This window comes from Pogona vitticeps, chromosome 3, assembly GCF_051106095.1.
Source record: "Pogona vitticeps strain Pit_001003342236 chromosome 3, PviZW2.1, whole genome shotgun sequence".
Taxonomy (NCBI): Eukaryota; Metazoa; Chordata; class Lepidosauria; order Squamata; family Agamidae; genus Pogona; species Pogona vitticeps.
The window spans coordinates 266,053,000-266,172,644 of record NC_135785.1 but is presented as its reverse complement, the minus strand read 5'-3'; the positions used below and the strand labels follow the sequence as shown (position 1 = coordinate 266,172,644).

General features: G+C 50.5%; 3 protein-coding genes and 1 long non-coding RNA gene across 6 annotated transcripts; 2 read left to right on the top strand and 2 right to left on the bottom strand.

Moving 5' to 3' along the window:
• Positions 1–2,371: 2,371 nt before the first annotated feature.
• Positions 2,372–13,684, bottom strand: LOC144588301 (tRNA wybutosine-synthesizing protein 4-like). The gene is made up of 15 exons (XM_078390816.1): positions 13,583–13,684; positions 13,268–13,437; positions 12,889–12,976; positions 12,537–12,729; positions 11,740–11,896; positions 10,411–10,600; positions 10,126–10,233; positions 8,894–8,984; positions 7,575–7,832; positions 7,268–7,483; positions 6,645–6,742; positions 5,535–5,722; positions 4,008–4,143; positions 3,548–3,749; positions 2,372–2,608 (listed from the first exon to the last, which is right to left on the bottom strand). The coding sequence occupies exons 1-14, from the start codon at positions 13,613–13,615 to the stop codon at positions 3,585–3,587; spliced, it is 2,091 nt and encodes a 696-aa protein (XP_078246942.1). The 5' UTR covers positions 13,616–13,684; the 3' UTR covers positions 2,372–2,608; positions 3,548–3,584.
• Positions 13,685–34,553: 20,869 nt separating this feature from the next.
• On the bottom strand, positions 34,554–58,238 carry LOC144587987 (uncharacterized). Its single transcript, XR_013543272.1, has 2 exons — positions 58,107–58,238; positions 34,554–54,922 (listed from the first exon to the last, which is right to left on the bottom strand). It is a non-coding gene; the product is annotated as an uncharacterized LOC144587987 (long non-coding RNA).
• Positions 58,239–58,284: 46 nt separating this feature from the next.
• On the top strand, positions 58,285–104,192 carry DCHS1 (dachsous cadherin-related 1). 3 transcript variants are annotated; one of them, XM_072993289.2, is made up of 21 exons: positions 58,285–58,373; positions 61,330–63,159; positions 76,085–76,273; positions 76,692–76,923; positions 77,203–77,439; positions 77,729–78,733; positions 78,900–79,087; positions 79,458–79,554; positions 82,730–82,887; positions 83,051–83,888; positions 87,243–87,482; positions 88,260–88,385; positions 89,147–89,356; positions 89,782–90,645; positions 91,134–91,247; positions 91,673–91,884; positions 92,115–92,269; positions 92,945–93,075; positions 93,307–93,593; positions 98,977–99,115; positions 99,368–104,192. In XM_072993289.2, the coding sequence occupies exons 2-21, from the start codon at positions 61,399–61,401 to the stop codon at positions 101,923–101,925; spliced, it is 9,741 nt and encodes a 3,246-aa protein (XP_072849390.2). In that variant the 5' UTR covers positions 58,285–58,373; positions 61,330–61,398; the 3' UTR covers positions 101,926–104,192. The 3 variants fall into 3 exon arrangements, with proteins under 3 accessions (XP_072849390.2, XP_078245932.1, XP_072849389.2); XM_078389806.1 differs by lacking the exon at positions 58,285–58,373 and adding an exon at positions 58,491–58,511; XM_072993288.2 differs by lacking the exon at positions 58,285–58,373 and adding an exon at positions 58,875–58,984.
• A 6,497-nt stretch (positions 104,193–110,689) lies between these two features.
• On the top strand, positions 110,690–119,429 carry TPP1 (tripeptidyl peptidase 1). Its single transcript, XM_072993297.2, has 13 exons — positions 110,690–110,827; positions 110,981–111,064; positions 111,447–111,586; positions 111,731–111,881; positions 112,040–112,161; positions 112,534–112,712; positions 113,201–113,399; positions 113,624–113,812; positions 116,140–116,212; positions 117,012–117,132; positions 117,573–117,731; positions 117,866–118,003; positions 118,265–119,429. The coding sequence occupies exons 1-13, from the start codon at positions 110,733–110,735 to the stop codon at positions 118,400–118,402; spliced, it is 1,788 nt and encodes a 595-aa protein (XP_072849398.2). The 5' UTR covers positions 110,690–110,732; the 3' UTR covers positions 118,403–119,429.
• Positions 119,430–119,645: the final 216 nt, after the last annotated feature.

Here is a 119,645-nt window from a genome sequence, read left to right as displayed (position 1 = left end):
GGTTTTTCTCTTACCTTAATAAGTTCCTCTTTTTTTAAATGATTTGCATATCAGACCAATGTGGTTGGCCTCTGACTTTCTTTGATGCTCGGTGCACCCTCTCCTGGTCATACAGGGACCATTGCATTGAAAGGATATTTTTTTTAAACCAGTCTAATATTAATTTTGGAATTTGTTTTGAACGTTTTCAGATAATCCTGTCATTCATATTGGGTAACTGGGTCTGAAAGTTGTTCACAGGTGGCATCTACACCCTATAAAGCTACATAAAATCAACAGGGGTATATCAAATACTTGTTGGGAGAAAATGTGGATGAAAGCGAACTTTGGAACACATGAGGATTTTTTGCCCCCAAATAGAAGCATATTGATATGATATAATCAATTGGACAGAAACATTGACTACTGAAAAAGTAATCCCGAATGAAACAATATTTTCATCATTTACAATGGGAAATGAGGCACTATTTAATAAACACCTAATTGCAAATATTATACGAATCGCAAGGTGTGAAATTGCCAAAAAATGAACTACCACCCAAGATCTTTCATTACAGATATTTTTGAATGGCAAATGCTGTTGATGGAGAAATTGACTAATAAGATCTATATAGAGGAGAAGTAAAGCACAATTTTTCAAAACTTGGAAACCTTTATTAAAATACACCAATAAGTTAAATGAAAAGTCACATGATTTAGGAAATAATCTAGATTGCCCAGATTAATGGTTGGTAATTTTCTAGGATGAAATGGAGATTAGAGTTTAAGTGTAGTTTGTTAAATGGTGTGAATTGCTGGTGTTTAGAATGTTAAAATATTTAATGAGCAAGATGAATGGTTAATTGTATTATCTTTTTGTAATGTTTCAGATTGTCTAAAATAAAGTAGGTTGAAAATTAAAAATATATACAGTGGTGCCTCGCTTAACGGGTGCCCTGTTTAGCGAAGAATCCACATAGCGATGAAGATTTTTCCATCGCTTTTTGCATCGTATTGCGATTTTTCCTATAGGGAAAAATTGCATTACAATGATGGCTCCCCCCCCCCCCATCATCGCAAATGCTCCGTTTTTGCGGAGCTTGCGATGAGGGGGGGAATCCCTCATCCCAGAAAAGAACTGGAGCCCTCTTCTCGGCTCCAGCCCCTCCCCCTTCCCGCCTTACAGCTGACGGGCGGGAAGCTGCGGCTGCTCTTAGAAGCTTGCCTAGCAGCTAAATAGGCAAAGCACTGCTTTCAGAGGTGCATTTTTACTGCTTAAATAGCCCCAGGAGGCTTCCGAAAGAGGCGCGAGGGGGGCGGGGGGGCGGGGTGGTGGTGGGCCTGTCCCTGCCACCCACCCACCCACCCCCACCCTGGCAAAGCCCCACTTTCGGAAGCCCCCTGGGGCTATTTAAGCAGTAAAAATGCACCTCTGAAAGCGGTGCTTTACCATGGGGGTGGCGCGAGGGGGTGGGTGCGGGGGGTGGCGGGTGTGGGTGGGCCTGTCCCTGACACCCACCCACCCACCCCCACCCCGGCAAAGCCCCGCTTTCAGAGGCTTCGGCAGTGCTTTTACACTGCCTATTTAGCAAGGCAGGGAGGGGGAGGGGCTGGAGCCGGGAAGAGGGCTCCAATTCTTTTCTGGAGGGATTCCTCCCTTACCGAGGCGGCGAAAATGGCCGCCCCTATGGAGGATCCTCGCTGAACGGTAAGTTTTTGCCCAATAAGAACGCATTAAACAGGGTTTAATGCATTCTTATGGGCTTTTTTGTTCCGTACAGCGATGTTTCCGGATAGCGGAACGGATTAACGTCGCTATGCGGGGCACCACTGTATATTCTTCTACAATATTTGCACTCCATGATACAGGATTTTGTTTTGAGTGGAACACTGATTTGATGGCAGAACTGCTGAGTAGGACAGAAATGGCAGAGCACTATGTGAGGAAAAACATGTGAGTAAGGAAGGCGGCGGCGGCTGTGCACCACACTCCAGACATCATGCAGCAGAAAAGTCAACACAATCTTTGTGAGTCCCAAACCAGAATTCTTCCAGACTCAGGCTTAGACAAGAAGGAACTACAGATGATCCAATGATCCTCTCAGCAGAAGGCAGCCTCCTTGGTCCCAGTAAAAATACAGCATTTGGAATCTATTCCCAGTTCCCCTCATCTCCCCACCAGTATGCTGGCAATACAAGGAAGAGGAAAATCCTGTAATAGGGGACTCTCTTCTGTGTGCTCCAAATAAGGAAAGCATGGCTATGGCTACCTTTTGAACTCTGGGTGGTCAACCACAACGGAAGACCACAAGATGGAACAGTATGCAAATAAAGAAAATTGCTGTCATCAGGAGACATCAAGTCAGTTCCAACTTATGGACTCCTTCTCCCATCCAAGAACCAATGAGGTCAGTGTTTATTTTCTAAAATCTCACACAAGACAGAGTGTACCCCAGAGGATGTAGCTGTGGCATGCCATGGACTGTCGACTCTAGGCAATGGCTGACTGTTGTGAGAAAATCGCCAAGTGACTGGATCAAGCATTTAGTTGTATGACAAAAACAGCAACATTCTGACAGGCAGTTCCCCTTCTTGCTGGTGTGGATACTTCAGTCGAGAAAAAGGAAGACTGCATCGGTTGTCAGGATAGTTTGCACAGGTCAGAGGAAGGAAGGAAGGAAGAAAGTGAGGGTGAGATGCTTGCAAAGGCCTCTGGCTTCCCTTTTCTGGAGAAACTGGCTAACTTCCTACAATCATGGGTTTAGGATTGCAGAAGGTGGTTGTGTGGGGGTATAAATTGGTGATGACACAATGATCCTAAGGAGTACCTAGAGATTCCAAGGACTCTCCCCTGACAAGGCAGCCTTCCCCGACTCTGGCTTCTGCTATGTCTCCTATGCAGCTGCTTCATTCGGATCCTTTATGGCTGTAGGAGAAAATACTAATCGCCCTGCTAGGCTCTTTGGACTCCACGTGACGCGGGGAACCGACTGACCAAGTCTCTGACCCCCTTCCCACTCCTTTAACAGGATGACTTCCACTTGAGCTATTATCGCTTGTCATTCCTTTATGCTATCTACAACTCCAGTGACATTCTTTCAACCACTTACATATCTGATTTTCAAGAAACACATGATTTCCTTTCAAGCAGCTTATGAAGTACCACTGAAGGGAAGGAACCCCAGGCCTCAACTAGACAACCACCTCCTCCTAAAATCTTTGAATAATTCAGTTGGAAGAGGCCTATAAGGCCACTGAGTCCAACCCTCTGCTCAAGGCAGGAATCCAAATCAAAGCGGATCTGACAGAAGGTTGCCCACGCTTCTCTTGAATGCCTCCATCGTTGGAGCCCTCACCAACTCTGTTGTTGTACTGCTCTAACAGTTTTGAAGTTTTTCCTGGCATTCAGCCCAAGTCTGGCTTCCTGTAGCTTGAGCCCATTATTACATGTCCTGGACTCCGAGATAACTGAAAACACATCCTGCACCTTTGTATGACTATCTTTCACATCTTCATCTGGCACCTCAGCCACCCCCCTCTTGTCATTCCATTGCCTGCCATGACTCACAGGCCTGTGAAGCAAAGTCCTCCTGGCTCCCAAAACATCATGGGACTCTCCAGATGTTCCTCAGGGCCAGCCGAACAGGGTGCTGGTTCAGATGACTCCCAAAGGAGAAGCAGTTGCCTCCACCGCCAAGTAGCAACATCTCTTCATCGGGCAAGAAGATGCTACTGTGGTTGTGTAACATCAGTGGCCACTCAATCGGTGCCTGGCAGAGGCGAGACAGAGCAAAAGGACAGAGCATCAGGAAACCGACTGATGAATGAACGGGAGCGGCCACAACGGGAGCTGCCATGATGCTCAAGGTACCCGATAGCTCCAGCCCTTCACCTGCCCATCCCTATGGCACTCCAGTTGGAGATGGAACCTGTTTTCACAGCCCATTAATGGCAGCCACCTATGGTAGGCCATACCTCTGTAACCAATTAAGTTTTGAATGAGGGACAGATCCACAGATATAACTCACCGTGTCAATGTGATACTCCGCAACAAGCCCCGACATGAGGTCGATCACAGCCACACCAGGCACAGAAGTAGCATGGAACCAAACTCCACCTACTAGAAGCAACTTCCCACAGTGCACATGGGCCGTGTGTGAGTATCTTGACATAGAGTGAACACAGGAAAACAAGGGGACATCAAAGGTCTTGGTCAAACATGTCAAAAGCCTGCTCACCTGAAGTTGTCAAGTTTCATTTGAGGGTGTGATCTCACATAATTCAGTGTTTTTTCTATCAAAATGGGGTAGGGTAGGTATTACTGAAGCCGTCTAATTTAAATAGGACCATTGAAAACATGTTCATTTAGAGGGATTCCAAAAGGACGAAACAGGAAAGCATGCGTCAAATGAACCAAGTTTGTCTCCCGATACAGTGGTGCCTCGCACAGCGAGGTTAATCCATTCCGGATTAACCCTCGCTGTGTGAAACATCGCTGTACGGAAAGAAAAAAGCCATTGGAATGCATTAAACTTAGTTGATTTACTCACCGTACAGCGATGTCCCTCTATGGCCGGCAGCCATTTTCGCGCCCTCCCCTCGCTGAACGAGGGCGCGAAAATGGCTGCGATCAGCTGTCCGGCGGGTCCAAAATGGCCGCCGGAACAGCCGAAATGGGCGGCCGCAGCGTTTCCGCGCCCTTGGTAAGCGAGGGGAGGGCGCGAAAACGCTGCGCGCAGACATTTCGGCTGTTCCGGCAGCCATTTTGAAGCTGCGGAACAGCTGATCGGCGGGTTGCAAAGCGAAGATCGGTAAGCGAACCGCTTACCGACCTTCACTCTGCGATTTTTGCCCATTGGGGGCATCGCTCTGCGATCGCATTAGCGATCGCAAAAGCGTCACCGTAGAGCGAATTCATCGCTCTACGGGGCGCTCGTTCTGCGAGGCACCACTGTATTCGGTTCTGAAGTCTTTTCTTCCTTTTTGATTAAATGTCATGTTCATTTCAATTTCCTGAAACCAGTCCTGCATTTGAAACAAACTCTCTGCCTTGGGATTCTCCTGTGACAGTTACTTAAGCAACAGTTTCCTTCTATGCTTAATGGTATCTTGGGAATACTGGGCAATTTTTATAACTGCATTGCCCATGTAGCAACACACTGAATTGTCAGGCTGTGCCAAGCCTATTCAAAATCTAAGGTCAGAAAAACGAATCAGGATGAAGAAGGAACTTAAGCTGGAAGTTACTGGGGGGCTGTATCAGCTTTTTATTGCTTGTTCTAATCCTCTGTTAACAGACAGAAAAGCAGAGAGTAAATTAAGTTCTGGATACATTTATTAACCACCTTGCATTTTGCATCTGCCTTTCTGATTCCACTTGGTCCACGATTCTAGTGGCTGGTTAAATCCCCAACAGATGGGACATGGCTGCTACCAGCCAGGGGCTCTGATTCACTCCAGAGAAGGAGTGAAGGCCTGCTATTCTTGGAAAAGCAGCTACCACGTGCTTAATTAAGAAAGAGGGTGGCGATGGTGGCAGAGCATGGCCCACTTACCTAGGAGTGAGTGGAGGAAAGGTCTCAATAGAATCCCACCGGAAGCCACAGTCAGTTGGCCTCAGAAAAAGGATGGAGCCTAGAGGCTTCTCCATTGCTCCCAGGCCTCCTGCAATGAGCACCCCACCTGACCAGTCACAGGCAGTGTGGGAGTGACGCCCCAATGGCACAGGGCCTTTCACAGGAATCTAGGAGATTGGAGCAGAACGAAAGGAAGCTACTTGCAGCTTCATTCTCCTGTACGACAAACAGGGTCTCCCCCCCCCCCGCTATCAGATGCAGCCATGGGAAACACCTGCCCTGAACAGCTTGCTTCACAAACATCCCACACAGAAGCACCATGAAAATAGAGGAACACATAGGAGGAAAGGCCTGCCAGCGTTGCAAACAGAAACTTATCACTCTGTCAATATGTAGCTATCCCTTTCCTCAAGACCCTAGTTGTTTGGGCAGGAGCTGTTACTATTCTGCAAGTTTGAACCTTGCTTTGACACAGCAGTCCTTCAAGGATAGAAATGTTCCAGTCTGGGATACAGATAAACCCTTCCCACCCCATTCTCAGAAATGTACAGGTGACTGAGGTCTGCTTGCTGGCTGTGGAGAGGCACAGGAAGGCAAGTATGAATAAAGAAAGAAACAAACACTTCCAAGGAGCTACTCATGCCCAGTAACAAGACGACAGAGTGGAAATATTGGGAGGTAGCCGTGATCCCATCAGATCAGGACAGGGCAACACAGATTCAAATCCCCACTCAGCCAAGATGCTTATTGAATTCATCATGTTCTTGCAACCCAACCTATATAAGCTTGTTTTGGGGAGGCTAAAATGGATGCAAAAGGATGCAGGCATACTGTCCTGGGCTCCCAGCAGGAAAGAATGGAAAACATAAGCTTGACCATACATTTGTCTGACAAAACTGCACGTAGCAGCTGCTGCTGATGGTGCTCCTTGTTCTCACAGGCTAATAACTGATCCAATTAAGGGACTGATGCAGAGCGGGAAGGACCATCCCCTGGATGGTCTCCAGATCCACTCAACATTAGCTTAGGTAAAACAAAGTTGCTCAAGACAGCCTGAACCTGCACAAATTACGAGCTTCTGCCCCTTACCTGTCGACATGAAAACTCTTCTAAGTGCAGGAAATGCCAATCTGCCAACACAGACTGCCCAGAGCTACAGCCCCCATAGACAAAGAGGTACATCTCCCCTGGCAGGAGAACAGAAAATCAGGCTGGATACTTGCACCATCCAACACCCTCCCTGGCATCTCCATCTGCCATCCTAAGCAACCTGAACTTAACACATGCCTTGCCAGGTGACTGAGGCAAGGGGAAGGAGAGTGAGGAAAGCCAACCCTCCCCTGCAAGAGCTGGCACAGCCATTCTCCACAAGACTTTGGAACACACATTTACACACCTGCCCACATGGGCGTGCACTCTTAAGATTAGAAGTGGTCTCACTTTAGCCATTTTGAAGAGAGGGTTGGGACCCTAAATAAACCTCTTTTGTGCTTAAGAACAATGCAGAAGGAAGGAGAAACTCTATGCCACCACCTCCCCTTTCCTACATCATGTACTTTTCTCCTACCCTTGTTCAAGGGAAGCCAGAGACATCTTCCTCCTGGTATCAGCTATGTCCAGGCTGATAGAGATGGAATTTCAGGAGGCTGCTTTGGGACCTTCCATGCTCACCTCTGCCGGGCCCCCTCCAGACACTGCAATCTTCCTCTTACCTTCATATGCAATCTCAGTGGCTGAATGCCTCCAGCGGGGCACGGCCAGCTCCTTAAGGGATGGCAGATGAGTGAGCTCAAGGACAGGAGACTCAGCTGTCCCTGACATTCTCAGGCGACACGCCATCAGAGCCGGGCTCAAGGGTGACTTACGTCCCCCCAACACCACTGCCCAGCCTGCTTGCAGAAGCGTTAACGAATGGAAGAGTCGTCCATCTGTGGGAAGAAAGAGAGACGTAAAGCCAGGGGAGACCAAGGGGCATGCACCATACCATCCACACCTCTGGGCCCCCATCCTGCATCATACCCCAGGCTTCCCCTGACTTGGCCAGGCAGACATTGCTTGTTCTCCATGCCCCCTCATGCTTGATCAAAACGTGCAGCTCAGTCAGGCGGCAATGATGCCCTCCATGATCACCGAAACCTCCTGTGGTAAGGACCATATCTGGAGCCAGGAGCACAGAACGATGGCCATACCGCCTCAATCCTGCAATGCCAACATCTGTTGCACAGACTGAGGAGGAAATAGTCCCTGCAAAATCAGGCTCACGACAAATCGGTAAGGCTGAAAGGAAGAAAGATAGGTTATGTCACTAGTAGCAGAGGCATTCCCACGAGGGTAGAGAAGGAATAGAAGAAAGCTCTTCTCACCAGGAAACTCTGGAATTGCCTGTCCAAGCCATGCAGATGCCTGTGAGCTTATCCACACAAGCATTCCTCAGAAAAAGGTAAACTACTAGGGATACTGTTAAAAGGATCCCTCCATCAATCCTCTAACACGCCACCACTCCATTTTTGTTACCAGATTAAAGTGGTCACTGTCTTGGAAATTCTCACCATCTCAGCACTAAACATGACAGACCTTTTACTGTTATTTCTTGGAACATTTTAGCAACACAGATTAATCACAACTGGTCTTGAGTTCCATCAAGTGTAAGGTCTGGGGTCTCTGCTTTCTCTCTGGCTGGCTTAATACCAAACTCCTCTGAGGCACTGCTGCTTTATCTGAGAAAGCGGCACCCATGTTATGTGCCAAACATGCATTTATCAGTCCATCTGAAAGGGTTACAATACTTTTCTCCTTTGTCCGCCTCTGTAAGTCTTGCTTTTCATCTCAAGGTCTCTCTTGGGCAACAATAGTCTGTTCTTTTTCCCAACTCTTTTACAGCGCAGTTTTCTCCACCTACAGCAATTCCAGGAAGAAGTCCATTCCTCTTGGTAGGATCTGTTTAATCTTTGGCAAACACGCAAGCACACAGGATCTAGATTGCATTTGCAGAGAACCCCAATGTTTGCCAATCAGCTGGAAATAAAATGGTGGCTCTAGAGCAGTGGCAACGGCCTACTGCATGTCCTTGAGTAACTCATGTATAACATTACAAATCAGCTTCTCAGTTTGTTTACTTCATCTCATTTCTACCCTCCTTGTCTCTCAGCAAAGGTACTCTCCCAAAACTGTATATAATTTTTTAAAGTATTAAAGTGATTAAAAATACAATTCCTTAAGGTTACCTCATAAATCTGTTTTAAAACAATTTTAAAGAAAGACAGAAAATACATATTTCTAACCAGGAAACATGTGGCCCACAGATATTAAATAAATCAAATAGTTTATTGCACTTTTACCTTCTCTGCCAGAAAACACAAGAGCTGGAGACATGGTCTCTCCCTTTGAGGCAACAAGGATGAAATAATGGGAGCATTTCAGGTGCCACTCCTGCAGGGAAGCCAAGAGGTGGGTGCGGGGGAGGGGGGAGAGAGATCACAATCAGGCACAGCTCTGAGTCCCTTCAGGGGGGGCATCTGCTAGGCATTCCCCTTCACCTGGAGGAGCTGCCCAACCACCACCACTCCACTCCAGGACAATGTCCACTGGCTTTCACAGCCTGATAAAATATACCCACAAGACTTACCTGTCTCCATCTTTGCCACCTGATTAAGAGACTAACAGCTTTCCACCATCACAAGCAGGCAGAGCAGGAATTCATCGTGCTATATAGTCAGTTGCTATACCACTGCATGTCTGCATAATGAAGTTGATTGTATTCCTGCACTGAGCAGGGCTTTGGACTTGATAGTCTTGTAGGGCGCTTCCAACTTCACTTTTCTATGATTCTCTCATTTCCTTCTTTTACGGCCAGAGAAAATACACAGTGAAACCAGGGAAGGCCGAAGACACAATCCACCAATCCAGGCCTGCCTGCTCATCTGCCTACAATTCCTTATTTCCTTTGATGATGATCACACTCCTTTCCTTTCGTGACCCAACACAGAGAAATTGAAGATCCTCTCTTATCTTATAAATACACACTCATGACTCAAACTTTCCAGCAGGAAGGATGGTTTAGGTTAGTAGTTTTTTCCTGGTTGTTTGTATAGTAGTTTTTATATTTTATCTTTTTGTCTTGTTGATTATAAATTAAATTGTTGATCTTTTTGGGTTTGTATGTTATAATAATTTAAAAAACAAGCAAACAAACAAAACAACCTTCCATGCAGGAGGGAACAGCTTCAGTGAGCGAGAACAGCCAGAAATCATGTACTCCAAGAACTGGGATTCGTAGAGGGTTAGGGTTATTATCTAAGCTTCCAGGCTCAGGGAGCGGCTCCTACATCTCCAAGGGGTTGTTGCCCAGCCTGTTCCCACCGTCTCTAGGTCCTAACCTTACTACGTATCTACCAGGTTGTGGAGCATCCCTGTGCTGTTTCTCTACTTCTTCCTAGGGAAACTTTACTAAGATGGAAACACTCTTCACTATCAGCTGGCTCTAGAGAAGGAAAGGCAAGCTTAGAACTCAGACTCAAACTCCACCAGAGGCAAAAGACTGGGGCATTGACTCAAAATGCCAGAGAAGTACCTCAAACTCATCAAAGGGTTCCAAGGCCTGAATCCTCTGTTGCTCTTTTTGAGGGACAAGCCGGCTGTAGAATTCATTCATGTCAATGACAGTACAGTCACTCCAGCCCTGATGAGAAAACCAGAGAACTAAAAACAAGCCCCTGGAGTCTCTCCAGGACATCCCTTCGCCCAGTCCCTTCCATGCAGCACAGTCCACCCCATGCAGCCTTTTTGAGCCCCTTCATCTCCCTCCGCTGCCCCACTTACTCACAGCCCTCCCTCTGCAATTCAAGACCCAACGTACCCTCTCGAGAAACCGCACTTGCTGAGACTTGCAGTCTGGATAATGGACAAGGGAACAAAGCGGAGATTTGAGCTGGCTGAAGTGACTCCTCATGACACGTCCAAAAGGATCATCAGGGTGAATCTGCTCATACAGAATGAACCACGCCTGCAAGAAATGCCCAGCTGCCCACTGGACTAAAACATCTGACCTACAAGGCATCAAAGAAGAGTTACAGATAAGAGACAGGAGGGAGGGAAGATCTCCGCCAATGAAGAGCCACCTTGTGCAAATCCAGTCCTGAGCCATGATCTCAGGGTACCCACCAGCTTCGAGCAGGACTGCATAGTCCCCAAAGCAATGAAGGCAAAAGGGACAAGTGAAAGCATACAAAGTGGGAAGAAGACACATCCCAGGATTTAAAAAATGATATCTGGTGTGGAAAAATGGCTCTTCAAGATAGCCAAAGTTCCTTGCTTTCCCCCCTCTTTTTATTTCGTCTCAAGAGCTACAGTGGGGCTTTCACCTTTCAAGACTTCATCCTGGAGCTTTGTTTGCTCTTGATCATGCACCAGGTTTCAATAACAGATCAACAGGGAGGACCTGCTCCCCTCTACAGAACCATCTCAGTCATCCCAGAGTGCAGGACACACAACAATGGACTCAAGTTGCAGTAAGACAGATTTTGGTTGAATATCAGAAAAAAATTTCTTAACTGTTAGAGCAGTACGACAGTGGAAACAGCTACCTCGGGAGTTGGTGACTGCCTCAACACTGGAGGCATTCAAGAGAAACTCAGACAACCACCTGGCAGATATCCTTTGATATGTATTCCTGCATCAAGCAGGGAGTTGGACTTGATGGCCTTAGAGGCCCCTTCCAACTTCATCATTCTACGATCCCAATACCCTACTAGATCTCAATGCAACCACCTGCTAAGCTGGCTAGCAGCAGATCCAAACAGATACGAAAAGGTACTATTTTCCACAGTATACAGTTAATCAATAAAAATTAAAGATTAAAAAAATTAAGAGTAATAATTTGGTCTGATATCTTTAATACTGGCACCAGATATATAGATGGAGAAGACAAGGAAATGGAGCTGTGTCCATGATGTGACAGCTAACTGGAATAGCCAAGTTCAAACACAGCATGCTCTGTTCAGGAGCTCATATGGGGCCATGACTAACTATGGGAGACAGTTCTTACCCTTCCTGCATCCTCCTGGAACATTATTCCAGAAAGCAAACTGCAGAAGAGTATTGGCTTACTCTTCTTCTGCAATCCATGTATACAACCACTGACTATTTAGTGGCCCACTTTAGGAAAAGGAAGAGACACTCCACAAACCTCTCCACCTCCATGTATGTCAGCACAACTTCTGCCAGAATCATTGTGGGAACTCTGGAATCCAGGCCTGCCCCTTGCAGGGCTTCCTCTAACCTGGATAATTCAGACAGGTCCACTCCTAAAAGTTTGTAATCTTCTCCTGAAAACTCAACTGCTCCTGGAAAAGGTGAAGCAGGAGAGAAAGTGAGAGAGGCACCTGGCAGCGCAGTCAGTCTCCAGAGGCTGGCCCGTCTTTCAGGAAGGGAGGTTAAAAACTGCAGACGAAAGCTTTTGCCCAGCCACAGGAGAGACAGCGAAGTTTATGCCCTTTTGCTGATCCTGGCACCTGGCTCTCCTACCCCATGACAGGATCACACTCTGCTCCACCCTGTGCACTCAGGCTCAAGACCTATCCTTCAGGACTAACCCTTAATATCACGCGGGGACACTGCTAGTTCTATTAGCAAAGGATCGTAACATACACCTGATACCTGGAAGTGCAAAGAAAGGTCCCAAAGAGCTATGTCCTCCAACCTCTACCAAAGCAGGGCTCTGAAAAGTCAGCCATCACCCCCCCACCCCTCCTTCTGCAGGCTCCTTGTCCTCGGAGAGCTTCCCAGCCGGCGGTGGGGGGGGGGGGCAGCGGCACCTTCCCTCCCATCATCCCCTGCCTGCCTTTTCCCGGGCACCCACACAAAACACAGCCAGGCCACCACCACCACCACCACCACCCCGGTTTGGGAAGCTTCCCGGCCCTGACCAGCCGCTGCGAGGGGCTGCCTCCCCCACCGCCGACCGCCCCCCCCCCGTGGCCCTACCGGAGGCAGCGGGTGGAGAGGCCCCGCTGCTGCCTGCCCAGGCGGCCAGCTCGTCGGTCCTGCGGATAAGATCGGCTTTCTCCCGCGCCACCTCCGGAAAGTCGACCTCGACGAAGAGGGCGGCGGGTCCCAGCAGCCCTTGGCTCTTGAGGCGGAAGCAGAGGGAGTCGAAGCCGGCGCCCAAGGAGAGGATCTGGGGTTGGGGGGGAGAGAGAGAGAGAGAGAAGGGCAGGGAGGGGGGGCCAGGAGTGCCTCGTGGGAGGGGGGCGGGGGGACCCTCGGCTGCCCAGACCCCCCCCCGCACGCCATTCCCCCCACCCCCACCCCTCACCTTCCCCAGCCAGCGGCTCACCTGCCTCCGAGAAGAGCAGGGCGCGCCGGTCCTCAGCAGGAAGGCCCGGGCGCAGAACTCCACGGCGCGCGCCCGCACGTAGTAGCCCCTGCAACGGGCGAGACCCGGCGCGGGGGGAGTGAGGGGGGCGTGTGAGGAGGGGGCGCGCGGGGGGGACCCTCTTCTCCCACGGCGGGGCCGGCCTGCAGCGCTTCTGGGTGTGTGGGGGGGGGGGAGGGTAGGAATCCGGCCGCGCCCCTGCCCCCCCACCTGCCCCGAGGCGCCGCCGCCCCTCAAGGGGCAAAGCCCGCCCGCCCGCCGGCCGGAGAGACCCTGGCGGGGCCGGCCGGCCGAGAGGAGAGCAAAGGGGCGCGGCGGCCGGCGGCGCGCGACCTCTCACCGGTGGATGGCGGGGGCGCGGCGGCGGGGGCGGCGCCCGCCTCCGCCTCCGCCTCCGCCTCCGCCTCCGCCGCTCCGGGGCACGAGCTGCTGGACGAAGCGGTCCTCCACGTAGCCCAGCGCGGCCGTGGACCTCTTGCTGGCGGCGCTGCTGCCTCCGGTGTCGCGCACCTGCCGGGCGGGAAGGAGGAGAGAGTCGGTGACGAGGAGGAGGAGGAGGAGGAGGAGGAGGAAGGGGGAGGGAAGCGGGAGCGGAGCGGCGGCCGGCCGGCTGGCCGGAGGAGGAGGAGGAGGATAGAGGAGGACTTCTTCTTACCGCCGGCGACCCCCCTGGGCGGCCCCGTCCCATGGCCCCAGCTCGCCTTCTCCCTCGCCAGGCGGAAGTTCGCCGCCGTTGCCGCGCAACGCTCCCCACGTGCCCCGCGGCCGACCTATCCGCGGCCGCCGCTCCTGCTCGTGCACCATAGAGCCTGGCGGGGCGAGGGGCAGAGCGCCTCCTTCTCCTCCTTCGGCGGTCCCGAGAGAGCGAGCGGGCGGGAAAAGGGCCAGGCTCCGTGGGAGTTCCCCGGGCGAGCGGAGTCCCTCTCGGGTGGAAGGAGAGGCTCTTCCACGCGTGCCTCCGAGCGAGGCCGGCCAGCCCTGGGCGGCGCCCTCCCCTGGGGTTTTTCCTTGCTCGAGCCAGGCACCCTGAGCGGGGCGGAAGGGGGGGGGGGAGCCGCCCCGCCTCAGAACGAACAGGCCGAGGGGCTCCGGTGTCCTGAGGGCTTCCCACGGCCGGCCGGGCAGGGGTACCCCGAGGGAGGGAGGGAGGGTGAGGGCTGCCGACGCCCGCCGGGGTTGGGGGTTGGGGTAGACGGGCCAGGCCAGGCCAGGCCAGGCGGAGCGCTCCATGGGATGAACCGTATAGCCGTATGGAAGGCAGTTTTTTCTTTCTCAGTCCCCTTGCCTCTCACGTTACCCTGAGAGAGGCCTAAAAGTCGTCTGCTAGAGGCAGGGCCTCCTCGGTGGTGGCGCCTGCCTTGTAGACTCGGTTCTCAGAGGAGCTACTCCTGCCTCCCCCCCCCCGCCCCCCTCTGTATTCCTTTAGGAGTCAGTTAAAAACAACCCCGTTGAATACCCCTCGCCTCCGGTTTAATAAACATGACCTGCAGATCAGAAGACAGCCGGATTAAAGAAACCCCCCCCAATATCAATCTAGCTCCCCAATCTAGTTTTGGGGGAACTTATACGAGGCTTTGAGTTAAGCAGTAAGTAAGGAGCGAGTAAATTTGTTTCAATAAAGTGTCACTCACAATGGACAAACTGTTCCTGGGTTATCTTTGCATTCTGTTTATCTACTGCTTGATAATGGTTTCCATGGGACCAGCTCATCCTTGTACAGTACCTTGTTATTTGACTAATTAATGGTTTCTAGGGCTGAAATCAATCAGGGAATATTTGTAACCATAAAATATAGCACGCCTTTTAGCATATACAGGCCTTTACCTTAAGCAAGATGCAACGGACTATAAAGCTTGACATCTATGACTATAAAATCCTATAACACCACGACTGCGCCTTGTGGCACCCCACTTGTTCTCCCCTCCAAGTTGAAGAAGCCATTGATGAACATTTTCTGAATAGGAATCTGTAACCAACTGTATGCACCTGAAAGTTCTGCAGCCCACACCTAGTTAGCTTACTAGCCAGAATATTATTATTATTATTATTATTATTATTATTATTATTATTATTAGTAGTAGTAGTAGTAGTAGTAGTAGTAGTAGTAGTAGTAGTAGTAGTAGTATCATCATCATCATCATCATCAATAATAAGGCACATTTCTACCAACAAAGGACTGAAATGGGGTTCAGGGATTCAGTTATACCACAGACTACTTTGTGGGAGGATTTGCTGAAGTCAAAATATATTATGCCTACTACAGCATTCTCATCGTTTACCCAATCAAAAGGTTACCCAATCAAAAACTGAGATAAGATTAGTCTCCCAGGATTTGTTCTTGCTATATTTGTGTTGGCTTCCAGCTATTAGTGCACTGTTTTCAAGGTACAGTACTTGCAAAGTGCCTGCTTTATAATATGCTCCAGAATTTTTCATGGGATTAATGTCACCCTGATTGGTCTATAGTTCCTAAGTTCCTTTTTTTTTTTTTTTTTTTTGCCCTATTTGAAGATAGGGATAATATTAGCTCTCACCCAATCATCCAGCACTTCAGCCATCAAGACAAGAATACGCAATGCTGAGAATTCTGCAGCCAGTTCCTTCAATACTCTCGGATGTACAGTAGTTCACTGGGCTCTGTAGATTTGAACTTGTTCCAAATAATAAGGTATTCCTTGTCTATTTTTTTTAATCAACTTGAAGCTGCAATCCTGTCCCCTACACTTCTAGTTCACATTTGTCTGGAAGGTCATAGACTGTCTTTTGAGAAAAGACTGAAGTAGGAATTGAGGACTTCTCCCTTTTCTGTGCCATCTGTTACCATTTTCCCATCCCCACTGAGGAGCTGTTTCTGTTCTCTGCCTTTTGCTATGCCCGCACCTGAAGAATGCCTTTTTTGTTGTTGCTTTTAGCATCTCTTGCTAACCTCAGCGCATTCTCAGCTTTTGCTCTCCTATTGCCATCCCCACAATTCTTTGCTACTCATGTGTACTCTTCCTATGTAGCCTGGCCTTCCTCTTCCCATATGTTTCCTTTTTTGTTTTCAGATCCTCTCTGAGCTTTTTTTTTTTTTTTTAAGTCACGTTGCTCTCTTTTCTGTCTTCCATCTTTTTCTTGTTGTTGGAATTGTTTGTATTTGTTCCTTTAAAATTTCCTTTTTTAGAAACTCCCATCCATTTTGGAACCCTTTTCGTGTTAGAAATTTCCTGTCATGAGACCTTCCCTATCATTGCTCTGAGTTTATTAAAATTAGCTTTCCTAAAGTCCAGTGTATTTAGGTGGCTACACTCTGCTTTTGTTTCTTTTGAAATAACAAACTCAAATAGAACATGGTTTTACTTGAGAATCCAGCAGAATGGAGATGGACAGTGGGTCTGACTCCATCATAGAATTACTTAGGATTAAACTACCAGGCCTAAAGAGCGATGTGATACTAGGGGATGCTATCGTCCTCCAGATCAAAAACTTGAGGGGAACCTTGAAATGAGACAGGTCAGGCACTCCCATTTCTTTAAGGACTTGCCATAGTTTGCTGTGGTCCACACAGTCAAAGGCTTTTGTGTAGTCCAGTGGTTCTTAACATGGGCGATAATGCCCCCCAGGGGGCGATTTCATTTTTCAGGGGGGGCGGTAAAACGAAAAGGGGCGGCATGGGGGTGCTGCAGCAGAAGGGGGGCGGTGGGGGGGCTGGAGCAAGCCAAAACTGTGAAGATGGCTGCAGCCTTTTTACAGTGTGCATGAATATATTTTTTCCTCCAATCTTAATTTAGTTTCAGAGTTTTCATCTTGAAATTTTTAGTTCCTGCATTGCAGTTTGTTTTTATGCCCTTTTTATATTTCTTTTTGCGTCTTAAAATTCACTTGCAACTAAATCATTAAATCTTACTTTTTGGGGGCATTTCATTTTCTTGGAATTGAATTTTGTTTTCAGGGGTCATTGGATTTAAGTGTCTCAAATAAATAAATAAATAAATAAATAAATAAATAAATAAATAAATAAATAAATAAATAAATAAATAAATAAATAAATAAATAAATAAATAAGATATCAGCGCAGGGAGGGGGGCATGATAACTTCCTCAATGGCTCAAGGGGGCGTTTCTTTCAAAAAGGTTAAGAACCACTGGTGTAGTCAATGAAGCAGATGTTTTTCTGGGACTCTGACTTTCTCCATTTCACAAAATGACCACTACACGGCAGTGTTGCCACATAAGAAGACAAAATCAAACATGAAAATGAAGAAAGTAATTTGTGACATCTTAAGACTGGTGCTCCTTTTGTTGTTGTTGTTGTTTTGCTGGAACAGAATAAGATGGCCATTTCTCTGACAAGAAGACAAGGCATTTTCCATAAAGGACCAGACAAGTAAGGGCTGGGTCAAGCCACACCTGTTGGATTTTCTGCTTCATCCAACTGATGCTACCGCGGGTGCAAAAATAGTACCTCTCCACTCTCTGGTCTCCAGTGGGGTGGGGGGCAGGGGGGTGGGCGCTCCACAGCCAGCAGTAGGGCCTCGCAGCTGCCACTTTCTCCCCAAAATCAGATCTGAATTCACAAGCCACCCTGGCTTCTGGGAGCATCATTCAGTGGTGGGGGAGGGTCACGGGCAGCACCACTGACCTCACTGGCTTTTCCTTCCTCCTCAATGAGTGGCCAGCATGAAACAATCACCATGCTATATTTAGCAAGACTCTGCTGCCTGTTCTTCCTCCTTGGCAGGAACACTGCCTATGTTGTTCTGCAATTCAGCCTTCTGCCCCAATTCTGTCCAGATTTGCTTGCGGTCTTTCCAGCAGAATGCCTCTGTCTCTCTCTCTCTCTCTCCCCCCACATTCTCCCAAGAGATGTGCGCCTACTTGCAGTGCATGAAATCTCTTCCCAGCCCTTGAGGGCAGCGTTGGAGCTGCTTGAGCCCCAAAAAAGTGAAAGAGGTCCCAATTCCTCCTTCAGTGGAAGGAGACTGGAACAGTTTTTAACTGTTTTAATTTACAATGTTTAATGGGACCTTCCCGGAGTAGACTTTGTCTAAAAGGACGGGATCGAAATCTAATAAATAAATAAATAAAATTAATAAAGGAGGAGGTCCCACTCCCATAGAAGCACATGCACACAATCAAGATTCAGGGTAAAGTGCAAGTACTGTAGCTGGGGTGGAGGGACATGCAGGCTAGGATCTCTTTCTCTAGCAGTGGTTTTCATTTTTTTTTTTTTTCGGAAACCTCTCCTCTTGCTTCTGCTCTGCAGCTAGGAAGAGGAGGCAGTTTGCATCCGGGCTTTCCACAAAGTCAGAGGGAGGCCAAGCCTGTCAGCTGACTTCAGAGCCTTTGCTAAGGGAGACCACAGAATAGGGAGGGGAACGAGGGAAGTGAGTCAGGAAAGGGCTTGGCTGCCTTCACCTTCCTCTCTGGAAATGGGGGAGGGTGTAAAAAGTTCCGAATGGTTTCCTCATCATTTCCTTTCTACCTCTCAAGTGCCTGACACTGGAGCATCCCAGGACAGGAGGGAGGGAGCCTGTTGTGCACATTTCCTGAAAAATCACGGAGCCTCCAAGCCAGGAAATCTCCTCTCTACTGTAGTGGGCGGATTCAGTTCATTAACCTTGCTTACGACTACTATGCGAAACATCTTTTAAGGGAACATTTATTAAGGATCCATGACAGGAAGAGGTGAAAGCTCTTTTGCTAGCATGGGTCCAGTACCCTCTTGTGGCCTGTTCCTTTTCATGACTGGCAAGCATGGAATGCAGGAGTTGCCAGAACATCACAAACTGCCTCCGGGACTCCAGCTCCGGATTTTGCCTCAAGATCTACTCCTGAAGGCTTTTCCATTGATAGATATGGCCACAAGGCAGTGGAGGTTTGAAATCGGAGTTTTCCTTCTCCTAGATGGGCTGCCTTCCAAGGCTGACGAGCCCCACCTGCCCGGGGAAGCAGTATCTATACAGTGATGAAACGCAGGGATCACTCAGGGTGCTACAGATTTCTGGAGCTTCAGCCACCTCTGGATAAGGCATGTGGCAAATATTCTGATAGGTAAGATCTCCCACAAATGAAGCCAAGTCAATACAGCTTCCACCACGAGTGGTGGTGGTGATGGTGGTGGTGATGATGTTCTGAGAATTCTTTTTTCTTAAGCTGGAGTAGCACCAGTCCTCTCCTCAGCCATTATTTGCAGTCTTTCATAGGCTCACCATTCAATGGGCAAGTCAATGCTTTGCATGCAGAAGACCCATCCCCAGTCCCTCCCACTCTCAAATTCTTCTGATAAAGCACGCAAAATCTCTGTTTCTTCACACTGTTCATTCATGAGCTTGCAGGGTATGGCTGCTGTTCTAGGCCTGGCAGCTACTGTCTCAGCTCTGAATCAAGTCAATGACTCATTGCCTCTGAGCAGCAGCCTTTGTCCCAGCAGGAGCACATGGCAGCCGTCAAACACAAAGTAAAAAACACACAAACTTCTAAACAGCTTGGGAAACTCAACGATCCTAAACATTTGTCTCTTCCACTAAAGTTGTGCAAAACACCCCTATTTACCCACTTGCTTCTACTCACAAGTCCACAGGGACAGTGACAGCAGCTGTTGCCTTCAACGCTTTGCACTAGGTGTGTGTCTTCCTGGTGTGGCAATGGTGGTGGCTACCGAGCTTTTTAAGACACCTCGGGTTAGGAGTGGGGGACTTGGGCAGAATTATCTGACTGTGAAGTGCTTCGTGCCTGAGCTTGCCAGCACTGGTGCCAAGGGCATTCTGATGGGGTGATACCAATTCTCTAGGAGGCAGCTATGCTTTGGGCTCCGTGTCCTCCAAAGTCTAGCCAGTCCAAATGTTCAGATTTTCCACCCGCCCTTCATGGGCTCACCGCCATCCTCACCTGTTCTTGCAAACACAACCCCCCCCCCCCAGCGATTATTATACATAAAGTCTGTGCCTTTGCCTCCTGTTTGGTAATGGAGACGCTGGCTTGGACTGACATATGGTTTGTGTGTAGTCATCTATTTTAGGTCTGCAGCATCTGCTTTCATTTGGGCTTTGTGGCGCAAACCAAAACCCTCTTCAGGGTTGCTCTAAATGTCAGCAGCTTCTCTGAAAACTAGTGTGTCCCTTTTCCTTATTCAAAATGCTGATGAAAGACAGGTAATGTGGTTGCATTTTGTATGGTTCCAGACCCACCTTTGCTCAGCTCTCATGAATTTAGGACATGAGAGGCTTGTTCTTGTAAATAAAAATCAGCAGGTGGGAGGGAAGGAGGGGTTGGTTAAGCCCACCCACCCATTAGTTATTCCATTGAAAATGACCTTACCCCTTTCTCTTCCACTACCATCTCAGCTGTGTCGACTTCTAGTTTTGGAGGCCAGCTGTGGGAAACCTTTTACGAAGAACTGCATTTTGTACTGATCACTTGCTTTCTACAGTATTTGTGTTAGTTTTTTGGCTGAAAACTATCCACCGTAGTTTTATAAAAATCAGGAGGGCATTTGCAGTGCAGATTTGAAGGAAAAGCAGATTCAAGTCCCAGCCTAGCCCTGTTTTTCCCCCCCACGTCATGCCACTGCCAGCCAAGGGAGAATAAGCAGGATCCTGAGTCTGTCCTTGCCAAGTGCCAGACAATGGCTGTTCTGGGTGAGCAGTGGGCATCTCCTCGAGGCCCGCTTTGTCACTGCCAGTAATACATGGGAAAGGGATGATTTTTTTCTTGCAAGGACTCTGGATGAAAGGAAAAATAGAAGATGATCTGTGAATAATGTCAGGAGATCTGGATCATTTTGGAAATGGGACATAAGTGAGCTCTATTTTAAATGAGCTGGTCCTCTTGTTTAAAAATAGGAAGATGCCTTTTTTTAGTAAACATTGCTTATTTTACACATAACCATTAAAGCTTAATTAAGAACAAACTCTGTGTGATTTACGAAAATGTTTACAATGAATGATTGCCTCTAAAGGCTGCTTTGGTGGAAACAAAGACCGGGGGTGGGGGGGTGGGGGGTGATCTAGGCTGCTGACAGTAGAGTTTTAAAGGATGGCAAGAACTAGGCCCTTGGTGTGTGTAAATGGAGGGGGAAATATCCTTGCTAGTGGCCCCCTACCAGTTTTCAGGCTTAACTCTGTCGTCATGGAGACTGGCAAGAGCAGCTCCCTCACAATTGCCACCCTCTGAATCCAGCTTGCCTGGTTTCATTACAACTGTTCACACACAGAGAATGACACACACACACAAACACAGTGGATCTCCCCAACATCCAGCACAAAGAGGGCCCTCTTGAGACGCTCCCAGGCTCTGCATTGGAACGTGCTGGCAGGCTCACCCAGACTTGGGGGACTGCCCATTGAAGTGCTGTAAAAGCATTTCCCAGAGTTAATATTTTAATTGAAACGTTGTGTGAGCTGACAAGGCTATATATTATGTCCATGTGTGTGTGTGTGTGTGTGTGTGTGTGTGTGTGTGTGTGTGTGTGCGGGGGGCTCCACAGGCAGTGGTCACAAGCCAGCAGAGGTTAGTGGGCCCCCAGGGCTCCTGTTGCTGTGATCTCCTCCACACCTTCCTCCAACATCACCTTGACCCTTCTTCCTGGCACTTCTTTGAGCTGCTGCTGCTGCTGCTGCTGCTGCTGCTGCTGCTGCTGATGATGATGATGATGATGATGATGATGATGATTTGACCTCTGTCTGCTGATTCAGCTCACTCTTACCTTGCATGTCTGCTGTCTGCCCAGCCAAGCATCTGCCCCATGTGCTGCCACTTGCTGGGCACTTACTGAGAGGAAGTGGCCACCGACATGTTTACAAGGCAGCTCCCAGGCTGACCACAGCCTTGCCAGAATGTCAATGATGGACATCCCTGAGGCCCATTGGAGGCTAAGAGCGACAGGTGGGATGGGATGGGGGGGACGGGGACAATAGCAAGATAGTCTAAAGATCTGGCAGCAGACGCTAAGCCTCCCATTAAGCCTCCTCTGAATCCCAACTGCTGTCTGAGACTGAAGGAAGGAGAGAAAAAAGGGCAGTCTGGGGTGGAATTAAGGGAGTGAAGCAAGCGAGTTGTGGGAAGAGCCATGATTAGCCTGCCTTTTCTACGGATCCCTCAAAGAAAGGACAAGATGCAACCCGATCGGCTGTCCAGTCAGCGTAGGGTGTTGCTGGTTTAAGAGCCTCTTCTTTCCACACAAAGTGTTCTCTGTACTAGTTCTTTCTTAAGAGTAAAAGAGAACTTCTGTGCTTCAAATAAATGATGACCGGGTGAGAGTCCAGTCATAATATTGGCACAGTTTTTTTTAAAAAGCTCTATCAGTTAACCCTTAAAAGGGTGGCAGTCCAAACAAAAAATTCTAACAATAAAACTGGGTGTCAGATCAGCACCAAATTTGGGGCTTTGGGGGATTTTATTAACGCAAGACACACAGTGCTTAAATGGACCTGGAGGGGCCAAAAAAAAAAAAAAGGCAGGAATGGAGGGGGGGAAATGAAAGTAGTGAAAAATGCGAGAAAAAGGAGGAGAAAACCTTAACGGAAGAAGGCTCACAGCAGAACGTCAAGGAAAAATACTGTGGATGCCTGAAAAGGCAGAAGAATAAGATAGACGGTCGCAATCAAAAATATGTTGCTCTACTCATTGAGAAGGTCTGACCTAAGCAACGGCTAAAAAGAAATGAGGGAATTCCCGGCGGGCGGAGCATGGGGTCCGGGGGGGGGGGGAGGATGTTCCATTAATCACATGTTTTTAAGCTCTAGAAAGTTCTGAGAGGTCCTGCACAGACACAGATTAACCCATTCATGTGCATTCACAGAGAGCATGAAGCAGCAGCATTTAACTCCTTCCTGTCCACACTCTTTTAGTTCCTGCTAATATATTTAAAATACTGTGAAAATATTTTAAAATATATTTTTTAAAAAAACTAGAACACTATTTAGAAACAGAACACAGACAGAGTTCTAACTCCTGTTCTCTGAAGATGCCGGCCACAGAGACTGGTGAAATGTTAGGAAAAGTTTACTGCAGCAATCTGTAGCAAGGAATATTTGTTGATGAGACCCTGCATGAGAAACTTTAAATAAATATTTGATGCATTTTAGGGCTTTAAATCTTGAGTTAAGTTTTGGTGTTGTGTGACAACAAAAGATATTTAAAACGGGTCTATGGTAAAGAACAGGTTAATTGCTGAAATATGCCATTTAAAGGCAATTCTGCCTCATTTAATCCAGAGGCAGCCAGGTGAATGTCCTTAGAACCGCAGAAGGATTACAGGGCAGCACCAGAAAGGCAACAATGGACTTTACCTAAACATATAGCTCAGTGGTTCCTAACCTTGGGTAACTCAGGTGTTCTGTACAACTGGTAGTGAAGGATTCTGGGAATTGCAGTTCAAGAACACCTGGGTTACTCAAGGTTGGAAACCACTGGCACAGCTGAATCCTGGCTTGAAGTGGGTAAGAACATTCTGTATTGATTTCATTTGTGTTAACAACATGCCTAGAGGCTTATATTTTCCTGTTATAGGAACTCTGATATTCTTTTATGTATTTTAAGAAGCCTTTTAAAGCTTCTGGAGATATACTGCTTTTTATTTTTAAATGAAATGTTATTTGTCTATTTATTTAAAATATTCCTACCTTGCCTTTCTCCCTAAAAGGACTCCAGATGGCTTACATCATTAAAAGGACTATATTTAAAAACTAAAAGCAGTAAATGTACAAATATATTTTGTAAAAAAGAATTAAACAAGTGTTACATTAAAAACAGTAAATAAAATCAATACTAAAAACACATTTAAAAGCAACAGAGCACAAGAATCCAATTTTAAAACCTTTCTCAAAAAGTCAGTAAGGACAAGCCTATCTGAAGAGAAAGTTCTTCACCTGCTTGTAGAAGGACAGCAAAGATGGAGCCAGCCTGGCTTCCTGTGGGAAGGAATTCGAGGGTTTGAGAGCAGCGACAGAGAAGGATCTCTCCCATGTCTCCATCAGAGGCCCCCCGTGAGGGTAGTGGGACCAAGAGAAAGGCCTCCCCTGATGATCTTAATACTTGGGCAGGCTCATGGAGCAAGATGTGGTCTTTTAGATAGCTTGGACACAAACTGTTTAGGGCTTTATAGGTTAAAATATGTGCTTTGAATTGTACCAAGAAAACTGATCAGCAGCCAGTGGAGCTACTGTTTCAGGGGAGTTATGTCATCCCTGTTACCAGCACCAGGTAATAATCATTTTGGATCCACTGGAGTTTCAAAATACTTTCCAACGGTAGCCCCACATAGAGAAAATGTTACTATAATCCAGCCAAGATGTAACTATAGCACGTGTCACAGTGGCCAGATCAGACCTATCAAGAAACAAACACAGCTAGTGCATTCATTTTAACTATGCAAACGTGCTCTTGGCCACTGCCAAAACCTAGGCATCCTGACTCGGACAGGAATCCAGGAATGCCCCCAAGCTGCCCAGCTGTGTTTTCAGAGGGGGGGAGTGTAACCCCATCCAGCACTGGCTGCATCCCTATGCCTTGATCTGCCTTTCAACTGACCAAGAGCCCCTCTGTCTTGTCTGGATTAAGTTTCAGTTTTTTCATCTTCATCTAGTCCATTACTGACACCAGACACTGATCTAGAACTGAAACAGTTTCCCTGGATTTAGACGGCAAGGAGAGATAGATTCGAGTGACATCCATGAACTGGTGTCATGGAACTCCCAAATTCCGGAAATCCTCCCCCCAAATTTTCGTGTCAATGCTAAATAGCATAAGGGACAAAACAGAACCCTGAGTGACACCACAGACCAACACTCAGGGTGTTGAACAGGAGTCCCACAACACCACCCTCTGGGGTCTCCCTTTCAGGAAGGTCTGGAGCCACGGTAAAGCGGTGTCTCAAAGTCACATCCCAGAGAGACAGCTGAGGAGATTAGCATGATTGATGGTATCAAAAGCTCCCGAGATGAATGATATCAAAAGCTGTCAGGAACTGGACAGCTCCCCCTGTTCAGTTCCCAACATAGGTCATCCACCAAGGCGATCAAAGCCGTCTCCATCCCATAAGCAGTCCTGAGGCCAGATTGAAATGAATCCAGATAATCTATCTCATCCAGGACTCCCTAGGGCTGAGAAGACACAACCCGCTCCAACATGTAGAAACTGGTCAGTAATTATCCAATACTGTGGGCTCCTAGGTGGGGATTTTTTTTCAACTGCTGCCTCCTTTAAGCATGCTGGGATCCTGCCCTGCTGCAAGGAGGCATTCACCACCCTTCGAATCCACTCAGCCAGTCCATCTCTGGCAGCTTTTATAAGTCAGAGCAGATCTGAGCGATTTTGCCTGCAAAGTACTGCCCAAATTCCTCACAGCAAGTCACAGTGTGGTCAGCAGACTCTTCCTACAGGCCGTGATGTAATAAGCCCTTGACCACTTGAAAGGCCTGAGTGAACCTTGAGCTAGCTACCTAGGATTGAACCTCAGGTTGTGAGCACAGTTTTGGCTACAGTACAGCAGTCTACCCACTGCACCATGAGGCTCCTAGACTTATAATGAGGTACCCAGATGAGTTTGGAGACACTTGTTAATGACTGATTTCATTCTAGGATTCATCCTTTACTGGGATGATGGCAGCTATGATGAACCATCCCCTTCATGGATTGCTGCCTTGTCGTGGCGAAGGGGCTTGAGTAACTCAGAGAAGCTATGGGCTATGCCATGCAGGGACACCCAAGACAGACAGGTCATAGTGGGGAGTTCTGACTAAACGCAATCCACCTGGAGTAGGAACTGGCAATGCCACTCCAGTATCTTTGCCAAGAATGCCCCATGATCAGAAACAAAAGGCTAAAAGATATGACGCTGGAAGATGGGACCCTCAGGTCGGAAGGCGTCCAACATGCTACTGAGGAAGAGCGGAGGACAAGTACAAGTAGCTCCAGAGCTGATGAAGTGGATGGGCCAAAGCCGAAAGGACGCTCAGGTGTGGACGTGCCTGGAAGTGAAAGGAAAGTCCGATGCTGGAAAGAAAAATACTGCATAGGAACCTGGAATGTAAGAGCTATGAATCTTGGGAAGCTGGAGGTGGTCAAACAGGAGATGGCAAGAATAAACATCGACATCCTGGGCATCAGCGAACTAAAATGGACAGGAATGGGCGAATTCAGCTCAGATGATTATCATATCTACTACTGTGGGCAAGAATCCCGTAGAAGGAATGGAGTGGCCCTCATAGTCAACAAAAGAGTGGGAAAAGCTGTAATGGGATACAATCTCAAAAATGATAGAATGATGTCAATACGAACCCAAGGCAGACCTTTCAACATCACAATAATCCAAGTTTAAGCCGCCTAGAGTGGTCAAAATGACTAGATAGGCGGGGTATAAATACAATAAATAAATAAATAAATAAATAAATAAATAAATAAATAAATAAATAAATAAATAAATAAATAAATAAATTTATGCACCAACCACTATTGCGAGGCCGGCTCGAAGAAAGTGTGTGCTGAAAAATAAATGACTCCCAAAGACAGAAGACTTCGCTTTGTTTAGCTCTTTCAGTTTGCTGGGGAGAGACTGTTCTTTCTGTTAGCTGGGGAGAAAACTGAACTGCCTCACAGCTTCTCTCTGCAGTGTTCTTCTATTTTCTCTTTCGGTTTCTCCCTCAGCTTTATCAACTCAGCTCTCTCCAGCCACTGTCAGAGTGATTTATTGCCTGTAAGAACGCCTACTTTCAGCAGAGTTTCAGCCTATCAAACAGCTTATACAGCAAAACCTATCCTATTACAATGCAACAGGAAATGAGGAAATATGCTTCTTCCTGTTGCCTACACAGACATAGATATAGCTACATACAGTAATAAACTCTCTTTTCTGCTGCTGCAGAACCATTTCCCAACATTACCTCCGTTGTTTATTTAAGCAAAGGATTATAGTCATCTAGCCTGATACAATTGCTTAGGGCTAAGAGAATCTGATGGGATGGTTCAACGACAGTAGGATAGCAGTGTAGATACAAGAGCAGGCAAACATTGAATAACACAACATTAAATAACTAAAATTACAATTATAATAATGATATACATAACAAGGGTACGCAACCAGGTCCACTAACATGACATCTAAAGCTTGGCGATTCTGCAAAGCAACTGAATGTAGTTCGCTGAGCTCTGAATTTACAAGCTTTAAAGCATGGATGGTATCATTCAACATGGCTTCAGTGAAATTAGATAACTTTAGTAAACTGCGATAATTCCAGGTAGCGCCAATAAAAGGAGCAAATAGCGTGATAAACCCTCTGGTAGCAATCATTCTTCATGGATTGCTGCCTTGTCGTGGCGAAGGGGCTTGAGTAACTCAGAGAAACTATGGGCTATGCCGTGCAGGGACACCCAAGACGGACAGGACATAGTGGAGAGTTCCGACTAAACGCAATCCACCTGGAGTAGGAAATGGCAAGCCACTCCAGTATCTTTGCCAAGAACGCCCCATGATCAGAAACAAAAGGCTAAAAGATATGACGCTGGAAGATGGGCCCCTCAGGTCGGAAGGCGTCCAACATGCTACTGAGGAAGAGCGGAGGACAAGTACAAGTAGCTCCAGAGCTAATGAAGTGGTTGGGCCAAAGCCGAAAGGACGCTCAGCTGTGGACGTGCCTGGAAGTGAAAGGAAAATCCAATGCTGCAAAGAAAAATACTGCATAGGAACCTGGAATGTAAGATCTATGAACATTGGGAAGCTGGAGGTGGTCAAACAGGAGATGGCAAGAATAAACATCGACATCCTGGGCATCAGTGAACTAAAATGGACAGGAATGGGCGAATTCAGCTCAGATGATTATCATATCTACTATTGTGGACAAGAATCCCGTAGAAGGAATGGAGTAGCCCTCATAGTCAACAAAAGAGTGGGAAAAGCTGTAATGGGATACAATCTCAAAAATGATAGAATGATGTCAATACGAATCCAAGGCAGACCATTCAACATCACAATAATCCAAGTTTATGCACCAACCAGCATTGCTGAGGAGACTGAAATTGAACAATTCTATGAAGATTTACAACATCTTCTAGAACTGACACCAAAGAAAGATGTTTTTCTCATTCTAGGGGACTGGAATGCTAAAGTAGGGAGCCAAGAGATAAAAGGAACAACAGGGAAGTTTGGCCTTGGAGTTCAGAACGAAGCAGGACAAAGGCTAATAGAGTTTTGTCAAGAGAATAAGCTGGTCATCACAAACACTCTTTTCCAACAACACAAGAGGCGACTCTATACATGGAAATCACCAGATGGGCAATATCGAAATCAGATTGATTATATTCTCTGCAGCCAAAGATGGAGAAGCTCTATACAGTCAGCAAAAACAAGACCTGGAGCTGACTGCGGTTCTGATCATCAGCTTCTCATAGCAAAATTCAAGCTTAGACTGAAGAGATTAGGAAAAACCACTGGGCCACTCAGGTATAATCTAAACCAAATCCCTTATGAATACACAGTGGAAGTAAAGAACAGATTTAAGGAACTAGATTTGGTGGACAGAGTGCCTGAAGAACTTTGGATAGAGGCTCGTAACATTGTCCAGGAGGCAGCAACGAAAACCATCCCAAAGAAAAGGAAATGCAAGAAAGCAAAGTGGCTGTCCAACGAGGCCTTAGAAATAGCAGAGAGGAGAAGGGAAGCAAAATGCAAGGGAGATAGGGAAAGTTACAGAAACTTGAATTCAGACTTCCAAAGAATAGCAAGGAGAGACAAGAGGGCCTTCTTAAATGAACAATGCAAAGAAATAGAGGAAGATAACAGAAAAGGAAAGACCAGAGATCTGTTCAGGAAAATTGGACATATTAGAGGAACATTTTGCGCAAAGATGAACATGATAAAAGACAAAAATGGGAGGGACCTAACAGAAGCAGAAGACGTCAAGAAGAGGTGGCAAGAATACACAGAGGAATTATATCAGAAAGATGTGGATATCCCGGACAACCCAGACAATGTAGTTGCTGACCTTGAGCCAGACATCCTGGAGAGCGAAGTCAAGTGGGCCTTAGAAAGCCTGGCTAACAACAAGGCCAGTGGAGGTGATGGCATTCCAGTTGAACTATTTAAAATCTTGAAAGATGATGCTGTTAAGGTGCTACATTCAATATGCCAGCAAGTTTGGAAAACTCAACAGTGGCCAGAGGATTGGAAAAGATCAGTCTACATCCCAATCCCAAAGAAAGGCAGTGCCAAAGAATGCTCCAACTACCGTACAATTGCACTCATTTCGCACGCTAGCAAGGTTATGCTCAAAATCCTACAAGGTAGGCTTCAGCAGTATGTGGACCGAGAACTCCCAGAAGTACAAGCTGGATTCCGAAGAGGCAGAGGAACTCGAGACCAAATTGCTAACTTGCGCTGGATTATGGAGAAAGCCAGAGAGTTCCAGAAAAATATCTACTTCTGCTTCATTGACTATGCGAAAGCCTTTGACTGTGTGGACCACAGCAAACTATGGCAAGTTCTTAAAGAAATGGGAGTGCCTGACCACTTTATCTGTCTCCTGAGAAACCTATATGTGGGACAGGAAGCAACAGTTAGAACTGGTCATGGAACAACTGAGTGGTTCAAAATTGGGAAAGGAGTACGGCAAGGCTGTATATTGTCCCCCAGCTTATTTAACTTATATGCAGAATACATCATGCGGAAGGCTGGACTGGAAGAAACCCAAGCCGGAATTAAGATTGCCGGAAGAAATATCAACAACCTCCGATATGCAGATGATACCACTCTGATGGCAGAAAGTGAGGAGGAATTAAAGAACCTTGTAATGAGAGTGAAAGAGGAGAGTGCAAAAAACGGTCTGAAACTCAACATCAAAAAAACTAAGATCATGGCCACTGGTCCCATCACCTCCTGGGAAATAGAAGGGGAAGATATGGAGGCAGTGTCAAATTTTATCTTCCTGGGCTCCATGATCACTGCAGATGGAGACAGCAGCCCTGAAATTAAAAGGCGCCTTCTTCTTGGGAGGAAAGCGATGACAAATCTTGACAGCATCTTGAAAAGCAGAGACATCACCTTGCCAACAAAAGTCCGAATAGTCAAAGCTATGGTTTTTCCTGTCGTGATGTATGGAAGTGAGAGCTGGACCATAAAGAAAGCAGACCGCCGAAGAATTGATGCCTTTGAATTGTGGTGCTGGAGGAGGCTCTTGAGAATCCCCTGGACTGCAAGGAGAACAAACCTATCAGTTCTGTCACTGGAAGGACAGATCCTGAAGCTGAGGCTCCAGTACTTTGGCCATCTAATGAGAAGAAAAGATTCCCTGGAAAAGACCCTGATGTTGGGAAAGTGTGATGGCAAGAGGAGAAGGGGACGACCGAGGATGAGATGGCTGGACAGTGTCTGCGAAGCAACCAACATGAACCTGACACAACTCCGGGAGGCAGTAGAAGACAGGAGGGCCTGGCGTGCTCTGGTCCATGGGGTCACGAAGAGTCGGACACGACTAAACGACTAAACACACAGCAACAGGAAAGGAATTCAGGTCGAGGTTGCGCCAATTATGAACACGACCCAAAACAACAAGTGAAGCATGTTTAGTAACAGCAGGAACCAAGAAACCCACAGTGCAAGTTCCACACCAGTAAGCAGGAATAAACTTAGGGATAGAATCATCAAATGCACGTTGAATACAAAATGTAAGGAATGTTTTCCAGAGTAGACCAAGCTTCCCACTCTTAGCAGTGGTAACTGTACCACCGCAAGATAACAAGGAAGCGGTACCATTAATTTGCAGAGTTAAATTACAGCCTATGTAGTCATAGCCAGACAGCAGTGATTCTTGAATCATGAAGGTACGGTTGCACGAAGGGAACGTACCAACTTTCACAGTGGCATTGAAGGAGGAAAGGTTACCTGCACGAAAACACCAAGATGCAGCAATACTAGCTCCTAGACCTAAAGGTATAGTGTGGGACATATTAAGGGTGTGACGAGGGATACTAACATTATTGGCATTGGAACGCCTATATATAAACCACAGAAAAAGCATTGCTAGGAATGTAAGCACAAATATAACAGTTAGTCCAATTCAGAATTTCAGACACCTTACTTATCTCTTTAAAATAATAATTGTCCTGCCATGGTCCTAAAGAAATACTCTGACCGCAGGAAAAGATCAATAATAACACTAAGCACATTATGAGTCCACAATTTCCTTTGGAAGCACAGTGCGCCATGGTCGAACACATCGTGCAGGAATCCACACAGCTCCTTTGTCCAAAGCAATCGCCGCATATCCACGTCCCCAGGTGATCAGCTCGGCCGGGCCCTTCCAGATAGGGTCCGGTGGCTGACGATATGACACCAAGGGTCGCGGCAGCTGCTCCTGGGACCTAAAATGAAGCTCAACAGGAGTGTGGTTCCTATTGTGAGGAAACAGCAAAAAGTTTAATGTGTACAATACATGAGCAACAGCTATAGGGATGTCAACTACAGGAACATTCTTCCCAGAGGTCTGTTTCTGAAGAAGGGATTTAAAGGTTAAATGAGCACGCTCTACAATTGCTTGACCTGTAGAGTTGAAAGGAATCCCATGTTTAAGCCTAATTCCCCATTGTTTACAAAATTGAGAAAAGGCATCTGAAACATAAGCCGGCCCATTGTCAGTTTTGATCAAGGCTGGTCGGCCCATGACAGCAAACGTGCGAGCACAATGCTGGATGACGCGTCTAGTAGTTTCTCCTTTCATCGGTGTCGCCCAAATAAAACCTGAATAAGTGTCAACAGTGAGATGAAGCTTAGAGAACGGGGACAACAATGGAGTATGAGTTACGTCCATTTGCCAAATCTCATTAGAATGTTCTCCACGGGGATTAACAGCATCAAAAGGCAGATTCAAAGGAGAGGTAGTACAGGATGAACAGGCTGAGATGATGTCCCGAGCTTGAGCCATGGGAATATTAAACTGTTTATGAAGAGTCTTAGCAGATTGATGAAACATCCCATGCGAAGAAATAGGATCATCAAAAAGGTGAAAGGTCTCAGGGATGTCATGTAAAAATGAATCCGCCACCGCATTTCCCTGGACAAGGAACCCAGGCAAATTAGAATGGGAGCGAATGTGAAAAACAAAACACTGATTGATGCGTGACTGAAGCAGAGACTGCAAAGTGGAAAACAAGTCATACAGTTCCTTGTCCATCGAGGGAGCAAGATAGGAGAAAGGCAAATGTAACAGTAGTCGAAATACGTACTGAGTGTCCACAATTAGGTTAAAGTCCTGGTGAGCAAATATTTGAAAGGCAAGAATAACAGCAGCAAGTTCCGATCGTTGAGCAGAAGTATGAGAAGATGTAAATTGAGGAACCCAGTTACCACTTTCGTCCTGCCAGGTGACAACGCCCTTGCTTGGTGAGCCACCCGTGAACACGGTAGTCGCTGTAGGCAATGGATGATCTGCAAAGCAAGGGGTTAAAGTATAGGGAACAAGAGACAGCAAAGTTATACGTTTGTCCTTTGGAGGATTAGGAATGACTTTGCCGAGAAAGTCGGCGCATGCAATTTGGAAATCAACTGAATTTTGTAGATGTTCAGCATCCCCTTGCCTGAAAGGAAAATAAACACAGTCAATATCAGAACCAATCAACTGAACACAACGAGAACGAGCCTTAGAAAACAGGTCTGCCACAGCTGTGACAAATGGATAGAGTTTGCGAGAAGGTGTGTGAGGAAGATGCAACCATTCAATTATGGCAATCCTTTCAGACGTGACAGGAGCATACAGGATGGCTGTAGGGAGTGAAGGAGTAGATAAAATAGCACATGAAAGACGAGAAGAGTCTGGAGGTAGTCGATCAACGGCTTGAAGTTTAAGGCGGTGAGAAACAAGTTGAAACGCTTGCTTCATTGGCTCCGTGATAGGAATGACATCCGCCGGCGATGTGTGACCAGAGAGAGCGTCGAATAATGGAGAAAGTTCTTTTGTGGTGAGAGCCAGGAAAGGTCTAGCCCAATTAATATTTCCTAGTAGGCTTTGTAATTGTACTAAGGTCAGAGTAGATGGAATCTTCAGTTGAGGAAATTTTGGTATAGATGCTTGTTGTGCTGTAGCATACATAGCTGCCTTATAAGAAATAGAGCCCACATTTTGACAGACTCTTAACATATCCTGAATAGTGGTTTCTGGATTACTATAAATGGGAGTCAGTGCCTTTCTGCAGTCATCATTAGCATTTTCAAAGGCCAGCTGTTTTTGAAGCATAGAACGTGCCTTATGGTTATCAATTTGCCTTTCTATTGCTGTAATCAGGCGACTAACAAAGTCAGAGAATGATTCTGTAGGGCCTTGTCGAATGGTTGTAAACCCAGGTGATGGCCCCTCAGTAGACACTGGCAACTTGGCCCATGCTTTTTTCATAATTTTGGCAAGCTGTTCAATGGCAAGGTCTGAAAGGCCAAGTTGTTGGGCTGTTGTTTGAAACTGCCCATCACCAATAAGTTGATCCCTGGTAACCCTGTTTATGACTGCTTGGTTTGACTGGGCATTTTGTTCAGCTTGCTCCGTTGCCAAGTGTCGCATTTCATCCAAAATTAACAGCAACTGAGCTGGAGGCAATAATTAATGAACAACCAGTTTCCAATCATTAGGTGTCAGCTTCTGTTCTGACAAATTTTCCAGTAAGGCTTTGGTGTAGGGTGCATGAGGGCCATATTCTTTAACAGCCTGCAACAAGTCCTTGATCAGTTTCATTGGGATGGGTTCATATCGGCCCGGGACCGCGGCTGCACCAGGGATAGCAGCATTCCCGCCCGCAGCAGGAATTGCAGCGACAGCAGGGGTCCCCCGGATGATGGGAAATGCAGAAATCATTGGGTGTGCTGTATCCCCAGAGTCAATTAGCGCAGCGGACAGAGAAGCTGCAATCGGGGTGACCACAGGGGTTGTTCTTAAAGGTGCATTGTGGTCATTTTGTAGAAATAGGTCAGGAGTTGTAAAGTCATCATTGTCCAGTCTATCAGGAGGCTTCTTCCTACTGTGGTAGGAATCATACTGAGAAGGCAATGGAGGTGCAGAAGGCAATAGGGATGCACTAGGTGCAGGAGGTAGTATCTGTGGCAAAGGAGGGTACATGGACATGGCCCCACATTCCATTTGTTGATTGAAAAGGATGTTCCTTGGGGAAAGATTCTTAAGAGAAGCCCTCACTTTGCACCAACTAAAAAGAATGCATGAAGTAATTTTTGGGTCGTTTTGAAATGTGCTCCCAATCTTCATCCATTGTTCTAAGTCAAGGGTGCCACTCTCAGGGACCCATGGACAACATGAATATATGGCCAAAACTAAGTCTTCCAGCTCTTTCTTTGTGGCTGGGTGGCCATGGCTTGTAATTAGAAAGAACAGTTCATAGACGAAAGCCTTTTGGTCTTGGGATAATCCTGAGCCCATTGTATGTATCTGAATTTGACCAACCTACTCACCCTTTGGGATCCTTTAAAAGGATGATTAGCGCGCTGAGCTCGTGCAGAGCGAGGTGGTAGGGCAGAACACAAGTACCGTCGTTCTGTGGTCGTAACTGAAGATTGATGGCCCTTTTCTTACGTTCGATCACACGGGAGCACCACTTATTGCGAGGCCGGCTCGAAGAAAGTGTGTGCTGAAAAATAAATGACTCCCAAAGACAGAAGACTTCGCTTTGTTTAGCTCTTTCAGTTTGCTGGGGAGAGACTGTTCTTTCTGTTAGCTGGGGAGAAAACTGAACTGCCTCACAGCTTCTCTCTGCAGTGTTCTTCTATTTTCTCTTTCGGTTTCTCCCTCAGCTTTATCAGCTCAGCTCTCTCCAGCCACTGTCAGAGTGATTTATTGCCTGTAAGAACGCCTACTTTCAGCAGAGTTTCAGCCTATCAAACATCTTATACAGCAAAACCTATCCTATTACAATGCAATAGGAAATGAGAAAATATGCTTCTTCCTGTTGCCTATACAGACATAGATATAGCTACATACAGTAATAAACTCTCTTTTCTGCTGCTGCAGAACCATTTCCCAACAAACCACCACTGCTGAGGAGACTGAAATTGAACAGTTTTACGAAGATTTACAACACCTTCTAGAACTGACACCAAAGAAAGATGTTCTTCTCATTCTAGGGGACTGGAATGCTAAAGTAGGGAGCCAAGAGATAAAAGGAACAACAGGGAAGTTTGGCCTTGGAGTTCAGAACGAAGCAGGACAAAGGCTAATAGAGTTTTGTCAAGAGAATAAGCTGGTCATCACAAACACTCTTTTCCAACAACACAAGAGGCGACTCTATACATGGAAATCACCAGATGGGCAATATCGAAATCAGATTGATTATATTCTCTGCAGCCAAAGATGGAGAAGCTCTATACAGTCAGCAAAAACAAGACCTGGAGCTGACTGCGGCTCTGATCATCAGCTTCTCATAGCAAAATTCAAGCTTAGACTGAAGATAGTAGGAAAAACCACTGGGCCACTCAGGTATAATCTAAACCAAATCCCCTATGAGTACACAGTGGAAGTAGAGAACAGATTTAAGGAACTAGATTTGGTGGACAGAGTGCTTGAAAAACTTTGGATAGAGGCTCGTAACATTGTCCAGGAGGCAGCAACAAAAACCATCCCAAAGAAAAGGAAATGCAAGAAAGCAAAATGGCTGTCCAACGAGGCCTTAGAAATAGCAGAGAGGAGAAGGGAAGGAAAATGCAAGGGAGATAGGGAAAGTTACAGAAAGTTGAATGCAGACTTCCAAAGAATAGCAAGAAGAGACAAGAGGGCCTTCTTATATGAACAATGCAAAGAAATAGAGGAAAATAACAGAAAAGGAAAAACCAGAGATCTGTTCAGGAAAATTGGAGATATTAAAGGAACATTTCGCACAAAGATGGACATGATAAAGGACAAAAATGGGAGGGACCTAACAGAAGCAGAAGACATCAAGAAGAGGTGGCAAGAATACATAGAGGAATTATATCAGAAAAATGTGGATATCCCGGACAACCCAGACAATGTAGTTGCTGACCTTGAGCCAGACATCCTGGAGAGTGAGGTCAAGTGGGCCTTAGAAAGCCTGGCTAACAACAAGGCCAGTGGAGGTGATGGCATTCCAGTTGAACTATTTAAAATCTTGAAAGATGATCCTGTTAAGGTGCTACATTCAATACGCCAGCAAGTTTCGAAAACCCAACAGTGGCCAGAGGATTGGAAAAGATCAGTCTACATCCCAATCCCAAAGAAAGGCAGTGCCAAAGAATACTCCAACTACTGCACAATTGCACTCATTTCACACGCTAGCAAGGTTATGCTCAAAATCCTCCAAGGTAGGCTTCAGCAGTATGTGGACCGAGAACTCCCAGAAGTACAAGCTGGATTCCGAAGAGGCAGAGGCACTAGAGACCAAATTGCTAACTTGCGCTGGATTATGGAGAAAGCCAGAGAGTTCCAGAAAAACATCTACTTCCGCTTCATTGACTATGCAAAAGCCTTTGACTGTGTGGACCACAACAAACTATGGCAAGTTCTTAAAGAAATGGGAGTGCCTGACCACCTTATCTATTTACTGAGAAACCTATATGTGGGACAGGAAGCAACAGTCAGAACTGGTCATGGAACAACTGAGTGGTTCAAAATTGGGAAAGGAGTACAACAAGGCTGTATATTGTCCCCCAGCTTATTCAACTTATATGCAGAATACATCATGCGGAAGGCTGGACTGGAGGAATCCCAAGCCGGAATTAAGATTGCCGGAAGAAATATCAACAACCTCTGATATGCAGATGACACCACTCTGATGGCAGAAAGTGAGGAGGAATTAAAGAACCTTGTAATGAGGGTGAAAGAGGAAAGTGCAAAAAACGGTCTGAAACTCAACATCAAAAAAACTAAGATCATGGCCACTGGTCCCATCAACTCCTGGGAAATAGAAGGGGAAGATATGGAGGCAGTGACAGATTTTATTTTCCTGGGCTCCATGATCACTGCAGATGGAGACAGCAGCCACGAAATTAAAAGACGCCTGCTTCTTGGGAGGAAAGCGATGACAAATCTTGACAGCATCTTAAAAAGCAGAGACATCACCTTGCCAACAAAAGTCCGAATAGTTAAAAGCTATGGTTTTTCCTGTCGTGATTTATGGAAGTGAGAGCTGGACCATAAAGAAAGCAGACCGCCGAAGAATTGATGCCTTTGAATTGTGGTGCTGGAGGAGACTCTTGAGAATCCCCTGGACTGCAAGGAGAACAAACCTATCAATTCTAAAGGAAATCAACCCTGAGTGTGTCAGAGTATAGAAATTTTATAAGCCTTAACCTGTATATGTGTTTCATTAACGAGCTGCCATTGTGCACAGATGTGAGAGTGCTGAATCACTCTGGACATGATGTAATGACTTGAAACCAGGAGAAGACCAGGTGCAAAGCATGAAGTCATCTGTTTTCTGATTGGACAAAATATGCCATGTACATGTATATAAGTGGACTGTGTCTTTGTGTCTTTCTCTTCCTCCACTATCACTTGCTGCCACGCATGCTGTCCGTTTGTATAAAGAGTTCCTGCTGTGCTGTTAAGATACCTGCCTGTATATAACTGTAAATACGTGTAAATACAACTGTCTTGCAACACAAGAAGAACTTGTAAGTGTCTTCAATAACTCTGCGTATTCACTGGAAGGACAGATCCTGAAGCTGAGGCTCCAGTACTTTGGCCATCTAATGAGAAGAAAAGACTCCCTGGAAAAGACCCTGATGTTGGGAAGGTGTGATGGCAAGAGGAGAAGGGGACGACTGAGGATGAGATGGCTGGACAGTGTCAGTGAAGCAACCAACATGAATTTGACAGAACTCCGGGAGGCAGTAGAAATAGGAGGGCCTGGCGTGCTCTGGTCCATGGAGTCACAAAGAGTCGGACACGACTAAACAACTAAACGACAACGACGATGAACCATAGGCTTCTCTTCTTTGTATGAGAGATCTATAACTTTCTGTTGGCCTCCTGAGGGAATCTGGCATCCTCTTCAGGATCTAACAAGCTAAGGTTAGCAAAAGACACTAACAAAATTAGAATCAAAATTTAGAAGGATCTTGATAGGTTCAAATACTTGGCTGAAAAGAACAAAATGAAATTTAACAGAGGTAAGAGCAAAGTTGTACACCTAGAGAAAGAAAAGCAAAGACACAGCTAAAAGATCCTTGCCTCAGTAATACTACGAGCAAGAAAGATTTTAGAATTGTAGATCACAAAGTGAGAATCAGCCAACAGTGTGCTGTTGCTGCAGAAAAGGCAAATGCTGTTTTAGGATGCATTTACAGAAGTATTGTATCCAAATCCCATGAGGTACTCATCGTCGTCGTTTAGTCGTGTCCGACTCTTCGTGACCCCATGGACCAGAGCACGCCAGGCCCTCCTATCTTCCACTGCCTCCCGGAGTTGTGTCAAATTCATGTTGGTTGCTTCGATGACACTGTCCAACCATCTCATCCTCGGTTGTCCCCTTCTCCTCTTGCCGTCACACTTTCCCAACATTAAGGTCTTTTCCAGGTAGTCCTCTCTTCTCATGAGATGGCCAAAGTATTGGAGCCTCAGCTCCAGGATCTGTCCTTCCAGTGAGCACTCAGGGTTGATTTCCTTTAGAATGGATAGGTTTGTTATCTTTGCAGTCCAGGGGAATCTCAAGAGTCTCCTCCAGCACCACAATTCAAAGGCATCAATTCTCCAGTGGTCAGCTTTCTTTATGGTCCAGCTCTCACTTCCATACATCACTACAGGAAAAACCATAGCTTTGACTATTCGGACTTTTGTTGGCAAGGTGATGTCTCTGCTTTTTAAGATGCTGTCAGGGTTTGTCATCGCTTTCCTCCCAAGAAGCAGGCATCTTTTAATTTTGTGGCTGCTGTCTCCATCTGCTGTGATCATGGAGCCCAAAAAATAAAATCTGTCACTGCCTCCATATCTTCCCCTTCTATTTCCCAGGATGTGATGGGACCAGTGGCCATGATCTTAGGTTTTTTTTTTTTTTGATGTTGAGTTTCAGACCGTTTTTTGCACTCTCCTCTTTCACCCTCATTACAAGGTTCCTTTAATTCCTCCTAATTTTCTGCCATCAGAGTGGTATCATCTGCATATTACAGGCCCGTTGCCAATATTTCTGTCATGAGCAAAGTGGTCGAGAGGGTGGTGGCTGACCAGCTTCAGGCACATCTGGATGAAATAGATGCCCTGGATCCTTTTCAGTCGGGCTTCAGGCCATGCCACGGTACAGAGATGCCATTGGTTGCCCTGTACGATGACTTGTTGAGGGAGGCCCACAGCAGTAAAATTTCTTTGTTGGTCCTCCTCGACATCTCATTGGCCTTCGATACCGTCGACCACGGTATCCTCCTGGGGAGGCTCTCCGAGTTGGGTATCGGTGGCTTGGCTCTGGCCTGGTTCTGTTCCTTCTTGGAGGATCGTCCCCAGAGAGTTCAGCTTGGGGAGAGGGTCTCGGCCCCGTGGAGCCTCAAATGTGGGGTTTCACAGGGGTCGATTATCTCCCCAATGCTGTTTAACATCTATATGAGGCCGCTGGGTGGGGTCATCAGGGGGTGTGGAGCGTCATGTCATCAATATGCTGATGACTCCCAGCTCTACATCTCCTTTTCACCAACTGCAGGTGATGCCGTCCTGTCCCTCCAGCACTGCCTGGAGACCGTACTGCAATGGATGCGGGAGAACGGGCTGAGGCTGAACCCGGACAAGATGGAAGTTCCAAGGGTGGGTGGCCCTGTGGATGGTGCCTTGGGAAACTCCCTCATGTTTGGGGGGGGTGGCCCTAGCCGCAAAGAGTGGGGTCCGCAGCCTGGGGGTACACCTGGACCCGATGCTCACCATGGAAACGCAGGTGGCATCGGTAGGCTGCATCGCCTTTTCCCACCTTTGGCGGATTGCCCGGCTGCGACCTTACCTAGACACGGGGGCGCTCACTACCTTAGTACATGCACTCATAATTTCTAGATTAGACCACTGTAACACACTCTACGTGGGGCTGCCTTTGAAGCTGATGCGGAAACTTCAAGTGGTGCAGAATGCGGTGGCCAGACTCCTTACTGGAGTGAGAAAATACCAACATATCTCTCCTACTCTGGCTGCGCTGCACTGGCTGCCCATCCGTTTCCACATTGACTTCAAAGTGTTAATGTTTACATATAAGGCCCTAAACGGTTTAGGACCCCAATACTTGGCGGAACGCTTACTCCCAACTAGTTCTACCTGTGTCACCCGCGCGAGCCAGGAGGTGAGGCTGAGGAGCCCGACGCCGAAGGAGGCCCGGAAGGAAAAAACAAGAAACTGGGCCTTCTCGGCGGTGGCTCCTCGCCTCTGGAATAACCTACCTCCGGAGATTCACGCTGCACCGTCACTGGGTACTTTTAAGAACCAACTAAAAACGTGGATGTATAGGCAGGCCTTCCCTTCCAGTTAATTCCTGTCCTCTTTCCTTTTTTAATCTTTTTCTCTTTATTTGATTAATTTTGTATTTTTCCCATCTTGCTGAATCATTTAATTAATTAATTGTTATAAATTTTTCTTGAACTTGTTATCCTTTATGTTGTAAGCCGCCTAGAATGGTCGAAATGACTGGATAGGCGGTGTATAAATACAATAAACAAACAAACAAACAAACAAACAAATAAATAAATATCGAAGGTTGTTGATATTTCTTCTGGCAATCTTAATTCCGTCTTGAGATTCCTCCAGTCCAGCTTTCCACATGATGTATTCTGCATATAAGTTAAATAAGCCGGGGGGGGGGCAATATACAGCCTTGTCGTACTCCTTTCCCAATTTTGAACCAATCAGTTGTTCCATATCCAGTTCTAACTGTTGCTTCCTGTCTCACATATAGGTTTCTCAGGAGATAGATAAGGTTTCTCAGGAGATAGATAAGGTGGTCAGAAACTCCCATTCTTTAAGGACTCACCATAGTTTGCTGTGGTCCACACAGTCAAAGGCTTTTTGCATAGTCAATGAAGCAGAAGTAGATGTTTTTCTGGAACTCTCTGGCTTTCTCTATAATCCAGCGCAAGTTAGCAATATGGTCTCGAGTTCCTCTGCCCCTTCGAAATCTAGCTTGTACTTCTGGGAGTTTTCGCTCCACATACAGTACTGCTGAAGCCTGCCTTGAAGGATTTTGACCATGACCTTGCAAGCGTGTGAAATGAGTGCAATTGTCCAGTAGTTGGAGCATTCTTTGGCACTGCCCTTCTTTGGGATTGGGATGTAGACTGATCTTTTCCAGTCCTCTGGCCACTGTTGGGTTTTCCAAAGTTGCTGGCATATTGAATGTAGCACCTTAGCAGCATCATATTTTAAGATTTTAAATAGTTCAATTGGAATGGCATCACCTCCACTGGTCTTGTTGTGAGCCAAGCTTTCTAAGGCCCACTTGACTCTCCAGGATGTCTGGCTCAAGGTCAGCAACCACACTATCTGGGTTGTCCAGGATATCCTAATCTTTCTGTGTATTCTTGCCACCTCTTCTTGATATCTTCTTCTTCCGTTAGGTCCTCCCATTTTTGTCTTTTATCATGTCCATCTTTGCACAAAATGTTCCTTTAATATCTCCAAATTACTTGAACAGATCTCTGGTTTTTCCTTTTCTATTATTTTCCTCTATTTCTTTTCATTGTTCATTTAAGAAGGCTCTCTTGTCTTTCCTTGCTATTCTTTGGAAGTCTGCATTCAATTTTCTGTAACTTTCCCTATCTCCATTGCATTTTGTTTCCCTTCTCTGCTATTTTATTTTATTTATTTATTTATTTATTATTTTTTTATTTGTAAGGCCTCATTGGACAGCCACTTTGCTTTTTTGCATTTCCTTTTCTTTGGGATGGTTTTTGTTGCTCCCTCCTGTACATTTTTACGAGCCTCCATCCAAAGTTCTTCAGGCACTTTGTCCACCAAATCTAGTTCCTTAAATCTGGTCTTCACTTCCACTGTGGGATTTGGTTTAGATTATACCTGACTAGCCCAGTTGTTTCTCCTACTCTCTTCAGTTAAGCTTGAATTTTGCTATGAGAAGCTGATGATCAGAGGCACAATCAGCTCCAGGTCTTATTTTTTTGCTGACTATATAGAGCTTCTCCATCTTTGGCTGCAGATAATATAATCAATCTGATTTCGATATTGCCCATCTGGTGATTGCCACGTGTAGAGTCACCTCTTGTGTTGTTGGAAAACAGTGTTTGCGATGACCAGCTTATTCTCTTGACAAAACTCTATTAGCCTTTGTCCTGCTTCGTTTTGAACTCCAAGGTCAAACTTACCTGTTGTTCCTTTTATCTTTTGACTCCCTACTTTAGCATCCAATCCCATAGAATGAGAAGAACATCTTTCTTTGGTGTCAGTTCTAGAAGGTGTTGTAAATCTTCATAAAATTTGTCAATTTCAGTCTCCTCAGCATTGGTGGTTGGTGCATAAATTTGGATAACTGTGATGTTGAAAGGTCTGCCTTGGATTCGTATTGACATCATTCTATCATTTTTGATATTGTATCCCATTACAGCTTTTCCCACTCTTTTGTTGACTATGAGGGTTACTCCATTCCTTCTACGGGATTCTTGCTCACAATAGTAGACATGATAATCATCTGAGCTGAATTCGCCCATTCCTGTCCATTTTAGTTCACTGATGCCCAGGATGTCGATGTTTATTCTTGCCATCTCCTGTTTGACCACCTCCAGCTTCCCAAGGTTCATAGATCTTACATTCCAGGTTCCTATGCAGTATTTTTCTTTGCAGCATCAGACTTTCCTTTCACTTCCAAGCGCGTCCGCAGCTGAGAGTCCTTTTGGCTATGGCCCAACCACTTCATTATCTCTGGAGCTACTTGTACTTGTCCTCCACTCTTCCTCAGTAGAATGTTGGACGCCTTTTGACCTGAGGGGCCCATCTTCCAGTGTCATATCTTTTAGCCTTTTGTTTCTGGTCATGGGGCTTTCTTGGCAAAGATACTGGAGTGACTTGGTGCTGCCTGCTCCAGGTGGATTGTGTTTAGTCAAGAACTCTCCACGATGATCTGTCAGTCTTGCATGCCCCTGCACGGCATAGCCCATAGCTTCTCTGAGTTACTCAAGCCCCTTCACCATGACAGGGCAGCAATCCATGAAGGTGCTACAACAATCTACATTTATTCAAGTATGGTCATGTCATCTTCTTCTGGTTGCTGCACAAGGGTGGAGGGCGGGGTTTCACTTAACTGGAGCTTCTTTTGGGGGTAGGGCTTATATTATGAGTATCTTGAAAAATCATACTGGGGCTTATTTTGAGGTTAGGTGTTATTTTCGGGGAAACAGGGTAGTGAGGGAGAAGGTTTTAGAATCCATAGAAACTGACCAGGAATGTTTTAACAAACAAGAAAAAACCCAAGAACTAACATTTACAGAGACGCCCAAAAAGGCCAGCCTTCCATGAAGCATCTGGTGGTCAAGCGTATCAAATGCTGCTGACGAGTCACGCCCGCACCCACATTGAGGAACAAAGTTGAGCCTCGGCCACTTGGATATCATTCAAAACTCGAGAGAGTGCTCTCTTGGCTGAATGCTCAGCCCAAAATCTAAACTGAAATGGATCGATGGCATTTTGTCTATCTAAATAAGGGGCAAGTTGAGAAAATGCCACTCTCTCCAAAACTTTAAGATGCAAAAGAAGGAGAGAAACACAACCATAATTAACACAAACTGAAGGCTTAAGGGAAGCTTTTTTGGGGGGGTCCTCTTTTGTTATGATTCAGCATGATCATCATTAGCTCATTGTGCAGCCTGCGTGGATGTCTCAATTGCCTCCAAATGGAAGCAAATGGTGGCATTCGTTGGGAGACAACCCTGTGATGTATTGGGTGGGTTGCGAGGTTAATTAAAAGGGAGGCTGGAGAAACTCCCTCCTCCATGTTTGCCTTCTTTTCCCCCAATATTTCCCTAACCAACACAGCCAGATTCTTAAATCATTTCAGTTTGGTGCACTGCCACTTACCTTATTTAATAACAACAGCAATAGCCATGAAAAAGAGCAGGGAAGCGGGCTGTGTTGACACTGCAGGCCCCACTCCCACACAGAAGCGCAGCCCCATTACAGCCCTGACCGAGAAGGCCGAAAAATGGGAAAAGTTATTTCCTTCCGTCTCCTCAACCTTAATTCCAAAATTTTCTCCTCACACTGCAGCTGCCCTTGGCTCTGCTGTTGCTGCTGCACCCACACTTGCAAGTAAACTGGGGAAAACATACTCATGAGTAAAGATCCACAGGAGACACCTTTTCCATAAAAACCAGCAGAAGCTCACTTCATAGGGCAGGAGCATGTTTCTTTGTTGCTTAATATACCAGTGGTGCCTTGACTTATGAACGTCCCAGCCTACAAACATTTCGAATTACGAACAGCTGTTTGCAAAATTTTGCTTTGACTTGTGAATGGAGCTTTGATTTACGAATGAAAATAAAAATCGGGGAAGGCAGGAAATCTGAACTTTCAGTTAACTGTTGACCAGTGAAGAGGCTGCTTGTCCGCTACCTCGCTCGCCCCAGAGATTAGAGAGTGTGGGTACAGAGAGGGACTTCAAACTGCCTACTGCCTGGTACTGCATGGTACTGTACTGTAGGGACTGTGGTTTTTGTTTTTTTGTTTTTTACTTTCTTTTTTAAAACAGAGAGACTGCCTGTACTGGGTGAGTACACTGTATTTACTGTACAGGGGTTTTGTAGCTTGGGGTTGTGCTAGGTGGCTACGTGGGGGGTTATGTTCCTGTGCTGACTGTTGGTTTTAAAATCAGAAAACTGTTTGCAAAGGTCTGTCTGGCCGTTGGCCTCTAAAATGCATTTTAGTCTTTTGGTTTTAAAATCAGAAAACGTTTTGCAAAGGTCTGCCTGGCTGTTGGGCTCTAAAGCTAAGTGACCTCTCTTTTGTTTTAAAAGGTGTTGGTGGGTGGATTTAAAAGGAGCTTGGTTTAGTTTAAAATGTGTTTTGTTTAAAAGTTGCTTGGTTTAAAATGTGTTGCTGTAAAATGTGTGGGTTTTAAATGTGTGGGTCTAAAATGTGTTTTATACTCCAAATTCTCCCCCCCCCCAATTGTCTGTCTGTCTCTCTCTGTCTTCTCTCTTTTTGTGCTTAAAAGCACAAACCTTTGTCTGAGGGGGTCTGTGTGCCCCAGTGATGAACTCCTTTCTTTCTTTCTTTCTTTCTTTCTTTCTTTCTTTCTTTCTTTCTTTCTTTCTTTCTTTCTTTCTTTCTTTCTTTCTTTCCTCTTTTCCCCATTGTTCCCTTCCCCCTTCCTCCTTTCCTGCCCTTTTTTAAACCTAAGTTCATCTTAGGTTATAAGAAGACAAATTCTCCCCCTAGTGGTAGAGGACGGATTAACCTGTTTTGATTTACAAATGCTTCGATTTACAAGCCGTGCCTCGACATAAGAACAAAAAACAGCTGGAACGGATTAATCGGGTTTCAGTGCATTCCTATGGGAAATGCTGATTTGACTTATGAACGTTTTGGCTTACGACCATCTTCTGGGACAGATTAAGTTTGTAAATCAAGGCACCACTGTTACAGGTGGCACTACCTGCCTTTTCAACATTTCCCACCCAAAAAGGGGAGGGAGCCCCTCAAACTCAAAGCCAGAGTGCAAGCACCACAAGAGTGTTCCCTACTCAAACAACAGGAGGAGCCCTTGGGCGGAAGCACACAGTCTTTAATTACCTAAAATCTGCTGCTGCTTCCAGAAGTGTAATTTGCACAGCAGGATTTGGGCTATAATTTGTTTTTGTTTTTTTTTAATTAAAAAGTACAAAAAATACAAAAAAATACGAAAAATACAAAATACCTACTACTACTACAAAAAAACTATAAATTACGAGACTATAAATTACAAAGCAAAACATCACCCTCAGGACTAGCATTACACTTCTTTCCATCCATTTTCATTCCAAAATTTCAATGTTTCTTCACTCGGGGTATACCCCCTCCCTCTCCAAAATACATGTTCTAAAAATACGTTCCATATTTTTAAAAGTCATTATTTTTTATTTGGCCCCTGCTTATTTTCATATCACATGTCAGTTTATCATTAATAGCCATGTCCCACAATTCTCTATACCATTCCTCGAGGTTAAATTGATTTTCATTTCTTCAATTCCTTGCCATAATTATCCTTGCAGCCATAATCATTATTATTATTAAATCCTTATTTTCATTCACCAATTGATCTTTACTCAAATTCAATAAGGCTGTTATTGGGGACACTGGAATATTCAATCCCATTATTTCAGTTACTGTATTTCCTTAAATATTACTTTCCATTCTTTCTTTCATTTTTCACATAGCCACCACATATGTAAATACGTCCCCTTCTCTTTTTTACAACTCCAACATAATGATAACACAGTTTTATCCATCATATTCATTTTGACCGGCGTTAAATACCACCTCCATATTACTTTATAGCAGTTTTCTTTTATCCTTACTGACATGTACTTCATAATTCTCTGATCCCATATTTTATCCCATTCTTCTCCTATTACTTCTTCATCCAAATCATTTTGCCATTGCATTTTTAACCCTACAGTACCCCGTTCTACTTGATTTAATAATTTATATATTTGACTTACAATTCCTTTTCTTTCTGTTTTTTCCTCTGATTTCAATCTTTTTTCTATAATTTCTTCAAATTTTGTCATTTTTCTACCTTTCCCTTCTTTAGTATACCATTCTCTTGTCCACTTTTCTAATTGAATTAGATTTAACCATGAATACCCTTTTCCCCCTAATATCTTTTTTATATCCCCTTTTTCTTTTATCTTCTCTGTCCAGTCTTTTAATCTGCTTATCTGTTTGCTTTTTAATACATTCTTTAAGTTTTTAAAATTTTCTGGAAAATTCCTTAAATCAACTACCTGAGATAAAGGAGATATCGGTGGACTCAATACCTCTCTAAATTCCTTCCAATTTTCCAACATATTTATTAAAAACTGATTTTTGATCTTTTTTATCCCTTCTGCAATTTTTTTAAACAAGATACTTTCCACAGTTTCTTGTATTCCTTCCGTCTCAATATATATCCAAATTAAATTTTTATTATCCTTAATTATATCTGGGATATGTCTAAGCTGATTCGCTACATAGTATAATTTTATATTAGGTAATCCAAGACCCCCCTTCTTTTGTGCGACATACCATAGTTTTTTATTAATCCTCCCTCGTTTGTTTCCATTGCAATAACAATTTATCATTGTCTGCCATTCTTTTAATTGTTTTTCTGTAATCTTTATAGGGAGCATCCAAAATATAAAATTTAATTTAGGGATTATTTTCATTTTACATAATGCGACTCTACCAAACCATGAAATTTTTAATTTCTGATATTCCTTTATCCTTCCAGTTATCTCTATTTTTAATCTATCCAGATTTATTTTGATTATTTCTTGTAGATTCCAAGTTATATTAATCCCCAAATATTTCATAACCTTTCCTATTTTACCTTCAAATATTATTTTCACTTTACTTTCCCCTTCTTCTGAATGGTTTAACAATAAACATTCGGGCTTCCCCCAGTTTATCCTTAATCCCATTATACTCTCAAATTCCTTCAAATGTATTTTCAACCTTTCAATTGTTTCAGCTGGATTATTAACTATTAATAATGTGTCATCGGCAAATAAATTTATCTTACCATTCTCTTTACAGTGGGGTCTCTACTTAAGAACTTAATCCGTATTGGAAGGTGGTTCTCAAGTGGAAAAGTTCTTATGTAGAATCTGCATTTCCCATAGGAATGCATTGAAAACCATTTAATCCGTATCTGCTCTTTTCCGTCCATAGAAACTAATGGGAAGCTGCTATTCTGCCTTCTACCACTAGAGGGGGATTTTTTCTTTTTTCCCTCTTAGGTCAGGGAACAGTGTTAAAAGCACTTCTGACGAAGCTAATTTTGAAGCAATGGACTGAAAACCAATTAATCCGTTCTGGCTGTTTTTTTTATGTAGAGGTGTGTTCGTACATTGAAGCATTAGTTCCCATAGGAACTAATGCAAAGCTGGTTAATACGTACTCTACCACTAGGGGGAGAACTTTTTTTTAACCTAAGATGACCTAAGGTTAAAAAAAGAGCAGGAAAGTTTTTTTTCCTGTTCTTATCTGGATTTTTGTTCTCAAGTAGAAGCAAAATTTAGCAAATGGAGCTGTTCTTAAGTGGAATTGTTCTTAAGTAGGGACGTTCTTAAGTAGAGACCCCACTGTATTATCTGCCCCTCTAATCTGTTTATCTTCTCTAATTATGTGTGCCAAAATTTCAATTATCATTGTAAAAAGTACTGAAGATAGGGGGCAACCTTGTCTAGTGCCCCAACCTAGGTATATTATTTCAGTGATACCATCGTTCACTATAACCTTAGCTGTATTCTGAGAATAAAGTTGGTGAATTATATGATTGAAATTAGATCCAAACCCTAAATACTTAATTAATATCTTCAATGACTCCCATTCCACTGAATCAAAAGCTTTAAATATATCTAGTGATATTACTCCCGCCTTAGAATTACTTTCTTTCGCCAAGTTCATTACATTAAGTACCCTCCTCATTAAATCAGACATTTGCCTACCAAGTATAAATCCATTTTGGTCTTTTTCAATATATTTCCACATAAAGCTATTCAATCTTTTTGCCATTATTGCCGTAAATATCTTAGCATCCTGATTTATCAATGATATTGGCCTATATGCATCCATGTTTGCAAGGTTTTTATCTGTTTTCAGTATTAAAACTATAAGTGATTCTCTCCATGAAAGTGGGATTTCTTCTCCCTTTAATATCTTATTAAATAACTCTTTTAATTTTGGTATAAGGATCTTTTTAAATACTTTATAATACTCTGGGCCTAGTCCATCTGTTCCAGGGGTCTTTCCTACTTTTAAACTGTTTATAATTTCCTCTATTTCCTTTTCCGTAATCATCTGCTCTATCACATTTTTATCATCATCTGAAATTTTTTTATTAAAGTTGTTTTTAATATACTCTTCAATTTTTATAGTGGAAGGATTTTTACTGCTATATAAAGTTTTATAAAACATTTGAAAAGCTTCAAGCTTCTCCTTTGTTTTATTACATCTTTCCCCCTTCATATCTTGTATTACTCCTATATTACTTTTATTCTTTTTTTAGAAGACACATTAGCTAATAATTTAGAATTCTTATTACTAAATTCAAAATAATTTCTTTTTAATTAGATTTCTTTGTACCATTTCCAAATGAATTCCTTCCAATTCCTTTCTCTTTGCTTGTAATTCTATTATTGCTTTTTTACCCCTAGTTTTTATAACTATCTTTTCTAATTCCTTTATATTATCTTCTAATTCCTGTATTCTTTTCCCCTGATTTTTCTTTAACATGTATGACATTTTACATGCATACCCTCTTGCCACAGATTTCATTGCATCCCATATTACCTTAGTTTGACTTCCCCCTTTCTCATTTATTTCCCATGTTTCGTATAAATCCTTTTGAAATTTTTCAATTAGGTTTGGATTTCTAAATATGCTTGTATCCATTTTCCACCTATTTGCCACTTTATAATCACATTTAATCATCAACTCCATTTTCACTCTGGCGTGGTCTGAAATTTGTATAACATCAACAACTGTTTCATTTACTCTAGGCAGCAAGTCATTAGATACAAATATATAATCTATCCTTGAATATGTGTTATGCACCTGTGAGCTAAAAGAAAATCTTCTTTCATCCCCTTTTAACTCTCTCCATACATCTTTCAAATCAGTTCTACTTATTAATCTATTAAAACCTATAGTTTTAGATTTCCTTTCCCCAGTCTGCAGCTTTGATTTATCTTTCATCAAATCCATTACCATATTGAAATCTCCTGCTAATATTACTGACCCTTTTCTCAATTTATCCAACTTTCCCAATATATTTTCTAGAAATTCTTCTTGTCGCTCATTAGGTGCATACACATTTACAAGCGTAATTTGTCCGGACATTCAAAGGTCTTCTAACAAAGTTCATCTCCCAAGATGCCTGAACAAGTGTAGCAGGGGTGGTCTTGCATGGGATCACAACTGAAGTGTCATCAGAAATTTCAGCCACTTCATCCCTAATTCTGGGTCAGTTATGAACACGTTAGAATACAGGAGGGCCTGGCGTGCTCTGGTCCATGGGGTCACGAAGAGTCGGACACAGACTTAACAACTAAACAACAATATGAACAAGTTAATACTATCACTACTGCAGAGTCTTATGGGACCCTACTGTTTGCTTCCATCCTTTGAGAAAATAATCCAGATATTTCTGCTTGTAACATTTTCTGCTTTAACTAGCCATTTTTGCATGAGAGGACTTCATCTCTTATTTCCTAGTTACTAAATTTGTTCAAGCATCTTTGAGGGGGACTTTGTCAAGAGCCTTTCGTAAGTGTAAGTAAACAATGCCCTGTGGATCGTCCCCAGCTGCATGTTTACCAACTCTCCTAAAGATTTCTAAATGAGCTTAGGCGACAAGAATTCCCCCTGTGGAATTGATGTACTGTAGATGCTTTTTCTTTTTCTTCTTTCGTTTCCTTTCCTTCTTTCTCCTTCTATTCTTTCTCCTTTTCTTTCTATTTTCTTTTCTTTCTCTGTCCCTCTCTTTTATTTTCTTGCATCGCTAGTCTTTCTATATTTTTGTTAATATGTATGTTCCAATTCTCACATGAGGGTTTCGGCAATTTTCCCAGAACAAAGTTTAAAGTAATGGGTCTGTAACTTCCTGACTCCCTTTCAAAAATGTCCACTTTTTAGGGCCATCTTACAGACTTTGTGCAGCCTAGTTGGGGGGGGGGGGGAATGAGAAGAAGAAGAAGAGGAGGAGGAGCTGGGGGTTGAAAATGCCAAGGCTCCTGACTCTGCCGGTGGAGCTCCTCCCCTTCCAGGTATCAAAGACCTGACAGCTGCCGGAAGCAGTGCGTCTGCACCCACCTCTGTGTTGCGCTAAGTGTGCACTTAGCGTTTCACATGGAAGCACAGGAGTCATGTGCCAAACATTTTGGAGATGAAGCCTCAGTCTAGCAGATCTTTGCAGGACTCTTTTCTCCAACTTGTTTTGAATTCCTTCCTCCTCATATTAAAATTCTTCCCAAATAACACCTTCTCGTTTTAGTTCATTGCGAAATTGTTGCCAGTCATTGCTAACTCTGGGGAAAAACTGTTAACTGGGAATTTTGTCTGCTTCTAAAGGGATGTGTTTTATGGGAGGGAGAACAGTGGGGAAGAGTCGGAGAGCAGTTATTGGAGTTGTTCAGAGCAGAGGGAGAGACAGTGGAGTGTGGCAGATCAACATCATGAGAGAGAGGAGGTCAAAAGGGCATTGGTTGCCCCTAAGCTGTCCCCCAATAGCTTGGGTAGCCTCGCTGACAGGTCCACTGGGTTGGAAATGCTGCTGCTGCTGCTGCTGCTGCTGCTGCTGCTGCTGCTGCTCAAGGCCAAGTCAGTCAATGGCCAAATAGCAGCCAATCGGGACTTCATCCTGGAAGAGCAGGCTGATCTGCTTGCTTGCGTCACAGAGACCGGGTTGGCTGGGGGTGTCCATCTCACCCAGCTTTGTTCACCAGAGTTTTCTGTGCAGCAGCAGGCAAGGCCCAGTGGGAAGCAGGGAGGTGGAGTTGCAGAGGTCTGTTGTGATCCTGTCCCCCTCACCACGGGCTACATCGCATTTTCTGGGCTTGAATGTCTCTATTTGAAAGTGGGAGCCCGGGACAGAATAGGGATTCTGTTGGTGTACTGCACACCCCAGTGTGCTTAACAATCTCCCTTTCTGAGCTACTTACTTGAGCTGGTTTTGGAGGTGGTGTTGGCTTGTTGTGCTGGAGGACTTGAACATCCATACCAAGGCCGTTCTGTCAGGAATGGCTTAGGACTTAATGTCCTCTGTGATGGCCGTGGGTCTATCTCAAAAGGTATCTGCCCCCATTCCTGTTGCAGGGCATGCTTTAAACATGGCCTTCTGTGCTGGGATATTAGATGCTGGGGATGTGGGTGTGGAGGAATGCCTGTAGTTCTGTTGTCATGGTCAGATCATCATCTGCTGGGGTTGAGACTCACTGGAACATGTGGCACAGTGGTTAAACAGCTGTCCTGCAGCCAAAACTGTGCTCATGACCCAGGGTTCAATCATAGGTAGCCGGCTCAAGGCTGACTCAGCCTTCTATCCTTCCAAGGTCAGTATAATGAATACACAGCTTCCTATGGGGGTGGCAATGTGTAGCCTGCATATTTGTAAACTGCCCAGGGAGTCTTTTAAATGCTATGGGGCTGTATACTGTATAAGCAACACACTTCACATTATGGTTTGGAACTCAGTGCTTTTGCCTGCTGAACAAGGGTATCTTCAAATTGGGAGAGGTTGTGATGCACCACCTGCCTCCAGGCTGAATGCTCAGAGGTCAGAGTTTCCCATCTGTTGAGATCCATTTCCAGGGCCTTCAGATCCCGCTTGCAGATATCCTTGTATCGCAGCTGTGGTCTCCCTCTGGGGCGATTTCCCTGCACTAATTCTCCATACAGGAGATCCTTTGGAATCCGACCATCAGCCATTCTCACGACATGCCCAAGCCAATGTAGATGTCGCTGTTTGAGTAATGTATACATGCTGAAAATTCCAGCTCGTTCTAGGACTACACTATTTGTAACTTTGTCCTGCCAGGTGATACCAAAAATGCGTCAGAGGCAACGCATATGGAAGGTGTTCAGCTTCCTCTCCTGCTGTGCACGAGAGTGCTCAGGACACAGGCTCTATCGACCTGGATCTTGGTATAAGCCGTCAGCTTCTTATTAAGCATACTCTCTTTGCGAGTCTAGAAAACATGATAGCTGCTTTGTCAATTCTACTAGCAATGCCTGTAATGGTGTGGTTGTCAAGAACTTGGGTGCAAAATTTTGTAGCATTTTGTTGTTGTTATAATTGCTTGTATTGACTGTTATATAAATGCAAATAAGAGATACATTTTATGAAACTGTGTTTGCAAGATTCACCAATAGTAAGCAAAGGGCCGCATATAACTTTATAGTGTTACATATGCATTCACACAGATCTGAGAATTTACAAGTCTAAGGAATTATTGAATTCAGCAGTTACATATCCTGGCCATTGTTCCCAGTGATTCCCACTGATACCCAACAGTTTCTGTTTGGAGGGGATGATCCTGAATCTTCAACCATCAAAACATGCACAGTAATTTACTACAGATTTTTAGGAATGCCAGAAGTGCCTGTAATAAGGAATCAGTTAGTCCATGAGTGACTGTTGCATACAGTACCTACTAAGCAGAAACTGGGTGACATAAGGCTCAGTTCCACGAATCAGGCGTAGTTGTAGGTGGGGGAAGTGAACCCAAAGACCGCACTGACTGAGAATGATGATGATGAAGCCTTCAAACACTAGGCCAGGCGGTGGTGGGCTTGGTTTTCATTCCAGGCAGGTGTGAGGCTCAGAATTAAGTCTATCTGGGGTTCTGAGGCTTCTGGATAGTGGAGAGGGAAAGAAGACGCTAAGAGACCAGAGGTAAGAAAGAAGGTTCCAAGTATTTTGTTGCAGGGCAGTTGGGAAGTCTCTCTCTCTCTCATGCGCGCGCGCGCGCGCACACACACACACACACACACACACACACACACACACACACACACACACACACACACACTTATTTATTTCCTGCCTTTCTCCTTACAAAGGATCCACGGTGGCTTACATTATTAAAGAAGACAATATTTAAAAGCTAAAAACAGTAATAATTTAACAAGTATTATATTAAAAATGGTAAATAAAATCTATACTAAAACATATTTAAAACAGAGCACAACAGTTCCTTTTAAAAACCCCTCTCAGGCCACTAGTCATTAAGGAAAAGCTTGCCTGAAGACAAAAGTCACCCATGCCAAAGCAACTGTTTGGGGCTTGAGTCAGAGTCACCTCAGGTCCCATACAGTATTTGTTGTGACTTTTACTTACTCGCTCCTTTGCCCTTCTCTCTGCAGAGGGAGTCCAGTAGTTAAAAAATGGAAGTATGGGGCTAGAAAGAAAGACAAACTGACCCTTAGCTAGGACCCCAGTTCCTGTGGTGGTTTATAAGTGAAAAGGCTGTGCCTGTGCTTGCAGTAGTTTATTATGGGTTGAATACACACATACAACAGAAAAAGGCCTACAAAGCAGAAGGCTGGCATTTGTATGGAAAAGATATCCAGAAAACAGTTTTTATCACTACTTTTCCTTCAATCTCATGCAATCCTTCCTAAAAAATACAACAGAAAGTAAAAACACCTGGTTTCTTATCCAGGGAGACTTTTCTAAGGGCCCTAGTTGATGAGGTTGTGAATTGTCAGAAACAATGGCTCTGGGGAGCAGGGACAGGTTAATGAGGCATGTGGCAAAGTTAGCAGGTTCTGACTTACAGTGTGACTATGTAGGAAGGCTGTCCTAGTTTGATCTGAGTTGCTTCAGAATACCCTACGTTTTCTCCCTTCACCAGGGAAAAGACTGCTTGTCAAGTGCCACTTCCTCCTCCTCCAAGTGGCACCAGCTGAGCAAACAAGAAGAACTGAAAATCTTAGCTCAGGAGGGTAAATATGACTTGATAGGCATAACCGCAACTTGTTGGGATTACTCCCATGACTGGAATACAGCAACCAAAGGATATAAATTGTTCAAAAAGAATAGAAAGAATAGAAATGAAGGTGGAGTAACTGTGTATGTCAAAAACACATATTTCTGCATAGAAATACAGGAGGATGAGCTTGGTTGTCCCATTGAGAGTATCTAGATTAATATAACTGCGACAAAAAAAGAACATGGTAGTTTGAATCTGCTACCAACCACCCAATCAAGAAGATGCAGATGAAACTTTTGAAAAACGAAGTGCAAGAATTTCAAAGAGACATGATGTAGTAGTAATGGGAGACTTCAAATATCCTGGTATCTGTTGGGAGGCCAATTCCGCCAAATATGGACCTTCCACAAAATTCCTGTCTTGTGCAGCTGACAACTTTCTCCTGCAAAAAAGTGGAAGAAGAAACTAGAGGAGTATCTCTCCTGGACTTGTTTTTGCCCAGTACGGATGACCCTGTAGAAGAAGTGCAGGATTACCATCAAAGCAGATCTGCCAGGTGATTATCTAAGTTTTTCTTGAACTCATCCAGTGTTGAAGCGCTCACCAACTTCTGAGGTCACTGGTTCCACTGTTGTACTGCTCTAACAGTGCAACCGAAATCTGGCTTCCTTTAACTTGAGCCCATTGTGGTGTGTCCTGCACTCTGGGATGATCGAGAACAGATCTTGCCCCTCCTCTGTAGGACGACCTTTCAAATATTTGAAAAGTGCTATCATATCACTCCTCAGTCTTCTTTTCTCAAGGCTAAATGTGCCCAATTATTTCAGCCTTTCCTCATAAGGCTTGGTTTTCAGCCCTCTGATCATCATCCTTGTCGCCCTCCCTCTGAATTTGTTCCAATTTTTTAGCATCCGTCTTGAAATGTGGTGTCCAGAACTGGACACAAGGCTCAAAATGAGACCTAACTAGTGTTGAATAGAGGGGGACTAGCACCTTGCGGGATTTGGAAATGATACTTCTATTAATGCAGCCTAAAATAGCATTGGTCTTTTTTGTAGCCACGCCGCATTGTTGGCTCATCTTTAGCTTGTGATCTACGACAATTCCAAGATCCTTCTCGCTCGTAGTTTTGCTGAGCCAGGTAGCCCCCATCTTGTAACTGTGCAATTGGTTTCTTTTTCCGAGGTGAAGTACTTTGCACTTATCCCTGTTGAATTTCATTTTGTTGCTTTTGGCCCAGTGCTCCATCCTATCAAGGTCGTTTTGAATTTTGTTTCTATCTTCTAGGGTATTAGCTATTCCACAAAATTTTCTGTCATCTGCAAATTTGACAAGCATTCCCTGCACTCCCTCAATCCAAGTCATTAATGAAAATCTGACACAGTAGTAATTTAAGCAATTTACAAAACCATAATAAGAAAATTGTTTGGAGGAGATACAAGACGCTTACTTGAGGAGTATGTTCCCACTGTACTAGCATGCCCTTCAGCATGGTATGGTATGCCTGTACAGTAGGAACACACCCCTCAAGCAAGTGTCTCTCCTTTGAGCATTATTAAAATTATGCTTTTCCAATTTAGTGCCAAGTCAGATAAGCACTGCAGTTTCACAAGTTGTTATATCCACTTAGCACTATGAAATGTAATTTTTTTAAAAAAAATGCCCTCATATATGTATGTCACTTTAGGGCATACCTACTACTGCCCTTTGGATCAATACAGGTGATTACACATGCCGGGGGGGGGGGAAGTGTTGTGAGTAGAATCGCTACAAAGAAACACAACCCCTTCCAACCAAATTAGAAGCCCAAGAAATGCTTGTAAAAAAAGACTGGGAATACTTGTGATTACCTATATACTGTGTAGTTAATGGAAAATACATTGAATTTAACCATGCAAACTCTGACACAAACCGTTGCACTGTAGTTCTAGCCTGGGTTTGAGCTAAGCGAGTGTCCTTTGCTTAGCTGTTTCTTGCAGAGTGAATCCAGCAATGATTCGACCCCACAGAGTGAGGGCACAAGAGCTTCAGGCTCAGAGATAGAGACTCTATCAGGGTTATGGTGATGGATCCAGAATCAGAGCAGCAGAACTGAAGCTCCAAGCTTCGGATAGAGTTCCCCAAAGGTGAGACCAACACTATGTGAGACCAACAGCTCTGCCCCCTCTTAGCCTTCCCATCAGCACAACCCTGCCTTGGGAAAGCGTTCTGCTGATGCTCGCATCATGGCACCTAGTATGTGTGTCGGTCATTGCTGGTGTAGCTCTGGCCACTCAACACTCCTGCTGATGTTTCTCCCGCAAGTGTAGCTTCATCAGGCTTCAGAGCTGAAAACTCTGCCACGTCATGGAGAAGCAGCAGCACCCACAGCCAGCAACAAACTTCTGCAAGCTAGCTAATACGTTTGTTCAGAATAGCGGCCTTGCACACAGGTGTGCATAAAGGCCCACTCCCAACTGCACCTCAGCGTGCACAAGGGCCGCAGGAGGAGTAGCTGGGACCCAGGAGCTGTTTCTGTCCCCAGGGGCTTCGCCATGGTAAAAGGGCCTCTTGCAACCTGGGGGACGTGGTGGTCTTCCTCTCTCGGCCGTAAAATGGGAGACAGGCAGTGCGGAGCAGGTGAGGACGACAAAGCGGGCAGGTGGGAACAGACCTCACCCGCAGCTGCTCTGTGCATGTGTGCGTTATACATGCCTGTAGAGATGGGGAGGCAGAGATGTTGGGAAGCACAGCCGCCTGGAAGCACATGGGGGTCCCGGGGAAGGACTGCCCCTGCAGTGGCGGCAGCTCTCCAACCCAGTAGTAGGCAAAAGGCACAGCGGCTCCCCTTTCTATCTAGGGTGAACAGCTCTGGATACCCAGCGTGGCGCAGCCGTAGGGGACCAAGTGACTGACCAGGACTCAGGAGGCCTGGGTCTGGATCCCTGTGCTGCCACGGAAACTCAGAAGGTGATGGTGGATGGAACTGGTCAAGTCACCCTTACATATCTCACCTACCTTGAAAGCCCTGCCAAGAGTGGTTCTAAGTCTGTTCTGACTTGATGGGGCAGACCACACAAAACCTCTCCGAAGACCTTGTCAGCTGCTGGATGCATAAGCATTGGACATGAGCAAGGAAGCAAGCAAGCAAGCAAGCAAGCAAGCAAAGAAAGAAAGAAAGAAAGAGAGAGAGAGAGAGAGAGAGAGAGAGAGAGAGAAAGAAAGAAAGAAAGAAAGAAAGAAAGAAAGAAAGAAAGAGAGAAAGAAAGAAAGAAAGAAAGAAAGAAAGAAAGAAAAAGAAAGAAAGAAAGAGCAAGCAAGCTACAAACTCAAGATAGAGAGGAATTAGAGGCAGAAAGGGGTCTTTCAGTATTGCCCCTCTGAGGTATCTGTGGTCCCCTGGCAAGGTGTTGGATCCCAGAAGGTAGGGCCTTTCTGCAGGCCTGACCCAGGACAGGGAGGTGATCGGCCTGCTCCGTCCAGGTTTTCCCCTTGGCCACCAGACAGAAAGGAACGGCGCGGTATATACTCTATATAGCAGAGAGGGCAACCGAAGAGCTTCCCGTCCCTGCGCCGCCATGGAAATGGAGGGGGTGGGGTGGGGAATGTTACCGGTGGCAAAACCGCTCCTGGAATATCTCGCTTACCTTGAAAGCCCGGTTAAGATCGCCCTAAGTTGGTTCCGCCTCGACAGCCGGGGCGGCGGCGCTCACCGCTCGTTCCCTCGCTCGCTCCCTCTCGGGTCCTTCCTGGGTCAAAAGACCGCAGGGAAAGGGGCCCGAAGTGGTTAATGCAGCCACTCTCGGCGTGCCAAAACCGAGAGGAGGGAGGGTGTACGTGTGCGCGCGTGTGCGCGAACGAGGCTTTTCGTTGTTCCTCTCCTCCGAGGACAAAGGGCCTCTTCCGACGACAAGGTGGGCGGCCCCGCAGGTCCAGCCATCACCTGTAGACAAAAGGCGGGGGGGGGGGGAAGGCGGGGGGGCGCTTTTTCGGAGGAGCCTTTGTTCGCAGGACACGCAGACTTAAGTCGGTTTCATCGTCAGTGACAAGCGGTAACAGTGTGCGAGGACGGCGGCGTTTGGCTATCCCCAAAGCTCTCCATCCGCCGGGGCGCCGTAGCAGACCTCTCGGCTTGTGCCGGGGGCCGCGTTCCGCCTCACCCTTGGCACGCGGCGCCTTACGGTGGATCGGGCCCCGGACCCCTGGAGGGGCTTCGATCGCGGCGCCGGGCGAGGGGGCCGAGTGAGGGCTAAGGATGGGGGGGGAGCGAGAAGGGGGGGAGCGGAGGGGGCGCGGCGAAAGAAGGGCCGGGCAGGAGTGGAGCGAGCGAGCGGGCGGGCGGGCGAAGCGGTGAGGGTCGGGTTTCAGCTCAGCCTCCGCTCCTCCGCCCGCCCGTCCCCCCCCCTCCGTCGGTGCCTCCCAGCCAGGGCCAACCGAGCCACGGCGGCGACGGGCGGAGGGCGTCTCTCCGCGTCCCGAACGGAGCTCCAGGCGGCCGGCCGGATGGCCAGGCGGGTGGACGGACGTAGGTGACCCCAGCGCCCCGTCGAGCGAGTAGGCGCGCTGGCAGTCCCGCGCCCGGGGGAGGGCCGGGGAGGGGCGCGGAGGCCCGCAGCGGCGCCGCGCAGCTGGAGACTTTCGGACGGAGCCTCGGCAGGGAGCGTCCGGCCCCCTCGGCGCCGCTCCAGCCCCTTTCGAGGAGACCCGGTGGGCCTCGCGTACCCGCCTCCCCGCAGCCGGATACCTGGCCGGCCCCCGGCGGCTGCTTGGCATTGGCCCGGCTTGCGGGGATGGCGAGCAAACGCTCCTTTTTGTAGCTGAAGGAAATGGGGGGGGCGCTTGGGGGGAGTTTCGGGGGGGGTCGAGCTGCGTGCGCATAGCTGGCGGGGGCGAGGGGAGGGGAGGGGCCGCGCCTGGCTAGCGGTTCACAGGCCCGGGCTGGACCCGCCTCGCCTCGCCGCCCCGCTCGGCTCCGCTCCCCTCCCGCGCCCGGCGCTGGGCAAATTGGAAGCAGCTGTGGCGATGCCGCCGCGCGGCTCCTGCTGCGGTCACTCCGGCGGCCTTCGCTCCCCGCCCACCCTCCCACTCCCGCGACGAGCGAGGGATGTCCCCGCCAGCCCTGCTCTCTGCGCCCGCCGGCCCCCCCGACTACAGTGTCCCTCCTCCCCATCGCCCTCCCCACCAGGTGCGAGGGGAAGCCAGCGGCGCCCTTTCTTCACAGGAAGAGGGGGGCCCGGAGGGGGCCGCCCTCCCCCTCCCCCTCCCCCACCCCGGCTGCAGAAGGAGCCGATCTTCCCCGCGCTCCTCCCACCGCTGCCCGGCCCCCCCTCGGCCTTGACCTCGGGCGTCGGCGCCGCGTCCCCCTCCTGGAGCGCCTCCCTCCCTCCCGGTCCCCAGGCCACGCTCCGGCCGGACCTTCCCCTCTCACAGCCTCTGGACCTGGCTAGAAACCCCCGGAGGCCGGGGCGTCGAGGGGATGTGTCTGTGTGTGTGTGTGTGTGTGTGTGTGTGTGCGCGCGCGCGCGAGGAGGGCGAAGGGGGGGGTGTTTCCCGGCCGAAGAGCCCGTCCCGTCTGTGCGGACACCGCCGCCCACCCGGGGCCCTTCGTCGCCCGCGCTCTCGGTGCGTGAAAAAGCGCCTTTCCCTTCGTCCTCCTGGGTCCCGGAGCCGGGGCGCTCTGCCCGGGGGCGGGGGCGGCCTTTTCCTCCCCCGACAGTCGGGCGCGGGGCCTCGGGCGTCGGCGGGGCCCTGGGCGGGCAGGCAGAGAAGGAGCGCGCTTTCCAGGGCTCTTCGGCCCTCGCCGGACGGAGCGCCAAGCCGGGCTTTGCACGGGAGCGGGGGAACACCTTCCTTTCCCCCCCCCCTCCGCGAGCGCAGAAGAGGGGGGGGCCGTGTTCCGCTGCGCGCGGGGAGGGGGGTGATCCAGGCGTGCGCCGAGGCGCCCCTCCCCTCCCCTCCCCTCCCGCCCTGCAGTGTGAAGGCGCTACGGCAGGGGGAGCGAGCGCTGGGGCCCGAGCCAAGGAGCCGGAGACAAAGGCAAGGCGAGCAGCGAGCCAGCCAGCGAGGAAGGGGAGCGGAGCCCGCCAGCCGGGGGGGGGGGGGGAGGCGGTTGCTGCCGCCGCCGCCGCCCGCCGCCGCCGCCGCCGCCGCGGAGACAAAGCGGGTGCGGGGGTGGGCAGCCCGAAGCCGCCCCGTCCTTGCCTGGCCAGCTGCCCGCCCGCCCGCTGGCTCCGCGGGCGGTGGGACAGCGCCGGCCGGGGAGGAACGCGCTTGGGCTGCTGGACGACGACCCTCCCCGCTGGCTTTCGCCCCGACCAGGAGAAGGGCGGCGGCGGGGACGGGGGGGGGGCGGGCTGGTGCCCCCTGGGCTCGGGCGGAGGGGGGGGCGCCCGCCTGCCTGCCGGGCCAGCGGGAGCGAGGGCGTTGCTTCCCTCCTGCCGACGGGAGGGCCAGAGGGTCTCTGTCGGGACGGGGACGCCCCAGATGCCGAAGCCCAGGGGATCTGGCCGGCGTGTCCTGCCCCACGCAGGAATGGCACCCTCCCCCCACCCCCAGGCTCGGAGTTCCAGATTTCCCATCCCTGGAGGCTTTCAGGTTTCCCTCGGAAGCGGGTTTCGCGGCTCTTTTGGAGACGCCAAGAGGGGGTGTGAAAGGTCCCTCCCTCTCAGGCCCCCTCGCTGACTTCCAGCTCCCTAGGGTCCCGTTACTTGGGTGAGTCTTCAAGTCCTCAGGGTGGGGCCTCAGCAACAGATAAGATAGTGGCGCTGGAGGAGGATGGGGACCCTGGTCTGGTAGGCTTCCCCCCCCCCCCGCACCCACCCTGGAGATTGCTTCATTCCTGACCAGCTTTCTCATTTGCATTCCTGACAGGATTAAGGCTTGAGCTGAGCAGAGAGAGAGGCTTCCCTCCCTCTCCCCCTGCCAAGAGGAAGCCGCTTCATGGAGCCGCCCCCCATGGCTTTGCCGCCAGGCCTGGCAGGGCTGCTGTTTCTGCTCCTGGGCCGCTTGGCGCTCGGGCAGAGCTCGGCAGTGCTGGGCACGCTAGACTTGCAGATTGACGAGGAGCAGCCGGCCGGCACCATCATTGGGGACATCAGTGCCGGCCTCCCCCCAGGCGTGACCACCTACATGTACTTCATCTCCGCTCAGGAAGGGAGCGGGGTGGCCACCGACTTGGAGATCGATGAGAACACGGGCATCATCAAGACGGCCCGCGTACTGGACCACGAGAGCCGTGAGCACTACAGCTTCATTGCGGTCACCCCAGAAGGTGCCACGGTGGAGGTCCACGTGCAGGTCACCGACATCAACGACCACGTGCCCAGCTTCCCTAAGCGGCGGGGCTCCCTCCAGATCCCTGAGCACACCCCGCTGGGCAGCCGGTTCCCGCTTGAGCCTGCCTTGGACGCGGACAGCGGCCTGCTCAGCACCCAGGGCTACGCTCTCAAGGGGGGGAATGTGGGCCAGGCTTTCCGCCTAGAGACACGCCGTGGGCCAGATGGAGTCCTGCACCCAGAGTTAGTGGTGAGCAGCATCTTAGACCGGGAGATCCTCTCCACCTACACTCTGTCCCTGGAGGCCTACGATGGTGGGTCCCCACCTAGGAGCTCCCAAATGACTCTGGAGGTGGCGGTCCAGGACATCAATGACAACGCCCCGGCCTTCAACCAGAGCCGCTACCACACGCTGATCCCGGAGAACCTCCAGCCTGGGAGCAGCATCATGCAGGTGTTCGCCTCAGATGCTGACGAAGGGGACAACGGCGCTGTGGTGTATGAAATCAACCGCCGGCAAAGCGATCCCGAGCAGTACTTCACCATCGACGCCCTCACAGGAGTGATCAAGCTGAACAAGGGGCTGGACTACGAGCTGCGGAAAGTGCATGAGTTGGTGGTGCAAGCCCGGGACAGGGCCGTGCACCCGGAGGTCTCCACCGCCTTTGTCACCATCCAGGTGCGAGACTACAATGACAACCAGCCCACCATGACCATCATATTCCTCAGCGAGGACGGCTCTCCTCGCATCTCAGAGGGGGCCCAGCCGGGACAGTTTGTGGCCCGCATCTCTGTCTCGGACCCTGATTATGGCGAGTACGCCAACGTCAACGTCTCTTTGGAAGGGGGGGAAGGGAAATTTGCCCTCACCACCAAGGACAACATCATTTACCTGATCTGCGTGGATCAAATGCTGGACCGAGAAGAACGGGACTCCTATGAGCTGCGTGTGACGGCTACGGATGCAGGAACGCCTCCACTTCGCGCTGAGTCCGCTTTTGTGCTCCAGGTGACGGATATCAACGACAACCCGCCCCTGTTTGACGTGCAAGAGTACGAACAAAGCGTCCCGGAGGTGGTCTATCCGGGAAGCTTCGTGCTGCAGGTGACCGCCCGTGACAAAGACCAGGGTGCCAACGGCGAGGTCCGGTACAGCATCCTGCACACCCACCACACTCATTCTCACTGGTTTGCCATCGACCCCGTCACGGGCATTGTCACCACGGCCTCTTCCCTGGACTACGAGATCGACCCCCAGCCCCAGGTGACTGTATTGGCCACAGATAGGGGCAGGCCGCCCCTTTCCTCCACCGCTGTTCTTCGGGTGGCGCTGCAGGATGTCAACGACAATGAGCCTATCTTTGAAAGAAACTTCTACAACATCTCCGTGAAAGAAGACGTACCTCCTGGCACCTGCTTCCTCCAGGTGAGTGCGGTTCTGGGGGAGGCCTCTGAGCAACTTGTTCTGTTTTGGGGGAAGGGGGAGCCCCTGAGGGCACCATCGTTACATCTTCCAAAGGGGGCTGTGATTGTTTCTGTCTGTTGCAGCACAAACAGTGAGTCCCATGGTGAGCAGGCTGTGACCCACAGCCACTTCCATCAAAGGTGATAATAAGGGGCCACCCAAAATGTCAGGCATAAAAAGGTGGTACCTGTTGTGGGGGCAGGGCTGTAGGGAGAGGTGTGAGAGGGAAATGGCATGTCGAAAGGTGGGGGACCTTCTGGAACTAGACGCTCTAATTAGCTAATCAGATGTGATAAGAATTTGATGTCCTCGTTCAAACTTCTTGCGATAGACTGGAACTTCTTCACAGACTCTCGTTCCAATCTCAGTATGAAGCAAGCAACCCATTCAGTGCTTCAGTCTGTTAAATGAACTAGCCATCGTCCAGATTTTTGGCCACCTGCACAGTTGTGTGAATTGCACACTTTGTAGGGATGCAATGGCAGTTTTGTGCAAAAGCTTAGTTTACAGAAGAAAACCACTCTTTTCACAAAAAACATTCTCACCAGCACAAGAACTCTGTGGAAATGCTAGGAAGCTCCTTGTCATCTCCTTGCAGCTGAGAGGGAGAACATGGCAGTTTACTGTTCTCATGTGTGAATAGCAGACAGAAGAAGCTTTGTGTCCGTATTGTGTACAGGTTGGACTTGCCCTACATCACAAGCTGAATAGGAGGCAACTGTGTGATGTGGCTACAAAAAAGAGGTCAATGCTGTTTTAGACTGTATTTACAGAAATAAGAGTCTCCATATCCCGTGAGGTGCTAGTTGTCCTGTATTTGACACCGGTTAGGCCTCACCTTGAGTCCTGTGTCCATTTCTGGGCACCACACTTCAAGAAGGATGCTGACATATTGGAAAAAGTTCAGAGGAGAACAACAAGGAGGATCAGGGGGTTGGAAACCAAGCCCTGTGAGGAAAGGCTGAAAAAAAAAATGGACATGTTTAGCCTTGAGAAAAGAAGAGTGAGGGGTGATAGGAGAGCACTTTTCAAATATTTGAAAGGCTGTCCTACTCTTGATCATCCCAGAGTGCAAGACACGCAACCATGGGCTCAAGTTAAAGGAAGCCAGATTTCAGTGGAATATCAGGACATTTTTCCTCACTGTTAGAGCAGTTTGGCAATAAGGGAGGGCGTGCTCCAGTACTGGCATTCAAGAGAAATGTAGACCACCCCCTCTCAGATCTGCTTGGATTAGGATTCCTGCGTCGTTGAGCAGGGAGTTGGAGTGGACGGCTTTAGAGGCCCCTTCCTGCTTCCTTCTCTATGATTCTGCATTGCTTGACAACAGAATGCCAAAGAGGAGGTGGGCGACAGGACATGGGAGAGAGAGTGCCCTGGGCGGTGGTCAGTTGTCTGTGTGCCTGGTATCGGGCCAATATGGCTTGGCCTTGGAGCGAGGCTGGCCAAGTACGCAACGCCAGGGACCAGACCCTCCCCAAGTGGCCAGGAGCAGTTGCCAGTCCCTTCTTGTTGTGTCTACAGGGATGACACTGTAGCAGATCTGAACTGAACGGCAGTGCCCCGAGAGGTCTGCTTAGAGCATATCCTCAGTGCCACGTCCACCCCTGCAAGGGGGCAGCATTTATAGTAGAATTTATAGCATTTTTAATAGAACGGTAGCCGTTCTTGTTTGACTCTTTTTGCACCCCCATCCTTGCCACGGTCAAGGGTGTGTGATGCCGTCCACAGCTCTGAGCAAGGTGGTTTTGCCCCCTCAGTAGTCACATGCCCCCTCCTCAGCTTTTCTGGTCTGCCACAAGTACAGGATTGGACAAAAAGAACAGAGAGGGCCTCCCTGTTTCTCTCTGGGAGAATTTCCCGGAGCTCTTTGCTCACCCAGTGATGAGGAAGTTTCCTTTGCCCAGAGATTAGGTCCCAGAGAAGACACTAACCAGCCACTCATGCCCTCCGTTTTCCGGTTTCCCAGATCTGCCTGTCTGCAGAGCCAGACCGCAGAAACGTTTGGGCCAGCCTCGAGCTGCCCTGAGTTTTGCATGCAGAGGGCCTTGGTAAGCAGACCTTGAAAGCGACGAGGGCCCCTCTGTTGGGAGGGCAGCTTGTGCCCATCCGTGGCTTGGATCAATAAAATGCTACCACACATCTCGGCATGTCTGGCGTGGCCTGAGCAGGAACTTTGCTGAGAAAGTCAGCCGGATAACTTTCTCACTCCATCCGGTTGCCACAAAGATAGGTTGGTGTAAAGAACCCCATGACTGTTTAGGTTCCAGGGGACGCCGCCTTCTGGTGCTGGGCCCAGGTTGCCATGAGGAGCAGTTGCTTGTTTCCTCCTCTCGTGCTGTGGTGTCTGAAAGAGCACGGTGCGTCTTTTGAAGCATGTTCAAAGGCGGGAGGCCTCTGGGCAGCTCCGTTCTTAGCGTTCAGCAGACCATGTTAGCCAGCTCTGACCCTTTCTTCCGGAAGTGGCTAAAATAAGATGTGGCATGTCATGCAGGGCACGTGGAAGGAAAGGGGACGGCAGGATGAGTCTTGTTCATTGTGTTTCCTTCTAACCTTTGGGTTGCTCACAGTATGTGGAGGTGTCACACCGCTTGAAATATTTTGAGCATTAAAACTATTCTGGGCAGTGTGAGTGGTTCCTTTGCAGGTACCCAAAAAGGGAGCCTCGGTGCACGTTCCGCGTTGATTCCAAAGTGTTCTATGCAGGGCATGAAGGGCACTTTCCCTTCATGGTCATCCTTCTTTGGTTTCTTCTCTCTCCCCCCACCCACCACCAGCTATTTGTTTTCCAGAACGTGGAATGTGTGTGACGTAATTATTTGTCTCTTGCTTTGTTTCCTCTGCATCCAGAAAGCTGGCAGGGATCGGCCCTGGAGTTGCCCTTAACGGAACTGCAGTTCTTTGGAACAGCTTTTCCTGTTGGCTGACTGCAGCTCCTTGTCTCCTTGAGAGACTCCTGCTGCTGCTGCTGCTGCTGCTGCTGATGCCTGTGCTGTGCGTGACGTGAGAGGCTTAGGGCAAACCACAGCGCTCCCCTCATGTGAGCACAGTGGCTGTCGACCAAGGCCCAGAACCACTGCATGGATGGAGGCCCAGTGGCTTTCTCCAGCTTGGAAGGGATGCATCTGCACGTGACACTGGCCTGCTTCTTTTGGATGCCTTTGTTTGAATCGAGGCAGCACCTTTTAGCCTAGGGAAAGACGCTCCATCTTATTCAGAAACAGAAACTCCAAGGATGTCTTAAAGCCCAACAAACATTTTGTGGCATGCGCTTCATGTACTGCCACTCCCCTACTCTGCTGACACACTCCATGAAGTCAACTTTAACCCAGCGAAGCTCATGCTATTCAAAATGTTTGCATCTTCTAGATGCCACAGGGATCTTTACTGAGGCTGCCCCTTTGGAACCATCTTTCAAACCACTTACACAATCTAATTAACTTAATGTAATTAAAATACAGAAAGCTCAGTGAGGAGTGCGGCTATAGGAGCTTAGCTTTTGAAGCCATAGTCTATGCCCTTGCTCCAAAGGACTTGGAAGGAAGCTTGAAAGACCAAAATCAAACAGAGCTGCAAAACAGCCTCTGAGGTCACCCAGGGAATGGTGGGGAAGGAGGAAGGAAGGTAGGGGTGTGTGTGTGTGGACATGTGCTGCTTCTTGCAATCCGTACCGCAAACTGCCTACATTGCACTTGGGGGAGGAACATCACGGAACGTGAGCATGCCATCTTAAGAGCATGTTCAGTCTTGACTGTGTGGTTTCAGCTGGGCTCCTTGGGCTGGATTGTGCCCAATGTGTGCTGTTTGAAGACCTTAACCGTGCTTTTTTTTTCCTGGCAAGTCCAGGGTACTTCAAATGGCAACTTGGCAGACAAATTTCAACCCAAATTATCTAAAAAATAGGAAATTGCTGATTCTAAGCTTTTTAAAAGTATCTTGTTGCATTTGGTCTCACACAATGAATGAACTGTAAGTTCGGTTCTGGCCAAAGGGACAAAGAACTAAATTGAGGGAGGTTTGGGTTCCTGACAAGAAGTGCTTCTTCAGGATTGCACCGGCTATTCTGGCTTCTTGCATCTCTGAAGCCTGTTTGACCCAGCAGGCCTCTCAGAAGGTCTTTGTGCAGCACTCAGCCTTAGGTTGCTCTTGCGTTCTTTTAAGAGCACGAAGTAGTTTTCCTTGGAGAGCTGTCAATGTAGGCACTGGGTTAAGCAGCCAGACCCACTCCTGTGACTGAATTAGGTCGATCAGTTTCGATCATACAATTATTAGAAGCTAAGAAAAATGCTCCAAATAACAATCCAGAGTAATTACAAAAAGCCTGCCACGCATACTGTTTGTGGCACTGCTTGTGAGCCAAACCTCCTAGCCCTCTTTTGAATTTTCCCCCAGGGAAAAATTAAACCCCAAGGTACGCAAATCTCTTGGTTAGTTTTGTTCCCTTCTGCCCAATCCCTCCCACGTGTGCCCTTGCATTCTTCTGTTCTGTCAGGTGCTGGGGGCTCTGGCAAGTATCCCGATGCATTTACTCAGTAACCACCAAAGGGCAATCCTGCCATGGTTCCCTATGCCCCAGTGGGCTCCCTTTTACAGACAGGGTCACTCTTGCATTGGTAGTGAGGTTGGTAACACAGTGGGTTGTAGGATTGCTTGTGTGACAGGGACTCTCCTCGTGCAAGGGAAAGCTTGTGGAAGGCAAGAAAGAAGCCTTTGGCTGATAACATGGGCTTAAACTGAGAGTGTTCCTGAGCCTGCACTAACCCTTGATTGGACTGTCAGTGGACGGTGTGTGTCTAGTTCACCAAATCCACTTGTTGGACCCAAGCGTGGGAAAGCTCTAATTGGACCCCAATTCACCACTGAGTCTTGGTGACGGTGGCAAGGCAAGATCTCTCTCTCTCTCTCTCTCTCTCTCTCTCTCTTTCTTTCCTTTGACCCCCAATCCACACAACCCTCCAGAGGGCAAGCCTGGGCAGCAAAAGCTATTCTGTGCTCTCTGTGCTTTTGCCTCCCTATTATTAACTTGTGAAACAGAAAGGCACAAATAATGGAGCACAGCAGCTGCAGGAGGCCAGACATTGCCAGCGACTGTCATGTATACTGAAGACCTATACATAAAGGACAAAAGGATGACAAACTCTTGAAGAGGGAAGCCTATGATGAAGAAGCTGCAGTTCTAGAAAGTGAAGTGAAAGCTGCTCTGAAAGCAGTGGGAATAAATAAATCCCCAGGTGTAGATGGAATACTGATAGAACTGTTTAAAGTCACAAAGAATGAATCTGTCAAAAATCCTAAGAATATGTCAACAAATAGGGAAAACAAAGCAATGGCCCAAAGACTGGAAATACTCAATACACATTCTAATCCCTAAGAAAGGAAATGCCATGGAGTGCAATAACTACAAGACCATTGCTTTAAGAACATAAGAAGAACCCTGCTGGATCAGGCCAAGGGCTCATCTAGTCTAGCTTCCTGTATCTCCCAGTCGCCCTACCAGATGCTCTCAGAGCACACTAGACAGCTAGATACCTGTCTCCTGATAGCCCTTCCCTGCATCTGGCATTTGGAGGTACCTTCCTTTGAAGCCTGGAGAGTATACATCCCTTTCATGGCTTGTCACCTGTGATAGGACTTTTCCTCCAGAAATCTTTCCAATCCCTTTTTAAAGGCATCCTGGCCAGAAGCCATCACCACATCCTGTGGCAAGGAGTTCCACAAACTAACAAGCCGCTGAGTCAAGAAATATTTTCTTCGATCTGTTCTCACTTGTCCAACATTCCATTGGAGTGGATGTCCCCTGGTTCTGGTATTGTGCAAGAGGGGGAAAGAGCTTCCCTTGATCCACCCCCTGCATAAGTTTATACGTCTCAGTCATGTCCCCTCCCCCAGGCATCTTTTCTCTAGACTCAAGAGCCCCCAACGCTGTAGCCTTTCCTCGTCAGGGAGGTGCCTCAGCCCAGTCATCATTTGAGTCGCTCTCTTCTGCACCTTTTCCAGTTCCACAATGTGTTTTTTCCAGATCGTCATCACTATGACAATCTGGCAGCTACTATCAAAAAAGTCCCTGAAAGAGAGGCACTGTTCATTCTTGGAGACTTTAATGCTAGAGTTGGTGCTGATCACAATTCTTGGCCCACTTGTCTAGGCCGTTTTGGCGTTGGAAAGATGAACGAAAATGGCCAACGCTTACTGGAGTTTTGCTGTTATTATGGTCTTTGTGTCAGCAACACAATCTTTAATACGAAGCTGCAACACAGAGTTTCCTGGAGACATCCAAGATCCAAGCATCAGCTTGATTTGATCCTCACTAAACGTTCTAGCCTTCCTAGTGTTACGATCACACGCAGCTACCAGAGTGCTGATTGCGATACTGATCATTCCCTGGTGTGTAGTAGAGTAAAACTGCGAACAAAGAGAGTATATCACACGAAAAAGGAAGGAAGACCACGTATTGACATCAGCAAGACTCGCGATCAAAGAAAAGTGAAGGAATTTGCCCAAGCACTTGAGGAAACCCTTCCAGGTCCGGCTAATGTAAAATGCACCTGAACGATGGGAACACTTCAAGACCGCTGTGTATAACACCGCCTTGTCCACCTTTGGCAAGAAGACCAAAAAGATGGCTGACTGGTTCGAAGCCCATTCGGAGGAGTTAATGCCAACTATCGAGGATAAGAGAAGAGCTCTAACAGCATATAAAACCTGTCCTAGCGAGTACAACCTGCAAGCTCCTAGAGCCGCTCGTAGCCAAGTCCAACAGGCTGCCAGGAGATGCTCCAATGATTATTGGCTTCAGCTCTGCTCTCAGATACAGATAGCAGTGGACACAGGTAACATTAAAGGAATGTATGATGGTATCAAGCAGGCCTTAGGTCCATTACAGAAGAAATCTGCTCCCTTGAAGTCTGCTACAGGTGTGATCATCCAGGACAGAGCACAGCAGATGGAACGCTGGGTACAGCACTACTCCGAGCTATATTCCAGAGAGAATGTAGTAAATAACATTGAGTGCCTGCCTGTCTTTGAAGAGCTGGACAGCGAACCAACCTTAGCAGAAATAAAAGCGGCCTTGGATTCCCTCGCCTCCGGCAAGGCACTGGAAGGGACAACATCCCTGTTGAAGTGCTGAAATGCGGTAAGGAGATCATCACCACTGAACTGTATGAAATCTTTTGTCTTTGCTGGAGGGAAGGTGGAGTACCTCAGGACATGAAGGATGCAAACATCATCACATTGTACAAGAACAAAGGAGACAGGGGCGACTGCAATAACTACCATGGCATCTCTCTTCTTAGCGTTGTAGGGAAGCTGCTTGCCCGTGTGGTGCTGAAGAAGCTCCAGGTGCTTGCAGACAGAGTCTATCCAGAATCACAGTGTGGATTTCGAGCTAATAGATCCACCACTGACATGGTATTCTCCCTCCGACAGTTGCAGGAGAAATGCAGAAACAACAGCCACTCTTGGTGGCCTTCATAGACCTTACAAAAGCATTTGACTTGGTTTGCAGGGATGGCCTTTTTAAAATACTTCCCAAGATTGGATGCCCACATCGTCTCCTTAACATCATCAGATCCTTCCATGAGGGAATGAAAGGCACTGTAGTTTTTGACGGCTCAACATCAGATCCCTTTGACACCCGAAGCGGAGTGAAACAGGGCTGTGTCCTCACACCAACCCTTTTGGGATCTTTTTTGCTGTCATGCTGAGGCATGCCTTTGGAACTGCAGCTGAAGGTGTCTATCTCCAGACTAGATCAGACAGAAAGCTCTTTAATCTCTCTAGATTGAGAGCAAAGACCAAAGTCCAACTGAAATGCATGCGGGACTTCCTCTTCGGAGATGATGCAGCCATTGTTGCCCACTCTGCTGAAGACTTCCAACAACTCATGAATCGTTTCAGCAAGGCCTGCCAAGACTTTGGACTAACAATCAGCCTGATGAAAACACAAGTCATAGGCCAGGGCATGGACTCACCTCCCTCTATTACCATCTCCACACAAGAATTGGAGGTTGTTCATGACTTTGTGTACCTTGGCTCAACCATCTCTGACACCCTCTCTCTGGATGTCGATCTGGATAAACGCATTGGCAAAGCAGCTACCATGTTCTCTAGACACACAAAGAGAGTATGGCTCAATAAGAAGCTGCCAGCATATACCAAAATCCAGGTCTATAGATCCTGTGTCCTGAGCACAGTCCTGTACTGCAGTGAGTCCTGGATCCTTTGTGCACGGCAGGAGAGGAAGCTGAACACCTTCCATATGCGTTGCCTCCGACGGATTTTTGGCATCACCTGGCAGGACAAAGTTCCAAACAGAGTAGTCCTAGAACGAGTTGGAATATTCAGCATGTATACATTACTGAAACAGCGACGTCTACGTTGGCTTGGGCATGTCGTGAGAATGGCTGATGGTCGGATTCCAAAGGATCTCCTGTATGGAGAATTAGTGCAGAGAAATCGCCCCAGAGGGAGACCACAACTGCGATACAAGGATATCTGCAAGCCGGATCTGAAGGCCTTAGGAATAGACATCAACAGATGGGAAACCCTGACATCTGACCGTTCAGCCTGGAGGCAGGCAGTGCATCACGGCCTCTCCCAATTTGAAGAGACCCTTGTCCAGCAGGCCGAGGCAAAGAGGAAGTCACAAAAGCAGCAAAACCAGGGAGCTGGACAGGGGACAGATTGGATTTGTCTTCAGTGTGGAAGAGATTGTCACTCTCGAATTGGCCTCTTGAGCAACACTAGACGCTGTTCCAAGTCCTTCATACAGAGCACGTCACCATAGTCTTTCGAGACTGAAGGATGCCTAACTAAAATGTGTTTTTTAAGGTCTGGCGACCTGAACTGTACACAGTACTCCAGGTGGGGACTTGCCAGAGTTTTGTACAATGCCTCTATCATGTTTCTCATACAAGCAAAGTGATGCCCAAGGTGTTACAAGAAAGGATTTTGCCTTATATGGAGTGAGAAATGTTTTTCAATTCAAGCTGGAAAGCCCAGTGGGCAAGTCGGACCTGAATTTCAGGGGAAGGAGGATTCTGTTGTCATTTCAGTGGTCAAGTCTTGGCTTCTGTGGATGGAGCAGTCATCTTCCGAGCCACTCTTTGTGGCCTGGCCTGGCAGGTCCTCTCTGACCATCCTTCTGGATGCTGATAGTTAGCCCCAAACTGTGGGCCCATTCTGGCGTCAAGGCGAAGTGTTCCCAGTCTTGGAAAGAGCCCCCCCCCCGTGAGAGGATACCCTCCTGGACACAGGATGGATGCTGTTGGCAACAAACAGACCAGGCCTTCTTATGTGGGTGGAGATGGAGATGCCTGGCCACCAGCCCTCTCTTCCTAGGGAGGCGGGCGAGGCGCTCACTGGGGGCCACTGCAGAAAGGGTCCTGCTGGTGCTTCCGGCTCCCCCACCAAGCTTTCACTTGGCTCAGAGGGTGGGAGGAGGTGGGAGGGGGGGGAGAGAGACGGAGCCTTCGAAAGACTGACTGACAGGGGTAGGGAAACACAGATGCACAAACCTCCTCCCCCCCTTGAAGTTGAAGGAGCAGTCCGAGGGATAGGCGTGTTGCTCCCACGGTCTGTGAGGCTGCCCAGGGGGCTGCGACTCTCGGCTCCCAGGGGCCCTGGCTCTTGTGACCTGGCCCGTGCAGGCCTGCCGGCCGGCCTGCTGCTGTTCCGCTCCCCGGCTGACCCCTGAGGCCAGCCAGCTGCTGGAAGCCATCCTTGCTGTTTCCTGAAATAGCCCCGCTGCTGGCTGCTGTGCCTCCGCGGCTGGTTTTAGCTGCTGCTCCTCCTCCTCAGCCACTGCTGTGCCAGGGCTGCTGGGGAAGTCGGCTGGGTGGGAAGGGTGCGTGGGGCGGCTGGCCACACTGGCGCCAGCACTCCCTCGTCCCTGGGCCCGAAGCAAAGCCAGATGTGGTGCTGCGGCTTTGCGCGCCTCTGGGGAGGAAGGCTGCCTCCCGGGCAGCCTGCCATTCGGGCAGCCTGTGAGTCGGCCTGGACTGAGCTGGAGGGCAAGCGGGTTGGGCAGCTGGCCCTCCGTCCGTCCGTCCGTCCATCCGTCCATCCGTGTGGGAAGCAGCTCTGCTGGAAAGCGGCCTGTAGGGGTCTGTGGGGGGAAAAAAAGATGCATCCTCTTTCCCATCTGCAACCAAACATTTTATTTCGTTATTTAAAATATTTTTACCCCGCCTTTCCACAAGGCAGCTTACATCACTAAACAACAACGCTGAAAGCTAAACACAATGAGTACTCAAATACTAAAGAGGATCCAACAAATTCCACTCTTAAGAAAGGGAAAACACAAAAGCAGCACTAAAACCACACGCAAAGCAGGAAGGCACAACCATTCATTTAAAATCCCAGTCACTCGTGGAAAGCTTGCCTGAACAGAAAGCTTCTCACCTGCCTGCAGAAGGACAGCCTTGATGGGGCCAGCCTGGCCTCCTGTGGGAGGGAGTTCCACAGTCCCTGGGAGCAGCCACCAAGTGCATCTGTGAAGGCAGTGGGACCGAGAGGAAGGCCTCCCCTGATGAACCTGGTTCCCAGACGCGCTCATTAGAGGGAGATGCAGCCTTCTAAATTCCTTGGACCGAGAGGTCAGAAGGAGCACATCGTCTTAGTTCTCTGCCTGTGAGAGAGGGCAAGCTCCTCGAGGGCAAGGCCCTCTCCAGGTTGCCAGGGACGTCAGCCAGAAGCCACCTGTGCTGATGGCCAGTGATGGCGGGGGGGACGACCAGATTCGGGAGGCCACGACCCTGCCACGCGGCCCTTGGCTCTGTGGCGGTCTGGCCCGCTCAGGAGCTTCTTGCCAGCGGCTCCCAAGAGCCATCCCGCCAAGCGGAGGCTCCCCACCTGAAGAGGTCTGGACTCGCCTCCCGCAGTCTCCCTCTGCCCTAACCACTTGGTTTTACTCCTCTCACACAAGTACGTGCAACGTATGGCGAGACGAAGGCCTGGAAAGGTGGATGAGGAGGGCAGAGGCTGGGATTTCAGCGGATGGAGCTGGAGCGTCAGGGCAGCAATGCATGGAGAACTGTCCTTTTAGTCTCCCTCTGTGCGCCTGCGTCTTGTGTTTCAGTGTGTGTGCCAGGGTTTGTGTGGCTCTTGTGGTTCCAGGATGCTGCCTTGCGGGGTTAGGGATATGCCTGCCATCAGCAGTTTTGAGCTCTGAAATCTGAGCCCTGCTCGCCTAGGGACGGACAGACGGCTGGCTGCAGCAGCAGCAGCAGCAGCAGCAGCGAGGCCCCCTCCGTTATATGTCGGAGCTCCCGAGGTGGCAGGGACCGCAGTGCCAGGAGGTGCCTGGAAGCCCCCTCCCCTCCCCTCTCCCCTTTGCTCACTGCTTTGGTAGGAGCTGTACATGCACATCCCTCCCCTGGCTACCCCCCCCCGCCCCTTCCGCAGCCCTCGAGGCCCAGCCCTTGCTTCCAGTGCTCTCTATCCGTGGCTGGAGCATCCATGGCAAATGGCTCTCCAGACGCAGCCCCAAAACCTCCTCGGGGAGGCTGCTTGGCCTTTTTGTACTGACATTCATGTGAGGTGGACAGCGGTGTGTGTGTGTGTGTGTGGGGGGGCTGCCAGCATGAGTGGAGGTGGCGGGGGGGGAGGACTCTATTGCTTGCCCCGGTGCCTGCCCCAATCAGGTCGTCTTTTGCTGCTGGCCGCGTTTCATTGGAAAACGTCAGAAGAAGAATCGTAGTTCTCCTTGTTAGATGTCGTTTAGCCTTCAGCTGTCATCCAGTTTCTCAAAAGAAAGCTTCCAGCTCCCCCAGAGAATCTGAAGAGAGCCTTGGTGTGATGGCTGAGGGCAACACATGCACAGCGACAAAGCCCACCCCCGGTACTCTCCCTCCTGTGAATTGTCTTCATGAAAACAATTTCAGTGAGCAATTGATTAATGCCCTTGTTGGTTATAATAGACTGTTAACTTGCATGGGACTGATGGCAGTCCCAACAGGGCTTTTAAGGGCTGTGATATTTAGGGAGTACTGAGGGTTTGACCAGAACCACCACCTGGTGCGTTTCCATGAGACCGCCAGAGTCCTCGCCTGGCCATCGAGTCACTACGGCAGACTTGTTCTCAGCTGAGACTCTATCTTCCAGTCAGAAAACTCCCGTGGCCGAGTCGGCGCACGGTGCAGTGACCGGGGATATAAAGCGCCATCACTTTCACTGCACCAGAGGCCCAGGTGTCCCCAACGAACAAGGTGGAAAAAAAATCACTGATTTTTAAAAATCAAACTGATTTAAATCACAATGTAAATTAATTTTTTTGTTTTGTTTTAAATAATCAACCAATTCCTTTTTTAAAATTTAAATCAAATCTGTCCTGCCAATAAACGGTGTCCATCTGTCCTCTGGAACGCACTCTTCCATCACCACAGGAGTTAACATCCTCCTGGTCAGTTTTGCAAGACTCCTAGGGGGGAAAAACATGTTTCCTCTGGCCTTTCTCCGTCAGGTGCCAGGACGCTTTCTTCAGGGGCGCTTGTCCTGGACCCCAAAGTTTTCTGAGATGTTGTTGATGCCCCCCCGGCTGCTCCCGCCCCTTCCTCTTGGTCTCCGGGCCATGGCTTCCCGTAGGAAAGGGGCCTGAGAGAACCGCCCGCCCTCCCAGGCCCTTCCGCTGTCTATGCAGAGCCTCAGAGCTTCTTCAGCCTCGAACAGGCTTCCATTCCTCAAAAATGGAAGCACAAAAGGGCCCCTCTCTCTTCTGGTGCTCACGCCTTCGGTGTTCCCAACCGGTCATGGAAAACATGGGTGCCCTTCCCAGAAGCACCGGGTGGCTCAGTGCCAGGCTGGTGGCCTCCAAGCAAGCCAGGAGGGCAGAGTTTCTCTCTGGCCACGGGCATCACAGCTGTCGCCACTTGGTTACGCTCCTCAGGTCACAGCTACAGATGCAGACAGTGGCTCTCTGGGGTCCCTCTCCTACTCCCTGGGCACCGGGCTCAGCACCACCAGCCCTTCGGCCTTCAGCCTCGAGGAGGAGAGCGGCCGGCTCTGCACAACGAGGGACCTGGATCGTGACGAGGGCGTCTCCACCTATGACTTTACTGTCACGGCCATCGATGGGGTGAGTAGGCGGCTGCAAGAGGGAGGCTCTAGGGCGGTGGCTGGTTTTTGCTGGACTTGGCCCACCAGAGAGCCTCTGGGGAGAGTCTCCAGTCGGAGGTGGGGGCTGTGGGGAGCTGAAGGGGGGATTCTGTGGGAAACCTCTGTGCCCGAAAGGATGCCAGTGGAGCACCTCCAGTGCCAGGAGCTGGTCTCGAGACGAGGGCATCCCTCAGGGTCGCTCACTGCTTGCAGCCACGTTTTCAAAGAGCTGCCCCCAGGGGCTTGTGGCTTTCTCTCTTCTGCGATGGTGGTGGTGGTGGCAGCTAGGCCCAAAGGCAGAAGGGGCACACGGAGCAGCCTCAGCCCCAGAGGGGCTGCGTTGAGCTGGCCGGCCTCGTGCTGCGCTCCACCCTCTCCCGCCCTGCCTCTCTCCCCAGGGCGGGCTGAGCTCCATGGCCTACGTTAAGGTGGCCTTGGAAGATGTCAACGACAATGCCCCTGCCTTCTACCCACTGGACTACGCCACCAGCATTAGCACCCAGAGCCAGCCGGGCTCTGCCGTCTTGCGGGTCGTGGCCCACGACAAGGACGAGGGGCTGCACGGGCGGGTGACGTATTCCATTGCAGCCGGCAACACCCCGCCCCTTTTTGCCATTGACTCCGACACAGGTGAGGAGCGGTGGAGGGAGAGCACAGCGGCTCCGGCGGTGACGGGGCCGGTTGGTTGGTTGGGGGGCGGTTTGAAGGACGACGGTGGGGCAGGATGGCCCCGGCAGGAGTCACAGGCCTTCACTCCTTCTCCCCCCCCACCTGCTGTGGCCTGCAGACCTCTGGCCTCCCAGCAGGGTGGACCATGCTCTGTGTCTGGAGCATCCTCCGCCCAGGACAGGGGCTTCTCGGAGGCACAGGCACAGGGCCCCCGACCGGCTCCCTGTTCTCCTTGTGCAGGTGCCCTCTCCTTGCTGAGGACGCTGGCAGGCAAGGCCAACACGCTGGTGCAGTTGGAGGTCGCTGCTCGGGACGGAGGGGGCCTGGTGGCCCAGCCCAACGCGCAGGTCAACATCAGTGTGGTGGCAGGCACAGTGTCCCCACCGCGCTTTGAGCGCACCCAGTACTACTTCGCCATCACAGAGGACACCCGGCCAGGCAGCAGCGTTGGGGCTGTGTATGCCCACAATCCACCAGGTACGATGTTGGGCCCCTCTTTCTCCTTGCTCAATGTCCCACACACCGGGCATCTTCCTCCCCAGGAGACCCAATGCTAGCGGCTTCTTGTGGCCACCTACGAGGGTGGGCAAAGTAGACGGGGCTTTCGATCCTCTGGCCCCAAACCTTTTGACCTCAACCCTCTGCGAGGGGGCTCTTTCTCCTTTGATGCCATCATCTCAAGTTGGTGGCTGTCGGGGAGGACTGGGCAGACGCTTCTCAGCGATGGGTGGCCTCCCATTCTCCCTGTCCCTCTTTTTCCACCCAGGCCAGACGGACGCCGTGTTCTACTCAATTTCATCGGGGGACCCCCAGGGATACTTTGCCATCGACCCAAGCTCAGGGGAGCTGCACACCAGCCTAGCCTTGGACCACGAGACACAGCCGGCCCTCGTCCTGGAGGTCCAGGCCCGCAGTGGCTCCCCCCCTGCCTATAGCAGCGCCCGAGTGCAGATCACCATCTCTGACGTGAACGACAACGCTCCTGCTTTCCCCATGGCCTCCGACTCAGTGCTGCTGCCTGCAGGAGCCGCTCCAGGCACAGTGGTGTACACGGTGCAGGCAGAAGATCGAGACAGTGGCATCAACGGGCAGGTCCACTATGAACTGGTCACGGGTGGGCTGGCCGCCTTTGCCGTGGAGCGCTTGTCGGGAAAGGTGCGGCTGGTGGGGACCTTGCAGCCGGCCCACCGGACACCCTACAAACTGACCATCCTGGCACAAGATGGCGGGGCCCCCCGGCTCACGGCCACCTTCACCCTCCTGGTGCACGTGCAGGCAGAGGATGAGCACGGCCCCGTCTTTGACACGCTCACGTATCGCGTGGAAGTTCGCGAGGGGGTGCCAGTGGGCACTCACTTCTTGCAGGTGCGGGCGCTGGCCCGAGAGGCTAGCGCTCAGCTCACCTACCACTTGCGCGCCGAGGGGGACGCAGCCAGCTTCAGCATAGCCCCGGACACCGGGTGGCTGAACGTGCGCAGCACCCTCGACCGGGAGGTGCAGGAGCTCTACGTGCTGACCGTCCTAGCGGTGGCCGGCGAGGGCGAAGGGCGCCAGACGGGCAGCAGCACCGTCCGGGTCACCATCACCGATGAGAACGACAACAGCCCCCGGCTCAGCGAAGAGCGCTACTTCTTCACGGTGGTGGAGAACAGGCCGGCAGGCAGCAGCGTCGGCCGAGTGGCCGCTAGCGACCGGGACGCCGGGCAGAACAGCCGCCTGACCTACCGCCTGGTGCCGCTGGAGAGCGGTTTCCTGATCCATACGCAGACTGGTGAGAGGGGCCGCAGGGAGGGGAGAGGCCCTTTCATCCTCTGTCGTTTGGGCTGGGAAAGAGGGGGATGCGTTGGGGTGGCTTGCCACGGGCGGGCGATGGGGAGGGGCCACGGATGGGGCACCGTCATTGTCTCTCTGACCTGACTGGGGTGGATGTCTTGCAGGAGAGCTGAGCATTCGGAAGAGCCTGGACAGGGAGCAGCACGCCAGCTACCAGTTGCACGTCCTCGTGCAGGACGGGGGGACCCCACCACGCAGCACGACTGGCACGGTGTTTGTCACTGTGCTGGATGAGAATGACAACGCCCCCACCTTCCTGCATGTGGCCGAGGGCCGCGAGCTGCTTTTGCAGGTATGGGAGGACGAGGCTGGGGGCCCAGAACTTTAGCAGAGCTGGTGAAGGCGTCCCTGGAGGATGTTCCCTGCTTCCCACTCTAAGCGGGTCTCTGAGGAGCAGGGGAAGGGTAGGCAGGGAGCCGGGGGGTCCGCAGCCCTCTCTCCTCACCCTCTGGGTCTGGCCATGTGGCTCTGTCCCTCCGTGCCTCTGAGTGCCCAGAGTTGGACCTTGTGTCTATGAGAGAGAGAGAGAGAAAGAGAGAGATGCTCTGGTCGGCTTGGGGAAGCCGATCTGTGGGGGGGGGGTGGAGGGGGAGATGCACCCGTTTCCTTTCGCCGGCTCTCCCACCCACCCACCCCATCTTCTGGCTGTCTCTGTGCGTCAGGTTCTTGAGGAGAAGCCGCCCGGGCTGCTCGTGGCTTCCTTGCAGGCCAAGGACCCTGATGAGGGCGAGAACGGGACGGTCTTTTACTCCCTGTCAGGTAAGAGAATCCCTGGGGGCTGTGGGTCACCCCAGCGAGGCCCCAGGTGCCAGGGGGGTTCCTTGTGGGCACGGCCAAGGCAAGGTCAGGGGGTCGCTTCTTCCCCTCTTCAACTCTGGCACAGCCCTAATCATCTCCAGAGAAGCCGCCGCCGCCACCGCCACCATGTGGGTCTGTGGCAAGAGAAAGGACAGCCAAGTTCCTTTTTGTGTACCTTAGAAACGTACAAAGAGACCAATGAAAAAAACGGTCCATGGTCCAGAGGCTGCAACTACGTTGGATGTAATGAAGTGGCTCTACTTCTGCAGCTCCAGGGCCATTGCTAAGAGAGATTCAGGATTCTCTGGAGGCCACAAAAGCATGCAGATGATCTTTGAGGGTGGGAAGGAAGGAAGGAAGGAAGGAAGGAAGGAAGGAAGGAAGGAAGGAAGGAAGGAAGGAAGGAAGGAAGGAAGGAAGGAAGGAAGGAAGGAAGGAAGGAAGGAAGGAAGGAAGGAAGGAAAAAGGAAAAAGGGAAAAGGAAAAAGGAAAAAGGAAAAAGGAAAAAGGAAAAAGGAAAAAGGAAAGGAAGGAAGCCAGGAAGCCAGAGATAGCCAAGTGAGGTGGTGGGGTGTCAAAAACAATCTGACACATGCTGCTTGGACTCACATCCATAACCAATCTTACCAGCTTTCTCTCTTTAAAAATAAAATTTAATTAAAGAAAGTTAATAATGACAACACTAACATAAAATGTGTATACATACAATAACTATATAATATAATATAGTTATTATAGTTATATTGTTATAACTATAATAACTATAATTCCGCTCCTGTGCCACCTTCATGCTCGGGACTAAGTAACCAAAATATCTTTTTAATCCCTTTTCACCCCATTCCACTCCAAAAATACATGGATTCTTCTGCTGGCTTATGACCTTTCTCTTTCACAAAGACATATTTCAGATATAAATTGCATACCACTTTAAAATCATTATATTTTCTCATTCCCCTTCTTACTTTCATTTCACGTTAGCTCCACATTTCTTTGTAACAATCTTCAAGATTAATTTGCTTATCATTTTTCCAGTTCTTTGCAAATATTAGTCTTGCTGCTGCGACCATTATAACAATTAACTCTTCTTTTTAAATATGGTTGTTATTAATTATGTTTAACGGGGGAATACTTGGTAATATTCAAATATTATTTCCAATAATTTCTCTAATTCCTTTAAATACCAGTAGCATTTCTTTCTTATTTCACATATCCACTACATAAACATAGAGGTCCCTTTTTCCTTTTTGCATGTCCAAATGTATTCAGACATTTATTTTTAGGCATCCTTCAGTCTCGAAAGACTATGGTAATGTGCTCTGTATGGAGGCCTGGGAACAGCGGCTAGTGTGGCTGAGAAGGCCGATTCGAGAGTGACAGTCCCTTCCACGCTGAAGACAAACATTGTCCTCTGTCCAGCTCCCTGATTTTGCTGGTTTCGGGACTGCCTTTCTGCCTCGGCCTGCTGGACAAGTGTCTCTTCGAATTGGGAGAGGCCATGATGCAACACCTGCCTCCAGGCTGAACGCTCAGAGGTCAAGGTTTCCCATCTGTTGAGAAAATCCATTCCTAAGGCCTTCAGATCTCGCTTGCAGATCTCCCTGGATCGCAGCTGTGGTCTCCCTCTGGGGCAACTTCCCTGCACTCATTTTCCATACAGGAGATATTTTGGAATCTGACCATCAGCCAGTCTCACAACATGTCCAAGCCAACGTAGATGTCACTGTTTCAGTAATGGATACATGCTAAAAATTCCCCCTTCTTCTAGGACTACTCTGTTTGGAACTTTGTCCTGCCAGGTGATACCAAAAATGTGTTGGAGGCAACGCATACGGAAAGTCTTCAGCTTCATCTCCTGTCATGCACAAAGCGTTAGGTTTCAGACTTTTTGGAGTAAAATACCATCTCCATGTGACCTTGTGGCAATTTTCTTTCACCCTTATAGACATATTCTTCGTTATTCTTTTTGATCATATTTATTCCAATCCTTACTTTTGATCTCTTCCTCTGAATCCTCTTGCCACTGGTTTTTCATCATAGCTTTCTCAGATCCAACATTTATTAAAATCTTATAAATCACACTAACTGTACCCTTACTTTTAATTCCTTTCTCTTGAATTTGTCTTTGCTCAGTGATCTCAAATTTTGTCAATTTTGTAATTTCTCCTACTTTCCTGGTCAACTTCTTTGTTCAACTTTCCATCTGGAATATATTTAAAGCAAAGCAAAGCAAAGCGTGTTGCTTATATACCGCACCCCCCATAGCTCTCTGGGGTGTTTACAAGTTAATCATGAAGGCTACACATTCCCCCCGCCCCCGCAGCGAGCTGGGTACTCATTTTCCCGACTTCGGAAGGATAGAAGGCTGAGTCAACCTTGAGCCGGCTCCCTGGGATTGAACCCCAGGTCGTGAGCACAGTTTTGGCTGCAGTACAGCAGTTTAACCACTGTGCCGCAAGGCTCTTTAAATAAATTTATTTATTTATTTATTTATTTATTTATTTATTTATTTATTTATTTATTTATTTATTTATTTATTTATTTATTTATTTAGCTTATATGCCAGCCATTTAGACATAGTCTACTCTGGGCGGCTCAAAAATGCAGAATAAAAACAATTAATATCATGTGCATTAATATCCGGAATATGTCTAAACTGGTTTGCAATGTAATATATTTTAACAGTTGGTAATCCGAGCCCTCCTTCTTGTTGTGGAATATATCACTTTTCTCAATATGACAATTATGTTTTAACTGGTTGTTGTAGACGCCATGCGTAGGCAACCCCTGCTGTCTGATGGGTGGGGCAGGGCCAAATTCAGGGCTGTTTGAGCAGCCACCACTGTCACAGACGTGGTAACTTCCTCCTCTGCATGGCTTCCTTGGAAAACAGCCCAGAGGAAGATGTGCCCCCCCTCTCAAGGGGGCTGGTCCCCTTCTGGTCCTCTTTAGCACCAAAGGAGACTCACCTTCTTCTCTTGGGCTCCCCCCACCTCTTGCCCTCCTTGTATGCAGGCTCTGGGGCTGGAAGAGGCTTCTCGGCTCCACTGGCCCAGCTGCTCTCTGTTGCTTTGCCAAGCTGTTCTACGGCACACCTTCCTCTCTCTCTCTCTCTCTCTCTCTCTCCCTGTCCTGACAGGGGCCTGGGCAGAGCGTTTCTCCCTGCATGCGGCCACCGGAGAGCTGCGCACCAGCACCAAGCTGCGCCAGGCAGACCGGAGCGAGTATATGTTCACCGTGGTGGCGAGTGACCGAGGTGCTGAGCCCCGGAGCACAACAGCTGCTGTTCGGGTCCAGGTACTCGTCCAGGCCCTCCCCAGTGAGCCCATAGCCACCCTCCACCTCCATCTCCACCAGTCAGTCCCGTACATGTCCGTCCTCTGGAGCCCTGGACTGCAGCCCCCCGGAGCCCCCTGCCTCCTCTTAGAGATGCCTCCTAACCCCTGCTCTCCCTCAACAGGTGGTGTCCACTGCCCGCACGCTTCCCCGGCCGGATGCCACGGTGCTGACTCTCTATCCCCTGGAGGGGCTACAGCCCGGCTCTGTTATCGGTTCCGTGGCTCTGCCAGAACCGCCTCCGCGGGGACCAGTGACCTACATGCTGGCAGGAGGCAGCAGTCCAGACGGGATTTTTGTGGTGGATGCAAACACTGGGGAAATCTATGTGTCCCAGGAGCTGGATTATGAAGCTGGCATGCGATACACCCTGCAAGTGAGCGTGGAAGACACCCTGCAGGGGTTCCCTAGCCAGCGCCTAGTGCTCGTGGAGATTCATGTGCAGGATCGCAACGACCACGTGCCCAACTGGCCACAGGACCCTATCACCGTGGTGGTGTCTGAGAGCGCCACTCCCGGCACGTCCCTCTATACGTTCCAGGCCCTTGATGGGGATGGCCCGGGACCCAACAGTCAACTGCACTACAGCCTCCTGCGCCAAGAAGCAGCCCAGCCAACCTTCTGGCTGGATGCACGCAGCGGGGAGCTCAGCCTGCAGGGGGCGCTAGACCGTGAGACTCAGTCTGCCTACCTGCTGGTGGTCCAGGCCACAGACCAGGCTCACAACGTGAGTCAGCGCCATTCGGCGGCCGTCACTGTGCACGTCTTCATTGCAGACGAGAACGACAACACCCCCGAATTCCTCTCTCGGTCAAGAGTTGATGTCCCTGAGGACCAGCCCACGGGCTTCCTTCTGCTCCAGGTGATGGCCCGGGACTGGGACCTGGGAGAGAACGGGCGAGTGAGCTATGCACTGAGAGCTGGGAATGCAGATGGTCGATTCCACCTTCACCCCAACACAGGTGAGTCCGTCGGGGAGGGAGGGAGGGAGGAGACAAGGCGGCCGCAGCCCTTCCCCACCCAGAGGCTCTTTCCCTTCCACAGTCCCCTCTCTGTGCCACAGTGGGACTGCTGGACACTCTGTTTAGAAGAATTAGTGAAGGAAAAACATTTTACTCTGTTCTGTTGTTGTTCTTTAGTCATTAAGCTGTGTCCGACTCTTTATGACCCCGTGGACCAGAGCAGGCTGGGCCCTCCTGTCTTCCACTGCCTCCCGGAGTTGTGTCAAATTCACGTTGGTCACTTTGATGACACTGTCCATCCATCTCGTCCTCTGTCGTCCCCTTCTCCTCTTGCCGTCACACCTTCCTAACATCCAGGTTTTTTCAAAGGAGTCTTTTCTTCTCATGAGATGGCCGAAGTACTGGAGCCTCAGCTTCAGGATCTGTCCTTCCAGTGAACACTCAGGGTTGATTTCCTTCAGAATGGATCGGTTTGTTCTCCTTGCAGTCCAGGGGACTCTCAAGAGTCTCTCTATTCTAAGCAGTGGGAAATAATTCTATTTATTTATGTCTCAAGTTTCTCCCACTGGAGGACTGAAGGTAACGCTTAACATGAATTGAAAACAGACACCACTGAAAGCACAATACAAAGTGTTTAAATAGAATGAATAGGATCATAGAACTGCAGTGGTGGGGAGGACCTCAAGGGTCACCAAGATCCACTGCCTCCCAGGGCAGGAAACCCACAGCTGAACCCTCCGTCTCTGTCAGGTGGGCATCCAGTCTCTGCTTAGAAAATGGTCAGGAGCAGAGAGGCCCGTGGCTCCTGGGGCGTCTATTCCAGGGACCCGCAGCCGTCCTACTGCCCGTCCATTTCCCCTCCCATTCAGTCACCATTGCCTGTCTTGTCACTGAATGCCAGGATGTTAGGCCCTTTCCTCTACCGCTGGTGAAAACCCACTTGCTCCATCTCCCACTCCTGGTATAGCCTCCCTCCGGCAGGCTTTACACGACCGACTTGCTCAACCGTTCCCCCTAGAGCTCGGCTTTCGGGCTTTTCTGCTTGCTCTTCCTCTGGATACATCCAAGATGGTCATTATCCTTCTTAAACTCCAGGGCCCAGAACCAGATGAGGGCTGAACAAAGGCGACAGAGTGCTGCTGACTCATCGCCTGAGTTGGATGCTGTGCTTCTGTGGATTTCCCCCGCCCCCCGGCCGCTCCCCGACTGCATCTGCTTTTTGGCCTTGACCTCACATTTTAAGCTCTCGTTTAGCTTGAGATCTACTAAGATTCTCTGAATCTTTTTCATGCCATGACTGCCAAGCCAGGCATTACTCCATATCTCTGCCACTTATTTTCCTTGCTTAAATGTAGAATTTTTTTTTCTGTTGGTTCCCCAATCCGCTAAGGTCATCTTGCATCCTGAGTCTCTCTTCTGAAGCGTTTCCTGCAAATTTGGGCTTCATGGTTCCTATTCCTGCATCCAGGTCATTCAGTTGAACAACACCTGGCTCAGGACACCACAACCCTGTGGCTTCCCCCTTCCCCACTTGTCACTGTTTTTAGGATGACAGGGCGCCACATTATCATTGTGGGCCATTCCTGGAGAGGCCTGATCTGGCCACGGTGCCACGGGCCCTAGTGACATCTCGGCTGGATTACTGTAACGTGCTCTGTTTGGGGCTGCCTTTGGAAAGTGTTCAGTGGATCCAAAGTACAGTACTGCAACCTGACCGTAAACTGGAGCTGATTACAAGGATTACATATTCTCTCCCCCCCCCCGTCCCCGTTACAACACCTGCACTGACTTTCAGTCTGTTTCAAAGTGCTGTTTTTTACTTATAAAGTCCTAACTGACTTGGGTCCAGTCTGCTTGAAGGATCACCTTTTCCTTTTCCTTTTTATTTTTTTCAAAACAAAAGCAAATACAAAAATACAAAATACTTACTATAGATTCTAAACCACCGTGCACCCCATACCCATGGGACCCCCTGGAACAATACTTTTAAGATGAACTTCCTTTCCAAAATTGTATTGATTGGTTGTTGTGGGTTTTTCGGGCTCTTTGGCCCTTTTCTGAAGGTTGTTCTTCCTAACGTTTTGCCAATCTCTGTGGCCATGGGCATCTTCAGAGGACAGCAACCTGATTGATTGTTGTTTAGAGGCTTTCCCCTTTCCTTTCACTAATACAAATTCAACAAAACTACCCCAAACAGCATAAAATATATTTGAACTTATTTCCCCTCTTTTCATCTTAAGTTCAGTAGTCAATTTATCATTTAATGCAATGTCCCATACTTCATTATACCAATCTTCTAATTTAATATCATTTTTATCTTTCCAGAATCTAGCTATTAATATTCTTTTCCTTCAAAGTGTGCCTTCCTGAATACTTTACACAGAGTTCTCTCCTAACTCCAGTGCGCCTCCCCCCACTGAAAAAAATCATGAAGAAATACCAAGGGGCACAATGCATAGAGATTTTTTTAAAAAAAAAATTAAATTATGAATTGACATTGCTGTTGCTAAAGGGAGGGTGACTGTTTGTAAAGGTAAGATGAGTTATGTAAAAAATAAGAAAGCACGTACGATGCCAAAGCGTTTGGAATCTACTGTTCTGTAGTTCCCTGCTAAAGAAGTGCCTGTGAAAGTGGCCTAATCCTGCTGTATTTCTTGCAATTCTGAAAGCCATGGTTGGTATTTTGCAAGCTGTCCCTTGCGTGTCTGGCCATCCTGTGGTTGCACAGCTGGTCATGTGATCCATCACATGATGGAGGCAATCATACATGAACCCCTTTGGTGCAAAAATGAAATCCTGCTTTCATGCTGGCTAGCCAAAAGACTGTGCTGGACTGAAACCAGAAAGGATCTCCCGGCAGCAGAGTCCTGCTCTGGTCCACGAGAAGGCTGCCTAGCTGAATTCTCCTTGTCACCCAGTTCCTAGAGAGCTTTTCTATTTTCCCCGAAAATAAGACCTAACCTGAAAATAATGATTTTTCAGGACGCTTGTGATATAAGCCCTACCCCAAAAATAAGTGAAGTGAAACCCCGCCCTCCACCCTTGTGCAGCAACCAGAAGAAGATGACAGGACTGTAAAATAAAACAGCCCCTGAAAATAAGCCCTAATGCACTGGTTCTTAACCTTGGGTTACTCAGGAGTTTTGGACAGCAACTCCCAGAAGCCTTCGCCACCAACTGTGCTGGCTGGGGTTTCTGGGAGTTGCAGTTCAAAAACATTCGAGTAACAAAGGTTAAGAACCACTGCCCTAGTGTGTTTTTTGGAGCAACAATTAATATAAGGCCCCGTCTTATTTTTGAGGAAACACAGCACTTGGGCAGCATCTCCTTAGCCTCCTCTCCTCCTCCTTGCAGGAGCACTATCCATCGTGCGGCCTTTGGACCGAGAAGAGACATCGCAGCATAACTTGACAGTGGTCGCCATGGACCACGGGTCCCCGCGGCGCTCTGCCACGCAGCTGCTCTTGGTCCAGGTGCTAGATGTGAATGACGAGGCGCCTGCCTTTGAGGGGAGCAGCTATGAAGCTCGTGTGGCCGAGAACCTGCCCGCTGGCACCCCTGTGCTCCAGCTCCATGCCACTGACCGGGACCTGGGTAAGCAAGGACGGGCGTGGCTCTTAGGGGGTCCTCCGGAGAGGAGTGAGCGGGGGAATGGGGACTCACCCCCTGGCTGGCAAAAGGGCAGTGGAGGTTTGCAGAAGAGGTGACCTCTTCGCTGCCCTACCCTGGAGGGCATTCCCGCCACCCAGAATGGCTGGAAGAGAGAGGGAGAGAGTCCTGCCAGGAGGGTGGCTGCAGGTGTCCTGTCCCTGTTGCAAACCCCAGAGGACCCCTTGGAGGGTGAGGGGGCCTCTCTCTGGCACTCGCTGTGCCTGGGCAGGGCTGTGGCCCAGGCCTTGCTTCCTCCAGCTAGAAGGGGGAGCCCGCTTCCAGGAGCGCCCCTGGGGCTTCTGCTGCTGCTGCTGCTGCTTCCCGTGCCCCACGAGGCGGGAGCATCGGCCTCAGAGGCCTGGTTGGAGCACGGCGCCTGCCTCACATCAGAGCCCCTGTGCCTGTGCAAAGTCGCGTCCCAACTGGGCTGGGACTCTGGTGTGCCAGCACAGCCCAGGGCCTCCAGGGCCAGACCCTCCAGCACAGCTTGTAGGGCTGCCAGGCGCACGCCCATCGTCCTGGTTCACTGGGCAGCTGGGCCTCTGCATCATGCCACGACATGAGGGAGGGGGGGGGGCGCTTGGGCGAAGGGCAGGAGTGCCCAAGAGAGCCGTACGAGAACCGGAGGTCCTTGTTGTGCTTTCAGGGCTCTCTGGGCACACCAAGGGCACCTTCTTCTTGGGCAGCTTGCACGGCCTGACTTTGCCTCTTCCCTGACAGGCATAAGCGGGCAGGTGACCTACGGCGGGATCTCTGGGGAGGACTTCTCCATTGACCCACAGACGGGACTGATCAGCACCAGGCGCTCGCTGGACCACGAACAGGATGCTGAGCACTTGCTGACAGGTAGAGGGGCTGGGACTGGGGCCAGCAGTGGTGGGCAAGGAGAGGAGGGAAGCAGGGCCTTCCGTGAGGGGCCCTTGTCCGGGAGCTAGGCCACGTTTGATGGGACTTGTGGCCCGATATCCAAAGCGGAATATCGGGCCCCAGGTCCCCTGCCAAGAGGAGCTGGACGTGCTTCAGGCGTGGTGGTCAGAGGGCAAGCGAAGGGTGTTGGGTTCTGGTGATTCCTCAAGACACATCGCCTAACTGCACGTTGGCCACAGAGGGGCAAATCTGCAGGCGTCTGCGTTCCCCCCACCCTACATATTCGGCCACGGGGTCCTAATACACGTGTGAAGGGTCAGCTCCAGCCCGAACCCACAGAAGAGGCCTGTCATGCTTGCTCTCTCGCGCTGGTTTTTAGACATGGAAACAGGCAGGGAGCTCCCCTCACGAAAACCCACCCAGAAAACATCTTGGTTGCACTCCAGCCCCACTGCAGTTTTGAGAAAGCAAGATGGCTGCCGAGGCCGGTGTAAAAACTCTTCAGGGGTGGGGGGCCACCGGTCGCCACGTCGCCCCCGCTTCCCAGAGGAGCAAGACTGGGAGAAATGAAACCGAATGCAGAGATGGCTCATTGGCATAAAGTGTGCAGGAGGCAGCGCTGGGGAGTTGCTCTGGGCGTGGAACGGGGACCCGTCCATGAGGGACGCCGGCCTGGCTCCTGCCTGCCTGCCCGCCACCAGGCCCGGCCTCTCACGGTGAGGGCTCCTTTCCTTCTCCAGTGTATGCCCGGGATAAAGGTCTGCCCCCACACCAGGCCACGGCCACGGTGCGGGTGTTGGTGCTGGACGAGAACGACCACTCTCCGACTTTCCCCAAGGAAGTTTACTCCTTAGAGGTGCCTGAAAACCACAGCCACGTGGAGCTGGTCACGGTGTGTGCCACCGACCGGGATTCTGGAGAGAACGGGCGTCTGGCTTACCATCTAGCAGGTGAGTGATCCCAGGTGGGGTGGGGTGGGGTGGGGTGGGGGGAACAGAGGAGGCTCAAGCGCTTAGACAAGACGACAGAGCGCCCGAGGCCAGGCGGTGCCGGACTGGGACGGCCGGGGCCAAAGCGTTGCAACAGGGAAGTGAGGCTCCCTTCGGCCTCTCCGCCTCCCTCCTTTCTCCGTGCAGCGGAGGGGACGGTGGAGCACAGGCAGCCGTCCGGAGGCGTCCCCCGGAAACGGGCTCCTCTCTGGGGAATGAGAGTGCAAGTTAGGGTTAGGGTTAGGCACCGTGGGTCGTGGATTTTCCAGGGGGAAATTGAAGAGCACTTGTGCTGGTGTGTGCGTGTGTGCGGGGGTGGGTGGGTGGCCTCCACCTCCTGTCTCGCAGACCTCTGCCCTCCCCTCCCCGACCCCTTGTCCCTCCAGCTGGAGACCCCGACGAAGACTTCACGCTGGATCCTGTCTCGGGCAAGCTTTCCACAGCGAGGGGGCTGGACCGCGAACGTGTGGCCACCTATAGGCTGACCATCCAGGCCTGTGACCATGGCGCCTCTGCCCGCTGCGCCAAACTGGAGATCCGTGTGCGCGTGCTCGACCTGAACGACAACAGCCCCCGCTTTGCGCAGGAGGCTTACGCCGTTGAGGTTCCCGAGGACCTGCCGGTGGGGGCCCGGGTGCTGCAGCTGGAGGCCACCGATCCGGACGAGGGCCCCAACGGCCGCCTGGCCTACTTCCTGGGCAACGGGTCCCTGGGGACCTTCCAGGTGGAGCCAGAAACGGGACGCCTCACCAGCACGCAGCCCCTGGACCGGGAGCGCCGAGCCACCTACAGTTTTGTGGCCACTGCCGTGGATGCCTCCCCACTGAACCCCAGGAGCGCCTCGGTGCGGATCACCGTCACCGTCCAGGACGTCAACGACCATGTCCCCGTCTTCCCGCTCAGCCCGCTCCTGGTCACCTTGCCCCGCAACACGCCGCCCAAGCGGGTGGTGGCCACGCTGCGGGCCGAAGACCATGACGCCGGGGCCAACGCCTCCCTCCTCTACCGCTTGGCCACGCCCTCGCCGGCCTTTGCCATCAACACCTACACGGGGGCCCTCCAGCTGTTGCAACCACTGGGGGGGCTCAGCCCCCGCCAGCGCACCCTCTTTGTGCTGGCCAGTGACTTGGGGCACCCTTCTCTGTCCTCCACCGGGGTGGTTGTCATTCACCTCCAGGACGAGAGCCACCGAGGACCGCGCTTCCCTCGCAGCACCAGCGAGGTGGCGGTGCCCGAGAACGCCGCACCAGGTATTGGCCAAGGGTGACCGGCCGTCACAACATTTGGGCTGGCTGCGCAGAATGGGTGGGTGGTCTATCTCCATCTCATCCATTTGCTGTCACTCGCTCACTTGGGAGAGATGACGCTCCCCCAGAGGGACAGCACACCAAGCGTGAGACACGCCTGCCCACGAGGGAGCCCGGAATGCATCCCCAGGGCTGGTTGGCAGATGCTCTCCCTCCACGCTGGCCTTGAACATGGGAGGCTGGCCACTCACCCAGGCACTACACCTCCTGGCAGGGGGGCTTGGTTTGGGTGTGTGTGTGGAGGGCGAAGCCGCGGTAGACACCTGAACACCTTTGTGCAGAGGGACAAGGGAGGAGACCTCCGGCTGCGCTCCCTTTTGAAGGGCATACTCTCCCCTCCCCTCTCCTGGCTTTCCTGCTGGGAGGACTTGGCCAGAGGCCCTCCGCGCCACTTCGCGCCCTGCTGACCGTTTTCCTACTTGTTCCTTCAGGCACCACGGTGGTGAATATGCCAGCCACCCATACGGCAGGGTCCTCAGGCCGCATCACCTACAGCATTGTCAGTGGCAATGAGAAGGGATCATTCCACATCCAGCCTAGCACAGGTACGATACAGGTGTGGTGGGCAAGACGGGCACAGGAGGGCCGGGTGGCACTGGAGCCACGTGCACAAAAGGGGCATAGAAGCAGGCAATGCGCGCTGGTCTTTCTGGCCTTCCTTTCGCCACTCACAGGCTCCTCACATTTTCCGTGTCCCGAGACCACCATTTTTACGGGGTTTCCTTGCTCTCTGCCACATCCAGAGGTGGTCAGGCTGGCAGCACAGGTCTGTGAAGGGATGCAGAGCCCTCAGACCAGCCCCAACGGAAAGCCTCTGTATGAAAGCCTAGGCCAGAAACTGGGTGGGGTGGGTGGGGCCAGTCCAGGGGAGCAGGGACTGGCTCAGAAGCTCTTCTTCGCCGTCATCAACCTCTCTGGCATGGGTGCACTACGAAAAACTCAGTGGTCACCCTCTGTCTTGCCTCTTCAGGGGTGGTGTCTGTGCACAATCCTGAGAACCTGGACTTTGAACGGAGCCCCCGCTTGCGCCTGGTCCTGCAGGCGGAGTCAGCCTCCTCTTGGGGCTTCATGGCCGTCAATATCAACCTGCAGGATGCCAACGACAATGCGCCTCGCTTCCAGCTGCAGAACTATGTGGCCTTCATCTGGGAGGCCCAGAGCTACGACTCGCCTGTCATCCAGGTACTGCCCGGGAAGGGGTGGAGGCCCGAAGAAGCCCACGTGGCTGGAGAGAGAGGGTTGGGTCCCGAATGCTATCCCTGGAACGCAGAGGAGAGAGAGGAGGACTGGCCAGCCTGCAGGAGGAGGGAGGAGGACGAGGAGGAGGGTGGCTGGGGAAGCCTGGGGCTGCCTGGGGTGGGGTTGGTTTGGTCTGTGCGGAATGTGGATGGCTGGCTCCTCTCTCCTTGAAGGTGGTGGCTGATGACATGGATCAGGGCCTCAATGGCCAAGTGACCTACACAATCAATCAGACCTTGCCCATGAATGGGCTGTACCACATCCATGCCCAGACGGGGACCATCACAACGGCTGCCATCCTGGACCGGGAGATCTGGGGCCAGACCAGGTGACCCTGCTTCCCCTTCTCTTCTTCTTCCGTTCAACACGCTTTGCGAGTGGGAGAACCAGAGGATCACAGGACGGTAGTGTTTGAAGGGACCCTCCCCCACCCCCAGGATCATCTACTCCAGCAGTGCAGAAAGCCCACTGGTGAAGGGTCCCCGGGCCTCTCTCCTCCTCCTCCTCCGTGGCTGTCATATGACACCCCCCCCCCAGGAGTTCTTTCTCAGTTTCTCCTAGACTCTCCTTTCTTGTATTTTCAATCAACTTGTTCTGTTTCATGAAGGACACACTTGCGGCCACATCACTTGAGGAATGGGGTGGGCCAGAGGAGTTTGCTTCCCACTCGGCTGTGTGTCGGGCAAGACATTTTCCAAAGTAAGGGGTACAGTTATGGGCCCTGAGGGTTGCCCTGACACCCAGTCCATAGGACGTGGTTGCAAGAAAGGGGGAGGAGGAGGAAGAGGAGGAGATGATGTGCAAGCCCTGCCATGCCCAGGGGCTCCGAGAGGGCCCTCCCTTGCCTGATGTCCTCCCAGCTCACTTTCGCCTAGAGTGGTCGTACTGACCAGATAGGCTGGGTATAAACAGAACAAATACATAAAATAAATAAATTCCCAGGCTGGCACAGGTGGCATCCGCTGGCCTCTGAAAGCCACTGAGACATCTTTCACTCCCACAGGCTGGTGCTGACAGCAACAGATAGAGGAAACCCTCCCCTTGTAGGCTCAGCCACGCTTACTGTGGTGGTCATGGACGTCAATGACAACAGCCCCACCATCCCCGCGCCTGTGGAAGTTCGTGTGCCTGAGAGTAAGTAGGGTATCTGTGCATGCGTGCGTGCGTGCGTGCGCGCGTGCATGCTTCTGAATGTTTCCCTACAGGGGTGATGATGCAAGACCCGAATCCCTGCTGTTTGGGCATAGGGCCTCCCCAAGGAGGGAATCTGACAGACTCTCACAGAGCTGTCTCTGCACCGTGTCCTGCAGCCTTGATCCAGAGCAGGAGGTAACCGGCCTGGCTCTCTCCCTTGCGTTCCTCCAGATGCTCTCCTTGGCACAGAGATCACCCTGGTGACCGGCAATGACGTGGACTGTGGCCCCCAGCTCTCCTACCTCCTCCTACTGGACAGCAGCGCCACTGGGACCTTTAGCATCCTGCGCTACAGCGGGCGCATCACCTTGATGGGGCCACTGGACTATGAGCAGCATCACCGCTACACCCTGACTGTGCGCACCTCCGACTCCCAGCACGAGACTGAGGCCAACGTCACGGTGATTGTGGAGGATGTGAATGACAACGCCCCGGCCTTTGCCCAGACTTGGTACCAGGTAAGAGCTCTTCGAAGAGGCCTCTGCTCAAAGTCCCAGGTGGAAACCTGCCCTTCCATTGCCAGGTCCCGCCAGTCCAGAGCCCATTCCCCCCCCCCCGACCCACCCTTCTGTCGCTGTGCCTCTGCTCGCCGAAGGGTGGACTGAAGACAACAGACCTTTTCCTCTGCAAGTGGATTTCTGGATGAGTGGAACAGATCAGCAAGGATTTCTGACTTCTGGTTTTGTTGCTGTTGTTTTGGAAAACAGCAACAGAATCAAAGGGGGATTGAAGAGGGAACCGATTCTGCTCAGGTAACCAGGAATACTGTGATCGGTGGCCAGGCTTTACGCTCCGTGGGCCTTGCTATGACACGCCCTCAAGCTGCCTCTGACTTACGAGACTCCATGAATGAGTGAAACCCCCCCCCCCCAGAATGTCCTAGGGTGGCCCAAGATCCATTCTCCGCTCCTGCTAATTCCAGGCTGAGGCTTCTTTTCTGGAGTCACTTCCAGAGTCATTTCCAAACATATTCCCAGTCTCAGAATACTTTGTAGATGAGGAGCGCCGCAGCAGATGGGCAGCGGGGGGTCACTGCTTTTTCTTTGGGTCAAGGGAAAACAAAGTCGATCCCATGAGCCTGAAGTGCGCCTGCCCCTCGCCTCGTCCCTGGTCCAAAGCCCTGGTGCTGGGCCCTAGTGTCATGGAAAGGGAGGCGCACGGCGAGTAAAAGGGCCAAGGCAGAGCCCTGCTGCCCTTCCACAGCCTCACAGGAAGCATGCAGAATGTGGCCCATGGCACGGCAGGCTCCCGTCTGAGGGCAGAGTGGAGGGGGCCAGGGGCTCACCTGGGTTCAAACCGCCGTGGACAGTAGGCCTGGGTCCGATACGGCTGACTGGTGCCCAAGGGTAGCGCTCGCGAAGGGCTTTGGAAAGCAGCCGGCCAGGCACGGAGCCCCTCTGGAAGAAAGGGGCCCGAAGGCTCTCTGCGTCCCGCCTCTGAGAGCAGACCATCTTCGTTTCTTAAAGGGAATAACTAATCCCTTTTTGAATAATATGTTAGAAGGCTGGGAGGAATGTAGGTATATATTGAGTCCACTTATCTCACCACTACAACAAGTAGTGGAGGCTCGGAACGTCCCCAAAATCCTTAAAACTAAACTTAGAGAAGTAATAGTAGAGAAAGGGTTAAATACAGTAAGGGCTTGGATGAAAAAGATGAAAGATAAAAATACCATTAAGGAAATTTTGGGAGACGAGGAGGCGCTATCTTGGCTAAATATACTCCAGATGGAGAGTTGGACAAGGGAGTGGACCAGAAAAGTAGGAGAAATTAGAAAACTGTCTAAATTGGAGGGGATTATAGAGGAAAGACAAGGTCAGAAGAAAGGAAATAAAAGTAAGGGTACAGTAAGTGTGATTTATAAGATTTTAATAAATGTTGGATATGAAAAAGCTATGATGAAAAACCAATGGCAAGAGGACTTAGAGGAAGAAGTTAAAAGTGGAACAAAATATGGTCACAAAGAATAAGGAAGAATATGTCTATAAGGGTGAAAGAAAATTGCCACAAGGTTGCATGGAGATGGTACTTTACCACAACAAGACTGAATATAATAAGTAAAAATGTACCATCTCAGTGCTGGAGAAACAAAAAAAGAAAAAGGGACCTCTATGCGTATGTGGTGGACGTGTGAAATAAGAAAGAAAGAATGGTCAGTAGTTTTAAAAGAAATTAGAGAAATTATTGGAAATAATATATATCACCAACTATTGTACTTTTAAATATAATCAAGAATGACCATCTTAAAAAAGAACAGAAGGAATTAATCATTATAATGGTCACAGCAGCAAGATTATTGTTGTAGGCATCCTTCAGTCTCAAGAGACTATGGTATCGTGCTCTGTATGGAGGTCTTGGAACAGTGTCTTGTGTGGCTGAGAAGGCCAATTCGAGAGTGACAATCCCTTCCACACTGGAGACAAATCCAATCTGTCCCCTGTCCAGCTCCCTGGTTTTGCTTGTTTCGGGACTGCCTCTTTGCCTCGGTCTGCTGTACAAGTGTCTCTTCAAATTGGGAGAGGCCATGATGCACCGCCTGCCTCCAGGCTGAACGCTCAGACGTCAAGGTTTCCCATCTGTTGAGGTCCATTCCTAAGGCCTTCAGATCCCGCTTGAAGATGTCCTTGTAACGCAGCTGTGGTCTCCCTCGGGGGCGGCTTCCCTGCACTAATTCTCCATACAGGAGATCTTTTGGAATCCGACCATCAGCCATTCTCACGACGTGCCCAAGCCAACGTAGACGGCGCTGTTTCAATATTGTATACATGCTGAAAATTCCAGCTCGTTCTAGGACTACTCTATTTGGAACTTTGTCCTGCCAGGTGATACCAAAAATGCGTCGGAGACAACGCATATGGAAGGTGTTCAGCTTCCTCTCCTGCCGTGCACAAAGGGTCCAGGACTCGCTGCAGTATAGGAGTGTGCTCAGGACACAGGCTCTATAGACCTGGATTTTGGTGTATGCCGTCAACTTCTTGTTAAGCCATACTCTCTTTGTGAGTCTAGAGAACATGGTAGCTGCTTTCCCAATGCGTTTATCCAGCTCGACATCTAGGGAGAGAGTGTCAGAGATTGTTGAGCCAAGGTACACAAATTCATGAACAACCTCCAGTTCTTGCATGGAGATAGTAATAGAGGGAGGTGAGTCCACGCCCTGGCACATGACTTGTGTTTTCTTCAGGCTGATAGTTAGTCCAAAGTCTTGGCAGGCCTTGCTAAAATGATTTATGAGTTGTTGGAGGTCTTCAGCAGAGTGGGCAACAATGGCTGCATCATCAGCAAAGAGGAAGTCCCGCATACATTTCATTTGGACTTTGGTCTTCGCTCTCAATCTAGTGAGATTAAAAAGCTTTCCATCTGATCTAGTCTGGAGATAGACACCTTCTGTTGCAGTTCCAAAGGCCTGCTTCAGCATGACAGCAAAGAAGATCCCAAACAGGGTTGGCGCAAGGACACAGCCTTGTTTTACTCCGCTTCGGATGTCAAAGGGATCTGATGTTGAGCCATCAAAAACTACAGTGCCCTTCATTTCCTCATGAAAGGACCTGATGATATTAAGGAGTTGAGGTGGACATCCAATCTTGGGAAGTATTTTAAAAAGTCCGTCCCTGCTAACCAAGTCAAAGGCCTTTGTGAGATCTATGAAGGCCACAAAGAGTGGCTGTTGTTGTTCCCTGCATTTCTCCTGCAGCTGTCGGAGGGAGAATACCATGTCAGTGGTGGATCTGTTAGCTCGAAAACCACACTGTGATTCCGGATACACTCTGTCTGCAAGCACCTGAAGTCTCTTCAGCACAACATGGGCCAGCAGCTTCCCTACAACGCTGAGAAGAGAGATACCACGGTAGTTATTGCAGTCGCCCCTGTCGCCTTTGTTCTTATACAATGTGACGATGTTTGCGTCCTTCATGTCCTGTGGTACTCCACCTTCTCTCCAGCAAAGAGAAAAGAGTTCATACAGCTCAGTGGTGATGATCTCTTTACAACACTTCAAAACTTCAACGGGGATGTTGTCCTTTCCAGGTGCCTTGCCAGAGGCAAGGGAATCCAAGGCTGCTTTTATTTCTGCTAAAGTTGGTTCACTGTCCAGCTCTTCCAAGAGAGGCAGGCACTCAATGTTATTTAGTGCCTCTTCCGTTACTACATTCTCTTTAGAATATAGCTCAGAGTAGTGCTGTACCCAGCGTTCCATCTGCTGTGCTCGATCCTGGATGATCACGCCTGTAGTAGACTTCAAGGGAGCAGATTTCTTCTGTATTGGACCTAAAGCCTGCTTGATACCATCATACATTCCCTTGATGTTACCTGTGTCCACTGCTATCTGTATCTGAGAGCAGAGCTGAAGCCAATAATCACTGGAACATCTCCTGGCAGTCTGTTGGACTTGGCTACGAGCAGCTCGAAGAGCCTGCAAGTTGTACTCACTAGGACAGGCTTTGTATGCTGCTAGAGCTCTCCTCTTATCCTCGATGGCTGGAATCAGCTCCTCTGAATGGGCTTCGAACCAGTCAGCCGTCTTTTTGGTCTTCTTGCCAAATGTGGACAAGGCAGTGTTATAAACAGCGTTCTTGAAGTGTTCCCATCGTTCAGGTGCATTCGCATCAGCTGGGCCTGGAAGGGTTTCCTGAAGCGCTTGGGCAAATTCCTCCACTTTTCTTTGATTGCGAATCTTGTTGATATCTATACGTGGTTTTCCTTCCTTTTTAGTGTGATACAATCTCTTTGTTTGCAGTTTTATTCTGCTACACACCAGGGAATGATCAGTGTCACAATCAGCACTCTGGTAACTGCGTGTGATCGTAATACTAGATAAGCTAGAACGTCTAGTGAGGATCAAATCAAGCTGATGCCAATGCTTCGATCTTGGATGTCTCCAGGAAACTTTGTGTTGAGGCTTTGTATTAAAGAATGTGTTGGTGACACAAAGACCATAATAGCAGCAAAACTCCAGCAAACGTTGGCCATTTTCATTCATCTTCCCAATGCCAAAACGGCCTAGACAGGTGGGCCAAGAGTTGTGATCAGCACCAACTCTAGCATTAAAGTCTCCGAGAATGAACAGCGGCTCTCTCTCAGGGACGTTTTTGATAGTAGCTGCCAAATCGTCATAGAATTTGTCTTTGACTTCTGTTGTGGATGACAGTGTTGGTGCATATGCACTGATGAGGGTGACCAGTCCCGCTGATGAGTGGAGCTGCAGAGACAGGATTCTTTCACTCCCCACAGTAGGTGGAACAATGGATCTCAGCAGAGTATTTCTGACAGCAAAGCCAACACCATATTCCTTGGTCTCGTTCAATGGTTTTCCCTGCCAGAAGAATGAGAAGTTTTTTTCTTTGACAGATCCCATGTCTGGCAATCTCGTCTCTTGCAGGGCAACAATGTCCATCTTCAGTCTACCCAGTTCCATGTCGATGATAGCTGTCTTGGGTACATGGTCTATTTCCTGCAGGTCATCAGAAAAGCCAGGGGTCGTTGTCCGAGCAAGATTAATATTTGCAAAAAACTTGGAAAAATGACAAACAAGTCAACCTTGAAGATTGGTATAAAGAAATGTGGAGTTTAGCCATAAATGATAACATGTGAAATAAAAGTAAGAAGGGGGAATGACAAAATATGGAGTGAAAAGAGAATAAAAGAAATATTTTCTTATCTGGTCCCAAGGGTGATGCTGGCAATGGGGCTGGGGCTGGGGGGGGGTTGTATTGGTGCATGGCATGCATGCATGTATACACACTTTATGTTAGTATTGTGCTTATTGTTTTTCTTTAATTAATGAAAATAAATAAATAACAGCAGCCCACCTCCCAGACATGACCAGTCCTGCTCTGTGTCCTCTAGGTGTTGCTGCCAGAACACACCCCAGCGGGCAGCCCATTCCTGACTCTCACTGCCACAGACCGGGACTCTGGGGCCAACGCGGAGATTATCTACCAACTGGCCACACCAAACCACATGGTTGCCATCCATGCCCACAACGGTACGAGGGCAGAGGGGTGGTGAGGGGGCTAGGAGAGGGAATGGGAGGTGAGCAGGCCCAAGCAAAGGATGGGCCCGGCCAGCCAGCTTTCCTCTCTCCTCCTTCCTGACGGGCAGGGTAGAAGGGGTAGAGGGGGCTGGATGCAGTGCGTTGGGGGATGCCCGCTTGGCACCCCAGCTCAAGCCCTTCCCACCTTCCTACCTGGCGCTCTCTCTCCTCCGGACTCTCACTGCCCTTCCTCTTGCCTCACAGGGACCCTCTTCACCAGCCAGCCCCTGACGCTGGAGCCAGGCCGCCCCACCCTGGAGGTCCTCGTGGAAGCCCGTGATAAAGGCGTGCCTCCCCTGTCCGCCTGGGCCACCGTGCAGATCCAGGTGATGGATGTGAATGACCATGGGCCTCGTTTCTTGAGGAGCCACTACAACGCCTGTGTCTCCGAGGACTTGTGGCCGGGGGCCACCGTGCTCACCCTGGAGGCCACCGACGCAGATGTGATACGGGACAACACAGCCCTCGACTACACCATTGTCAGTGGGAACAGGGGGCGTGCTTTCCAGCTGGAGGGCCAGGTGGGCGGAGCCAGCGCCCTGGTCCTGGTGGAGCCGCTGGATTTCGAGGCCGTGGCCGTCTACAACCTCACGGTGGCCGTGTCGGACCGTGGGGTGCCCCAGCACAGCGCCACGGTGCCTGTGGTCCTCTCAGTGCTGGATGTCAATGACAACCCCCCTGCCTTTGGGCGTGCCGCCTACCACATGGCCGTGAGCGAGAGCGCGGCGCCCAGGACGGAGCTGCTGCGTGTGGCTGCCCACGACCCAGACTCCGGCCCCCACAGCCAGGTCCGCTACGGCATCAGCTCCGGTGACCCCCAAGGACTCTTCCAGCTTCACCCGTCCACCGGGGCCCTTCGCCTGGCCAAAGCGCTGGACTGCGAGGCCCAGGCCCTGCACACACTGGTGGTTCAGGCCTCCGACGGGGCCGGTGGCCACTTTGCTCTGGCTCCGGTCACGGTGGAAGTCAAGGACGTCAACGACAACCTTCCTTTCTTTCCCATCGAGACCCTGAGCACCAGCTTGCGAGAAAACCTGCCTCCCGGGAGCCTGGTCACTACGGTGCGTGCTGTGGATGCAGACGTGGGGGTCTTTGGGGTGCTGCGCTACACTTTGCTGCCCACCAAGGGCTCCGAGGCCTTCTTCCTTAATGGCACCTCTGGGGAGCTGTGCTCCCGCCAGCCGTTTGACTACGAGCGCACCAAGGCCATCCAGCTGCATGTGCACGCTGCCGACGTGGGCAACGGCTCAGCCACAGCAACGGTGCACGTCCTGGTGACCGGTGAGGACGAGTATGATCCCATCTTCCTCAACCCCCCCTTCCGCTTTGCAGTTCCTGAGGGGGCACGCCAGGGCCAGAGCATAGGACACGTGGTGGCCACTGACGAGGACGAGGGGCCCGATGGGGTGGTACTCTATAGCCTCACCAAACCGTCCCCCTTCTTTGGCATCAACCGGACAAGTGGCACCATCTACCTGCGCATGGACAGCCAGGCGCCAGCAGGGGGGCCGCCCCAGCCGGAGCCACGAGAGATGGTGCTGGAGGTGCAGGCCCACAGCCCCCTGCCTGCCTCGCGCTCCTCCTCCACCCAGGTTGCGGTGGATGTAACGCACACCTCCTTCGGCCTGGTGCCTGACCTCAACCTGATGCTGGTGGTCGCCGTGGCTGCTTCGCTGAGCGTGGTGGTGGTGCTGGCCGCTGTGGCCATTGTGCTGGTCCTGATCCGGTCCCGGCGGGGTCACGGCCACAAGGAAGCAGAACTGACGCCCGTGCCGAGTGGCTCTCTGCAGAAGCTGGGCCATGCTGAGCCGGTGCTCTCGGAGCGGGACTGTCTCTATCATGAGGCTCTTCCCGGCTACAGCACAGACCCGGCGGGGCCCTACGCCACCAGGGGTGGGTCGCTGGACCCCTCCCACTCCAGTGGGCGGGGCTCTGCCGAGGCAGCCGAAGATGATGAGATCCGCATGATCAACGAGTGCCCCCGCATGTCCAGCGTCACGTCTTCCCTGCAAGACCACCTCGTGGCCCGCGGGCCAGACTCCGGCATCCAAACAGACGCTGACCGCCTGTCGGACGTCTCCTGTGAGCCGGCCACCCTGGACGCCTCCCACTGGTTCAAGAGCCGGAAGGGGCCGGGCCTGCTGCTGCCCGGGCAACCCCCACAGCTCTACCGAGAGGGCGGCGGCGGCGGCACCACCGGCGCCACGTACCTGGGTGCCGGCTGTGGCCTCAGTGTCCCCTCTGCCAAAGACTACTCCTTCCCCGAGGACGGGAGGCCCTGCGTGGACGGCTCCCTCACGGCCATCGTGGCGAGCGACGAGGAGCTGCGTGGCAGCTACAACTGGGACTATCTCCTCAACTGGTGCCCACAGTTCCAGCCCCTGGCCAGCGTCTTCACGGAGATCGCTCGCCTCAAGGACGAGAGCTCCCTGCGCAAGCCGTTCCCCACCAAACCGAAGCCCCGCATCGACCCGCCGCCACTCATTACCTCGGTGGCCCACCCTGGGGCCAAGTCGGTGCCCCCGAAGCTGGCCGTCGGCCGCGCCTTCCCACACCTGTCCTCCCTGCGGCGCTCCCCCATCAGCCACGAAGGCTCGCTCTCCTCGGCCGCCATGTCCCCGAGCTTCTCTCCCTCCCTCTCCCCGCTGGCCGCCCGCTCCCCCGTGGTCTCGCCCTTTGGGGTCTCCCAAGGGCCCTCGGCGTCCGCCATCAGCACCGAGCATTCCTTGGGAGCCTCCGAAGACGGCGAGCTCCGCATCTAGTTTGGGCTCCAGACTCTTTTTGTCTCCCTCGCCTCCTTCCTGCTCTGGGGCAGGAGACGGAGCCGGCACACACACACCCCTGCTTCCTGGGGGGCAGCCCCGGCGGCCACGAGAGTGAAGGGACTCGGACAGGGCGAGGGCTAGCGATGATCGCCGACTCTCTCGCCCATCCATCGGTTCGCCCGTCTGTCCATCTGCAGGATCACCAAACGGGGGGGGGGCTGGCGGCACTCTCTGGAGCCCCCCTCGTGGCTGTTTGGAGTCCTGTCCATCTCCCGTCAGAAAAGGGATGCTCCTCAGATACTCGCTGGACTGGAAACTGAAAGAAAAGACAGCGCAAGCTGTCGGGGCCCTCCAGCATTCTCCCCATCCTCGCCCGCCAACACACCAGCAGGAGGGGGAGGAGGGGGAGCTCTGAAGGAATCACCCGGCTGGGTTGTGTGTGTGTGTGTGTGTCAAGCTAAAGTGCCACACTGTCCCCCATCCATCTTCCCGCTTCACACACACTGTTCTCAACCACCGCTGCAGAGGGAGGGGCTGCAAGGCCTTGCCCCACCGAGCCCGGCTCAGCAGCGCTCACACAGCAGGGGAACCGAACCGGTGGGGCCCCAGCATGGGTCTAATGCAGGAGATGCAGCTGCTGTCTTCCTGGGCATTTTGGGGAGGGGGGGAAAGGGAGGGAGCCTCTTGTCCTCCCACCCCCCCCACACCCTGCCCCCCATTTCCCTTCCTTTCCAGGGCAACCTCCTCCTCTCACTGCACGGATTGCTCTGGCTCACGCACACCCCTGAGGAGGGGCTGGTTCCCCCTCCCCCTGCACCTGGGGAGAAGGGTGCCTTCACTTGGCTTTGAGGCCCCGCGGGTAGCCAGGGAGCGTGGCCCCGGACCAAATGCCTCTGGGTGTGGCAGCCATAGGCCAGTGGGGCCAGCCCTGGCCTCTTCCCTTGTGGCAGAGTTCAGCGTTTGACTACATGCCAGTGGCAGTCGGGGGTGGGGGGCAGGGGGTGGGGGGTGGGCGAGGGGCACATGGTTTCCTGTAACCACCCTTCAGCATCCAGAGCACCAGCATGCCATAACCAAGGACTTCTCTCTTGGCCTTCGTGGCCGGAGGGGTCGTGGTAGTATTTAGAGCAATAATAAAAACAAGCCCTTTGGTCCACCCACCCGTCCGCCCACCCAAGAGTAGAAATAAATGCCTGTGCCTTGAGGCAGCCACATCGTCCACTGCCACAGCTGGTGGGAGGCTTGGCGTTTGGCCACGAGCAGCGTGTCCTGCACACCGAAAATGGCGCTTCCCGTGAGACCATTTGAGTGTCAAGCATCCAGCCTGGTTCTCGCGTGAGTAGGGCCTCCGAGTGCCACCCAAGAAGTGTGTGTGTGTGTGTGTGTGAGAGAGAGAGAGAGAGAGAGAGTATTGCAGGGGTACAGGGGTAGTGGGGGGGGTACCCCAGGCTCAGGCAAAAGCACAGGAGACCTTTGGGTGGGTAGCTCCAGGGGCAGACCAGGTCTGGGCCCATCCTGAGAGCCCCGTTCTCCAGATGCCACGTGAGAGAGGCATCTCCTCTCACAGAAGGGCCTGGTGCCACTTTATCAGTTCCCCGTTGCCACTGCATAGATGTGCCCCCCCCCAAAAAATAACAGCTTTGCTGCCCAAGGTGCTGTCTGCCCACTGTGGAAGGCAGAGGGATTCTGGCAGGCGCAGGGTAGGGGCCCTTGTCAGGTCAGGGCTGCGGATCCAGACCTTTGGGTGAGCACGGAGGGCGGCATCTCTCACGGCCTCCGCTGAAGGCAGAGGACGCTTGCTTTGCAGGTGTCCCCGGACTCCCCACCCCGGTGCCATCTAAGAAGGGCCTCTCCGTGGTGCAACAGAGCTTGGGGACCCCCTGCCCAGGCCGGCTGAAGCAGGACGTCACAGCCAAGCAGAGCAGCCACTCTGCTTGGCTGGGGGGCAGGGTGGGGGCGGAAATGTCTGCCTGGCATCGTGGATCTTCTTGAGACTTTCCTTCACTCACTCACGCGCTCACGTGCACATGGCCCTGGTTGCTACCGGCCTGATGCTGTTTCCAGCCAAACCGGGTCCCATTTATTTATTGTACTCTGTTTTTGTTTCCAGTGTCTGTATCTTTTTTTTTTTTTACTATTGCTGAGCAGCATGAATATTGGGCACTGCCTGCCCCAGCCTTCCTTGTGGAGGGGGGGGGGTCAGATCCCAAGTGCCAGTTTTTTTAAAAAAATAATGCCTTAATAAACCACACCATGTTTGTACAGACCCAGACTGTTCCCTGACTCAAGGGAAGCCAGGGCATAAATAAACCCTGGTCAGGCTGACCTCGGAGGCATCGGCTTCAGCAGATGTTCTTGGCAGGCACCTGGGGGGAAATGCTGAGCCCTGCCTGGTGCCCGGGAGGGGGCGCAGAGGGAGTTGGCAAAGGACAGGGACCCATTCAACGTGAAAGCCAACAGAGCAAAAACAGTATTTGGATGGGCCTCCCCCCCCCGCCCCACCCAACCACCCTCTTTCCTGTTCCTTCCCTCCTCAAGAGGCAAGGCAGGGAGTCCAAGCTGCACAAGCAGATGTGCTGCTGTGGTGAGGAATGTTGTGCCCTGTCAGAAACCGGGCTTGCTTGTGGCAAACAGCGTGGTGTCCATTTTCAAAGCATCCCTCGGGCAATACAACCAGGCTTCAGTGCCTCCCAAGGCAGGCATCGCACAGGTGCGTAAAGGCAAGGGGTGAACAAGGCGGGGGCGGGGGAGGATGGGAAGGCGGCCGGCACCTTTTCTCTCCTTCGGCTGCCTGGCCGCGGTGCAAGAGAACCTTGGGCCCTGAGCGCAGCGCCAGACGCTCCCATCTGGCGAGAACCGGCACCCTGGCAGGCAGGCAGGCAGGGCAAGCGCCTTGGGTCGCCGGCGCCCCCTCTCCTCCGTGAAGGCCGGCAAGGGCGGATCTCCCAGCCCGGAGGGGCAGCTGTATGCCTGGGGGGGGAGGAGGGGGCACCTGCAGGCTCCGCCTGGCTAATCCGCCTGAGCCCATTGCGCCCAAGCCCTTCCTGAGTTCGCAGCCACCGAGGTCCTGACCTGCAGGCCAACCTGGCATCCAGCCCCATCCTGCCTAGCCGCCTGGCCCGTAAGAGCAGCCGCAACCTTGAATTTGCAACACCCGAGTAGGGCTGATCATGAGGCGGCAGGTCGCCCGAAGTGCCAGATGACTTGGCAGCGCCTGACAAGAAAGGGCTCCAACCGGCATCTTGCATTGTCGCCTGCCCGTCTCTCCGCAGAAACAGGTGCGCCTCCAACAGCTCAGGGAGCACTATACTGTAAATGCGCTTCTGGTTCTTAGAAGCCTCGAAGAGGCAGCGGTTAATACTGAGCAGCAAGCAGGGCAGCCAAGACGGCTCACGACCGGTTTGATCCCGAGGGCCTGATGGCTTCTTGGAGGTTCGTTCGTTCAGCCGTCCAAAGTCCGGCAAGGGAGGACCCAGCTCGCTGGAGGGTGCGTGCGTGCAATGGGCCGCCTGCCTAATTAAATGGCAAACCGCCGCTCCCCCCCCAGTGCTTTAAGCGCTATGGAGGGGGTACAGTATATATTGGATACGGAAACACTGATTGGTTCAAAATTGGGAAAGGAGTAGGACAAGGCTGTATATTGTCCCCCTGCTTATTCAACTTCTATGCAGAATACATCATGCGAAAGGCTGGACTGGAGGAATCCCAAACTGGAATTAAGATTGCCGGAAGAAATATCAACAACCTCCGATATGCAGATGATACCACTCTGATGGCGGAAAGTGAGGAGGAACTAAAGAACCTTGTAATGAGGGTGAAAGAGGAGAGTGCAAAAAAACGGCCTGAAACTCAACATCAAAAAAACTAAGATCATGGCCACTGGTCCCATCGTTCGTTCATTCGTTTATTCGTGTCCAACTCTTCGTGACCCCATGGACCAGAGCACGCCAGGCCCTCCTATCTTCCACTGCCTCCCAGAGTTGGGTCAGATTCATGTTGGTTGCTTCGGTGACACTGTCCAGCTATCTCATCCTCTGTCGTCCCCTTCTCCTCTCTCCTCCTCTTGCCTTCACAACTGGTCCCATCACCTCCTGGCAAATAGAAGGGGAAGATATGGAGGTAGTGACAGATTTTACTTTCTTGGGCTCCATGATCACTGCAGATGGTGACAGCAGCCATTAAATTAAAAGACACCTTCTTCTTGGGAGGAAAGTGATGACAAACCTTGTTTTTTTTTTTTTTTTTTTTATTATTTTTAATTTTTTAATTAACATATCCATACATAACCATTTCTCTTATCTTTACATAGTCATCATTTTCCTATTTATTTCTACCCCCTTATCCCACCCCCCCCAAAAAAAAAGACCATTTAATTTTAAATCTGCAACCATGAGCACACCTTTTGGAGTTTAACCAATATAACATTATTGGCCCCCCCTTCTCTTACCCATCTTACATATCCCGACCATTTCTTTCTTATCTCTAATGTTTTTTCTTCCCATACCTTATCCTGTGTCAAAATCGACAGTATGTCTGATTGAATCCATTCATATAAATACCAATTCCATCTTTCCAAAGTCCATTTTGATGCATCCTTCCACCCATAAGCTATTACTGCATGTGCTGCTATAATCATAGCTTTAAATAAATTCTGTTTAGGTTTTTTTACTTTATTATTCCCCAGAACTCCCATAAACAAGATTTTCCCAGTCAGCTGCAATTTAATATTACACACGGCGTTCACCTTTTCTAAAATCAGCTGCCAAAATTCAATAACCTTAGGGCATTCGCACCAAAGATGTACATAATATCCCTTACTCCTCTTACAATGCCAGCAACTTGAATTCAAACCTTTTATCATATAAGACAACTGAGGGGGTGTCCTATACCATTTCAATATTAATTTCATCTCCAATTCTCTAAATTTATCCATTTTGATTTCCAATATGCCTTCCATTAACCCATCTATTTCGTATGCTGACAATGTCATTTCTCTTTCCCACTTCGTTTGTATTGTCCCAATCATATAATCTTTATCTGTATTTATCAAGTTGTACAACTTCCTTGCAATACCCTTCTTATTATCCTCTTTATTATTATATAGTTTTTCTAGCGGGGTATCCTCTTTATTTAGTATTCCAGAATACCTTCTCTGTTTCAAAATATTATATAAAGCCATAGTCTGTAACCAGTATTGTCTTCCAACTTGTCCTACTACATTTTGTGCCGGAATCTGTATCCCCTGAGGGTTATATAAATCCTTCACTCTATAATAGCCAGTTTCTTTTAGTTTCTTCCAAAAAGTTTTCTCAATTTTCAAATCCTCACCTAGAGATTCTAGTGGGGTCCATTTGGAAAGACTTGGCATCCAATTAAGTTGCCTTTCCCCCCATATTGTTAGTGCTGTCTGTCTTGGGCCTATTGTATTTTTAATGTCGTTTTTAACCTTCTGTGTAAATATTCCAAATTTACCTACTCCTTTATTTATTATATCCTCCCATCTTACCCATTTCTCCACACTTTTCCCATCTAATTCCAATAGCATTTTTATTTGAAAAGCTTCGTAATAGCTTTCCAAATGTGGGAGACCCCACCCTAAATCTTCCTGTGGTGAATATATTACCCTCTTTACTATTCTAGCTTTCTTCTTCCCAAAAACCCAATTTTTTAATTCTTGATCCCATACAGCTAATTGTTTTTTTGGGATGTACTCCGGGAGTACCTGAAATAGATATAACATCTTTGGTATTATAAACATTTTTATTGCCCTTATTTTCCCTAAAATACTTATATATCTATTATCCCATTCGTTTAGTTTTTCCTGTATCCTTCTCCAAGTTATTTTATAATTAGTTCCCATCAAATTTTTAATACTTTTTGTTATTGTTATACCTAAATACTTTAATCTCCTAATTCCTAATTTCATACCTGTCAGCTTTGCTATTTCTTTTTGTTCCTTTAAATCTATCCTTTTAAACATTATTTCTGATGACAAACCTTGACAGCATCTTAAAAAGCAGAGACCTCACCTTGCCGACAAAGGTCCGCATAGTCAAAGCTATGTTTTTTCCAGTAGTAATGTCTGGAAGTGAGAGCTGGACCATAAAGAAGGCTGACTTCTTGATGCTTTTGAATTGTGGTGATGGAGGAGGCTCTTGAGAGTCCCCTCGACTGCAAGGAGAACAAACTTATCCAAACCTATCAGTTCTAAAGGAAATCAACCCTGAGTGTTCACTGGAAGGACAGAACCTGAAGCTGAGGCTCCAGTACTTTGGCCATCTAATGAGAAGACAAGGCTCCCTGGAAAAGACCTTGATGTTGGGAAAGTGTGAAGGCGGTGATGTTGGGAAGAGGAGAAGGGGACGAGAGAGGAGGAGATGGCTGGACAGGGTCATCGAAGAGACCAACATGTGTGTGTGTTTAGTCGTTTAGTCGTGTCCGACTCTTCGTGACCCCCATGGACCAGAGCACGCCAGGCCCTCCTGTCTTCTACTGCCTCCCGGAGTTGTGTCAGGTTCATGTTGGTTGCTTCGCAGACACTGTCCAGCCATCTCATCCTCGGTCGTCCCCTTCTCCTCTTGCCATCACACTTTCCCAACATCAGGGTCTTTTCCAGGGAGTCTTTTCTTCTCATTAGATGGCCAAAGTACTGGAGCCTCAGCTTCAGGATCTGTCCTTCCAGTGAGCACTCAGGGTTGATTTCCTTTAGAACTGATAGGTTTGTTCTCCTTGCAGTCCAGGGGATTCTCAAGAGCCTCCTCCAGCACCACAATTCAAAGGCATCAATTCTTCGGCGGTCTGCTTTCTTTATGGTCCAGCTCTCACTTCCATACATCACGACAGGAAAAACCATAGCTTTGACTATTCGGACTTTTGTTGGCAAGGTGATGTCTCTGCTTTTCAAGATGCTGTCCAGATTTGTCATCGCTTTCCTCCCAAGAAGAAGGCGCCTTTTAATTTCAGGGCTGCTGTCTCCATCTGCAGTGATCATGGAGCCCAGGAAGATAAAATTTGACACTGCCTCCATATCTTCCCCTTCTATTTCCCAGGAGGTGATGGGACCAGTGGCCATGATCTTAGTTTTTTTGATGTTGAGTTTCAGACCGTTTTTTGCACTCTCCTCTTTCACTCTCATTACAAGGTTCTTTAATTCCTCCTCACTTTCTGCCATCAGAGTGGTATCATCTGCATATCGGAGGTTGTTGATATTTCTTCCGGCAATCTTAATTCCGGCTTGGGTTTCTTCCAGTCCAGCCTTCCGCATGATGTATTCTGTATATAAGTTAAATAAGCTGGGGGACAATATACAGCCTTGCCGTACTCCTTTCCCAATTTTGAACCACTCAGTTGTTCCATGACCAGTTCTAACTGTTGCTTCCTGTCCCACATATAGGTTTCTCAGGAGACAGATAAAGTGGTCAGGCACTCCCATTTCTTTAAGAACTTGCCATAGTTTGCTGTGGTCCACACAGTCAAAGGCTTTTGCATAGTCAATGAAGCAGAAGTAGATATTTTTCTGGAACTCTCTGGCTTTCTCCATAATCCAGCGCAAGTTAGCAATTTGGTCTCGAGTTCCTCTGCCTCTTCGGAATCCAGCTTGTACTTCTGGGAGTTCTCGGTCCACATACTGCTGAAGCCTACCTTGGAGGATTTTGAGCATAACCTTGCTAGCGTGCGAAATGAGTGCAATTGTACGGTAGTTGGAGCATTCTTTGGCACTGCCTTTCTTTGGGATTGGGATGTAGACTGATCTTTTCCAATCCTCTGGCCACTGTTGAGTTTTCCAAACTTGCTGGCATATTGAATGTAGCACCTTAACAGCATCATCTTTCAAGATTTTAAATAGTTCAACTGGAATGCCATCACCTCCACTGGCGTTGTTAGCCAGGCTTTCTAAGGCCCACTTGACTTCTCTCTCCAGGATGTCTGGCTCAAGGTCAGCAACTACATTGTCTGGGTTGTCCGGGATATCCACATCTTTCTGATATAATTCCTCTGTGTATTCTTGCCACCTCTTCTTGACGTCTTCTGCCAACTCCGACTTTGACCCAACTCCGGGAGGCAGTGGAAGACAGGAGGGCCTGGTGTGCTCTAGTTCTTGGGGTCACAAAGAGTCGGACATGAGTAAACGACTAAACAACAACAACAGTATATATAAGCAGCAGGTTTGGCACCGCTTCCCTTCGCGGTGCAGCCCCCCCCCCTTTCTTCTTTCTTTTCCCTCCGGTTGCGCCTCCTCTTCAAGCTTGCGTTCCCCTCGGTCTAGGAGGGAAGAAGCGGGCTCCCCCTTTCCTTGCGGGCGCCTGCCGTCCGGGCCTCCTCGCCGCCCGCACCCCCCCCCCGATCCTGCCCGAGGGCCCGTCCGGGCCGGGGGCTGCTCCTTCCTGTCCCCCAGCCTCGGCTCGGAAGGGTCCGCGGGGTCCCCCGCAGAGACGACACCCACCCCCGGGCGTGGGAATTCGGCGTTGCTTACTCCCAGGGAAGGGCCAGGAGGCTCGGTCGCTTCCAGCCTCTCTCTTCCCCCCCCCCCCGGGCCCCGGGCACGAGCCCCGCCTGGCCGCGTTCCCGACGGCTTCTGACTGAGGCCCCGGGAGAGCCGGGGGGTGGGTGGGGGCTGGGGGCCGGGCGAAGGCGGCTCAGCCGTCCGTTTTCAGACCGCCGCCCCTCCCCCCCCCGGGAGGTGCTTTGGGGGCTGCGGGGGGGGGAACGCCCGGTCGCTCCGGAGTTTCGGGGAAGAGCCGCCAAGCGGGCCTCGAGGCGGCTCAGCCGGCCAGCCACGTGATCGGCCTCCCTCCTAAAGTCACATGACGGGTGGCCCTCACGTGACTCGGAGCCAATCGGCTGCCTGGAGGGAGGGAGGGAGAGGCTGTGCATCCGAGATGGGGCGCCTGGGACTCCGGTACTCGCCCACCGGGTCGGGGGGGGGCACAGGGAGGGGGGGTAGAGGGGGGGAAAGAGGACACCCCACCCCGGTGCGCTCCCGGCGGCGCTGATCCTCCGCTGCCCCCTTCTGTGCCTCCCTCCTTCCCCCCCCCCCTCACCCGCCCCTTAGGTGTCCGCTGACCGCTGCCCTCTGCCTGGCCGCCGCCGCCGCCGCCGCTTCTAGTTGGGCTCCGGAGCCAGACCAGCTCTTCCGGTGAGCAGCCCCCACCCCACCCCCCACCCCCACCCAGTTCTCTGGATCTCTTGTGCAAAGGAACAGGATCCGGACCAGGGGGCCGGCCGTGTGTGTTGGGGAGGGTGTCCCCCGCCCTCGGTGGGCGAGCGCACCGGGGGAGGGAGCGGCAAAGATCCTGCGCGCAGGGCACGGCTCCCTCCCTCCGCCCCCCCCCCCAGCCGCCCGGTCCCTCCTTCCGAAGCGCCCGGGCCAGTTCTGCAGGCGCCGCGGGTTCGGGGCTGGCGGGGGCGGGTTGCCCGAGAGGAGCTTCCCAGACGGGCCTCGATCCTGGCCCGGCCCGCTCGCGTCGTCGGCCGCCGCGTCTCCTTCACGGCCCTTCCTCTCCGCCTCCCGCTGCCAGGATCCCCGATGGATGGAGCTCTCTGGGGCGCGTCGGCCCTTCCGAGACGCTGAGCCTGACCTTCGCTCTCCGCCAGCAGAACGTGGCCCGCTTGGCGGCTCTGGTGCAGGAGGTCTCCTCCCCGGACTCGCCCGCCTACGGTAAGGCCCCCCCCATTCACGCACACACCCCGCCCCACCCGCAAAAAGTGCCCAGCACAGCCTGAGCGCAGCGGCTTCTCCTCGCCTCTCCTCTGCTGACCGCCTGCCTGCCTGCCTGCCTGCTGACCGGCCCCTCTCTTCTAGGGAAGTTCCTCTCCCTGGCTGAGGTGCGGGCGCTGGTCTCGCCCTCCCCTCGGACCATGGACGCTGTGCACAAGTGGCTGGAGGCTCATGGGGTCCGAGACTGCAGGGGGGTGAGCACCGGGGACTTCTTGCTGTGCCTCATGCCAGCCAGGTGAGTTGGGAAAGGGGTGCGGGAGGGTGTGTGTGTGTGTGTGTGTGTGTGTGTGCTGTGGCAAAGCATCCCTTTGGGGTCTGTTTTGCAGGACAGAAGGCTGCCCTCCCCTCTCCCCACTCCCCCCCCCCAGCTGCTCACTTCTCTTCTTCATGCAGCACGGCAGAAGGCTTGCTTCCAGGAGCCCAGTTCCATTGGTATGCAAAGGGTGATCGCCGGGTCCTCCGGTCCCCACAAGCCTATGCCTTAAGCCAGGAGATGGCAGAACACCTGGATTTCGGTAGGAAAGGCTTGTGAAGCAGGGGCAGGGGCGGGGGCAGGGGCAGGGGCGGGGCATGATGGGGGAGAGCATGCCCTTCCTGCAAGCCCCTCCCCCAGGTCTCAACCCCCCCCCCATTCCAGTCTGCCAGCACCCTTCTTGTTAGGACGGTCCATCTGTGCGATGCCCCATAGGCAAGCTGGGTGTGGGGATGAGCTGGGTGGGGGTTCAGATCTGAGCCCCTTCCCAAAGTACAGAGAGATTGAGCTGATGGTGGCCAAGAGGGCGGCAGCCCCTTGATGTAAACTGAGGAAAGTCTGCTTTAGATGCTCCCGTCCTGTTCTCATGTCAAAAGAATCCCAGCGCCTCATCTCCGTCTCTCTGCATTTTCAGTGGGGGGTCTTCACCGCTTTCCTTCTGAGCCGACAGCTGTGAATCGGGCCTGGGCCACAGAGAAGAGGCTGCAGGCCAACTTCCACCTCGGCGTGACGCCGGCTGTAATCCGGAAACGTTACAACCTGACCGATGGGGACGTGGGTTTTTCCCCCAATAGCAGCCAAGCCTGTGCCCAGGTAACGCTGAGCACGACACTGCCGTCCCCCAGCCCACCTAGAGTACGAAAAGGAAGCTCAGCCTTCACATGCTGGGGGGGGGGACAGAGTCCGCCTGGGTGCAGTTCCTAAGATCTGTGCTGTGTGGACAGCATGTCTTTCCTCTCACGGCGGAGGAGTTTCAGCCTTGGGCTGGGGAACCCAGGGCCCATACAGCTGAGCCTCTCTCCCTGTCCAGAAAGTGGCAGGGAGGAAGAGAAGCCCAGTGTGTCTGTGTGTGTGTGGGGGGGGGGAGTGGAAGCTGCAAGCTGGAGGTAAGACACACCTCTACATGTTATTGTGTCGAAGAGGGCAAGGCCTTCTTAAAAGCAAAAGCCGTCTAAGCTTAGGATGCAACCTGCGGTCCCTTTCTCTCCTTGTGGCCCTTCGGAGAGCAGCAGGGAGTGCGAATAAGGGTTTGTGAAGCAAACTCCACCTCTGGTTCTGTGAGGGCTTGTCTTCTGCCTTAGTTCCTGGAGCAGTACTTCCACCAGGCTGACCTTGCTGAGTTCATGCAGCTGTTTGGAAAAGACTTCCCGCACCGCTCCAGTGTGGATCAGGTGGTGGGTCACCAAGGCCACGGCAAGGCTGGTCTGGAGGCTAGCCTGGATGTGGAGTACCTCATGAGTACAGGTGCCAACATCTCCACCTGGGTCTTCAGCAATGCAGGTACTTGGATGCTTGACCCCCCCCTCCTGGCCTGGAAGGGCAAGTCCATCGCCTTCTCTCCCCCTGCCGGGTCTACAGCAGGCCGAGCAGGCTGGCCCTGGCGGTCTCGGGAAGCCCATCCCACCCCAAGCCCGGAGAGCCCGTGGGGCCCCATCTGGGAAGGGAGGGAGGGTCCTGGGTCCTTTTGTGTCCTGGGCTCTCATGCCCTCTGCTTCTCCCGCCAGGCAGGCACGAGAGCCAGGAGCCCTTTCTCGACTGGCTCTTGGTGCTCAGCAACCTGTCGGCGCTGCCGTGGGTGCACTCGGTAAGCTATGGCGATGACGAGGACAGCCTTTCTCGAGCCTACATGGAGCGTGTGAACGTCGAGTTCCAGAAGGCAGCTGTCCGTGGGATCAGCATTCTCTTTGCCTCAGGTAGAGCGGGAGGGCCAGAGGCCAGGCGCCCGTCCTGTGCCAGCCCTGTTGAGCTGCCAGCCTTTGAGGTGCCTCCCACCACTCTTAAGAATGGGAGTCCCTCCGAGAGATGGGGGAGAGCGGCACGCAAGGAGGTGTTAGGGCTTCAGGCAGCAGGCCTGAGTGTGACTACATGTACGTGTGTGTGTGTGTGTGTGTTCATGCATTTTTGTGCACTGAGCCCCTGTAAAAGGACATAGGTAAAGGTAAAGGTTCCCCTTGACATTGAGTCCAGTCGTGTCCGACTCTAGGGCATGGTGCTTATCCCCGTCTCTAAGCCGTAGGGCCAGCATTTGTCCAAAGACAGTGTCCGTGGTCACGTGGCGAGCGCGACTAGACACAGAACACCGTTACCTTCCCACCGAGGTGGTACCTATTTATTTACTAGCATTTTTACATGCTTTCAAATGGCTCGGTTGGTGGGAGCTGGGACAAGTGACGGGAGCTCCCTCCGTCGCATGGATTCGATCTTACAACTGCTGGTCTTCTGACCCTGCAGCCCAGAGGCTTCTGCAGTTTAACCCACAGCGCCACCACAAGGACATGGCTTTGCCCAAAGAGGCCTGCCAGCTCTGAGAGGCCTTAAGGCTTACCTAACTCTACTTTGCCCTCACGTGCTTAAGCCCTGGGTGTCATTGACACGTTTAGTTGGTCACAGTCCCTAAAAATCAGGTGTGAGACCTTCTCTGCAGTGGCGGCACCATGTACTGAGTTTACACCCCCCACACACACACACACACCAGAATAGTAGCCTAACCCACCTCCCCTGGCCAAGGCAGAAGTCTCTATGCTGCTGGGGGGGTGGGGGGGCTGATGGAGGCAGAGGGAAGCAAGCAGCAGGTTTCAGAGGGGGTGACCTTCCCCCTGCTTGGTGACCGTGATGTGAGGTGGTGGTTAGAGGCTGAGCGAGAGCGAGAGCGGCTGAAACTATTTACTGGGTTGCCACGGTCTTCAGAGAAGTTGTAGCCATTGCCTCTTCACGTGGGTGTCACAGCCCAAAATTAAAAAAAAATAATAATAGTTGTGGCACCATTAAGAATAACAGTTTTTTTTGGTTTGTGGGCTGCTTCCTCAGACTTGTGAAATACGATACTTATAGGCACAGCATGCATGGACATGGGCGCTCAGTGAAATAGAATGGCCTTCCTAACACAGGTAAGGGACTTCCAAAGTGTTGGCTAAGCAAACACCCCAGTTGAGTAAACAGCTGAACAGATTATCTTTCAGCGGCTGGCTAGGTTGTCTTTGGAGCTTTGGTTTTGCCAAAGAAAACAACTTCTTGCTTATTCACAAGACTGTAAATAAAACGGGTGCACATCTATAGGTGTAGTGGCATACATCTGTAACGGTGTTCCATGTCTAGTCATGCCAGCCACGTGGCCACGGAAAGTGTCTACAGATCTTCGGCCCCTAGAGTGGGACGTGACTGGACTTGATTGTCAAGGGGAATCGTTACCTTTACATCTGTAGAGTGGGTTGGGATGCCTGATTGGCAAGTGGCAAACTGGGCCCAGAGCCTGGCCAGAGAAGGGATTGGCACACCCCCTTTCAGTACGTTCTGCATGGAAGGGTTGCCATGGGTCAGGAGTGACTGGGCGCACATAATCGGGACTTTTCAGCCAGAGTAGACCCATTCTGTTCAGCTGCTGAAGGGTAAGTCCGTACATCTGTAGTAGCGATGGGATACCAGCCACGGGCTGTCCAGACTGGCCAATTTTGTCTGTTGAGGTCAAGGGTGGTGGTGAAGAGTGATGTGCCAGTTGGCCTGCTCCTACTGTCCAAACAGCAAATGACCCCTTGTGACCTGATCAGCTGTCAGTTAAGAGCTTTCTCGGGTAGCCTGAGCGCTCTTCCATTTTCTCTTCCTTCCTTGCTTCCCTTCCCTCCATCTTCCCCCACTTTTCTTCTCCCTGTCAGAATCTGCAGCTGCTTTATTAGGCTGCGGCCTCACAGCTCAGGAAGCTCAAGAATGAGCATGCCAAAAAGAATGAATATGGCTTGGTGGTGGTGGTGGTGGTGGTGGTGGGGTCCCCTGGCCGGCTGCAGGCACTCCCTGGGCTACCCTTTGCCTGGCCCTGCTTGGAGGATTTATGGGCCAGTGGCCAAAATACACAGTGAACACTCCCAGCATAAAAGCAAGAGAAAAATAGAAGTTTGCTGAGCCCCGAAACGAGTGAGGTGGGCTTAAGCAGAGGTCTAACCAGGCAGAAATGTGCAGGGGGGGAGGGGGAGGGGGCTGCATGGCCGTTGAGTGCAGCCATCCATTGACTGACTTTTGCCCTCTGCAGGTGACTCTGGGGCAGGTTGCCGGACCGTCGCTAGGGGAAAACACGCCTTCCGACCCAGCTTCCCGGCTTCCAGGTGAAGAGAGGTGGGGGGGCGGGTGGGGTGAATACTCTTAGTGTTGGCATACAAAACGTGGTGTGTGTGTGTGTGTGTGTGTGTGTGTGTGTGTGTGTGTGTGTACACATGCAGAGGTGCTTGCGGCAACGGGACCGGGTTTGTGGTTAAACGTTGCACCCAGTGATGATCACTAGACCCGTATCAATTCCAGCCATGGCTGGTGGGGCCCCAGCACAGCCAGACCCCCTCCCTGTTGCTGTGAGAGCTCGTGGCCCGGAGTTTATAGACGTTTGCTCATCCCTTCATTGAATCTGCACGTGGCGATGCTGAGTGCACCAGCTTTGGTAGCAGGGGCTGGGCCTCTGGCTGAGAGCCCCGCTGGAAGCCACTGGCCCTAGTTATAGAGGGGGAAAGTGTTCCGTGTGGGTGTCCCACGCCCTGCATCCCCTCAGACCGAATGGCGAACTTGACAGGGTTTCCCAGGGAGGTCCTCTACTGAAGGAGTGCCTTTCCCAGCCCTGTCCCCTCATGACGGAGAGGTGGGGGTTTCAATGGAGACCAGCCTGCCTGCCACACACCAGTTCTTCCCTTGCCAACGCTTAGAAGCCCATACTGGCTGATGGTGGTGGGAATCCCTGCAGGGAGAGTCTTCTCAAGAGCTGGGGATCGTTTTTGGTCCTTGGCTGCTTGAGGAAATGCCGGCACTACTTCGGACTCAAGAGAGAAACGGTGTAGGGTGTGTGCGTGCGTGTGTGCGTGGAAATTTATGGGCCAGTTGATGAAGCTAAGAGGACGCCCCCTTGCACTGCCCCCCCAGCCCTTACGTGACGACGGTGGGTGGGACCTCGTTCCAGCACCCCTTTCTGGTGAGCGCCGAGGTCGCCGACTACATCAGTGGCGGAGGCTTCAGCAACGTCTTCCCCACGCCGAGCTACCAGGTGAGTCCCAGGCCCGCGAACCAGAGCAGCCCCGGCGCCCTTCGGGCTGCGGCGCTTCCCACCTGCCCTGAGCGCCCTCTGTTGGGAAGGGATGAGCTTAGCCTTGAACACGTCTATGCAGAGGGCAGGTGCTCCCTGCCGGCTGTGCCCCTGGCAAGAAGGGGAGAAGGACGAGGGGGAGAGGTGGCCTGGCTCCGGCTGCCAGGGGCTGGGGTGGTGGTGGGAGGGCACTCTGGTGGCAGCGGCGGGATCTCTCGGGCTGGGGTGTGCGTGGACCCAGCCAAGGCAGCAGGCCTTCTGGTGGCCCCAGGAGGTCTGCGGGGCGGGGAGGGGACTTGCGTCCTTGCCTCCCTGCCTTCTGCCAACACCTGGCCCAGGGCCACAGTCTCAGTCACACACACACACACACACACCCTCCTCTCGGTTGCCCCTCTTGGCAGGCAGCTGCGGTGAAGCGCTTCTTGAGCACGGCCCCCAAACTGCCCCCGTCCTCCTACTACAACAGCACCGGGAGGGCTTACCCAGACCTGGCTGCTCTCTCGGACAACTACTGGGTCGTGAGCAACCGCATCCCCTTGCCCTGGGTCTCCGGCACCTCTGTGAGTATTGCCCTTCCGACTGCCCTCTGGCTGCCTTCGGGGGGGGGGGCGTGTGTGTGTGTGCCCTGCCCCGCCCCCTCCTCAGGCCGGGCTGGCACAGACTCCCCACCCTGTGCCTCCCTTTCCTGTGCCAGGCCTCGACTCCGGTAGTGGCCGGACTCCTCGCCCTGATCAACGACCGGCGCCTCCAGCGAGGGCTGCCTCCCTTGGGCTTCCTCAACCCGGCTCTTTATCGCCTCCAGGAGGAGGGGCACCACGCGGCCCTCTACGACGTGAGTGCTGGGCTCGGCTGAGCAGGAAGGGCATCCTCCGCAGCTTTGCCGGCCAGGGCAGGCCGGTTCTGCCAGGATCAACGCCCAGTGTCCTGGGGTGGGGTGGGTGGAGGGGGGAGAGTACGTGTGGGTCAGCCTGGGTTCAGACCCTAATAACGTGCCCAGGCCAGGAAGGGATCGCCCCCCCCCCTTTGGCAAAGGGAGGGGGCCTTCCGGGCAGCTTTGGGTCTTGACTTCCCTCTCCCTCCCCCTGCCTCCTAGGTGACGCAAGGGTGCCACCTCTCCTGCCTGGATGCCACCGTGGAGGGCCAGGGATTCTGCGCTGCTCCTTCCTGGGATCCTGTCACAGGCTGGGGGACGCCCAACTTCCCAGCACTGCTTCGTGCCCTCTTGCCCTAAAGTGACTTCCATAGACGTGAGAGTGGGGGGGGCGCCCCTTCTCCTGGAGGCAGAGGGGCAGCCCGGCTGTTCCTCTCCCCGCCCACCCCCAGGGGTCTGGTGGGCAGGGTGTCCTGGGCTTCCTTGTGTGCGTCTGGTGGAGCGAGGAGAGGCCGGCTCTGGCCTCGCCTGCTTGGAGAGGTGCCTCTAGCTGGGCTGGGCTTCGGTTTTGCAGTCCTCGGGGTCAAAGGGACACCTTTCCACGCGGGGCATTCTGGAGCAGTGGGGGGGGGGCAGCGGTGGGAGTGGGGAATGGGACGAGGTGGGGGGGCACCAGCCACTCTCCCTGTTGAGCGAGCCAACGGCTTCCTGCTTTTGCAAACAGAACTTGTTGGAAGCGTTGCCTGGGTCTGCTTGGGACTCTCGCCCTTCCCTCTGGTCATTGCCCCCCCCCGCCCTGCCCCCCCGCCCCACTGTCTTCCTGCTGTCTTCCGGCTGCCTTGCTTTCAGGCCCACATTCATTCTCAGGGGAGTGCCTGCCTGCCTGCCTGCCTGCCTGGGCCCTTCTGTTGGTCTGGAGGAATGGGCAACAGCACCAGTTGGGCGGTTGCTGCCAGGGGTATCCTGCTTTTAAGCAGCTTTGTGGCAGGCATGTGGCAGGTGTGTGTGTTTGCACACAGGCACGCTTCCTTCCTTGGGGAAAGAAGAGGGCCCTGGGGAAGGGACCAGCTACGGCCCGACTGTATAGGTTTTGCCTCTCTGCAGTGGACGGCCTCCAGTGGGCACTGCAGGAGAGCTGGTGTCTGTGCCACGTTGGTGGAAAGGGTGAGCTAACAAGGGGGAGGGGTGGGTGTGTATGGTGTCATGCCATGGCAGCAGTGGCACGGGGGGGGGGGAAAGAAGCCTCGGGAGGCAGTGGCGAGGAGCAACGAAGCGTTGAGCTGCTGGAGTCCGCTATCTCGGGACGCCCTCTGTAAACCTCTCCTGGCTTGGCTGCCTTTGGGGCAACCGGGCTAGACGGGGCCACCAATAAAAGCTCTAGAGAATTGCTCCTTGTGCACTGTCGTGGTGTGGATTGCAGGCCTGTGAAACCTCATATGGAGGGAAACTAAAATATCAGAATACTCCGATAGATTGGAGGGCTCCTAATTGTAGAAGAAATAAAGAGAACAACGAATCCCCTTTTTGAGGAATATGTTAAAGTGTGGGGATAATTATAGATAGATAGACGCTGAGTCCATCCCCTCCTGGCAAATAAAAAGGG

Coding starts and splice junctions, on each gene's coding strand:
- LOC144588301 (XM_078390816.1), bottom strand. CDS start 13,615: ATGGGACGGGGCCGCCCAGGGGGGTCGCCGGCG. Junction 12,977..13,267: donor CGCGCCCCCGCCATCCACCG/GTGAGAGGTCGC, acceptor CGCCCGTTGCAG/GGGCTACTACGTGCGGGCGC. Junction 5,723..6,644: donor AAGAGTTTTCATGTCGACAG/GTAAGGGGCAGA, acceptor CCAATCTCCTAG/ATTCCTGTGAAAGGCCCTGT.
- DCHS1 (XM_072993289.2), top strand. CDS start 61,399: ATGGAGCCGCCCCCCATGGCTTTGCCGCCAGGCCTGGCAGGGCTGCTG. Junction 79,088..79,457: donor GCCGCGAGCTGCTTTTGCAG/GTATGGGAGGAC, acceptor TCTGTGCGTCAG/GTTCTTGAGGAGAAGCCGCC. Junction 92,270..92,944: donor GAGATCTGGGGCCAGACCAG/GTGACCCTGCTT, acceptor TCACTCCCACAG/GCTGGTGCTGACAGCAACAG.
- TPP1 (XM_072993297.2), top strand. CDS start 110,733: ATGACGGGTGGCCCTCACGTGACTCGGAGCCAATCGGCTGCCTGGAGG. Junction 112,713..113,200: donor GCAGCCAAGCCTGTGCCCAG/GTAACGCTGAGC, acceptor CTTCTGCCTTAG/TTCCTGGAGCAGTACTTCCA. Junction 116,213..117,011: donor CCCAGCTTCCCGGCTTCCAG/GTGAAGAGAGGT, acceptor CTGCCCCCCCAG/CCCTTACGTGACGACGGTGG.